At 44.1% G+C, this 144179-nt stretch overlaps 2 long non-coding RNA genes across 2 annotated transcripts; one reads left to right on the top strand and one right to left on the bottom strand.

Moving 5' to 3' along the window:
* Positions 1-47645: 47645 nt before the first annotated feature.
* LOC133375358 (uncharacterized) lies at positions 47646-70801 on the bottom strand. Its single transcript, XR_009760170.1, has 2 exons — positions 70696-70801; positions 47646-48511 (listed from the first exon to the last, which is right to left on the bottom strand). It is a non-coding gene; the product is annotated as an uncharacterized LOC133375358 (long non-coding RNA).
* An 18377-nt stretch (positions 70802-89178) lies between these two features.
* LOC133375359 (uncharacterized) lies at positions 89179-112301 on the top strand. Its single transcript, XR_009760171.1, has 2 exons — positions 89179-89284; positions 111436-112301. It is a non-coding gene; the product is annotated as an uncharacterized LOC133375359 (long non-coding RNA).
* Positions 112302-144179: the final 31878 nt, after the last annotated feature.

Genomic DNA, 144179 nt, shown 5'->3' with positions numbered 1-144179 from the left:
GGCTACGAAGGGCTGTGCAAGGCCTCTCTGGGCTACCAAGGGCTGTGCAAGGCCTCTCTGGGCTACCAAGGCTGTGCAAAGCCTCTCTGGCCTACCAAGGGCTGTGCAAGGCCTCTCTGGGCTACCAAGGGCTGTGCAAGGCCTCTCTGGGCTACCAAGGCTGTGCAAGGCCTCTCTGGCCTACCAAGGGCTGTGCAAGGCCTCTCTGGGCTACCAAGGGCTGTGCAAGGCCTCTCTGGGCTACCAAGGGCTGTGCAAGGCCTCTCTGGGCTACCAAGGGTTGTGCAAACCCTCTCTGGCCTATGAAGGGCTGTGCAAGGCTCCTGCGACCGAGAGGCCTTCTTACCCCACAGCAGATTCGACGAGGTGCTCTACTCACTGCTGCCTGGCAATGCCTCAAGATCCCCTCCTCTCTCTCCAGCCACAGTCCCCGCCTCAATGAGAAAGGGCGGGAAGGTGGCCAGCCACATATGTCAATCACGCATGCGTGGCTGGGGGAATGCTCAAAAGCCAGACAATGACATCTTAAAAGAACCTATGGCCGGAGGCTGGAGACGACCCCCTTTTGCCGGAGACTCCGGCAGAAAACCAGAGATCTGGCAACCCTAGATCCAACACATATAGCCACGTTCTAAAACAACACTCTCAAGGCAGGACTGCAGGGAGAGCACTGGGGAGAGAGTCTTGGTTTCGGTGCAAACCTTGAGAATAAGATATTCTTTCCTGTTTTTGGTTCAGAGCTCCTACACGTCACTCCAGCTGCATTCATCTGCCCATTCCGGGTCTAGGATAGGTCATCTCTCCTAGGGCCAGTTCTAAAGGGCGGCCAGGTTGGGCACTGGCCCGAGGGCCCCGGAGCTACAGGAGCCCCTGAGCGGCCCTTGAGGGGACCTCCGCTCCCCTTCTGCTATCTGTGCTCCCCCACGCCCCATCTTACCTGTCATCCTGCTTTTTAGCATTGCTCTTAATAAAGATGGTGGCCGCAGCTTCCCTAAGGTATTGAAGCCGCTGCCGCCATCTTAGTTAATGGCAGAGATATGCACGCATAGCACGCACGTGTACCATCAACAAAGATGGCGGCCAAGGCTTCATTCCCCTTAGGGAAACCATGGCAACCATCTTCATTAAGGGCAATGGGAAAGACTAGACAGGTAGGGGGCACGGGGGCGTGCGTGCGCACACCCACCCACCGGGGGCCAGGGCAAGCTGATGCCCAAGGGCCCCCGCATGCCTGGAGCCGGCCCTGGCTCCAGTTATGTCTAATACCATACAAAGCTGTTTGCATTTTGAGGAATTAGTACCAAATTCCAACAAATACTTGAACAGAACGCCAACACATATTAATCCATTGAAGGGCAGTTTACGCTTTACTAGAAGGAATCTCTTTCTAGAAACGGTTATGCCTCAATCCAGTTTTCAACAAAAAACCCTGAGGGGTACCATGAAATTGAAAGCCTGAGTAAATAATTATAAACATTGATTTGGAATTTTAATCTGGAACGTAGAATGTAAGGGCCACATAAGGAGGAAGGAGGCATGAATGGATAATTCTTCCATCTGGGTCATCTGAAAATTGCATCTGCCTTGAGCACACATACCCCCCCAGCTAACGTGAGCCTCACCCTGAGTGCCCATAATGACTAAAAGAAACTATAACTGAATTAAACCACCACAGATAATCGTCATGCAGATAGAGAACATTTATTGTAAGGAGGAAAGGAATGCATGAAAGCATTTCTAAGGTGAGCAGCTTCAAAAAAGGCAACAAGCCATTTTGTGCAGGAGAGTTTAATGACAGGTAAATTAAAATGACACTAGATAAAGACCTTCTCTGGAAACTGGAAGCATCATCACTTTTGCAGGTCCGAAGAATATTCAGAGATCCATCAAGGGATGACAAGGGGACATGCTCTGCATTCTCTTATCATATCAGTGTTGCAGCAATTCATTGTTTTTTTCTGATTGCAATTTGTTTGTTATCATGATGTGTGAGTCTTTCTTTGCTGTAGGTGTATGTCTGTCCTATTGAGGCACACTTCCTTCTTTAGTCTCTCTTTCAAATCCATTCTGCCTCATTCGAATCTGATTTCTTATTCAGGTCCTAATCTGATCAGTTAAATCTGAAGCTCTGGAATGGGAAACATAAAGAATGGCTGCAGCTTTTGTTTCTTTTCACATAAGCGGATAAAACTTGCAGGCATATGAGCAGAGTGGAGTGTGCATGACAACTTTAAAGATGTTCTGTTTTCATGTATTTTAAAGTCTGTTTTTATGATGTTTTAAAGTGTTTTTAGTGCTTTTGTTTGCCACCTTGGGCTCCTACTTGGAGGACGGGTGGGATATAAGTCTACTAATGAATAAATAAATAAATAAATAAATAAAATTTCAAGTATATTACCAGAGTGAATTAATGATGAGAAATTTCAACGAGGATCAAGGGTTTTCCTGGAAGGAATATTTATTCATGTATTTAATTTTTGAAAAAAAGAGGAAAAGTTTCTATCAATTCCTTCAGGAGTGGATGAAAAGTGCAGGCATGGCCATCCCTACTGAGGTCGTGAAGTCTGCCAAATTTCAGAAATATCGGGGCTTTTCTCATAAGGATAGACTTAAATATTTGGAAAGGGAAACCAGAAGAAGAAATTACTTTTCCTCCGTTACTTTGTTTTTAGACAGTCAGACTGAGAACTGGGGCCATGCGGGAGGTGCCCCTGGGTAAGAAATATATCAAAGTGCAGACAAATAGGTCCAGGGGTTAAGATGCGGTGTAATTTCACCTTTGTGATAAAGAAACTAGGAATGTCACAGATTGTTCTGTCACATGCTCTTTGCCAAAAGTATCCTCTTGGAAGTAAAACAAGAGCACACTGTGAAATTTACTTGTATGTAATGAAAATCAATAATTGGGAAAGAGTTATGCCATCCCAGTAGGCTAATGCCCCCTCTTAAAACCGGCTGTCATATCCAAAGCTAGGAAGCAAATGCCACCCCTGTCCCTTCAACCAGGGTGAATTTCCCTCCCATGATTAGAGGAGGAAGTCTGCAGAAGTTTCTTCCATCAGGAGGAGCAGGTGAGAACCTCTTTGGACCAGCAGGGAGAATCATACCTGGGCTATTGTTTGAGTTACTGTGCCACCCCACCCACTTCTCCTCTAAGAAGTTCAGAGCCCTGGCCACCCACCCTTGGGCAGCGAGGGTGTTGCAATTTCCTTTTTTAAAAGTAGAAATTGTTGGGGGTGTTCCCCTTGGCCATTGCTGCCTCTCTCTTTAGAAACATGTTTTCTACTGGGCCAGACCCATTGGTGCATCCATACTGAGCACCATCAGCTCTCCAGGAATTCATGCAGGGGTCTGTCCCAGCTCAACCTGGAGATGCCAGGGGTTGAACGTGACACCTTCTGCATGCAGAACAGCTGAGCTACGGCCCATTCCTCATATCTCTCTCCAGATCTCCTCATCAGTCCCAGCTTCATGTAGATGTGAAATAGCATTTGAGAGAGTGTAATGCCCTGGGGCATGTCATAAGCCTCCAGGGGCCAGGGGTTCAAGAAACTCTCAGCCTGTACTACCTTCTGGAATCTCTGGAATCTCTTGCTGGACACCAAGCACAGCCTTAAAAAATAAAGAAGCATATGTGAGGTAAGGACACCGTGTTTATTGGAAAGGTTTTTTTGAAATGAAATCAAAGAGCTCCCACCCATTTAACTTTGTGCATGTACATATGCAACAAAGACAACAACACTCACACAGACCCACCAAGGATAGTCTTCTGACAGTGAAATGACAAGCGGAGAGGAGGGGAAGGAGAAGGGCTGTAGCAGCAGATGCTGTGCTCATGAGAAAGTCCAAGTTCCATTTGTAACAAACCATCATCTCATCTTGCGCTTAAAGCCCACTCTCAAAAACTCCAATATGAGGGGAAACATCAGAACACATTAATTTGAAATCATGATGAAAATGATACATTTAAGATGTTTGAACTGTTTATTGGATAGATTTTTTAAAGAATAAAAAATTGAGCAGCTCTCTCACACACACCATAACACATTCTTTGCTCTGTTGAATCATATTTGATGCTTTGTGAGAGATTCCTAGTTGCAGGATGTTCCAGATGAAATTGGATTCTATACTAGAACAGAACGTCAAACCACATTGATCCGTTGAGGGCCACCTTACAGAATACTAGCGGGAATCTCTTTCTAGAAATGGTGATGCCTTGATCCAATTTCAACAACAGTCCTGAGAGATACGTTGACAATGAGGGGAAATAATTCGACAAAACTCAGCTCAGGTCTTAATATCTGAGGAGGGAGAGTTCAACCCAGATGTTTAATTCTTTTGAAGAGGATGCTGGAATTGGACTTTGGGACCTTACACTATGATCAGACACTATGACTTTACCCTTTTAGTGTTGAACTCTCAACACTCTCTTTCCTAAAATCACTTCTATCTCGAGGAATTCTCACCCAACCGGAATCGAAACCTGATTGCCCCAAAGGAGTAAAACATAGGAGGACCACAACAGATCATTTTGATGCAGATAGATGAGGTTTATTGTAGGGGGAAGAGGAGTTCACAAAAGCATTTCTATGATGAGCAGCTTCAACAGGTGAACAATACATTTTGTGCAGAAGAGTGAAATGACAGATGAATGAGGAGTAAAATGAGACAAGGCATAGGTACACAGTGAAAAAGCAGATCTTCTCAGCAAAGCGGAAGCACCATAAACCTTGCAGACCTGAGAAATATTCAGAGATCCATCAAAGAATGATAAGTGAATTTGGGATCCCTTGCATTTTGGTCAAAGTGTCTTCAGGTTGCCTTGAAAGAAAGGAAGAAAAAAGGTCCATATCTAAGAGAATTGGAGGGAAACCTAAAGGAAGCTTTGAGCAGGCAGGTGTAGGTTCGAGTGTCAGAGGTGATGAGCAATCATAGATCCAGTCTACTCTTGTTTATCTGGATGGGGAGGCTCAACATTTCTGGCACAAACACCCAGACAATCATCAGCTGTGAATCCATTTTGTGCAATTCGGGTACCATTCCATTCCATTCCTGTGATGATCATGTTCCCATTCAATGAAGGGGTGAGTTCATCCTGCACAGAGCACAGGACCTGTCACCCGAGGAGATGTGAGCTTGTGCTGGGATTGTAAAGAAATGAGTTTGGTAGCATCAGCGGTGGCAAATGACCAACGGTAGGGCCTTCGAACCAGTGCCAGAGTAGTCGGTAGGGAGTACCATCAGGCCCATGAAATTTGACAGGAAAGGGCAGTCGCCCTGGCAGTGGCTGGAGCACTTCCATCACTCTGATGTTGATAGATTATTTTCCAGTCGAGAAAGAACCTAGGGGAAAAGGGAGTGGAATCATTTAAGCTTGTGAATGTTGACGTGCACTTTAATGCTTGTTCGGTTTTTGATTGTTTCTTCAATTTATATCCTGACCTTCCTCCCAGAAGGAGACCAGGGCGGCAAACAAAAACACAAACAGCACCCAAAAACATCTTTACAACATATGAAAAAACATCTTTAAAAACACATTGAAACAGCTTTAAAAGCTAATCAAATCCAATCTTATTTTAAGAAGATACCCAGCTTTAAAAACATTTTGGAAAGCAATTTTGGAAAGCAATTTTGGAAAGCAATTCCAACACAGACTCAGACTAGAAAAGATAACAGAGACTGCGTCTGTCTAATATTTAAGGGAAGGGAATCCCAAAGGGTCGGTGCCACCACACTAAACGTCCGCTCCCTATGTTATGCTGAATGGACAGCAGCAAGGGGCAAGGCAAGATTGTACTGGAGGAGGGAGCTCTTTGGCATTCACTGGATGGGGGTGCGGTGTGGTGGGGAGGCGCAATGCCCAAACTTGGGTATTCGTCATGGCTCAGGAGAGAGAGCAAAGTCAAAGATGTCTCCTGTCTCCTCGGACAGTTGAAGAAGAAGACAAAGGAAGGAGGGGCAGGTCAGCTTCCCTGAGTATATCAGTTTACAACGGAAGGAAGTTCGGTAGAGAAGAGCACAGGTAAAGGTAGGCAAACCTAGTTAGCTGGAGGACCCTAACTCTTTCTTCCTTCTGGAATACAAACAAAAGAACCCAAACAGGAGTTGCTCTTGCCCCACATCCAGCAACTTTTTCGAACAGCAGAAACAGCCTCCTAATACACCACTCTTTTACCATCAAAGATTTTCCTTTGCTTGTTGTTTGGAAGAAGCAAACTGGAGCACTTTGTGTCTGCATAAAGGAAGCTTGCAGATATTCGTAGACTGACAGTGAAATCCTACCTATGCCTACTCTGAAGCAAGCCTCATTGAGTTGAATGGAGGTTGCTCTAGGTAGGGATGCCCATTGATAATAATGGACTTGATGCCACTGGATCAGGTCGCACACCCAGGTTGAATCAAGTGCATCACACTGTTCCTGTGATCATTATGTTCTTCCATTTTCACAGTGAGTCACACCAAATATGTGAGTTGAATCTCAAAATAGCCTAGTGTTCTCATTTGCTTCTTCCCAAATTCAGTTTCAAATCCCAAAATCCCAAGCAAATATGCTCCAGAGGCACAGAGTGCCTTCACACCCTCTTCTCACAAAGCATTTATGTAAAGAACAACTTACCAACAGCAGGAAAAGGTGAGCCCCAAAATTCGTAGGATGCCAAAACACACTGGTGGAAATAACTGAAATGGTGAGAGCATCTATACTGTTTCCTGACTTTCATATATTGCGTCAGCACTGTTCTTAGAAAACATCCGGATCATTAAAATGTTCAGAGCACATCGTAAATCCAACTCATGACAAGATTGGGACAGATACAGCATCAACCTGTCTGCTGTAATTAACAACCTAAATGATAGCTTTTAAATTGGAAAATGTGACATTCTTTTCCTTGAAGATATGCCATTGTTGGTGTACCATTTCAAGATGCTGAATGGCACTCCGAAGCAATTTAGCTATGTAGTTTCATGAAAAGTAAATGTGCATCTAGAAAGACCTTAAAATGCCAACTAGGGATGTCAATATCAGGACGTTGCAAGGAGGCTGTTGCTATTCTTAACCAAGAGGGAGAGTGGCACTGTGCCATCACTGAACTTCCACCATGTCTGAATCTCTCCGTTAGCAGCAGTGGCTCCATGTAGGAAGCCAAGTGATCAATGCTACATCACTCCGTCCCACCAAGTGCTACTGGATTTAAGTCTTCCCCATCCAATGGAGACCTCCCACAAATCTTGTGCAGAGATGGAGGTGTACTCCTGGAAATTTGGTAGTACTGTGTCGTACAGAGATGCAAGGATCTGTCAGTTATGTTTCCCTCCATTTCTCATTTTTCCAGTCTTAAATTCACTTCTCCAGGTTTCTACAGCAACAAAGATTCCCAAACATTTTCCTGTGAATTTCTCCAGTTGAGACAAATGTACACAATTTTGCAAGAGATTCCCTTCACACAATGCATATTTGCATGTTATTTTCTTGCATGTATTCATTTTGATCATAATTTCCCTGCACATAATCGGTATTCGTAAAACACTGGTTGGTTAGACTGCATAGAAAAGAACACAGAGAAGTGGGGATTTTGAAATATGGCCGTGTTTCAGTTCTCATATCATTTTGGAAAATGTGAATTTGATAAATTCAGCATTAAAGATGAATTGAATTGAGTTTCTCAGCGATTCCTAGTCCTGCTCACTTTAGTCTTGTCCTTTCTGTTTGTCTCTGCTCAAAACATTTTGGATCACAAGGACTCTAAAAACCAAGGAAGAGAAGGCTTCCAATTTCCCCAATTTCCCCCCTTTCCCCCCTTACGCTAATTGGCAACTTACAGAAACCCTGTGCCATCATGCATCTAGCATGACTTCTTCAATAATCTCCTGTATGTTCCCACCTTTCTTCCAATACCGGAGGGAACCGGTGAATACCAACAGGTGAGATTGATATATCCAAAATCCATCATTGTAAGAGAAATGGACAAATAAAACCATCATCATCATCAACAACAACAACAAAACAACCTAGATCAGATTGAAAATCAAGGTACCATTGAAGATCTTGTTCTAACAGCATCTGCTAAAAATCTTGCAGATATTTCCGGCACCCTCTGGTCCATCCGTGTTTTTAAAACCAAAATAGTTCCTGTGATTTTCTTTGGGGCACCAATTTGGTTTCCATACTTCAAGAGTTCACTTGAAGGAACTCAATCCTTTTTTCTTACGTGCATTTTTGGTGTCCCCACATGTGTCTCTGGAGCCACTCTTAACTTAGAGGCTGGCCTTAATTCCCTAAAATGCTCAGCTTGGATTTATGCTATCCACTTTTGGCTTCGCTGCTGTCTTGTGCTCACCCACAGCTCCCTCACATCTCAGGTAATGAGAGATTCCTCTGGGCCATCCTGGACAAAGGCGGGGGTGAAAAAGGTTATTTCAACAGGCCTTCTGATCTGCTCTCTATGGAACTTGAAAGTGCTGAAGTGATTGTCAAACAGAGGCTAGTGGATATCGATATCCAAGAGCTCTCTGCAGCTGCACAAGGTCCCTATTCCCCCCAGTCATTGGGTCCACCAGGTCTTCCTTGCAAAGATGGGATGCCCTACTGAAGTTGGTTATTTATTTCCGAGTATAGGAGCTCATTCTCTCTGGCCCGATTTAATGTTTTACCTTCCAAACTTCTGGATGGCAGATACAATAAAATTCCCAGCAACAACAGATGTTGCCCCTGTGATAATGACGAAGTGGAGTCTATCTCACATGTGTTGTTCAATTGAAGTTATTATGAAGGGGCCAGAAAAGATCTAATACACCCTTTTACGCAGCTTTTCCCAGGCCGTTCCTCTGAGTCCCTTCTGACTGTTTTACTTGAGGGTTCAGATTAGGAAATTACTGAGCACGTGGCAAAATTCCTGAGCTTGGCCATTTTGACCAGACCCCGTATGATTGTTAATAGCAATTAAACGAATTGGGTTGTTTTTACAATCTAGTATGCTGTTGGTTGTAGACTGTGTTATTATGTAGTCTTTTATTTCATAACATCTAATATTATGTTCTGTATTTGTGTTCTGTTGACTGTAAATAAAACATTTGATTGATATGTAACTATATCGCTAAAGTGCTTTGGAATATCAATCAGCATCTCAAAATGTTACTCTAACAATGGCATATCTTCAAAGAAAAGAATGTCACACTTTCCAATTACAATACTATTTACAGCAGATAGCTTGATGCTGTATCATGTTTCAATCTTGTGATGGACTGAATTTACGACGTGCTCTTAAAGTTTTAATGTGGTCTGGATGTTACCTAAGAACAGCTCTGACTCAATAGTTGAAAGCCAGGAAACAGTATAAATGCTCTCAGCATTTCAGTCGTTTCCACCAGTGTCTTTTGGCTTCCCTAAATTTCTGGGGCTCACCTTTTCCTGCTGTTGGTAAGTTGTCTTTAAATACATCCTTTGTGAGAAGAGAGTAGGAAGGCACTTGGTTCTTCTGGAGCATATTTGCTCGGGATTTTGGTTTGGGAAATTGAATTTGGAAAGAGGCAAATGAGAAAGCTAGGATATTTGGAGGTTTGACTCACAGACATGGTGTGAACTGCTATGAAAATGGAAGGATATGTTTTATGCTGGAATGGTGTGATGAATTTGTTTTTGCATGGATGTGTGACCTAATCCAGTGGCATCAAGTTCATGATTAGCAATGGACATCCCAATGTAGAGTAACTTCCATTGAACTCAATGAGGTTTGCTTCTGAGTAGGCATAGATAGGAATTCACTGTCAGTCTAGGAAAATTTGCAAGTGATATGCAAGCTTCTCTTATGCAGTCAAGGTGGTCCCATTTGCATCTTCCAAACAACAAGGAAAGGAAAATCTTTGATGATAAAAGAGTGGCGTATTAGAAATTTATTTCTGCTCTTTGAAAAAAAAGGGAGTTGTTGCAAGTGGGGCAAGAGCACCTTCTTTTGTGTGTATTCCAGAAGGAAGAGAGAGTTAGGGTCTTCCAGCTGGCTAGGCTTCCCTACCTTTACCTGCTCTCTTCTCTCCCTAACTTCCTTCTGTTGTAGCCTGATATGCTCAGGAAAGCTGTCCTGCCCCTCCTTCCTTTGTTTTCCGAGGAGAGAGGAGACATCTTTGACTTTGCTCTCTCTCCTGAGCCATGAGGGCAATACCAAAGTCTGGGCATTACACCCCCAACTTAGTTAGTTAGAACTAGGTATGCTTTTCCTATCTACTATGTAGTAGCTTTTCTTATTTTACTAAGTCTTACATCTCATTGATCTAAATGCAGGGTAAAAGCCTTCTACCTAGGTAAATACACACACACAGAGCTCAGAGCGCTGAGAATCTCTGCATATATATACATATTTCCATCACAGAGTCAACCAAAACTACAGGAGGCACTTTGAAAGGAACCCATCCTGAAGAGGCAGCTCTAATCTCTCTGCAAAGCAAGAGATGCTTTGGGAACCTTGCCTTCCTGCCCTTTAGGGATTGTGTAATGTGTGGTAGTGGTTAAGGTGCTGGACTATGACCTGGGAGACCAGGGTTCCAGTCCCCACACAGCCATGAAGCACACTGGGTGACCTTGGGCCAGTCACTGCCTCACAGCCTCTGAGGAAGGCAATAGTAAACCCCCTCTGAATACGGCTTACCATGAAAACCCTATTCATAGGGTAGCCATAAGTCGGAATCGACTTGAAGGCAGTACATTTACATTTATTTAATGTGTACTGCCTTCAAGTTGATTCTGACTTATGGCAATCCTAAGACTAGGGTTTTCATGAGGCTGAGAGGCAGTGACTGGCCCAAGGTCACCCAGTGAGCTTCATGGCTATGTGGGGATTCAAACCCTGGTCTCCCAGGTTGTAGTCCAACACCATAACCACTCCCTTTTATCTCTCCCTCCCCTTCCAAAAATAAGCAGGAGGCTTTCTCCACTACCTCAAAATGCAGTCCAAGTCCAACGTAACCCTGGAGTAAGCCCCATTGAATTTAATGTAGGGATAGTGAGCACAGCAACCTTAGTCAACATGTTCGTTGTGCTTCATTGAAGAACAGATGGGAACACGGGGATTAATAGCATCAGACCGAAATAACAAATGGCAGAGAATATTTGGCAACCAGAGTTTGGAAACTGTGTGAGTGTGATGCCATGCAACGTTTGCAAAAATGGTTCTGTTAGGGGAAAGTGTGCAAATAAATAAATATATCAGTCAAAACTACATATGAGTTCCTGCTGGGAGGAAGGGCGGGATATCAATCAAAAAATAAATAAATTAATAAATAAATAAATTAGAATTAGGAGAAATTTGCACTAATATACAGGGAAATTTCTATGAGGACTTTTCTTGTAAAGGAAAATTGCTGCAAAAATGTTGAGAACTAAATGTAAGGTTGGAAAAATGAGAAACTCAGAGGACCAAAACTGACAGCATTTTCAATCCCTCTATATGAAAAATCTCAGAATGTTTCCAGAAAACGGCTTCTCAGAATTATTGCCTCAGCTCAAGTTTGAACATCTTCATGCGCTGGCTGAGCATCCATACCCTAGAACATCACTCCTCTGAATTCCACCACCACCTACATGCAGATCATGGTCTAAGGTCCTGCCTTAGGTTTCTGAAAGAGCAACCACACCACCACCACTGCACATACAATGTGATACTCGCCCTAGGTTAACAGAAACTCTGTATTTTGCATGCGGACCATCAGTTTGCATTCGTCCATGATTTTTGTCAGCGAATGGGGAGAATTCCAGTTCATCTAAATGGTCTCAAGTCACCTGGTCCCAAGCTGTGTAGGGCTTTGCACACCAACACCAGCACCTTGTTTGTTATTCCTTCATGTATCCTGGCAACTACAACATCAAAACTATTGAATCCTTGACCTGTGAATCTTTCAAATATTTTCAATTTCATTTGCAGATGACCTTCCTGTCCTCTAAGAATCAGCAGAATAATAGGCATCTCTCTACATGCTACTCAGTATGGATGCACCAATGGGTCTGGCACAGTACAAGACATTTTTTCTATCTTCCTAAGTCTGGCCACTGTGAGACAATCACATAAGGCTAAAAAAAAGAGAGAGGCAGCAATGGCCAAGGGGAACACCCCCAACAATTTCTACTTTTAAAAAAGAAAATTGCAACGCCCTCGCTGCCCAAGGGTGGGTGGCCAGGGCTCTGAACTTCTTAGAGGAGAAGTGAGTGGGGTGGCACCTTAACCCAAACAATAGCCCAGGTATGATTCTCCCTGCTGGTCCAAAGAGGTTCTCACCTGCTCCTCCTGATGGAAGAAACTTCTGCAGACTTCCTTCTCTAATGATGGGAGGGACGTTCACCATGGTTGAAGGGACAGGAATGGTGTTCTCTTCCTAGTTTTGGACATGACAGCAGGGTTTCAGTGGCAGTGTTAGCCTACTGGGATGGCATAACTCTTTCCCAATTATTGTTTTTCATTACATACAATTAAATTTCACAGTGTGCTCTCGTTTTACTTCCAAGAGGATACTTCCAGGCAAAGTGCATGTGACAGAACAATTCAGTTCTCAGGCTGACTGCCCAAAAACAAACTAAGGGAGGAAAAGTGATTTCTTCTTCTGGTTTCCCTTTCCAAATATTTAAGTCTATCCTTGTGAGAAAAGCACCGATATTTCTGAAATTTGGCAAGCAGACTTCACCCCCTTAGTAGGGACGACCACACCTGCAATTTGCATCCACTCCTGGAAGAATTGCTGGAAACTTTTCCTCTTTTTAATAAATAAATAAATAAATACATGAATAAATATTCCTTCCAGGAAAACCCTTGATCTAGCTGAAATTTGTCATGCTTAATCCACTCTGGTCATATGACTGAAATTTATTTATTTATTTATTTATTAGGTTTATATCCCACCCGTCCTCCAAGCAGCAGCCCAAGGAGGCAAACAAAAGCACTAAAAACACTTTAAAACATCATAAAAACAGACTTTAAAATACATGAAAACAGAACATCTTTAAAGTTGTCATGCTCACTACACTCTGGTCATATGCCTGCAAATTTTATCCGCTTATGTGAAAAGAAACAAAAGCTGCAGCCATTCTTTGTGTTTCCCATTCCAGAGCTTCAGATTTAATTGATCAGATTAGGACCTGAATAAGAAATCAGATTCGAATGATGCAGAATGGATTTGAAAGAGAGACTAAAGAAGGAAGTGTATCTCAACAGGACAGACATACACATACAGCAAAGAAAGACTCACGATAACATCATGATAACAAACAAATTGGAATCAGAAGAAATAATGACCTGCTGCGACACTGATATGATAAGAGAATGCAGAGCATGTCCCCTTGTCATCCCTTGATGGATCTCTGAATATTCTTTGGACCTGCAAAAGTGATGATGCTTCCAGTTTCCAGAGAAGGTCTTTGTCTAGTGTCATTTTAATTTACCTGTCATTAAACTCTCCTGCACAAAATGGCTTGTTGACTTTTTTGAAGCAGCTCACCTTAGAAATGCTTTCATGCATTCCTTTCCTCCCTACAATAAATGTTCTCTATCTGCATGACAATTATCTGTGGTGGTTTAATTCAGTTTTAGTTTCTTTAAGTCATTTAGAGCAATCAGGTTGAGACTCACATTGGCCATGTGTGTGTGTGCTCAAGGCAGATGCAATTTTCGGATGACCCAGATGGAAGATTCTCCATTTATGCTTCCTTCCTTCTTATGTGGCCCTTACTTTGTACATTCAAAGTTAAAATTCCAAATCAATGTTTATAATTATTTAATCAGGCTTTAAATTTCAAGGTACCCCTCAGGGTCGTTGTTGAAACTGGATTGAGGCATAACCATTTCTAGAAAGTGATTCTCTCTAGTATAGTGTAAACTGCTCTTCAATGGATCAATATGTGTTGGCGTTCTGTTCAAGTATTTGTTGGAATTTGGTACTAATTCCTCAAAATGCAAACATATTTATATGGAATTAGACATAATTGGAGCAAAGAATTGGAAGCTCACCTAACACCTGGATAATAAGAAAAAGCTATATGCAGTATTAAACTAGCCACTCATGATGTTAGGGTGAGGCTAATCCAACAGAACATAACCCTCTGGGCCTACTGGACACCAGCATGCCTTAAGCACGGGGACATTCCACTGCTGGAGATGCAAACAGCCACAAGACAACCTAACTTACCTGCTATGCTACTGATCAGTAATCAAAGGCTTGTGGAAGGAAATACAGGCTAGAACTAGGAGCCAATCAGCATGAGAGAGTGTTAGCTACTGAAGAGAGTATTCTCAGTGGCCGACTCGCCTCCTTCCACTCTTATTGGCTCCAATCAGTTCTCACTCCCCCTTTCATGCTGACTGGCTCATAGGATGCTGGAGAAATAGGGGCCCTGCTGGGGTATAAGACACATCCCCGAGACTCTGTGCAACTATACCCCTGCACTCAAGAACAGCTCCCATTGTTTTCTTCTTTTTTCAAGTGGTTTGCAATCGTTTCCACCTCCCACCTTAGGGAACTATATTCCTTTGTCAAGCAAGTAAGCAAGATGGCGAATGAGTAAGACGCTAAGCTGGGAGCTCTGCGAAAACCTCCGTAAAACTAGCAAAAGCAGCGGATAAATGTCTGCCGAAGAAGCACACCTTGGCGTTTGTGGTGACTTTCGGTCACAGGTGGGGCGACTTGGGTGGCCCCTCCTGTGTCACCTGGGTCTGGCTGGGTCAGACGGTGCACGGGCCTTGTTGCCTGGTTTGTGACATGACTTTTCCGTCTGGGGGGTTTTTGCTCGGCGGCCCATTTCCCCCGCCCTGTTGGTGTGTGTAGCGGCTCTGAGGGTTTTGGGCACAGTTCTGGAGGCAGTGGAGAGGCATTTTTCTTTGCCCAGTTTGGACTGTGTGGGTGTTGTTCCTCCCCATGGCCCCAAGCGGCGCCAAGCAGGGGCGTTTCGTGCGCCGTGTTGTTTTGGGCGCCGCCTTTGGGGAGCTGCCAGACGGGGAGAAGGACTCCCGCTTCCTGTTTTTCTGCTTTCCACCTCGGGCAGTTGTTTGCCGCCCACATCGGTGAACCGATGAACGAAACGGGGTCTCTATTCTCTAGCGCTGGACTTTCCAACATTGTTTTTGCGTAGACTGGCAAGACTCGGCGCCTAGACGATCTGGTTGGTGCTTGTCGAGCTGCTTTAATGTTTGAGATCTGCGGGCAGGAGCTACAGCTGGACTTGCAACGCCTGCCGTATTCTGTTTGTGTCTTTCTCGACCTACTTGGTGGAAGAGGACAATGACTAGGCCATTGTCAACAGAGCAAGAAGCAGCTGGTGTTGACACTGCCTGTTTTTAAGGAAGTTGGTTCGACATATTTCACCAGCGACGAGGTCCTGCTAATGAAAGAGTGACCTTGTAGTGTTTTTGTATGCGGGCATGGGGGGTGTATGGTGTGTATGGTGTGAGCGTGTGCTGTGGGAGTGTGTATCATGTGCCTGGGAGAGAGGAACCAAAGCCGACTGGGAAGATTTGAGGGGGCCCCAATTAATGTAGTGACGGGTAGAGGGAGATATGACATTGTGTGGAGGACTTGCCAGGTGAGGGGAACTTGGTCCAGGCAGTTAACGGCTGTGCCGTGTTCCGGTCCTCCACACACCCGCAGGTCTGTTGGTTGCCCTATCAACCAGCTCTCCGATCTCCAGATGCTGCTCTTAAATGCCAGATCGGTATATAATAAGATCTCTCTCATCCACGATTTAATTGTGGATGAGGCAGCCGATCTGGCATGTATAACCGAGACCTGGGTGGGTGAGCAGGGAGGAATTCGTCTCTCCCAGCTGTGCCCACCGGGGTACTTGGTTCAGCATCAGGGTAGACCTGAGGGGTGGGGAGGGGGGGTTGCTGTGGTCTATAGGAGTTCCATCTCTCTCTCCAAGCACCATGTCCATACAACGACTGGTCTGGAGTGTTTGCACCTTGTGTTGGATCAAGGGGACACATTGGGGATTCTGTTGGTGTACCACCCACCCCGCTGCCCAACAGACTCCCTAACTGAGCTGACGGAGGTGGTCTTGGCTGTATTGTTGAGATCACCCAGACTGTTGGTGCTGGGGAATGTCAACATCCACGCCGAGGCCACCTTATCTGGGGCGGCTCAGGACTTCATGGCTTCCATGACAACCATGGGGCTGTCCCAATATGCTACTGGCCCAACACACGTGGCAGGGCATACTCTAGACCTGATTTTTGCAACTGGACATGGAGATGGTGATCTGAATGTAGGGAGTCTTACATCAGCCCCTTTGTCATGGACAGATCACCGCTTGTTGAAGTTTAGACTTACAGCGGCTTTTCCCCTCTGCAAGGGTGGGGGACCCATTAAGATGGTCCGCCCCTGGAGACTAATGAAGCCGGATGGTTTTCAAAAGGCTCTGGGGAGTTTTCCGGCTGATAGGGCTGGCGCTCCTGTCGAAACCCTGGTCGAACTATGGAATGCTGAAATGACCCGGGCAGTTGACATGATCGCTCCTGTGCGCCCTCTCCTATGTAGAGCTCATACAGCTCCATGGTATACTCCAGAGCTGAGAGCAATGAAACAAAATAGGAGACGGCTTGAGTACAGATGGAGACAAAATCCTGATGGATGCAATCATGCACTGGTAAGTGCCTATACCAAATTGTATTTGGGAGCAGTACGGGCAGCAAAAAAACAATATTTTGTCGCCACTATTACATCTTCTATCTGCCGTTCGGTGCAGCTTTTTCAAGTTGTCAGAGGGCTATTACATTCTGGCCCTAAGGACATGGTGGAACCATCTGAAGCACGCTGTAATGCATTTGCTAGGCAGTTCCAGGATAAGATCTCTTGCATCCGTCAGGACTTGGACTCCAGTGTTATAGCAGTTGATTCAAATGAGGTATCTGGAGCACAGCCTGTTCATGATTTCTTGGATGAGTTTCAATTGGTACAGCTTGAGGATGTTGGCAAGGTGTTTGGACAGGTGCGTGCAACCTCTTCTGTTCTGGATCCTTGCCCCTCTTGGCTAATAAAAGCGAGCAGGGATGGAACAGCCGGCTGGGCCAGGGAAGTGATTAATGCCTCATTGCGTGAGGGAGAGGTCCCTGATGGCCTGAAGGCGGTGGTAGTGAGACCACTTTTGAAGAAATCTTCCCTGGACCCAGGAAATCTTAATAATTATAGGCCGGTAGCAAATGTCCCATTCCTGGGCAAGGTCCTAGAAAGAGTGGTTGCGGACCAGCTCCAGGCACTCTTGGATGAGACCGATTATCTGGATCCATTTCAATCGGGTTTCAGGCCCGGTTTTGGCACGGAGACGGCCTTGGTCGCACTGTATGATGACCTTTGTCAGGAGAAAGACAGGGGCAGTGTAACTCTGTTGATTCTCCTTGATCTCTCAGTGGCTTTTGATACCATCGACCATGGTATTCTTCTGAAGAGACTTGCGGATTTGGGAGTTGGAGGTACTGCCTGGCAGTGGTTCCGCTCCTACCTGGCGGGTCGTCTCCAGAAGGTAGTGCTTGGGGAGCATTGCTCGGCACCCTGGGCTCTCCAATATGGAGTTCTGCAGGGGTCAGTTCTGTCCCCCATGCTCTTTAAAATCTATATGAAGCCGCTGGGTGCTGTCATCAGGAGTTTTGGAGTGCGTTGTCACCAGTATGCTGATGACACGCAGCTCTACTTCTCCTTTTCATCTTCTTCAGGTGAGGCTGTCAAGGTACTGAACCGATGCCTGGCTGCGATAATGGACTGGATGAGAGCGAATAAATTGAAGCTCAATCCAGACAAGACTGAGATGCTGTTAGTAGGTGGCTCCCCTGACCAGATGGTGGATGTTCAACCTATCCTGGATGGGGTTGCACTCCCTCTGAAGGAGCAGGTTCGTAGTCTGGGAGTTCTTTAAGAACCATCCCTGTCATTGAAGGCTCAGGTAGCCTCGGTGGCACGGAGTGCTTTCTACCAGCTTTGGCTGGTGGCCCAGCTACGCCACTATCTGGACAGGGAAACCTTGCTTCAGTTGTCCATGCTCTAGTAACCTCTAAATTAGACTACTGCAATGCACTCTACGTGGGGCTGCCCTTGAAGACGGTTCGGAAACTGCAGCTCGTGCAAACTGCGGTGGCCAGACTGATCACTGGGACCAGGCGGTCCGAACATATAACATCGATTCTGGCCCGCTTGCACTGGTTGCCTATATGTTTCCGGGCTCGATTCAAGGTGCTGATTTTAACCTATAAAGCCTTGCATGGCATAGGGCCACAATACTTGATGGAACGCCTCTCCCGATACGAACCTACCCGTACACTGCGCTCAACATCGAAGGCCCTCCTCCGGGTGCCTACTCAGAGAGAAGCCCGGAAGGTGACAACAAGAAAAAGGGCCTTCTCAGTGGTGGCCCCCGAACTATGGAATGGTCTTCCTGATGAGGTTCGCCTGGCACCAACATTGTTATTCTTTCGGCACCAGGTAAAAACCTTCCTCTTCTCCCAGGCATTTCTAGCATCTTAACATTTTAGTGTTTAATATGCATCTGTATGTGTTTAATTATGTTTTTAATCTTTGCTATCATTAATTTATGTTAAATTGTTTAATATGAGGTTTTAATTGTATATCAGATGTTTTTATCTGTTGTGAACCGCCCAGAGAGCTTCGGGTATGGGGTGGTATATAAATTTAATTAATAACAATAACAATAACAATAACAATAACAACAACAACAACAACAATAATAATAATAATAATAATAATAATAATGACTTTCCACCAGGGTGCTCGATGAGTAAAAAGAAGGTGTGTCCTCATGCTAATAAATTAAGCAATTAGTTGTGTAGATGCCAATGGATAAAAAAAACCCACTCATCATCTGTTGCTTGGCTCATCTCACCAGAATGAAAAAGAATGAACCAAGTGCAACATATATTTTGGAGGTATGGGAAAGGTTTCAGTCAGGGGGCTTTTCCACATTCAAATTTTGCTGGGAAAAGAACCTCAGGCTGGGAAAACTCTCCATGTGGTGTGTTGGTTAGCGTCAGTGGCAAGTTCCTTGTCCACATCCTTGAGTTGAACCAACTGAAGCTCATCCAACAAAACAGGACAAGACTGTGCTCCGGACATCTCACTAGGATTTACTGCTATAACTTGAGAGTCTAGGTCCAGGCGGATACATGAGATCTTATTCTGGAAGTGATCGGCAAACTGATTACAGCGGGCCTCCGATGATTCCACCGTGTCCGGAGGGTTTGAATGGAGAAGCCCCCGGACAACTCGAAAGAGCTCCGCTGGGCGGCAAAGAGATGATTTAATAGTGGCAGCAAAATGATGTTTTTTAGCTGCCTTCACTGCTCCTACATAGAGCTTAGTCGAAGCACTAACCAGCGCATAATTGTATCCGTCGGGAGTTCGTCTCCATTTCCGCTCAAGCCGCCTCCTATCTTGCTTCATCGCTCTCAGCTCCGGAGTATACCATGGAGCTGTATAAGCTCTACACAGGAGAGGGCGTGCAGGAGCGATCGTGTTTACAGCCCGGGTCATCTCCGTATTCCACAGAGCGACCAGGGCTTCAGCAGGAGCGCCAGTCCTATCAGCCGGAAAATCCCCCAGAGCCCTTTGAAAACCTTCAGGATCCATTAGTCTCCGGGGGCGGACCATTTTAATAGGTCCCCCACCCTTGCAGAGGGAAGAGGTTACTGAAAGTCTAAACTTCAGCAAGCAGTGGTCTGTCCATGACAAAGGGAGTGTTGTAAAACTCCCCACATCCAGATCACTTTCCCCATGCTCAGTAGCAAAAACAAGGTCTAGAGTGTGCCCCGATACATGTGTTGGACCACTAACATATTGAGACAGCCCCATGGCTGTCATGGAAGCCATGAAGTCCTGAGCCGCGCCAGACAAAGTGGTCTCGGCATGAATGTTGAAATCCCCCAGTACTATTAGTCTGGGGGACCTCAACAATATATCCGAGACCACTTCCGCCAGCTCAGTTAGGGAAGCCATTGGGCAGCAAGGTGGGCGGTACACCAAAAGGATTCCCAGCCTGTCCCTCTGGCCCAACACAAGGTGCAAACACTCCAGGCCAGTAACTGAATGAACATGGTGCTTGGTGAGTGAGATGGAACTCTTATAGACGACAGCAACCCCACCTACCCGACCCTCAGATCTACCATGATGCTGAACCAAGTACCCTGGTGGGCAGAGCTGAGAGAGACCAACTCCTCCCTGCTCACCCACCCAGGTCTCGGTTATACATGCCAGATCGGCTGCCTCATCCACAATCAAATCATGGACGAGGGAGGTTTTACTATATACTGATCTGGCATTTAATAACAGCAATTGGAGATCTGAGAGTTGGCTGATAGGACTACCAACGACCTTGCGGGTGTGGGAAGGACCGGAACAAGGCTGTTAGACCAACATAACCCTAAATACTGTGGTAAGCAGCAGTTTTAAAGCAATTTGAAGATGTGAAACTGATATTTAATGGGGGTACATCACAACTACATCATGTGCCACAGCAATAGTATAAAAGCATCCTCGATGGGAAGATATCTCCACAGCTTCATCCAGACTTCTGACAGCCCTCTCCTTGGAAAGCCAGGTAAGCCCATTTGGATTCAGCTGGGTCTTCAAACTGTCTTCTGTGAAACCCAGGTCCCTTGAGGGCTTTACCGTGAGGACTGTTACGGCCAACTTGGGTAGTTTTAAGAGAGGATTAGACAAATTTGTGGAGGAGAAGGTTATCTGTTACTGCTAGCCATGATGGCTATGTTCTCTCCCCACTAGCGAAGGCAGGATGCCTTTGAATCCCAGGTGTTGGGGAGCTATTGTGCTTGGGTCCTGCTTGGGGGCTACCTATAGGCTCTCTCTTGAATTTAACATGACAAGAGTTGTACATTTGTCCATTTTTAAAAAAAAAATGCAGCTAAAAGCAGACAATGTAAGCTGATATTGGGAGCTGGAGGGTCACAGGTTCCCTATTCTTGCCTGTTCATACTTACCTGGGAGTAAGTGCCATTGAAGTAAATGGAGCTTAAATCTGAGCACACATAAGATTGCAGCATACTCCAAAACACAGGAGCATAGCTCTGTGTGGAATCTGACTCTGGGTCCAGCTCGGTATTGTCCACACTGACTGGCAGCATCTCTCCAGGTGTTCACACCTAGTTTTATTTATTTATTTATTTATTACATTTACATACCGCCCCATACCCGAAGCTCTCTGGGCAGTTTACAGCAATTAAAAACATTAAAAGCAAATATACATGTTTTTAGACACCAAAAACAAAAACACAATTTTTTAAAAAAAGAAAAAGAATTTAAAACACATGCTAAAATGCCTGGGAGAAGAAGAAAGTCTTGATCTGGTGCCGGAAAGATAATGGTGTTGGTGCCAGGCACACCTTGTCAGACAGATCATTTTATAATTTGGGGGCCGCCACTAAGAAGGCCCTCTCCCTTGTTGCCAGCCTCCAAGCTTCCCTCAGAGTAGGCACCTGGAAGAGGGCCTTGGATGTTGAGTGTAGCGTACAGGTGGGTTAGTGTCGGGAGAGGCGTTCCATCAGGTATTGTGGTCCTAAGCCGTGTAAGGTTCTCTCCCATCCTTACCTGAAGATGCTATGGATTGAACCTGGAACCTTCTGCATGCAAATTAGATACTGCTGTGCCACAGGACTCCCCGCTCAAAACTTTATCTTATATTAAAATGAGGCACACACTAGTTTAGCCTCAATAGTGACTGATTGTTTGATGTTTCAATATCATTGGGTATTCCCATCATGTTGAATCAATGGTGTAGGGGTGATATGTTTGAACCAGTGTCAAACATGGGTCAGCCCGGGATAAGCATCTAGGCATCTACAGAAGCTTTGAAATGAACTGTTGCACAGCTTAGCACTGGGAAACATTTCAGAAATCACCTTTGATTGCTAATATATATCATATTTCATTTGTGCTTCAATTAAAAATTAAACTGGGCCCTTTGTGTGTTATTTCAGGTTCCTCTCCATTCGTCCAAGATGGCCCTTTGTGAAAACAGCATCTGCAACTCTGCCCTCTGCAGGATCAACCCATCCTGTGTCTCGCAACTCCTGCCTTCAGAAGTGGTGATCCAGCCTCCACCCTTTGTGGTGACCATACCAGGCCCTGTCCTCTCTGCCAGCTGCGAGCCGGTCACTGTGGGACAAAATGTTCCATGTGCTACTGGATGTGGAGGATATTCCACTTACAAGGGATCTAGATCTAGTTATGGATGTGGGTATGGATATGGGAAAAGACACCATTATGGGTCTTCTTACCCCTGTTCTTATCCTCGTTATTTCCGAAGGTGCAGCTGCAGTAGCTGTGGACCATGCTAAATGGCTGAGGATTCTGGGAAAACCACAAATGAAAGCACAGGCCCATCTCTTAGCTTCCAGGCAATAATGTCAGAAAGAGTGCGCAACTCTCTACACTCCTGAAGTCTATGATAGCTGGAGAGGGCTTCCCATCTTCTGAAATGTCATCCCACATAAGCCCACATTTCTTTAAGTCTGTGCTTATCATTTCCAAGTTTACACCATACGTTTGAGTTTTTCTGCAATCTTGTGAGATGAGTTGCACCGTCTTTCATATTTTCTGTTTCTTTTTTGGGGGGGTCAGTAACCCTGTGTCCCCGCCCCACAACTCATTCCCTTCATTTCTCAACATGCAATTCGCCCTGTTGGAAATTTTCAGTTCACCTAATTACATTGGGTCTTATTACCCATTAAAGCTTCGCCTTTGCCTTTGAATATTGGTCTTCTGGAGTTCTTGTTGCAGCAGTTATCTCCCCTGACCTCCAATATTTAATAGGGGGGGGACCTTTGTCAACCAGAGGGCCACATTACCTTCTGGGCAACCTTACTGGTGGGGGACATGCTAGTGGTGGGTGGAGCCAGAAGCCAAAATGTGTGAAGCAATACATATAAGTTTTACATCCCGCTTTCTATCCTCCACCCAGGCAAGCCAGAGGCAGGATCAGAGGGAAAGGACCACATCCCAGCCTATCCAAAGCATTCAAGGAGGGTACAAAGCACGGTCTGTGAGGTGTGTGGCCTGGGGAAAGGTTGTATGGCTGCATATGGGGTGTGGCCTGGGGGGGAGTCCCAGAGGTCCATATAGATAATGCCCAGGTGGACATATTTGGGCCCCAGACCTGAGGATCCCCTCCTTTGCTTCATCAGATGAAAATAGATTTGTGTTGTTGGAACATTGTTAATTCTCACTGCCAAGGATGCTTGGGGAGATCTACTCTCTTCCATTTTCATTGGCCTGTCCTCCATGGTGACCATGATCTACCTCCACTGTTGAAGTGGTGACCTATGATAAGGCAATTATTGTTTTGGCAGATCTTTCTCAGAGGACAACCAGAACATAAGGGTAGTCTGGCTGCTGGATCGGGCCAGTGGCCTATCTTGCCCAGCATCCTGTTCTCACAGTGGCCAACCAGATGCCTCTGAGAAGCCCACAAGGACAGCATGAACAGGATACCTCTATATACTAGTTGCTAGAGATCACAAGTGAGGAGTGTTGCTGTTGTGTTCATTGCCTCCTTATGGGCTTCTCAGAAACATCTGGTTGGCCACTGTGAGACCAGGATGCTGCTGGACAAGATGGACCCCTGGCCTGATCCAGGAGCCAGGCTATTTCCTATGTTCTGGTTGATCTTCTGAGAAAGATCTACCAAAACAATAGTTGCCTTGTAATAGGTTACAACTTCAAACTTTCCAACTTTTTTATTTTTTTTATAACTTTCCCCAGGCACCTGGTTGGCCACTGTGAGAACAGGATGCTGGACTAGATGGGCCACTGGCCTGATCCAGCAGGCTCTTCTTATGTTCTTATGTTCTTATGCCTCAGCTGAAGCGTGTGGAATGGCAAGCTCTGCACTTGAAGCTGTATCCAAAATTGCATTCCAATAGCTGGTGCAAGATTATTTTGCCCCATTTCAAGCAAGTCCTGCCTCCCATTGCAACCCTATATGGCATGCCCCATTATATCTGGTTGACCCAACCCTCTGGATATGTTACAGGGTGGTGTTTGAAGGGTGTGTGCGTCAGGGTGCTGCAGGAGAGAAGAAGGGCAAAGAACAGAGTCACTGTGGCTGGTAGCCATTGATATTAGCTCCCATCAACAGCCCACAGAAAGATGTTGTGATGACCACCAACTTGAATGGCTTTTAAAGAGAATAATGCAAGCTCATGTAGGACAAGGTTATGAATGGCCATTAGCCACAATGGCTATGTTCTATTTCCACTGTCAGAAGCCATATACCTCTGAATTAGGGATGTTGGAAAATTCCAACAAAAATGGAAAAGGAATCAGAAACTGCTGCCGCTTGTGTGTTCCTCTGCAGTCAGAAATGGAATGGATTGGTCAGGAATGGAAATCAGTCAAGTGAATATGATTATTTGTTCACGTCATTGCTGTTTTTTAAGTCCACAAATGACACATCAATTAATTACTTTTTAAAAACATCTTACTGGCATTTCCTTCTCACTTGGATGGATGTAACTTAAGTAAGTTACATAAATAGGTAAGTCACATAACTTTTGTGACTTATGTTAAGTAGAGGGATGATTAATGTAGCATTTGGTGGAAACCAAACCGCAGCGGAATGGAAATAATGTGGATTGTGATGAATGCAAGTCAGAATGGAAGCCACTGCTTTCTTACACACCTACTCAGAATGCAAGTTGCTGGGAATCACAACTGGGGAGAGTTACTCTTGTGCTCAGGTCCTGATTGCAGGCTTCCCATTGGGGCATCTGCCTGGCCACCGTGAGAACAGGATGCTGGACTAGATGGGTCTTTGGTCTGATCCAGCCATAGGGCTCTCCTTATACTCTTAAGGATCACGGGCTCATATCTGAGTGGAACATTATGGTCTCCCAAGACACAAATTGCAAACTTCACCTGCAATCCTAACCACCCATCAGATATGGAGAAGGTTCTCATGGAACATAAGAAATCTATGGATGTGAACTGGCACCAGAGGAACATGCTGTAGCCATAGTATTCAACAGTAGGTGGTTTTATACGGTGACTCGGGCTCCTTTGGGGCTATGGGATGAGCTCTTAATGAAATCCCAGCTGCTGTTTTGCCTCCATGAGGAAGTCTTCATGCCACTCTTTCCCACAGACTTTTACAAAAATCTCTTGCAATCCTTTTTTAATAGGCATATAGTTACACCCTGGAGTGGCCTCTCATTTGACGGATTTTTTCATTATTATCTTTAATGGCCCTCCCAGCATCCTTTTTCGTGGTTCTCTCAGAATCATGGGAGCAATGAAGAGCTTGGCCTTATTTTAGTTTAACGAGGATAGCTTGACAGACATATCCCAGTTCAAACATCGCCAAGAGCTGTACAGATAGAGGTGCAATACGCAGGTAATGAATTGGTTAGGTAAATAAATTAGAAAGCTCATAATTAATCAGATGACTTTTTTTTTAAAAAAAAGGTTTAATTATATATATATTAAAGCACCTGACCACCATCCACTGGACAGAGAAGGAACTGCCATAGGTTGAAGTCTGACCAGAGGAGTGAGGCGTAGGGTCCATAGGATTGTGTTGATTTCCCTCTCAGTGGGCAAAGAGAGTCATCCTCCTTCAGACAGGGGCGTCGAAGGCCTCCCTACAGAAGCGGATAAGTCAGTTTCTCTGTTTCTCTGCTGTTAGTGCTCCAAGGAAGGCGAAAGGGGAAGGGGGCACTCTGGAGGAATATGGGGGGACAGGTTGGGGAGGTTTGGGCTCCACTGGATCAAAAGCCCTACAATGCCTCCAACATGCCTCCCCCCCCCCCAGCAAGGGGGAATTATACTGAGCCTAAGGCTGGCATTGGTATTTTTTAAAGAGTCTGTTAAAAGAAGGGGGAAGAAAGACTGATATCCTCTCCACCCGTGTGCCTGAGCACACACACACACACACACGCACACACACACACACCTTTCTGCTGGCAGCATGAGCCCAACTGGTTGCTGGATATGGTAGTTCATCTGCCACTGTTCCTCCCTTCTTTGCCTGGTAGGAATGCTCGTCCGTAAACATAACTCTGATATAGCACAACAATTCAGGAAATCAGAAGAATAACAAGGATATCAGAGCTGGAACAGAAATGGCATCATTCCATCCAGGTTCATAATAGCATAATTCCATCCACACCCATCCCTACTCACAACAGAGTGGCAGAAACATCCTCCGGCAGCTAAAACCACACCTTGGCCACCATGAAAATCAAGAGTATAAAATACAAATATTAAAAAGGTTTAGATGGCATTAAAATGATGCTAGGAGGTGTGAAATAAGGAAGACCTCACCTGGTACCAAAAGGAGTAGATGCCAAGCAACCCTCTCTAGAACTGATGGGAGTTGCAGTTCACAACCTGTGGCCTATTGCTGAAAAGGTGTTTAGATGTTCATGAATTGTCTAAAAATCATATCTATCTATGTATGTACGTATATGCACACATATGAAAATGCACACAGATTTAATCCAGTAGCTGATTAATTCATGTGATTCATTTATCAATTCTGTAACGACCTTAGCTTAATTGAACAATTTATGTAGCGGTGTAATTGATGGTAAATTGTTGTTGTTGCTGTTGCTGTTGTTGTTGTTGTTAGTAGTAGTAGTATGCTTTTTTCACATAAATGTTCCCAAAGACACTCACAAAATAACAGCAAAGGAACACATATCAATTCATTGTTCTAGTAGCCTAGCACAAATGTATTTCAAAACATTTTCCTAATAAACACATTTTTGCAAGCCATTTCTCTTAACAGAATGAATTTTTGTATGTTATTTTCATGAATATCTTCATTTTGATGCACATCTCCTAATACCTTGTTCTTCAACCTTGGGTCCCCACATGTTGTTGGACTATAACTCCCATCATCATTGTGCATTGGCTAAATTGTCTGGGATTGATGGGAGTTGTAGTCCAACAATATCCAGCGACCCAAGGTGGAAGAACAATATTCATTGTTGTAAACACAGTTTTTGTATGCAGCTTTGACTAATGCACACATTTTTGCAAGCAATTTCTTCTAATAAAATGCATTTTTGTATGTTATTTACACTGATATAATCATTTCTATGCACACTTCCCCCTAATATATGGATTTTTGTGAACATTGCTTGGTTGGAGAACTGAATTGCAAAATTCGGATAAGTGAGGATTTCAAAGGATGGCTGTGTTTCGGTTCTCATAGTTTTTTTCAAAAAGTGTGAATTTAATAGATTTGGCTTTAAATGCAGACTGAATCAAATTTGTCCTCTATCCCTAGATACAACCCATTAGGATTATTAATAGATACCCAACATTAGGTATACTCAGAATGTTGTTGTTGTTGTTATGTGCCTTCAAGTCGATTACGACTTATGGCGACCCTGTGAATCAGCAACCTCCAAGAGCATCTGTCATGAACCACCCTGTTCAGATCTTGTAAGTGCAGGTCGGTGGCTTCCTTTATGGAATCAATCCATCTCTTGTTTGGCCTTCCTCCTTTTCTACTCCCTGCTGTTTTCCCCAGCATTATCATCTTTTCTAGTGAATCACGTCTTCTCATTATGGGTCCAAAGTATGATAACCTCCATTTCATCATTTTAGCTTCTAGTGACGGTTCTGGTTTAATTTGTTCTAACACCCAATTATTTGTCTTTTTCGCAGTCCATGGTATGCACAAAGCTCTCCTCCAGCACCACATTTCAAATGAATACTTAGAATAGATCCATTGAAATCAACAGACTTGTGTTACTTAATTTCATTTACTGCAACAACAACAGACATTATTTAGATGTGAGTCTTGCCTTTCCTTCTAGCTGATAGGTCTGTCTCTAACCCTGCATTTTGAAATGCAAAGATTTTTATTTTAGGCTAACAAAAAAGAAACAATGAGCTTCTTCAGAGGCCAGATGGGAGCAGGTGTCCTGAATGAGCCACAAATGTTTTAACCACCCATCACTTAGGCTTCCAACCTGGTTTGCGTAACAATTAAAGTAATCACAGCTCATTGCTTTATGCGTAATTGGCACTGATGAGTGTTTATGAACAACCAGGATTAAAAAATAATAATCCCCAAACAAAACAACGCAATTATCTTGGAAACTTTCCACTGCCTTCTTACCACAATGGCCAAAACATATACACACACAATCAAAACCCCAAATGCATTGTATTAATTTTATGGAATCCGGATGTTGCTGGGTGGAGAGTTATTTAGCAGAGGTAGCCTAGGGAGATAGTAGTCTATCAATGGCTATGAGGCATGCTCTACCTCCACTGCTGGAGGCAGTGTGTCTCTGAGTACTGGTTGCTGTGTATCACACGTTGGGAGAGCTGCTGTTGCAGTCAAATCCTGCTTGTGGGCTTTCCAGAGACATCTAGCTGACCACTGTAAGATCAGTATTCTTCTTATGGGTACCAGTGAGGGAGGAGTCTTGCCTTCAGGCCCTGCTTGTGGGTTTCCTGGAGGAATCTGGTTGGCCACTGTGAGAACAAGATGCTGGATTAGAAGGTTCCTTTGGCCTGATGCAGGAGACTTTTCTTATGTACTTATTGGGGAGATATGCAACAGGGCACTTGGTGCTGGGACCACCATAGTCCCAAACTCACATAAATCAGATCCCAGTGCTGAATTAGCTGCGATCTTAGGTTCAGTCCCTTCGATATCTACTTTCTGGTGATGCCTTTTAAGAACATAAGGAGAGACGCATCTCATCCATCCATCCATCCATCCATCCACCCACCCACCCACCCACTTCCACTTCCACTTCCACTTCCTATGTTGTGTGGGATGGACCTCCTGATTGGGATGGACCTCCTGATTGGAGGGTATCTGCAGGAGGCCCTCACCTGCAGAGCACAGTGATCGACTGGGTATATAAGGGATAAGATGGTCTTTATTTGCAAGACCGTCTTACCCTAAATGTGGCTGCCCAAGCACTTTGCTCTGCAGAACAGGAGCTGTTAACAGGTGCTGCATAATACTCATTCTGCACTTATAAGAAATTGCTCTTTTAGTGCGGCGTCACCTACTTTTTGGAACTCCCTGCCTACTGGCCTCAGGCGGACACCTTTGCTGCATTCCTTTTGGTGCCTACTTAAAACTTTTCTGTTTGCGCAAGCCTTTCCAGGCATATAGATGTTGCTCTGTTTTAAAGCATTTTAGTGAGCAGCTGTAAGTTGGTTGGCCCAGCAAATTTCTCCAGAATCCCCAGTAGTGACTCCAGATGACTGTTGGATATTGCAAAAAAACAAAATCCAAAGGGAATGTGGTGCATGCTCCGCAGGTGAAGTTCTGAGGGTGAGAGCAACAATATTAGCTGAAATGAAGCTCTCAATTGGTCTTTATTCATTTAAGCTAGCACTGCTTCTTGGGGGTGGGGTGGGGTGGGGTGGGGTGGGGTGGGGTGGGGGTATCTGTGCATCATCGCTCTTTGCTGACACCACATCTCTCTGCTTTTAATGCGCCTCCATTTGACTGCTCCTGCAAGGCAAAGCTACACCCAAGAGAGTGAGTGTCAGTCAGGGCTTTTTGCAATGAGTCTTATAAACATCTTTATTGCTGTTATACAGGCCAAAAAAATAAAAAAGGATGTCATTAATGCAGTTTCTTCCCCCTGAAGTCATACACCCTCATCTTGACAAATGGCAACACCTCTCAAACCCGCTCATATCCATTTGCATGATTGCTGTGAAATTTAAATCCCTTTATGATTAACGGCGTCGGCATCTGAGACTCTTTAATTGTTTGGCAGCCCTAATAAGTTGATCCTTGTTTTATTTTTGTAAATAAGTTGTTTTATTTGTCAACCTCTCTGCTGTGATATCTAGTTGTTGGCAAGTTTAATGCTTCTCGAACCAGAAGTTTGGGGGGCTGAGAGTAGGGATGGGTGAGAATTTTGATTCAGTTTGCATTTCAAGCAAAATTTATCAAATTCACACTTTCTGAAACAATATGAGAACCGAAACACAGCCATCCTTTGAAATTCACATTTATTCGAATTTTGGGATACAGTTCGCCAACTAAACAACATTTACAAAAATGCATATATTAGGGGAATGTGTGCATACAAATGAATATATGAGTGAAAATAACATGCAAAAAGGCATGATGTGACGAGAAATGGCTTGCAAAAGTGTGTACCTTTCTCAAAACTGCCTACAAAAATGTGTGTCTTTGGAGAAATCTGCACTAAAATGGTGAATTGTCAGGATTTTTTTTTTTTTAAGCAGATTGCTGCAGAAATGTGGAGAACTGAATTTAACATTAGAAAAGTGAGAAACTGAGAGAACTGGAATTGACAGATCTTTTCATCTCTAGTCGAGTGAGGGGTTAGGCTTTAAGTTGGATTCCTGCATTGAGCAGGGGTTGGACTCGATGGCCTTATAGGCCCCTTCCAACGCTATGATACTGTGATTCCCATCAGTCCCAGCCACTGTCACAGAGCTACAATTCCCTGAGTGGTTTAACATGCCATCCCTTTTCCCAGGGTAATCTGGGAATTGTAGTCCTGGGAGGGGTCTAGGGGACTTTTCTCAGCACCCTTCACAAACAACCCTCCCCAGGATTCTTTGGGAGAAGCCATGACTGTTTAAAGCAGTACAATACTGCTTTTAATGCATGGGATGGATGTAGCCCTAAATAGGATAAAATTAGCTGTGAAGACCATCCCTAATCTAAATTCTTTCCCCTTCTCTCTTTCCCTCCTCAGGTGTAACTATGCTTAGAAGGAAATGGACTGCCTTCAAGTCCATCCCGACTTATGGCGACCCTATGAACAGGGTTTTCATGGTAAGCGGCATTCAGAGGGGGTTTCCCATCGCCTTCCTCTGAGGTGGAGAGGCAGTGACTGGCCCAAGGTCACCCAGTGAGCTTTGTGGCTGTGTCGGGATTCGAACCCTGGTCTTCCAGGTCGTAGTCCAGTACCTTAACCACTACAACACACTGGCTCATTGATATCAATTTCCACATTCTCCCATTTCTTATCAGATGTGCCACTTAGAAACGGGAAATGATGCTAATGCCTTTAAAAAATACCTATTTTTAGCTTCCTTTGACATGCCTATAGACAGGTTTGCTTTGCATTTGCCCAAGCAGGCTTTCCAATATTCTCCTTGACATTTACTGTAGGCAGCATTCGACGGTAACCCTTCACTTGCTTGTTCAACATTGCCTGAGTGACATTGAAACACCAGCAATCTTCTCAGGCTGGAGGGGAAGGATTAGACACATTCCTTGGCATGGCAATCAAAGTTCTTAATGTGTTTTTTTTTCTCCTAATGCAAGAATGACCCATTACTGTGTATATATATATATATTGTTTGTTTTATCTTTTATGTACACCGCCCAGAGAGCCTTTTTGGCTTAGGGCGGTATATAAATTAAATTAAATAAATAAAATAAATAAAATCTTCAAACTGCAGGGTGGAACATTCCTGGGCAGGAGAGATAGTCTAATGGGTGCAAAAAAAAAAAAAATTGAAAGGAAGGCAAACAGAATTGAGAACCATTTGATACATGATGCATCAGCATGTTTTCCCTCACCCTTAAAGATGTAATTAAGGTAAGATGCATGGAACACCAGAGAAAACTGTATAAAAGGGTTGCAACCCGGTGCATTTTCAACAACAGCTCTTTCTCCTTCCTTCTGCTTCTGAAGCACTTCTCCACAGACAACCAGGTGAGCCAGATTTGATGCCATCTCCCTGCAAATGCTCTGAAATTGTATTCTCTGTGTTGGTGATGTTACTCTCTTTCTCTCCCCGCTTAAGACTTTACCATTCATTTCCCCTTTTAACTCTTTTTCCCCATGAGACGTGTTTTCCCCTCCCCTGAGCTAATGCAGCCTAGCTTAGAACACCAGATGACCACTGCTGGATCAGACCATGGGGCTATCTAATCTAGCATGCTGCTTCCCACAGGGGCCAACTGGAAGCCTCCATGAAGCCCTCAAGCAGGGCATGAAGGCAGTAGCCCTATCCCACTCCCCCCCCCCAAGAAACTGGTATTTTGTGGCACATCTAAGAACATAGGAAGCTGCCTAATGCTTGGATCAGACCATTAGTCCATCTAGTTTGGGATTGTCTAATTGGACTGGCAGAGGCTTTCCAGAAGTTCAGACATGGATCTCTCCCAGCCCTTCCTCCCTGGAAATGCCAGGGATTGGACCTGGGACCTTCTGCATCCAAACCAGATGTTCTGCCCCTGTCCTATGGCTCTCCCCCAGATCTGAACCTGGATGTTTTGTTGAGCTATCATGACTTTCATCACAAATGTGTCAAATCCTCTTCTATGTAAGGACTAGGGTTGCAAGGTTCAAGGCCTGAGACTGATCCTGTATCTTTAGGAGAAGAGAAAGTCAGCCAAGTGCAGGTGTCCTTGCAACGCTGTAATGGGAAAAAACCACAAGGTGGAATTCTCCCTTCCCCCTGCACAACTTTTAAAAATACAGAAGACCTCTTGGTTGCCAGGACCAGCCTCCAAGAGGTCTTTTGCATCTTGAAAAGTTGTGCAGGGAGGAGGGAGAATTCCACCTTGTGGTTTTTTCCCATTACAGCGTTGCAAGGACACCTGCACTTGGCTGACTTTCTCTTCTCCTAAAGATACAGGATCAGTCTCAGGCCTTGAACCTTGCAACCCTAGTAAGGACCACCTTTCTGGGTCAGAGAAAAGTCCAGCATCCTGTTTTTGGCTGGGCTAGCTTAGATGCCCACAGCCAGGGGCTGAAAGCGAAGACCTTTCTTGTTCTTGTTCTGCAGTGACTCGTATTTGAAGGTAGGCTGAACATGGAATCTCATAGAGGCCTCACAATGGAAAGTCACTGAGAACTGTGAAGAGGCAGAGCTATAACTCAGAACCACTGGTTCAAATATTATTTGTCTAAATCCTGTCTTTTCTGACCATTGGCAATGCTGGTTGGGGCTGATGGGAATTGTAGTCCAACAACTCCAGGGGGGCTACAACTTCTCCCACCTTGTAATATTTATTATTTTGTATTGTTTGTATGATGTTCTATGTTTTATGGTATATTTTATTGTATATTTGGTATGTTTCTTTGTTTTTTTCTATGAACTGCCATTTATCTTAGTGTCTATTCATAAAAACACACTTTAAGTTGTTTTTATGATGATGTAAGCAGTTTTTGATGATGATGCAAGCAGTTCCCAGGTCCCTTCTTTGTTGCAAGATTCTGGGGGGGTGAATGGTGTTTGGGTCCTGGCCAAGAGCCAGGATGGATGGATGGAGTCCTGCGTGAGAGCCAGGAGCCTGAAAGGGTGCGTATGTTAAAAGTAGAAAGAATTGATATGGGTTCTATTTATTAGTAATTTCTATTCATGAGACACTTGTATACATAATACTATGTATTTTTGTAACATTTGTTGTTTAAGTTTATTTTGTATTATTTTGTATCCTGTAGCATTATAGGATGATTACTTCTGTATATTTTTGTCATTTCTATGGTTGTAAACTACCGTGAGTGCAGTGATGCAGAAAGGTGGTATACAAATTAAAAAATGAAATGAAATGAAAATATCTGCCTTCATATATTAATCAGATTTAAGTTTTCCGAATGTCCCATTTTAGGGAGCCGCCTTCTACTGTGTAGGACCAGCTAGTTCAGTACTGCTGACTCTGGCAGGCAGAGGTCTTTCCCATTACCTTCCTGCATGCAGAAGGCCCCAGGTTTCATCGCCAATGGCATCTCCAGCGAGGATGGGAGAGACCTGTGCCTGAAACCCTGGAGTGCTGCTGCCAATTCAGTCCTCATTTCAAGCTGAAGCAATCAATTTTACTCTTTCTGAAACAATATGAGAAGCGAAACACAGCCATCCTTTGGAATCCGCATGCTTCCAAATTTTCAACCAACCAATGTTTACAAAAAAATGCATAGGGGAAAGTGTGCATAAAAAAATAAATATAGGAGCAAAAATAGCATGCAAAAATCAATGATAGGATGAGAAATGGCATGCATGCATGCATGCACAGCAGGCGTCTATCGATATTCGTGGCCTGTAGTTTTTCCCAAAGTCTCTCCCGAGGTATAAGATCGAATGCTGATTTAAGATCGATAAAAGCAGTGAAAAGTGCTCCCCCCATGTGGGAGGAATGTTTAATGGCATGCAAAGATGTGCACACGATTCAACGCTGCTGACGAAAACTTGCTTATTAGGAGAAATTTGCATGAAAACCCTGGAGAATTTTCATGCAAATTGCTGCAGAAACATGAAGAACTGAATTTAAGATGGGGAAAATGATAAAATAAGAGAACCAGAATTGACAGATCTTTCCATCCCTAGATGGAACTCTTGGTCCGTCTACCACAAAACTGACAGGAAGCATCTCTAGAGGGTCTTTCCTAGTCAGGTTGCCTGAGAGCCTTTTAGCTGGAGATGTTTAGAACTGAGACTGAAGCCTTCTGTTTGCAAAGCATACGCTCTACCCCTGAGCTATAGACCTCTCAAAGCCTTCCTCTCCCACCTGGCCAATTTTAAATTTGCAAGAACTCTGCCTTTTCTTCTTCGTGGTATGCACTGCTTATTTGCTTACCCTTCCTGGCACTTTCTTTCCCCCAGATCTCATCCCACCCTGTCAAGATGACTTACTGCAGAACTGCCAGCAGCGTGCCTTATGGCTCAGGCTCCGGTTTTGGCTCCTGCTATGGTGGAGGAGGATCTGTAGGATCGTGTGGATTGGCCCCAGCCTATGGGGTCGGCTCTCTCTCTGGCGCCGGCGGCAGGCTCGGCATCATTGATGCAGGCTTCAGTTATGGTCCTGCAGCTTGCTCCAGTCAGCTTCCAGGGTCAGAGGTGGTGATCCAGCCCCCACCCTGTACCGTGTCTATCCCAGCACCATGCCTGTCTCTGTCTGCAGAGCCTGTTTCTGTGAGCCAGGTCCCATCAGGTAGCTACCCGGCTCTGGACTCCTCTGGTGGGTCTTCTAGTGGATCTCCATACGGAGGGTACGGCGGAGTAGGATATGGTGGAGGGTATGGTGGAGGGTATTGCAACTACGGTGGCTACAGTGGCTGCAAAAGATACTTCAGAAGATACCTGCCTTCCTACTGTGGACCCTGTTAAATGCTGACACTTGCCTTGCACAGATAGGATTTACATGAAAATGACGACGAGATGCCAATCTAGGACGGTGAACACCTGTCCTGGGATGGAATGTCAGACATGCTGATCGCCACTCTTTTCCTGCTTTAAGACGGGTGAGAGTTGGGGTGCACAGTGCTCCTGAAGGATCAAGGCTGATTATTTTCTTACTCTGTTTCTCCTTGACCTGCTCCTCTTTCTTTCAGTATTTTTTTTTAATGCCACCATCATCTCAATAGCGTTGGCAAGGCCACTGTTGAATACCTCCTTCAGTGGGTGTGGAACCATGCACGCACACTGTCCACTTTTCTATGTAGACTGTCACCTGCCATCTTATGTGTATAATGTGCATCACCATCTCATACCATTTCCTTAGTGCTCCTCTGTTCACCTCTCTTTTTCATAATAAAGCTTAATGCTGTATCATCATTGTTGCGTTCTATATTTTGTGGGGGGGGAGAGGTTGGGGGCAGCCTTTTTATTCTTATGTGTATACAGTAAAATCTCAGTTAAAGAAGTGCGTGCATTCCTGGGCATTACTTCTTTAACAGAAACTTTGGTACCGGAGGTAAGAATAACATGGAAAGAAAAGGGATAGATCCCTACATCACAAAAAAGACGAGCAATTCAACACATTTCAGCAAACATTTTTATTCAAGACTATCAATACGAGTGTCACCAACCAGGTCTGGTACAGACACCTTGAAGGCTTCTTCCAAAATGCGCTCAGGGATGCCCGCCTTGCCTTTTTTGGGTTTAGCATGTAGCATCTTGCTACAGCAATCTAAAGCTTTGAGCACAGTTCTTCTCTCCGTACACTTGAGCAGGCGGGCAAGGAGCATGCCCCCTATTCATGGGGACAGTTCCAAAGGCTCTGGTTGGTGAAAAATCCTGCATTCCAGACAGTTGATGAGGACAGATTATTGCCAGCACATTCACTCCAGCACTCAAAAGCTTGCATGGGTTGCTCATGATCTACCAGGCCAGGTTCAAGATTCTTTCATTCATTTACAAAGCCCTTAATGATTTGGGTCCAGGATATCTCAGGGACTGTCTGCTTCATTATATACTTGCCTGATCACTGGGGTCTTTGGGGGAATCGCTATTAGTGGTCTCCCATGGCTTGGATGCACAGCTAAAGTCCACCAGGAGCTGAGTTCAGTACCGTAGGCTCAGTTTTATGGAACTCCCTTCCAGCTGAGGTCAGACAGGCTCCCTCTCCCTGTTGAGCTGCCAACATTTACTGAAGACCCTTAAAGAAAACCCAGAAGTGTTTAGAATTAATTGTGATTTTATAGTTTCAACTCATTTTTAGATTCATGGCATTGTGTCTCCTGTACACCCCTTAGAGAAGACCGTAATTAAGCAGTATGTAAATTGTTAAAATAAATAAGTAATGGGGGGCACACGGTCCTCTGACTCACTATTATAAACACACACATGTTGCTTGTGAGGTAATCCCAGGCTATCAGGGATCATGGCACAGATGCACAATGATGCCTTGGTGTCCTAAATAAAATCTGATCTGGTTCTGTGATGACATCTGTGGGGTCAAATGAGGTCAAACCCTTTCTCCCAGTCCTAGCTTAACATGGAAGGAGCTGGTGCTTCCTGTTTTGCCAGCCTGGATTATGACAGATTCACTGGTGCAGTACAGGAAAATCAAAAGCATGGTCCCAGTTGCCATCCTCTCTTCTTAATGGTAAGGCTGGCTCTGGAGCAGAGGGATGAATATGTATTTCCTGATACAGTAATGCTCAGTTAATGAATCCTCCAGGAAATAAGCTCCTTTTAACAAGTCTTTTTTTGGGTACGGGGGTTGATATAGTCAGAATGTGGCTCCTTATCTACTGGACTGCAGCTACTGCTCTCTTACACATGGCTAAAATGGTGCTCCTTGCCAGGTACTTCCCATAGTAAATGGTGCTTTGGGTGCCCTGGAAGCGCTATTTGCTGCAGACATGTCTGCTTGAGTGTAGGGGAGGGTGGAAGAGAGAGGGAGAAACAGAAACCAAGCACGCTGTTAAAAAGATGGTGACATATATATATATATATATATATATGTATAAAAAGGTTTTCACCTGGCGCCGAAAAGATAGCAGCGTCAGCGCCAGGCGCACCTCATCAGGGAGACCATTCCACCGTTCGGGAGCCACAACCGAAAAGGCCCTATTTCTAGTCACCATCCTCCGAGCTTCTTGATGGGATGGTACTCGGAGGAAGGCCTTAGATGTTGAGCGCAGTGTACAGGTAGTTTCATATTGGGAGAGGCGTTCCACCAGGTATTGCGGTCCCATGCCATGTAAGGCTTTATAGGTCAAAACCAGCACTTTGAATTTAGCCCGGAAACAAATAGGAAGCCAGTGCAGACGGGCCAAAACAGGTGTTATATGAGCGGACCTTCTGGTCCGCGTCAACAATCTGGCCGCTGCATTCTGGACTAACTGTAGTTTCCGAACTATCTTCAAGCACAGCCCAACGTAGAGCGCATTGCAGTAGTCCAATCTAGAAGTTACCAGAGCATGAACGACTGAGGCGAGGTCGTCACTGTCCAGATAGGGACATAGCTGGGCTACCAATCGGAGATGGCAGAAAGCATTCCGTGCCACTGAGGCTACCTGAGCCTCAAGAGACAGGGAATGGTCAAAAAGAACTCCCAAGCTACGAACCTGTTCTTTCAAGGGGAGTGTAACCCCATCCAGAACAGGGTGAACATCCACCATCTGGGCAGAGAAGGCACTCACTAACAGCGTCTCGGTCTTGTCTGGATTAAGCTTCAGTCTGTTAGCTCCCATCCAGTCCATTATCGCGGCATCAATGCATATGGACTGGACTCCTCCTCCCCCCCCCAGATTTCCTACTCTCCTCAAGTATGGTAGGGAGTTCTGTTCAGTGACCAGTGCTGAAATAAGTTTCAGTTGCCAATCATAGAATAGTAGAGTTGGAAGGGGCTTATAAGGTCATCAAGTCCAACCCCCTGCTCAATGCACGAATCCAACTGGGGGAATGGTTGCCTTGTCCTTCCTCTCTCTAAGGCAGCAAAATGTCTGCAGCCAGCCCTGTCCTGCTCAGTGCAGGATTTGGTGCCAGACTCTAGGTCCTCCAAGGATGAACAAGACGTCCCACATGTGAAGGACTTTGAGGAGCAGGCAGGGCCCCCTGAATCCAATGCAGAGGATTCCCTTGAGGGGCCCTCTGGGTTGATACCTCAAGGTGAACATCTGGCAAGGTCAGAGGAGGAAGTGGAGCCATCCCTGATGACTCAAGAGCCAGCGTTTTTAAGAAAAACGCACAGAAGTGAAACTCAATGTCACAAGGCCTAGAGAAGTGACATGCGCTGCTGAAGCTTATCAGCAAGAATACGTGCTGGGAAGCTGTTGTGTGAAGGCTAGCTTGGAATGCAGATATGGGTGGAGAAATTAATGTGCTGGGTGCATAAGAAATGATGGGCATGCATAAGTTAGAAGATGAACCAATGGAAAGGTGGCAGGATGGCATTAGGGGGCCAACTAGAATGTGTCATGAATTTTTGCTTGTATTGTATAAAAGTGTAGCAACCCCCCATAAGGGGTGTGCTTGTTTTGCAAATTAAAGCCTTGCACCTCTTCTGGCCAGAATGAAATAAAGCTTGTTGGACCCTTCAACCTGGGTGTGGTCTTTTGGCTGTACTGCGCACCGGGCAACGAACCCATTTGTGAGACAACAATAGGACAAGCAGAACATGTTACATCAAACAGAACGTCACCTGCAGGTCCTGCAATATCCCTGAGTCATCGAATGCAAAAGACCAAGACGTCTTTCCATGAGGATTTTTTCTTAAAAAAATGGAAAATTGCTGCAGAACTGTTGTGAACTAAATGTAAGATTAGAAAAATGAGAAACTCAGAGGACCATAATTGACAGAGTCTTCAATCCCTATATATGAAAAATCTCAGAATGTTTCCAGAAAATACTTTCTCAGGTTTTTCCCCCCCTCAGCTCAAGTTTGAACATCTTAGTCAGCTAGCTGAGCAGTCCATACCCTGGAACATCATTCCTCTGAATTCTAACATCACATCTATGCAGAGCTTGGAAAAGTTACTTTTTTGAACTACAGCTCCCATCAGCCCCAGCCAGTATGGCCACTGGATTGGGTTGATGGGAGTTGTAGTTCAAAAAAGTAACTTTTCCAAGCTGTGCATATATGCTGATCATAGTATAAGATCCTGCCTTGGTTTGTAAAAGAGCAAGCACAGCACCATCACTGCACATAAAATGTTATACTCTTGTGTTGGGTCAGCGGGACAGACTGGGGATTCTGTTGTTGTACCGCCCACCCCACTGCCCAACAGTCTCCCTAGCAGAGCTGACGGAGGTGGTCCCAGGTGTATTGTTGAGATCCCCCAGACTGTTGGTTCTGGGGGATGTCAACATCCATGCTGAGGCCACCTTATCTGGGGCGGCTCAGGATTTCATAGTCTCCATGACAACCATGGGACTGTCCCGATATGCCATTGGCCCAACACATGTAGCAGGACATACTCTAGACTTGGTTTTTGCAACTGGACATGGAGATGGTGATCTGAATGTGGGGGGCCTTGCATCAGTCCCTCTGAAATTGCTGATCTGCTAACTAAAATATGTAACTTGTCCCTCGGGTCCTCCTCCGTGCCTGTTGACTGGAAAGTGGCAAATGTAACGCCAATCTTCAAAAAGGGATCCAGAGGGGATCCCGGAAATTACAGGCCAGTTAGCTTAACTTCTGTCCCTGGAAAACTGGTAGAAAGTATGATTAAACCTAGATTAACTAAGCACATAGAAGAACAAGCCTTGCTGAAGCAGAGCCAGCATGGCTTCTGCAAGGGAAAGTCCTGTCTCAGTAACCTATTAGAATTCTTTGAGAGTGTCAACAAGCATATAGATAGAGGTGATCCAGTGGACATAGTGTACTTAGACTTTCAAAAAGCGTTTGACAAGGTACCTCACCAAAGGCTTCTGAGGAAGCTTAGCAGTCATGGAATAAGAGGAGAGGTCCTCTTGTGGATAAGGAATTGGTTAAGAAGCAGAAAGCAGAGAGTAGGAATAAACGGACAGTTCTCCCAATGGAGGGCTGTAGAAAGTGGAGTCCCTCAAGGATCGGTATTGGGACCTGTACTTTTCAACTTGTTCATTAATGACCTAGAATTAGGAGTGAGCAGTGAAGTGGCCAAGTTTGCTGACGACACTAAATTGTTCAGGGTTGTTAAAACAAAAAGGGATTGCGAAGAGCTCCAAAACGATTTCTCCAAACTGAGTGAATGGGCGGAAAAATGGCAAATGCAATTCAATATAAACAAGTGTAAAATTATGCATATTGGAGCAAACAATCTTAATTTCACATATACGCTCATGGGGGCTGAACAGGCGGTGACCGACCAGGAGAGAGACCTCGGGGTTGTAGTGGACAGCACGATGAAAATGTCGACCCAGTGTGCGGCAGCTGTGAAAAAGGCAAATTCCATGCTAGCAATAATTAGGAAAGGTATTGAAAATAAAACAGCCGATATCATAATGCCGTTGTATAAATCTATGGTGCGGCCGCATTTGGAATACAGTGTACAGTTCTGGTCGCCTCATCTCAAAAAGGATATGATAGAGTTGGAAAAGGTTCAGAAGAGGGCAACCAGAATGATCAAGGGGATGGAGCGACTCCCTTACGAGGAAAGGTTGCAGCATTTGGGGCTTTTTAGTTTAGAGAAAAGGCGGGTCAGAGGAGACATGATAGAAGTGTATAAAATTATGCATGGCATTGAGAAAGTGGATAGAGAAAAGTTCTTCTCCCTCTCTCATAATACTGGAACTCGTGGACATTCAAAGAAGCTGAATGTTGGAAGATTCAGGACAGACAAAAGGAAGTACTTCTTTACTCAGCGCATAGTTAAACTATGGAATTTGCTCCTACAAGATGCAGTAATGGCCACCAGCTTGGATGGCTTTAAAAGAAGATTAGACAAATTCATGGAGGACAGGGCTATCAATGGCTACTAGCCATGATGGCTGTGCTCTGCCACCCTAGTCAGAGGCAGCATGCTTCTGAAAACCAGTTGCCGGAAGCCTCAGGAGGGGAGAGTGTTCTTGCACTCGGGTCCTGCTTGCGGGCTTCCCCCAGGCACCTGGTAGGCCACTGTGAGAACAGGATGCTGGACTAGATGGGCCGCTGGCCTGATCCAGCAGGCTCTTCTTATGTTGTTATGTTCTTATGACAGATCACTGCTTGTTGGAGTTCAGACTTACAGCGGTTTGTCCCCTCTGCAAGGGTGGGGGACCTATTAAGTTTGTCCGCCCACAGAGACTAATGGATCCAGATGGTTTCCAAAGGGCTCTGGGGAGTTTTCCAGCTGATAGGGCTGGCACTCCTGTTGAAACCCTGTTTCAACTGTGGAGTACAGAAATGACCCGGGCGGTTGACATGATTACTCCTGAGCACCCTCTCCTGTGCAGAGCTCGTACAGCTCCATGGTATACCCTAGAGCTGAGATCGATGAAACAATATAGGAGACAGCTTGAGTGCAGATGGAGACAAACTCCTGGTGGATGCAATTACACACTGGTAAGTGCCTATGGTAAGCTGTATTTAAGGGCAGTGTGCGCAGAAAAAAATTTTTTGCTGCCACTTTAAAATCATCAATCTGCCACACAGTGCAGCTCTTCAGAATTGTCCAGGGGCTATTACACACTGGCCCCAAGGACATGGTAGAACCTTCTGCGGCCTGCTGTAATGAGTTTGCTGGGCACTTCCAGGATAAAATCTTTAGCATCCACCAGGACTTAGCCTCCAGTGTTCTAGCAGGTGAATCAAGTGGAATATCCAGAGCACAGCCTTGTCCTGATTTCTTCGATGAGTTTCAGTTGGTACAGCTTGAGGATGTTGACAAGGTGCTTGGACAGGTTTGTGCAACCACTTCTGTGCTGGATCCTTGCCCTTCTTGGCTAATAAAAGCTAGCAGGGATGGAACAGCTGGCTGGGCCAAGGAAGTGATTAATGCCTCTCTGCGAGAGGGGGTGGTCCCTGGCTGCCTGAAAGAGGCGGTAGTGAGACCACTCCTGAAGAAACCCTCCCTGGACCCAGACAACCTTAATAACTATAGGCCAGTAGCAAATGTTCCATTCCTGGGCAATGTCCTTGAATGAGTGGTGGCAGGCCAGCTCCAGACACTCTTGGATGAGACCAATTATCTGGATCCATTTCAGTCGGGTTTCAGGCCTGGTTTTGGCATGGAAACAGCCTTGGTCACCCCATGTGATGACCTCTGTCAGGAGAGAGACAGGGGAGTGTGACCCTGTTGAGAAGGAAGGACGTGTTTGCTTCCACTCAGTCAGCCTTTTCCCGGTGGTATCCCTTAGTTAAAACATCTTTTGGGTTTGAACAATATTTCGTCTATCTGACCTCCACTGCTTTAAGAAAGGCCTTTATGGCCTTACGCTTTCAGACTATGCCCTCCGCTTTTTTGGAGGGGTGATACGCAAAATGCCCTATTCATCAAAGACTCTGTATTTGTGAATTTCCTGAAGTGGAGGACATCGCACACTATTTACTACGATGTGCGCTGTATACCGAGCCTAGAAGAAAATTCCTTGCCGCCATTTTACACTCCTGGAGATACAGACCACCTTTGCAGCAAACATGTGCTCTTCTTGCTCCCTCCGATCCATGGGTAACACTTCAAGCGGCAAAATTTGCCTTGGAGGCAGGGAAGTTGAGAGCTGGTCATTTAGCAACTGTGGGTATGCGTCCGGAGCCCGCCCCTGACTAGTCTATTTTAACTATAAGCCCCTTGGCTTGTTTTTCTTTTAATGCATTTTAGGCATTGTGTGTGATCTCTTGTAAGAGGAGTCTTTTATCGTTTATATGGTTTTATTTGCCTTTTCCTATTTGATTGGTTGCACTATATTGTGATGGCCACTGGCTACAAACAATAAAATTTACCTACCCTCCCATCTCTTAGACCAGGATGGGGAACCATCCATATGTTCAGACAGATTCACACCACGCATTTGAAACACATTCAGTGCACAATGAACACACATTGTTTATTGAATGTGTATCCCACCCTTCCTTTTGAAAGGAATGGAGGACAGCAAAGATAAACAAAACCATTTAACAAAAAGAACACCAAAAAAATGACTAAAAGAAACTATAACTGAATTAAACCACAACAGATAATTGTCATGCAGATAGAGAACATTCTCTTTCTAGAAACGGTTATGCCTCAATCCAGTTTTCAACAAAAAACCCTGAGGGGGACCTTGAAATTGAAAGCCTGAGTAAATAATTATAAACATTGATTTGGAATTTTAATCTGGAATGTTGAATGTAAGGGTCACATAAGAAGGAAGGAAGCATAAATGGATAATTCTTCCATCTGGGTCATCTGAAAATTGCATCTGCCTTGAGCACACATACCCCCGGCTAACGTGAGCTTCACCCTGATTGCCCACAATGACTAAAAGAAACTATAACTGAATTAAACCACAACAGATAATTGTCATGCAGATAGAGAACATTTATTGTAGGGAGGAAAGGAATGCATGAAAGCATTTCTAAGGTGAGCAGCTTCAAAAAAGTCAACAAGCCATTTTGTGCAGGAGAGTGAAAGTCTGTTTTTATGATGTTTTAAAGTGTTTTTAGTGCTTTTGTTTGCCTCTTTGGGCTCCTGCTTGGAGGACAGGTGGGATATAAATCTAATAAAAAATAAACAATAAATAAATAAATAAATTTTCAGGTATATTACCAGAGTGAATTAATGATGAGAAATTTCAACTAGGATCAAGGGTTTTCCTGGAAGGAATATTTATTCGTGTATTTATTTTTTTGAAAGAAGAGGAAAAGTTTCTATCAATTCCTCCAGGAGTGGATGAAAAGTGCAGGCATGGCCATCCCTACTGAGGTTGTGAAGTCTGCCAAATTTCAGAAATATTCGTACTTTTCTCATAAGGATAGACTTAAATATTTGGAAAGGGAAACCAGAAGAAGAAATTACTTTTCCTCCCTTAGTTTGTTTCTGGGCAATCAGACTGAGAACTGGGGCCATGCGGGAGGTGCCCCAGGGTAAGAAATATATCAAAGTTCAGACAAATAGGTCCAGGGGTTAAGATGCGGTGCAATTTCACCTTTGTGATAAAGAAACTAGGAATGTCACAGATTGTTCTGTCACATGCTCTTTGCCAAAAGTATCCTCTTGGAAGTAAAATGAGATCACACTGTGAAATTTACTTGTATGCAATGAAAATCAATAATTGGGAAAGAGTTATGCCATCCCAGTAGGCTAATGCCCCCTCTTAAAACCGACTGTCATATCCAAAGCTAGGAAGCAAATGCCACCCCTGTCCCTTCAACCAGGGTGAATTTCCCTCCCATGATTAGAGGAGGAAGTCTGCAGAAGTTTCTTCCATCAGGAGGAGCAGGTGAGAACCTCTTTGGACCAGCAGGGAGAATCATACCTGGGCTATTGTTTGGGTTAAGGTGCCACCCCACTCACTTCTCCTCTAAGAAGTTCAGAGCCCTGGCCACCCACCCTTGGGCAGCGAGGGCGCTGCAATTTCCTTTTTTAAAAGTAGGAATTGTTGGGGGTGTTCCCCTTGGCCATTGCTGCCTCTCTCTTTTTTTAGCCTTATGTGATTGTCTCACAGTGGCCAGACTTAGGAGGATAGAAACATGTTTTCTACTGGGCCAGACCCATTGGTGCATCCATACTGAGCACCATCAGCTCTCCAGGAATTCATGCAGGGGTCTGTCCCAGCTCAACCTGGAGATGCCAGGGGTTGAACGTGACACCTTCTGCATGCAGAACAGCTGAGCTACGGACCATTCCTCATATCTCTCTCCAGATCTCCTCATCGCTCCCAGCTTCATGTAGATGTGAAATAGCATCTGAGACAAGATAGTGCCCTGGGGCACCCCAGAAGCTTTTGGGGGGCAAGGGGACCAAGAAAAACTCAGCCAATACTACCTTCTGGGATGCTCATCTCTTGTGCATCAAGCCCAACCTAACTACATATGGGGGGAACAGTAAGAACATGTTTATTGGAAAGAGTTGGTTTTTTAAAAAAAAATCCCAGCCACATAAGTTTGTGCATATACGTATGCAACAAAGACAACAACACTCCCAGACTCACCAAGGATAGGTCTTCTGACAGTCAAAAGGCAAGCGGAAAGGAGGGGAAGGAGAAGGGCTGTAGCAGCAGATGCACTGTAAGCTGTGCTCATGAGGAAGTCCCAGGTCAAATTCTAACAAACAGTCATCTCATCTTGCTCTTAAAGCCCATCCTCAACAAACTCCTATATGAGGGGAAAGGTCAGAATACCATTGTTCCCCCCACATTAATTAGGAATCATCATGAAAATAATACATTTAAGACGTTCAAACTGTTTACACAAAAAAGAAAGCAAACATTGTGCATTACACCTTGTTTATTGGATAGAGTTTTTTTTTAAAAAAATGGAACAGCTCTCTGTCACCACCATAGTATATACGCGTACATAACAAAAACAGCAAGATCCTCCGTGGCGCAGAGTAGTAAGCGGCGGTAATGCAGTCGAACCTCTGCTCATGGCCGGAGGTCGATTCCAACGGAAGGAGGAAGTCGAATCTCCAGTAAAAGGGGTCGAGGTCCACTCAGCCTTCCATCCATCATTGGTCAGTAAAATGAGTACCCGTCATATGCTGGGGGGTAAAGAAAGGCCGGGGATGGAACTGGCAATCCCACCACATGTATACAGTCTGCCTTGTAAACGTCGCAAGATGTCACCCTAAGAGTCGGAAACGACTCGCACTATAATTGTGGGGACACCTTGACCTTTAACAAAAACAGCAACACTCAAACAGCGTCACTGAACATGACAGATCTGACTTCCAGGTGGGAGGTGAGGAGGAAGGAGAGGGGCTGGAGCGAGAGGGGCATTGTGCCACCCCGGCTGGATGAAGGGTTTGTGTTGCCCTATATGAAACCTTCCTGTGGAGTCCATTTGCACATGAGTGCTGACCCTCAGCCATGCACATGTGAATGTGTATTCCGCCACACAGACACAACATTTCTACTTTCTGAAATTGACCCAAACAGCATTAGCTGAAGGACTCCTGGAAGTTCAAACCTCTACATATTTGTCTTCTTTGGTGATTATCATCAAATATTTTGTGAGTTCCATGAATCTTATTTGAGGTGGCCTAGGAAACACATCTTTCTTTATACAAAGTTCTGGCTGCCATTGTGTGCAGAGACCTGGTTGTGGGGTTAAGGGGCTGGCCCTGGCAAGGAAGGGGAAGAATCCATGGCTGGTGGTGCCTTGACCTGCAGAAGTGCTGGTGCAGCACCTTCCCAGATCTCCTCCTTGGATCCCCTTCTTTGTGAAATTCACCCAATCCACCCACCCTTGGGGTCCAGCTCCTGCTGAGACTTTATGGGGTCTCCGGTTAACAGGGTCAGAAAGGATTTTTTCCTCTCCCATGGGGAGGGTTGTTCTTCCTTTCCCTCAGTGAACAGCTAGAACTATCACACATTGCTTATAATTTTTCACAACTTTTGGAAGGGGCGGAAATGGCATTGGGCAGGAGAATTAACATCACCTTGGAGGGAAGTTCATAGTATGGGCTTCTCTTGGTGACCCGATCTGAAGCCAACTAACCTCAGTTGATAGCGTGGCTCCAGATGCCTGGAAAGCACCAGACTGGATCCATTTTACTCTTGCCAACTGCCCGGGTTTCCTCAATAGTCATTCTGAGGCAGTTGTCAATCAACAGGCAGGTGGTTTGAGGAGACTTCGACCCTATCTCCACGGCCATGCCAACACCAATTAGTTGTGGTATTTATTAAGGTTGCATCCTGTTTCCACCCACAACTGTCTTTGGTTCCGCTATTTCCCAAACCTGCCCCCCAGAGGGCAGCACAAGGCGGATACCCCACAAACACTTTGGCAACCACAATGCGCCTTGGGACACATGACGTTCCATTTGATGAATCTTATATTCTTTGTGTGGGATCCCTAGGTGCAGAATGTTCCAGATGAAACTGAAAGTGTTTTTAATGTTTTGTGTGTGTTTTAAAAGTTGTGTATTTGTTCTTATTGTTTTTAATTGCTGTAAACTGCCCAGAGAGCCTTAGCTATGGGACTGTATATGAATGCAAGCAAGCAAGCAAGCAATAATGGAACACAATGTCAAAGCACATTCATCCATTGAGGATCAGCTTAGAGAATGCTAGAGGGAATCTCTTGCTAGAAATGGTGATGCCTCAATCCAATTTCAGCAACAATCCTGAGAGGTACCTTGACATTGAGGGGAAATAGTTGGACTAAGCTCAGCTCTGGTCGTAATATCTGAGGAAGGAGAGTTCAACCCAGATGTTTAATCCTTTTGAAAAGGGTGCTATAATTGAACTTTGAGACCTTACTCAAAAACAGGGACCAATCACTGAGACTTTACCCTTTTAGTGTTGATAGCTCTATCTTTCCTAAAATCACTTCTATCTTGAGCAATCCTCACCCAACCGGAATCTAAACCTGATTGCCCCAAAGGAGTAAAACATAAGAGGACCACAACAGATCGTTTTGATGCAGATAGATGAGGTTTATTGTAGGGGAAAGAGGAGTGCAGGGAAGCCTTTCCATGTTGAGCAGCTTCAGAAAGGTGAACAATACATTTTGTGCAGAAGAGTGAAATGACAGATGAATGAGGAGTAAAATGAGACAAGGCATAAGTACACAGAGAATGACAGCTTCTCAGGAAAATGGAAGCATCATAAATCTTGCAGACCTGAGGAATATTCAGAGATACATCAAAGAATGAGCAGTGAATTTGGGATCCCTTGAATTTTGGTCAGAATGCCTTCAGGTTGGCTTGAAAGAAAGGAAGCAAAAAACTCCATATCTAAGAGAGTTGGAGGGAAACCTGAGAGGTGCTTTGAGCAGGCAGGTGTAGGTATGAGTGACAGATGTGATGATCCAGTCTGCTCTTGTTTATCTGGATGGAGAGGCTCAACATTTCTGGCACCAAAACCCATACAATCATCACCTGTGAATCTATTTTGTGCAATTCGGGTACCGTTCTGTTCCATTCCTGTGATGATCATGTTCCCATTCAATGAAGGGGTGATCTTGTTCCGGGATTGTAAAGAAATGAGCATGGTTGCATCAGTGGTGGCAAATGAATTTCAGACCAAAGTTGAGGAAAGCTAAAACCTGAGGACCCTCCATATCTCTGCTCCGGTTTGTTGCTCAGGAGAAATGGGGATGTGCCAACTTCCAAAATTGTTATGGGGACTCGACCAGACAGGAGAGGATTCAGGTATGGTCCAGTGGGATAGCGATAATCCTCATGAATTGTAAATTTTAAGGGCACATATATTCTCCCTGATGGGATCACTTCCATCACTCTGATGTTGATAGATGACTTTCCAGTCGAGAAAAAATCTGGGGGAAAAGGGAGTGGAATCATTTAAGCTTGTGAATGTTGACGTGCACTTTAATACTTGTTTGATTTTCATCATTATTATTCAATTTATAACCTGATCTTCCTCCGAGAAGGAGACCAGGGCAGTAACAAAAACACGAAAAGCACCCTAAAACATATGAAAACAAAACATCTTAAAAAACACATTGAAACAGCTTTAAAAACTAATCAAATCCAATCTTATTTTAAGAAGATACCCAGCTTTAAAAATATTTTGAAAAGCAATTCCAAGACAGACTCAGACTAGGAAGGCATCTATGTAAAAGGCTTGTTGAAAGTGGAAGGTCTTCAGTAGGTGCCGAAAATATAACAGAGACTGCGTCTGTCTAATATTTAAGGGAAGGGAATCCCAAAGGGTCGGTGCCACCACACTAAATGTCTGCTTCCTATGTTATGCTGAACAGACAGCAGCAAGGGCAAGGCAAGATTGCACTGGAGGAGGGAGCTCTTTGGCATTCACTGGATGGGGGTGCGGTGTGGTGGAGAGCAAGGAGGTATATTGGTAAAGCGTTGGAGCCTCTCTTTTCCTTCCTGTGCAAGGGTGTGGTGTGAAGTATCACAGGAGTGGAAACTGGTGACATTTCAGATTGAGACCCACAGGGGTTCTCCTGGATGGAAAATGTAATACTTTTCAAGTCTGTACAACAGTATTCAAAGGGAGTAAGTAGGGGTGGTGAAGGTTGCGGTTGGCAAAGGTCACCAAAAGACGTCACCTTTCACACACCTCCAATGTTGACGGGTGGAGTCTGCTCTCCAGCATGGACTTGTGAGAAGACATCCTCGTCATGCTGGCAGAGATCGCTCCCCCAACTGACCTGTGTAAGGGAAAGTGGGTGGGGGGGGTAGAAACACAGTACCTCCCATTTTAAATGTGGGGGCATCTGAGTCCAGCTGGAGATGCGCTGTTAAAGGTTCAGTCCAACTCGGACATGTGAAAGCCTCACTTGAATCACCCCATTCCTCTTGCAGAGCATGCAGTGCACAGAACTGATGCCCACCTGTCATCATGAATTTCTTGCCCCTGGATTAGGTCATAAACTAAGGATAAAACAAATCCATCACACTGTTCCTGCAACAATCATATGCTTACATTTTCATTTTCATGTCCTATGGCAAGGGGAGGGGGTGCAGCACATACCTGCCTCACAACACACATGCTCCAATGGTGATTTCTACTGCTCCTCTTTCCATTCATCTAGGGCATGCCTGCAAACTCACTTCTCTTCCTCTGATTTTCTTGCTTCCCTCCACCTACCCTTTGGCCAGTTCCCTCCCCTCCAGCGCCTGCTCTGGAAACCCCCATTCTCTGGAATCCGAGTCAGAAATGACTTTTTGCAGAACCATTGGCTGTGTGTTCATCACCTGTGGCTAATAATGTGAATCCCATCAGGTGTTCATTGTAGCTGCAAGAACACGGTGACTAAGTTTCCCTACATTAAATTCAATGGGGCTTACTGCATGGTTGAATGGGTTTCAGATTGCATCTTGAGGCAGTGTAAAAAGCCTCCTGCTTAATATTGGAAGGTGAGGGAGATATCAAATGGCTAAATTGTGTCAGCAAATGCTAATCCCTAAAGGGCAGGAAGGCAGGGGTCTCAAAGCATGTCTTGCTTTTACAGAGAGATTAGGGCTGCCTCTCCGTGATGGGTTCCTTTCAAAATGCCTCCTGTATTTTTGGTTGACTCCGTGATGGAAATATGTATATATATATAAATATATATATGCAGTGATCCTCAGTGGTCTGAGCTGCGTGTGTGCCAGTATGTGTTTTTATGTAAATAGCAGGCTTTTACCCTGCATTTCGACCACTGAGATATGACTTAGCACATTGAAAAAGCTACGTTATAGAAATGCATAGTAGATAGGAAAAGTATACCTAGTTCTAACTAACTAACTAAATTGGAGGTGCAATGCCCAGACTTGGGTATTGCCCTCATGGCTCAGGAGAGAGAGCAAAGTCAAAGTTGTCTCCTCTCTCCTCGAACAGAAGAAGAAGAAGAAGACAAAGGAAGGAGGGGCAGGTCAGCTTCCCTGAGTATATCAGTTTAGAATGGAAGGAAGTTCGGTAGAGAAGAGCACAGGTAAAGGTAGGCAAACCTAGTCAGCTGCAGGACCCTAACTCTCTCTCCCTTCTAGAATACAAACAAAAGAACCCAAACAGGAGTTGCTCTTGCCCCACATCCAGCAACTCCTTTATTTTGTAGAGCAGAAACAGCCTCCTAATACACCACTCTTTTACCATCAAAGATTTTCCTTTGCTTGTTGTTTGGAAGATGCAAACTGGAGCGCTCTGTGCCCACATAAAGGAAGCTTCCATATCGCTTGCAGATATTCCTAGATTGACAGTGAAATCCTACCTATGCCTACTCAGAAGCAAACCTCATTGAGCTGAATGGAGCTTGCTCTAGGTAGGGATGCCCATTGCTAACAACGGATTTGATGCCACTGGATCAGGTCACACACCCAGGTAGAATGAAACATATCACACTGTTCCAGTGATCATCATGTTCTTCCATTTTTACGGTGAGCCACACCAAGTCTGTCAGTCGAATCTCAAAATACCCTAGTTTTCTCATTTGCCTCTTCCCAAATTCAATTTCCCAATCTAATATTCCAAACAAATATGATGTAGAGGCACAGAGTGCCTTCACATCCTTTTCTCAGAAAGGATTTATGAAAGACAATTTACCAACAGCAGGAAAAGGTGAGCCCCAAAAATCATGGGACGCCAAAAGACACTGGTGGAAATAACTGAAATGGTGAGAGCATTTATACTATTTCCCGACTTCCATATATTACATCAGCACTGTTCTTAGAAAACATTTGGATCATTAAGGTATTAAAATCTTAAGAGCACACTGGAAATCCAGCCCAAGACAAGATTGGGACAGGATACAGCATCAACCTGTCTGCTGTAATTAACAACCTAATTGATAGTATTTTAATAGGAAAATGTGACATTCTTTTCTTTGATTATATCCCATTGCTGGTGTACCATTTCAAGATGCTGAATGACACTCCAAAACACTTTAGCTATATAGTTTCATTAAAAATAAATGTGCCTGTAGGAAGTCCTTAAAATGCCAACTCAGGATGTCGATATCAGGACGTTGCCAGGAGGCTGTTGCTATCCTTAACCGAGAGGGAGAGTGGCACTGTGCCATCACTGAACTTCCACCACATCTGAATCTCTCAGTTAGCAGCAGTGGCTCCATGTAGGAAGCCAAGTGAGCAATGGCACGTCACTCTGTCCCACCAAGTGCTACTGGAGTTAAGTCTTCCCCATCCAATGGAGACCTCCCACAAATCTTTGCAGAGATGGAGGTGTACTCCTGGAAATTTAGTAGTACTGTGTCGTACAGAGAGATGCAAAAATCTGTCAGTTATGTTTCCCTCCATTTCTCATTTTTCCAGTCTTAAATTCACTTCTCCAGGTTTCAACAGTAACAAAAATTCCCAAACATTTTCCTGTGAATTTCTCCAGTTGACACTAATGTACACAATTTTGCAAGAGATTCCCTTCGCACAATGCATATTTGCATGTTATTTTCTTGCATGTATTCATTTTGATGACAGTTTCCCTTCACATAATTGGTATTCGTAAAACACTGGTTGGTTAGACTGCATAGAAAAGAACACAGAGAAGTGGGGATTTTGAAATATGGCCGTGTTTCAGTTCTCATATCATTTTGGAAAATGTGAATTTGATAAATTCAGCATTAAAGGTGAATTGAGTTGAGTTTCTCAGCCATTCCTAGTCAGAGCTTGGAAAAGTTGCTGGCCGGGGCTGATGGGAGTTGTAGTTCAAAAAAGTAACTTTTCCAAGCTCTGTCCCTAGTCCTGTTCACTTTCCCTTCCCTTTGTCTCTGCTCGAAACATTTTGGATCACAAGGACTCTAAAAACTAAGGAAGAGAAGGCTTCCAATTTCCCCCCTTTTCCCCCTTACGCTAATTGGCAAGTTACAGGAACCCTGTGCCATCATGCATCTAGCATGACTTCTTCAATAATCTCCTGTATGTCCCCACCTTCCTTCCAATACCGGAGGGAACTGGTGAATACCAACAGGTGAGATTGATATATCCAAAATCCATCATTGTAAGAGAAATGGACAAATAAAACCATCATCATCAACAACAACAACAACAAAACAACCTAGATCAGATTGAAAATCAAGGTACCATTGAAGATCTTGTTCTAACGGCATCTGCTAAAAATCTTGCAGATATTTCCGGCACCTTCTGGTCTTGGTCTGCACAAGTAAAACCACATCAAAGTTAGTTGAAGGCCCTGGGAAGGATAATGTTACGGCACGTGCTCTTGGGAGCCTGAGTGTGTGAACGTGCCACCCACATGGCCCATGAAACACACCTCCTTGAGAGGAGGGGGATCTTTTGCTAGGGATAAAAACAAGCAGGTTGCCCTGAAAAGTGACTGAATGGTGCATATATAACCCCCAAATGCAGGTCCACACCAGAGTAAAGCAAAGCTTTCTTTTATTGAGAAAAAGAGAAGGATAGCATTACAAAGTTACTTTTGTGAGTGGCAGCATTAATCATTAATATCCTAACCCATTCATAACTTTAAACTAAACAGATCAAAGAACCCTATTACTATAAAGAGTGACAGGTAGGAGAGATCAGGGCCGGCTCCAGGCATGCGGGGGCCCTTGTGCATCAGCTTGTCGTGAGCACCGGTGGGTGGGTGGGTGTGCGCACGCACACACACCCTGTGCCCCCTACCTGTCTAGTCTTTACCATTGCCCTTAATGAAGATGGCGGCCCTGGTTTCCCTACGGGGAATGAAGCCTCCACCACCATCTTTGTTGATGGCACACATGCGTGCTATGCGCACAGATCTCTCCCATCGATTAAGAAGGCGGCAGCGGCTTCAGTACCTTAGGGAAGCTGTGGCCACCATCTTCATTAAGGGCAATGCTAAAAAGCCGGCTGACAGGTAAGGGGGGGCATGGGGGGGCATGGGGGAGCATGGATCACGGAAGGGGAGCAGAGAGCCCCTCAAGGACTGCTCAGGGGCTCCTGTAGATCCAGGGCCCTCGGGCCAGTGCCCAACCTGGCCGCTCTTTAGAACCCGCCCTGGGAGAGAAGACCTATCCTAGACCCGGAATGGGCAGATGAATGCAGCTGGAGAGAGGTATAAGACCTCTGAACCAAAACCATGAAAAAATCTCTTATTCTCAAGGTTTGCACCGAGACCCTGACTCTCTCCTCGGATCTCTCCCTGCAGTCCTGCCTTGAGAGTGTTGTTTTAGAGTGTGGCTATACGTGTCGGAGCGCAGACCACCATTGCCCCCCCTTCTCCTCTCCTTCTCAGCTTCTTTTCCTAGATTCAAGCCTCCGTCTTAAAAATACTTTTTCTCTCTTCCCCTCCTGCCATGGAGGGGTCTGAGCATCTGGTGAGTTTGTGGTGTGTGTGTGTGTGTGTGTGTGTATGTCTCTTGCTGACCCTGAAAAACTTAGGCTACTTTCTTTGGACAATAGGACTATTCTACTGTGCTGGAGGGAACTCTGCCAAGGAGAACATTTATCCAGTCGCTCTTAGTTAATTTTTGTTTCTTAACGCTCCCTTGTTGTTCTTTGCACAACACCTCTGGAACACATAACCACCCATACCATTCTGTGTGTGTGTGTGTGAGAGAGAGAGAGTGGGGGTGGGAGTTATAGTTCCCGACCTTGAACCTCCTGGGTTCCACTTGAACCAAAATGGAGTTAGGCTATCAAAAGTAACAATAACAACAGTGGAGTAATCAGCTCACTTCTCAAATCTCTAAGGAAAGGACAGAATACCATTACATGGGCTACTGTTCCAACACTACCAACTCTACATGGGCATACACCATTTTACAGTGGAATTCTTCTACAACGCCCTTTTAATATGACTGATGATAATCTGTTCAATCTTGCTCTAGGAAAAGCTCTTTTACATTTAATTCATTCATTAATTTTGTAAATACGGTCCCAGTGAATTCAGATGACTAAGCGGAAAACTGTTACACTATGGGCAGAAATTTCTTATAGCAGCCAAATTGCTTTGTTGTTCAATGTCATAGAGGTGCTCTTTTATGAGAACTCTTGCTTTGTTAGCCCCTAAGATTGCTGCGGTGTTAAACCATAAGAGCAAAGCCTTAAGGAGATGCCAAGTATGTCTGCACTCTGCAGAGACATGGACCCGGACAAGGCTGAGTTGGCAAACACCACACCCTCCACGTGAAACTTTGCAGTCATCCAGCAGTTGTTATGGCTCTGAAGCAGCAAGGACAACATGAATGATGCTCAAAAGTCATTGACGAGAACGCCGAGACTCCCAAAATGAAATAGAAGACAAAAGGTACTTATCTCTTAGATCAAAATGAAAGGGAATGTTCTTGGAACCCAATCTATGGGACTCCCAGCGACCTGGGCTGTGATTGCAGAGATGCTAATTAGTATGAACTAAGCTGGATGCATGCAAAGTTTGCTCTTTGGGAGGGTGGATCAAGCTGCCGAAGGTCTGAAAGAAAACATATCAAAATCTCTGCCCCAGAAGATCTTCTTAACACTGTTATTCACCAACTCTTGTCTCCAGAATCTCTGAGAGACGACCATGTCTGCACTTTTCACCCTCTCCTGGAGGAACTGCTAGAAACTTTTCCTCTTTTTTTAAAAAAATAAATAAATACATGAATAAATATTCCTTCCATGAAAACCATGGATCTAGTTGAAATTTGTCGTGCTTAATCCACTCTGGTCAGAAAGTGGCAAACAGAAGCTCTAAAAACAGTTTAGAATATCATACAAACAGAAGTAAAACACTGATATGTTACCAAAATGCAGAGAATGTCCCCTTGTCATCCCTTCATAGAGCTCTGAATATTCTTCAGGCCTGCAAAAGTGATGATGCTTCCAGTTTCCAGGCAAGGACTGACTTGCTTGCATATCTTTGCAAAAATTTATAATGGTGGAAGACCATTCACATGAGCTACCCTTGACCCTGGGATGCAACCCTAACCACAAGTGAGAATCATGTCATGGCTTGTTAATCCACTCATCCAGTAGTGTAGTGGCAAATTCGGAACGGCCGGGTCCCTGCATGATAGTCACAGCCACACCCCTCCCTCTGCCCCTTTTTTGCTGCTGGGTTGAGAATGAGATCCTTGTTCATGCCTTCTCCCACATCAACAAACGCTGTAGGAGCTAATCAGCATGAAAGGAGAGAGTGTTAGCTACTGAAGAAAGTCTTCAGAGAATTGGTGACATTCAAGTGGTGGACATCTTAGAAGGGCTGGTGTGAGACTGAATCAACTTACTTGGGTGTGAGTTCATTTGTAACAGCTAAAGAAATTGGTTAGGAAGGTTAATGCTGACATCTAATCAGACTCCCATGTGAAAATTTGTTTTTAATTGTGCATTGACACACCAGAATAGAAGGGAATTAGGGTGTGAAATCTGGAATAGGACACCGATGCACAATTCAACTTTCTATAAAAATAAATGGGAAAGTACAGAAATTATTTTTGGAGGGGAAGCATCTTAAAATTATTTATTTGAGGGTTTTTTTCAGAAAAACACCACAATATAACAATATTGGAAAGGTGTTGCTTGAAATAATTGAAAGGAGACACAAGAATGACCATGGGAACATAGGATTTATAGTCTCATATATGACCACGGGAATATATTATTAAGAACATGGATTCTGATGTACAGAAAAAATATGGACTACCTATGTAATGAGAAATTTCTATCAGAAATCAGGATTAAGCTAGGACTGGGGAGGGCAGCTATGAGAGAACTAGAAAAGGTCCTGATATGCAAAGATGTATCACTGAACAAGTCAGGATTATTTAGACCATGTCATTCCCAATTTTTATGTATGGATGTGAGAGTTGGACTGTGAAAAAAGCAGATAAGAAAAAATTCAACCCATTTGAAATGTGGTGTTGGAGGAGAGCTTTGTGCATATTATGGACTGCAAAAAAGATAAAGAATTGGGTGTTAGAACAAATTAAACCTGTGCTATCACTAGAAGCTAAAATGATGCAACTGAGGTTATCATACTTTGGACACATAATGAGAAGACGTGATTCACTAGGAAAGACAGTAATGGTGGGAAAAACAGAAGGGAGTAGAAAGAGGAAGGCCAAACAAGAGATGGATGGATTCCATGAAGGGATCATAGTATAACATCCTGCCTTGAGTTTCTGAAAGAGCAATCTCAGCACCATCACTGCACATAAATAGTTATACTCACCCAATATTAACACAAACTCAGTATTTTGCATACAAACATTCTGTATGCATTTGTCAATGGTTCTTGTCACCAAATGTGGAAAATTCCAGTTCATCTTCAATGGTCTCAAATGCAGAACAGCTGAAATTATCCTCTAGTTTCAATAACCTGCATATTTGAAAGTCACCACCATCCTATTCCAAAGGGTTCATCAAACCTGTTCATTATTTCTCAAGAAATTATTATTGTTAAATTTTCTACCTCTGCCTTCCAGAGAGAGCCGAGGAAAGCAAACAATAGACAGAACACACACAAAAAACACTGAAAACATCTCAAAAACAATATATAATAAAATCATATTAAAATATATTTTAAAAAAGAAGTAACTATCTATAAAAACAATTTTAAAAGCATTTCCAACACAGACACAGACTGGGATAAGGTCTCTACTTAAAAGGCTTGTTGAAAGAGGAAGATCTTCAGTAGGCACTGAAAAGACAACAGAGATGGAGTCTGTATAATATTTAAGGGGAGGGAATTCCAAAGCGTCGGTGCCACTACACTCAAGGTCCACTTCCTATATTGTGCAGAGTGGACCTTTGGATAACTTGGTGTCTGCAGGAGGCCCTCACCTGCAGAGCGCAGTGATCAACAGGATATGTAAGGGGTAAGATGACCTTTCAAGTAACCTTGTCCCAAGTTGTGTAGGGCTCCGTACACTGAAACCAGCACCTTGCTTTTAATTTCTTCATGTATCCTGGCAACTACAGCATCAAAACCATTGAACCCTTGACCCATGAATCTTTGAACTGGGTTTGAAATATTTTCAATTTCATTTGCACATGACCTTCCTGTCCTCTAAGAGTCAGCAGAATAATATGCATGTCTCTTCAAAAGTGATTCCCACAGAGTTCAGTGGGAACGACACACATCTATATATACGAAGCCACCTCTCAGCAATCCTGGGTTTCTTCCTTGTCACTGCAAACGCTGTATCACCTGTATGTCCCTCAGGGAGACAGCTACCTTCAAAAGCAATAGGACAAGCAGAACATGTTACATCAAGCCCAAGGTCACCCTGAGCTAGGAGCCAAATCCTAAAAGAACCTATATCTTAGGAGACAGATCCTAGGAGAAGGAAACCTATAGAAAGCTAGTTTTCAACACCACCCTAGCAGGAAAGCTTCAGGGGACACTGTAAACAAGGCTAAATTCCAGTCGGAGAGAAGGGGGAAAAGGAAACTCCACCGACACATACAGGGAGAGAGTCAGCTCAGTCCTTGCTAAAAAGGGCAGCTTCAGCCTTCCTGAAACACAACCACAAGCTCTGTTTCCCTAGGTTAAATAAAGGTCAGGCTGTTCTAGGTGGGAAAACAACAAACAAAAAAGACTTGCCTGGAAGGTGCAGCCCCTTGCTTAGATTAAAAGCAACCAAAAGCTTAAACAGCCCTGCCCCTTGCTCAGGAAGGAAGCCTGCCTTCCTGCCTTCAAAGGAAGGAAGTCTGAGATAATCCTAAAGAGGTAAGCCCCAGCTGATAGTTGAGCCATCAGCCTCAAGTAACACATCATTGGCTGGCAGCAGTAGCTGGGAGGAACCAGCCACACATATAAAGTCAGAGCACCCTAGCGAGGGAGCCTGCTCCACGAGCTAGAGGGAGCCCCAGCTGATGAAGCATCAAGGCCCCAGCTGACAAAGCATCAAGGCGAGTTAAGCAGCAGAGCGAAAAGAGGGTAAGTAGCTCCCATTTATTCCATTATTTAATTGAAGTAAAACAGCTCAGAGCAATAAGTAATAAGGGCAGCCCAAGGTCACCCTGAGCTAGGAGCCAAATCCTGAAAGAACCTATATCTTAGGAGACAGATCCTAGGAGAAGGAAGCCTATAGAAAGCTAGTTTTCAACACCACCCTAGCAGGAAAGCTTCAGGAGACACTGTAAACAAGGCTAAATTCCAGTCGGAGAGAAGGGGGAAAAGGAAACTCCACCGACACATACAGGGAGAGAGTCAGCTCAGTCCTTGCTAAAGCATCAAGGCCCCAGCTGACAAAGCGTCAAGGCGAGTTAAGCAGCAGAGCGAGTTCGGCAGCAGGGCGAGGAGACCAGGGCCCCCCACTGTGCCCGTCTGTTCCCTGACCTCAACTAAACCGCAGTCTCCAACCCATTGACGTAATAAACCTTAAACAAAACTATGCAGGTAAGAAGCCAACAGGGGTGTGGGGGCTTTCCAGTGTTTTGCACCGCCTGCAGCATGTACGACTATCTGCCTGTTGGACAGAAGTCGTGGGTGTGCTCTCGGTGCAATGAGCTCCTGGCTCTCCGGGAACGACTTCATTTCCTTGAGGCCAAGGTGGCGGACCTGGAAAAGCTGAGAGAGGCAGAGAGGTGTGTGGAGGAGGCCTTCAGGGACGTTATAGCTGTGTCCCACTCCAACGATGATAGCTCTCCTGCTATCATGGACAACGATGGTCTCGGGGAAGGAGAGCATCCAGCTGAGGAAGAGGGAAACGATCCCTTAGAAGGGACCCATTCCTTGGGGGATGAGCAGCTATCCTCTTGTGCCGAGGATATATCTCCAGGGGGTGGAGGGATCCTTGTAGTGGGTGATTTGACCATTAGGAACATAGACAGTGGGGTGTGTGATGGGCGTGTAGACCGCAAGGTGTTTTGCCTGCCTGGTGCGAAGGTTGCGGATATCGCCCGTCGTTTAGATAGTTTGGTACACAGTGCTGGGAAGGAGTCAGTGGTCGTGGTGCACGTTGGCACCAACGACATGGGGAAATGCAGCCGTGAGGTCCTGGAAGCAAAATTTAGGTTGCTAGGTAGGATGCTGAAAGCCAGGACCTCCAAGGTGGCTTTCTCTGAAATGCTACCAGTTCCACGCACAGGACCAGCCAGACAGGCCCAGCTTCGCAGTCTCAATGCGTGGATGAGACGATGGTGTCGGGTGGAAGGGTTCGGATTTGTTAGGCACTGGGGAACATTTTGGGACAAGCCGGGCCTGTACAAAAGGGACGGGCTCCACTTGAACCAGAATGGAACCAAACTGCTGGCACTTAAAATTAAAAGGTAGCAGAGCAGCTTTTAAACTAACTGAGGGGGGAAACCCGACAGGAGCTGAGAAAGGTCCGGTTTGGAATAAACCTCCCCCCTGGGATAAAGACCAAAGAAATGATGAAATTTTAAAAGGGGTAGGCCTAGAAGTAGGCATTGTGAGAGCAGGGGCACAGGATATAAATTCAGAAGAGCAAAATTACCACAGGCCTAACCACAAGTGCCAAAGACACTTGAAGAGAGACACTGCTTACAAGTGCCTGTACGCTAATGCTAGGAGCCTCCGAACCAAGATGGGAGAACTGGAGTGCTTGGTCTTAGAGAAGAGCATTGATATAGTGAGCATAACCGAGACCTGGTGGAATGGAGAAAACCAGTGGGATACGGTTATCCCTGGATATAAACTATATCGGAAGGACAGGGAAGGACGTATTGGTGGCGGAGTCGCTCTATACGTGAAAGAAGGCATTGAATCCAGCAAGCTCGAAACCCCAAAAGAGGCAGACTCCTCCACAGAATCGTTGTGGGTGGTGATACCGTGCCCCAGGAGGGACTTAATACTGGGAACGATCTATCGTCCCCCTGATCAAAATGCTCAGGGAGACCTTGAGATGAGATATGAAATTGAGGAAGCATCCAAACTAGGAAATGTGGTAGTAATGGGTGACTTCAACTACCCGGACATAGACTGGCTGCATATGTGTTCCAGTCATGACAAAGAAGCAAAGTTTCTAGATATTCTAAATGACTATTCCCTAGATCAGTTGGTCATGGAACCGACCAGAGGGACGGCAACCCTGGACTTAATCCTCAGTGGGACCGGGACCTGGTGCGAGATGTAAGTGTTGTTGAACCGATTGGGAGCAGTGACCACAGTGCTATTAAATTAAACATACATGTAACTGGCCAATTGCCAAGAAAATCCAACACGGTCACATTTGACTTCAAAAGAGGAAACTTCACAAAAATGAGGGGATTGGTCAAAAGAAAGCTGAAAAACAAAGTCCAGAGGGTCACATCACTCGAAAATGCTTGGAAGTTGTTTAAAAACACTATATTAGAAGCTCAACTGGAGTGCACACCACAGATCAGAAAAGGTACCGCCAGGGCCAAGGAGATGCCAGCATGGTTAACGAGCAAAGTCAAGGAAGCTCTTAGAGGCAAAAAGTCTTCCTTCAGAAAATGGAAGTCTTGTCCGAATGAAGAAAATAAAAAAGAACATAAACTCTGGCAAAAGAAATGCAAGAAGACAATAAGGGATGCTAAAAAAGATTTTGAGGAGCACATTGCTAAGAACATAAAAACCAACAACAAAAAATTCTATAAATACATTCAAAGCAGGAGACCATCTAGGGAGACAATTGGACCCTTGGATGATAAGGGAGTCAAAGGTGTACTAAAGAACGATAAGGAGATTGCAGAGAAGCTAAATGAATTCTTTGCATCTGTCTTCACAGTGGAAGATATAGGGCAGATCCCTGAACCTGAACTAACATTTGCAGGAAGGGATTCTGAGGAACTGAGACAAATAGTGGTAACGAGAGAGGAAGTTCTAGGCTTAATGGACAATATAAAAACTGACAAATCACCGGGCCCAGATGGCATCCACCCGAGAGTTCTCAAAGAACTCAAAGGTGAAATTGCTGATCTGCTAACTCAAATATGTAACTTGTCCCTTGGGTCCTCCTCCGTGCCTGAGGACTGGAAAGTGGCAAATGTAACGCCAATCTTCAAAAAGGGATCCAGAGGGGATCCCGGAAATTACAGGCCAGTTAGCTTAACTTCTGTCCCTGGAAAACTGGTAGAAAGTATAATTAAAGCTAGATTAACTAAGCACATAGAAGAACAAGCCTTGCTGAAGCAGAGCCAGCATGGCTTCTGCAAGGGAAAGTCCTGTCTCAGTAACCTATTAGAATTCTTTGAGAGTGTCAACAAGCATACAGATAGAGGTGATCCAGTGGACATAGTGTACTTAGACTTTCAAAAAGCATTTGACAAGGTACCTCACCAAAGGCTTCTGAGGAAGCTTAGCAGTCATGGAATAAGAGGAGAGGTCCTCTTGTGGATAAGGAATTGGTTAAGAAGCAGAAAGCAGAGAGTAGGAATCAACGGACAATTCTCCCAATGGAGGGCTGTAGAAAGTGGAGTCCCTCAAGGATCGGTATTGGGACCTGTACTTTTCAACTTGTTCATTAATGACCTAGAATTAGGAGTGAGCAGTGAAGTGGCCAAGTTTGCTGACGACACTAAATTGTTCAGGGTTGTTAAAACAAAAAGGGATTGCGAAGAGCTCCAAAAAGATCTCTCCAAACTGAGTGAATGGGCAGAAAAATGGCAAATGCAATTCAATATAAACAAGTGTAAAATTATGCATATTGGAGCAAAAAATCTGAATTTCACATATACGCTCATGGGATCTGAACTGGCGGTGACCGACCAGGAGAGAGACCTCGGGGTTGTAGTGGACAGCACGATGAAAATGTCGACCCAGTGTGCGGCAGCTGTGAAAAAGGCAAATTCCATGCTAGCGATAATTAGGAAAGGTATTGAAAATAAAACAGCCGATATCATAATGCCGTTGTATAAATCTATGGTGCGGCCGCATTTGGAATACTGTGTACAGTTCTGGTCGCCTCATCTCAAAAAGGATATTATAGAGTTGGAAAAGGTTCAGAAGAGGGCAACCAGAATGATCAAGGGGATGGAGCGACTCCCTTACGAGGAAAGGTTGCAGCATTTGGGGCTTTTTAGTTTAGAGAAAAGGCGGGTCAGAGGAGACATGATAGAAGTGTATAAAATTATGCATGGCATTGAGAAAGTGGATAGAGAAAAGTTCTTCTCCCTCTCTCATAATACTAGAACTCGTGGACATTCAAAGAAGCTGAATGTTGGAAGATTCAGGACAGACAAAAGGAAGTACTTCTTTACTCAGCGCATAGTTAAACTATGGAATTTGCTCCCACAAGATGCAGTAATGGCCACCAGCTTGGATGGCTTTAAAAGAAGATTAGACAAATTCATGGAGGACAGGGCTATCAATGGCTACTAGCCATGATGGCTGTGCTCTGCCACCCTAGTCAGAGGCAGCATGCTTCTGAAAACCAGTTGCCGGAAGCCTCAGGAGGGGAGAATGTTCTTGCACTCAGCTCCTGCTTGCGGGCTTTCCCCAGGCACCTGGTTGGCCACTGTGAGAACAGGGTGCTGGACTAGATGGGCCACTGGCCTGATCCAGCAGGCTCTTCTTATGTTCTTATGTTAAACAGAACGTCACCTGCAGGTCCTGGAATATCCCTGAGTCATCGAATGCAAAAGACCAAGACGTCTTTCCATGAGGATTTTTTCTTAAAAAAATGGAAAATTGCTGCAGAACTGTTGTGAACTAAATGTAAGATTAGAAAAATGAGAAACTCAGAGGACCATCATTGACAGAATCTTCAATCCCTATATATGACAAATCTCAGAATGTTTCCAGAAAATACTTTCTCAGGTTTTTCCCCCCCTCAGCTCAAGTTTGAACATCTTAGCTAGCTGAGCACTCCATACCCTGGAACACCATTCCTCTGAATTCTATCATCACATATATGCTGATCATAGTATAAGATCCTGCCTTGGTTTCTGAAAGAGCAATCACAGCACCATCACTGCACATCAAATGTTATACTCTTGTGTTGGGTTAGCGGGACAGACTAGGGATTCTGTTGGTGTACCGCCCACCCCGCTGCCCAACAGTCTCCCTAGCTGAGCTGACGGAGGTGGTCCCGGGTGTACTGTTGAGATCCCCCAGACTGTTGGTAGGCAAGTCTAGCCACCTGGAGGACCCTAACTCTCTCTTCCTTCTGGAATACAAACAAAAGAACCCAAACAGGATTTGCTCTTGCCCCACTTCCAGCAACTCCTTTTTTTTTGTAGAGCAGAAACAACCTCCTAATACAACACTCTTTTACCTTTGCTTGTTGTTTGGAAGATGCAATCTGGACCGCCTTGTGCCTGCATGAGGGAAGCTTGCATATCCCTTGCAGATATTCCTAGACTGGCAGTGAAATCCTACCTATGCCTACTCAGAAGCAAACCTCATTGAGTTGAATGGAGCTTGATCTAAGTAGGGATGCCCATTGCTAATAATGGACTTGATGCCACTGGATCAGGTCGCACACCCAGGTTGAATCAAGTGCATCACACTGTTCCAGTGATCAGCATGTTCTTCCGTTTTCTCGGTGGGTCACACCTAATATGTGAGTCGAATCTCAAAATACCCTAGTTTTCTCATTTGCCTCTTCCCAAATTCAGTTTCAAATACCAAAATCCCAAGCAAATATGCTCCAGAGGCACAGAGTACCTTCCCACCCTCTTCTCACAAAGCATTTATGTAAAGACAACTTACCAACAGCAGGAAAAGATGAGCCCCAAAAACTGCAGCAAGCCAAAAGACACTGGTGGAAATAGCTGAAATGGTGAGAGCATTTATACTGTTTCCCGACTTCCATATATTGCGTTAGCACTGCTCTGAGAAAACATCCGGATCATTATAATTTTAAGAGCACATTGTAAATCCAGCCCATGACAAGATTGGGACAGGATACAGCATCAACCTGTCTGCTGTAATTAACAACCTAAATTATAGTATTTTAATTGGAAAAAGTGACATTCTTTCCCTTGAAGTTATGCCATTGTTGGTGTACCATTTCAAGATGCTGAATGACACTCTGAAGCACTTTAGATATATAGTTTCATGAAAAGTAAATGTTCATCTAGAAAGACCTTAAAATGCCAACTGTGGATGTCGATATCAGGACGTTGCCAGGAGGCTGTTGCTATCCTTAACCGAGAGGGAGAGTGGCACTGTGCCATCACTGAACTTCCACCACGTCTGAATCTCTCAGTTAGCAGCAGTGGCTCCATGTAGGAAGCCAAGTGAGCAATGGCACGTCACTCTGTCCCACCAAGTGCTACTGGATTTAAGTCTTCCCCATCCAATGGAGACCTCCCACAAATCTTGTGCAGAGATGGAGGTGTACTCCTAGACATTTAGTAGTACTGAATGATATGAAGGAGGGAAATCCCTCTAAATGCTTTACAAAGAATATAAAATATAAACTGAAATCAGAGCTTGGAAGTAACTCGTTATATTTAACGAGTTACTTATAATTCGTTACAATTTTAAGTAACGAGTGGGTAATTCCATTACATTTGGCAAGTAACGGAACGACTAGTAATTTCCCTACTTTTCAGCTGCAACTCTAACGTTTCCACGTTAGGTTGCACGTTACTTGGGGGCGGGAACAAGGGGAAGTCAGCTCCTGGCTGTGATTGGTGAACACAAGACATGTGCCTCGCACTGATTGGACCTCTGCGCAGACTCTCTCTTCCCTCGTGATCTGTGTTAGGATGCACGAGGGAAGAGGTGAATAGGCTGAGAGGACAAAATGGACGCCGGAGGAAAAAGCCAGGGCAAGGACAATGGAGGAGAAGGCAGCAGCAGAATGACGAAGAGCTGTGGAGGTGAGTGACAATGATTTGTGTGTGTGTGTGTGTGTGTGCCCCCCCCCGCAGCACCTTCTGCCTACTCAGAGCAGAGTAGGAACTTCGGCCTAGAGCTTGGAAAAGTTACTTTTTTGAACTACAACTCCCATCAGCCCTGGGCAACGTGGCCACTGGATTAGGCTGATGGGAGCTGTAGTTCAAAAAAGTAACTTTTCCAAGCTCTACGCTTCCTTCCCCCCTTTTTGAACTCTCCCCCTTGTTCCCATGCATACATGTGTGCTGTATTTATCCAGACAGAGCACTCCTGCCTTTTAAAATGCCGGCTAGCTTTTTATTGTATATTTATTTGAACTCCATCTTTCATTTTATTTGTATTTTTGTCCTGTTTAATCACAAGACTGAATTGTATGTGGGACAAAAACTGTCTCAGTAATAATAATAATAATAATAATAATAATAATAATAATAATAAAACATCATTAGGCGTATAAGAAATGGCTTAAGGCTGATTTTTTTGTTCTTGGCAGAGATGAGGTGAGAAGTAGGGTCCTTGCAGCTCCTCCTCTCAGTCCCCCAGCTCTCAAACTCATGTTCTGTGAGAAAGAGAGAGATTCCCAGTCCCAGAGAGAGACAACTCCTGTAAACCCCATTGTCATTTGAATTTGGCTAATGAATGCTTTATTCTTTCATCAGAACTTTAGCAGTAGTACTAAAATATTAATAAAAAAGAAAAGGGAAAGAAAAAATACTTTACATACATCATTCAGCTGTATTTGCTAATTATAGATATAGATATAAAAGATAAACGGCATTTTGTCAAAAGTATTTTTGTCTACATTTTATACCTCATCCTTGGTTTTCCAAGCTTGGCATGGAATGCTTCTCATACAGAATTAATTTGAAATGCTGCATATTTATTATCATAATCATCATATTCAAAATAAAAAATATATGTACCACCTTCAAGTTGATTCCAACTTATGGTGACCCTATGAATAGGGTTTTCATGAGGCTGAGAGGCAGTGACTGGCCCAAGGTCACCCAGTGAGCTTCATGGCTATGTGGGGATTTGAACCCTAGTCTCATTTTGTTCTCACAACAACCCTGTGAGATAGTAGGTTAGACTGGTCCAGGCAGGGTTATTCAGTGAGCAAAACTGATGCAAATAGGATCTCTTTTAATTGTGCTATCAACCTGCTTACTTCCACTCTGACTGGGGGATCTTGCAGCATGAGGAAGAGATGGGGGCACATCACAGCTGAAGTTCACCCATATAGGAGCATTATCTCTTGTTTATTACAGAGACGCCTGTTGCAGGTTTTGCTGCTGAGAGCAGCAGTCAGTTAGTGCGGCTACTTGAGTCACAGCTTGTTGATCCTGAGGAGGCAAAACTAGAAAGTGAGGTTCAGAAAGGAGGCCCTGTGCATGAGGAGGAGGAGGGCATGAAGCAGTGCCAGTTGCCCACAGCCACATCTGCAGAACAGCAAGTACCATGGTTTGGCTTTGAGAAAGCTTGTACATTTGTGAGCCAGAGTGGGGAAAATGTTGTGGTACGATGCAATTACTGCCTTCCAAGGATCAAAAATCTGAGATCAGCTGTTTCCTCCTCATCCAATGTGAAGAAACATTTTGAGGTAAGCCTTTGTCATGCTGGTCCTCAAAGAGTGTCCATTGTCTATTTATGTTTAAATTGTGAAGTTCCTCTTCCATTTTTTCTTGGATTCATGCTTTGTTCTTCTTCCTCAGAGGGCACACCCTGAGAAGCTGAGAGCAATTGAAGAAGCAATAAAGGCAAGGAGACGTGGCCTTCCTGAACCAATGCATGACACCCCTCCTCCCCAAATGCTGAAGCAGCAGCAGACAACCCTTGAGAGGTGGGGATCTGGCAGGGAGCCTGTCACCCAGAGCAATCTCGACAGGAGAATCATTGATTTCATTGTAGAGGAGACATTACCACTTCAGACTGTGGACAAACCATCACTCATTAATCTGGTTTGCATTGGACTCCCCAAAGATCTCACCATCATATGTGCCAAGACTCTGAGAGACAGAATTGAGAAGAGAGCATGCCACATGAGAGAAACTCTTGCAAACCGAATGGGTGCTGTGGCATATATAGCAACCACTGCAGATTGTTGGACCAATGGCAAGAAGAGTTACTTTGGGGTAACAGCCCACTGGATCAACCCAACTACCCTGAAACGTGAGGTCGGGGCCTTGGCTTGTAAGCGTCTGAAGGGGCGCCATACATACGATGTCCTTTCAAAAGCACTGCATGATGTACATGTGCAGTACAGGATCCACAACAAAGTTATGTGCACTACTACAGACAATGGCTCCAACTTTGTGAAAGCGTTCAGAGTTTTCATGGCCAAAGAACCAGTGGAAGCTGCAGGCACCAGTGACGATGATGGTGATAACCAGGAGGAGGAGGAGGCTGAGGTGGAGTTTGTGCCTATCTGTGAGATCCTGGACACAGGACCTGAGGCAGAGGAAGAAGCTGCAGACTCAGGAGAGGATTTTGTTTTACCACCACACCAGAGATGTGCTAGCCACACCCTCAACCTTGTGGCAACACAAGACATAGAGGCCATGCTTTCTGACTCCTCCAAAAGTAGTCTTCTTGGTCCTTTCAAGAAACAGTTTCGTTCCTTGATGGGAAAGTGCAGCAAGTTGTGGTCCAAGCAGAACCAGTCAGCCCAGATTGCTGAGTATATCCATGCGCAATGTGGTGTGTATCTGAAGGTACCGAATAAGACCAGGTGGAATTCCACCTTTGATGTGTTGAAGCAACTACATGAGCTCCTGTCAACTGTGCCACTAAAAATGCATGCCATAATGGACCGCTGCTCCTTGTCCAGGATCACAGCTGCTGAGATTGAAGTGGTACAGGAATACACAGAGATTATGGAGCCACTAGCCCAGTCCCTAGATATCCTGCAACGGGAGAACGGCATGTTCATGGGGTATTTGCTACCAACGCTCTGCAATCTGGACCACAAGTTAGAAGGACTGGAAAACAAACCTGAGAGGTACACATACTGTTTTCAGCTGCTGAGAGGTGTGCGCGAAGCCCTAAGAAAGCGGTTTGCAGCTATCTGGGAGGACAAGAGGCTTCTTCTGGCAGCCTGCCTACACCCTCGCTTCAAACTAGATTGGCTGGAATCGTGTCAGGCCACCACCCATACCAACAAGTAAAAACATTAGGGAAGCCCTTTGGGTGGATTACTCCAAGGGAAATGTTGTCTCAAGGGAGGCATCAGAGGGCTTAAGGTGGCAGGCAGGGGCTGGTCCTTTTCTTCCTGGGGCTCCTCATCACAACCTTGGGTTGCTGCAGGTAATCCTTAAGGGTCTGCTGTGCTGCCCCATGAGTGTGGTGACTTGGTCACCTTCCTACCTTCCATGTCATCATCCACAGGCTCAGGCTGGACCCTGAACCAGGGGACATGACAAGCATCAGGAAATGAAGAGCAGATGATGGTTTCCTAACATATATGTGTTAACATATCCTCTCTCTTTCTTAGATACACAATGGAAGCCTTGCTGAAAGCTGAAATAAAGATGGGTGTACTTAATGAGGACAGTGATCAGTCTTCAGATAAAGACCAGGAAGGAGATGACTTAGAAGATGATTTCTTTAACTTTCTGCAAGAAGTCAGCAGTGCACACTGCTGAGGAGGAACTGGTGAGGTACCTGAGGTCTCCCAGCAGGGAAGTGTCATCACTCCATGGCTTTCCACGTGTGCTGCGGTGTTTTTTGCAGCACAACACAGGCATGCCTTCAAGCGCCGCAGTAGTACGCCTGTTCAGTACTGGTGGCAACGTAATGACTGTAAAAAGACATTCCTTGTCTGACATGCTCTTTGAGCATCTTGTTCTTTTGAGACATAACAGAAACATATTATAAAAGCATTTCAAGTGTAAAATTTGATTTCAAGAGTTGGGGTATCTCCATTGCTTGGGGGGATGTGAGATTCTGTTATGCCATTATGTTAATCTTATGGATAATTTTTTTAATTCTACTACCCCCTGTGTGTGTGTTTATTTTTAATATTGTTTTAGGCTTCTTAGATGTGCAGCAGCCAAGGCCAGCACCTTGTAGGAGTTTTTTTAAAAAAGTAACTGAAATGTAATTGTAGTGATTACTTTTGAGAAAAAGTAAAGTAATCAGTTACTTTCAGAGCAATTGTAATTGTAACGGCAATTACTACTTTTTGGGGCCAAGTAATTGTAACTGTAATTTATTACTTTTTAGAAGTAATCTTCCAAGCTCTGACTGAAATTCTCAATCAAAGTCAACATTTTTGAATGTATAGTGTGCTAGAGTTTCACATTATTAAAACAAGACAGTGCCTTAGCCCTCCCCCGCACTCTCCTACCACCTTTTGCCCTCATGCCCCACTTTTTTTGAGGGGAAGGGATGTTTACAACATTTTCATTTCTGACGCTCAGTCGTTTGGCATGTTTTCCAGTGTTAGTGTTCCTTTGCTCAGATAAGTGTTAAGTTTTGGTCCTCTGAAAATGGTTCTGTTAGGGGAAAGTGCGCAAATAAATAAATATATGAGTCAAAATTACATATGAGTTCCTGCTGGGAGGAAGGGCGGAATATCAACCAAATAATAAATAAATAAATAAATAAATAAATTAAAATGTGCTCATTAGGAGAAATTTGCACTAATATACAGGAGAATTTCCATGAGGACTTTTTTTTTTAAGAAATAGAAAATTGCTGCAAAAATGTTGAGAACTAAATGTAAGGTTGGAAAAATGAGAAACTCAGAGGACCAAAACTGACAGCATTTTCAATCCCTCTATATGAAAAATCTCAGAATGTTTCCAGAAAACGGCTTCTCAGAATTATTGCCTCAGCTCAAGTTTGAACATCTTCGTGAGCTGGCTGAGCATCCATACCCTAGAACATCACTCCTCTGAATTCCACCACCACCTTACATGCAGATCATGGTCTAAGGTCCTGCCTTAGGTTTCTGAAAGAGCAACCACACCACCACCACTGCACATACAATGTTATACTCGCCCTATGTTAACAGAAACTCTGTATTTTGCATGCGGACCATCAGTTTGCATTCGTCCATGATTTTTGTCAGCGAATGGGGAGAATTCCAGTTCATCTAAATGGTCTCAAGTCACCTGGTCCCAAGCTGTGTAGGGCTTTGCACACCAACACCAGCACCTTGTTTGTTATTCCTTCATGTATCCTGGCAACTACAACATCAAAACCATTGAATCCTTGACCTGTGAATCTTTCAAATATTTTCAATTTCATTTGCAGATGACCTTCCTGTCCTCTAAGAATCAGCAGAATAATAGGCATCTCTCTACAAAAGAGATTCCCACGGTGGGAATGTGTATATATACATACACTTACCTAGAGTAGGAAGAGCAGATATTCCGGAGACAAGAGTTGGTGAATGACACTGTTAAGAAGACCTTCTGTGGCAGTGACTTTTATATGTTTTCTTTCAGACCTTCGACAGCTTGATCCACCCTCCGAAAGTGCAAACTTTGCACGCATCCAGCTTAGATCATACTAATTAGCGTCTCTGGAACCACAGCCCAGGCCGCTGGGAGTCCCATAGATTGGGCTCCAAGAACATTCCCTTTGATTTTGATCTAAGAGATAAGTACCTTTTGTGTTCTATTTCATTTTGGGCGGCGTTCTCGTCAATTACTTTTGAGCATCATTCATGTTGTCCTTGCTGCTTCAGAGCCATAACAACTGCTGGATGACCGCAAAGTTTCACGTGGAGGGTGTGGCGTTTGCCAACTCAGCCCTTTCCTGGTCCATGTTTCTGCAGAGTGCAGATATACTTGGCGTCTCCTTAAGGCACTCCTCGTATGGTTTATCACCACAGCAATCTAAGGGGCTAACAAAGCAAGAGTTCTAATTAAACTGCGCCTCTATGACATTGAACAACAAAGCAATTTGGCTGCTATAAGAAAATTCTGCCCATAGTGTAACAGTTTTCTGCTCAGTCATCTGAATTCACTGGCACCCTATTTACAAAATCTAATAATTCTTAAATATAGAAGAGCTTTTCCTAGAGCAAGATTGAATATACTACCGTCAGCCATAGTAAAAGGGCATTTTAAAAGAATTCCAGTGCAAAATTGTGTATGCCTATGTGGAGATGGTAGTGTTGAAACAGGAGCCCATGCAATGCTATTCTGCTCTTCCTAGAAAGTTTTGAGAAGTGAGCTGATTACTCCATTGTTGTCATCTTTCCCAGGGCCTTCAACTAACTTGTATGTGTCTTTTTGTGTTGCAGACCAAGAGGAGAGGTGTCAGAAGTGCCTGCAAAATGTTTAGCAGATGCCATTAGAATGACATCTACAGTGGTACCTTGAGTTTTAATCTGATATAGGTTTTTTGGTTTTTTAGTTGATGGTTCATTCATTCATTCATTCATTCTTTATTCGACCAATAGGTCAGCTTAAAACATAGTAAAATAAAACATACATGTAGCAATATGCTATATGGCATTTTAGTTAATACACAGTTTTAAATTTGAACATTAATGAATAAAAAGGTATAAAACATTAAAAGACTTTGATTTGTTAATTGGTTTCTATAAAATCAAAGTTAAACCTTAAGTAACTGTATTAATAACCATTTATTAATTTGTTTATTAATCATTAAATAACATAACATAACATCCAAGGATTAACTATAACCTATTATGTGGAGCTCTATTATTTATTAAGGAATCACCATATTTAACACTAAATATCAACCAATATATCAGATTATGATTTTTTGTTTTCAGTGAGAAAGGTTTTTATGATATCAGATCGTAAGTTTTGTACGGCTACACTAAATTTTGCTACTTGGTTCGTTATTTTAGAGGACGTATCCCCAAGGAGATATTCCATCTGATCAGATTCAGATTTATAAGGAATGATCGCTAACAAAGGAGTAATAATTTCTTGTCTTAAAATCTTGTAGAGAGGGCAGTGGAGAAATATGTGTACATTGTTCTCCACTGCATCTTCGCCGCAAAGACATACACGTTCTTTATAAGGTATTTTAAGTAGTCGACCATCCATAACTTCTGAAGGCAATACATCTAATCGTATCTTAGAAAAGGCTTTTCAATATTTAGCACAATTGAGCTGTTTGATCTCTCCCTCCCCTTCCAATATTAAGCAGACGGCTTTGTACACTGCCTCAAGATGCAATCTGAAACCCATTCAACCCTGGAGTAAGCTCCATTGAATTTAATATAGGGACATTTAGACACCGTGTTCTTGCAGCTACAATGAACACCAGATGAGATTCACATTATTAGCCACAGCTGATGAACACACAGCCAACGGTTCTGCAAAAAGTCATTTCTGAATCGGCTTCCGGAGAATGCGGATTTCCAGAGCAGGCGCTGGAGGGGAGGGAACTGGCCAAAGGGTAGGTGGAGGGAAGCAAGAAAATCAGAGGAAGAGAAGTGAGTTCGTAGGCATGCCCAAGGTGAATGGAAAGAGGAGCAGTAGAAATCACCATTGGAGCATGTGTGTTGTGAGGCAGGTATGTACTGCACCCTCTCCCCTTGCCATAATATACAGGAGAATTTCCATGAGGACTTTTCTTTTTAAGAAATGGAAAATTGCTGCAAAAATGTTGAGAACTAAATGTAAGGTTGGAAAAATGAGAAACTCAGAGGACCAAAACTTAACACTTATCTGAGCAAAGGAACCCTAACACTGCACAACATGCCAAACGACTGAGCATCAGAAATGAAAATGTTGTAAACATCCCTTCCCCTCAAAAAAAAGTAGGGCATGAGGGCACAAGGTGGTAGGAGAGTGCGGGGGAGGGCTAAGGCACTGTCGGATCCTAGTGCACATCAGGATTCATCAGCCTGTATGATTCCACTATTTTCCCCTCTACAGATTTATACCTGTCTCACTACTATGTCCACCTGTGGAATGCCATCTATGTATACCCCACCAAACGTGGTGAGGATCAACCCAATTCCCTTTAATATTACCGTCCACGGACCAATATGGGCATCCAGAAGATATGAAGGCCCTCTGAGAAACAACCCTGCCCAGAGATATGGAGCAGTCTCTGCTTTTGGCCTTTTTCATCCTTTATCTAACGGTCAGTCGTCATCACTGATGCAACCAAACTCCTTTATTTACAGTTCCAGAACTAGCTCTCATCTCCTCTGGTGACAAGTGCTGTGCTGCGTGCAGGATGAGCCGGTCCCTCTTTGACAAGCATATGTCATTCACTCTTTGCTATCCCTCAAATTCTGTTGAAAGTGCATTCAGGTTGCCTTGACAGAATAAGCAAAAAGGTCAAGGGTGTAGCAACTGGGGGGGGGAATGAGGTCATTTCCCCCCAATGATAATTCTACCCCCCAGTGAAATTTTCCTTCAGTCCCCAAATTTCTAGCATTGCAGTAACTTAAAAGTTCAGCTGAGCTTTTGGAAATACAGTTTAGCCATCCAAAGAGAGGGTCAGGGCAACGTTACCAAGTGAATGTGACCGCATCAAATACAAGAGTTAAGGGTTTGAGTGAAGTGAACAGAAGTCTTGGTGGATGGGAGAGGGAGCTGGCAAACCTAAGAGTTTGCAATTGGAGGAAGGGAAGGCAGGAAGGACAGTATTGCTGTGCACTGTAGAGCGTGTCCCCCTCTTCTGTAGTGCTCAGCCTGTAGGTGGTGGTCTTATTCATTCATTTGACGGGTGTGCCTAGGCTTTGGGGCTTAAGACTGTACAGCAGCCTAGCCTAGTATTCTATACTAGAACAGAATGTCAAACCACATTGATCCGTTGAGTGCCACCTTACAGAATACTAGCAGGAATCTCTTTCTAGAAGAAAGGTTGGGTGAGAATTGCTCGAGATAGAAGTGATTTTAGGAAAGAGAGTGTTGAGAGTTCAACACTAAAAGGGTAAAGTCATCGTGTCTGATCATAGTGTAAGGTCCCAAAGTCCAATTCCAGCATCCTCTTCAAAAGAATTAAACATCTGGGTTGAACTCTCCCTCCTCAGATATTAAGACCTGAACTGAGTTTTGTCGAATTATTTCCCCTCATTGTCAAGGTATCTCTCAGGACTGTTGTTGAAATTGGATCAAGGCATCACCATTTCTAGAAAGAGATTCCTGCTAGTATTCTGTAAGGTGGCACTCAACGGATCAATGTGGTTTGACATTCTGTTCTAGTATAGAATCCAATTTCATCTGGAACATCCTGCAACTAGGAATCCCCCACAAAACATCAAAGATGGTTCAACAGAGCAAAGAATGTGTTATGGTGTGTGTGACAGAGCTGCTCAATTTTTTATTTTTTTAAAAATCTATCCAATAAACAGAGTGCAATGCATAATGTTTTTTTGTTCTTTTTTATAAAAACAGTTCAAACATCTTAAATGTATCATTTTCATCATGATTTCAAATTAATGGGGGGAAACCATGGTGTTCTGACGTTTCCCCTCATATTGGAGTTTTTGAGAATGGGCTTTAAGCGCAAGATGAGATGATGGTTTGTTACAAACGGAACTTGGACTTTCTCATGAGCACAGCATCTGCTGCTACAGCCCTTCTCCTTCCCCTCCTCACACTCTTCCTTTTATACATTCAGCCATTTTAAACATTCAGCAAATCATCTTGCATTCTACTGCCCATTCACTCCCCCTCCTCTTTCACTACTTACCATGTATTTTCTAAACAACCAATACTTACCATATATACAGTAATATAGGAACATCACATTTCCCCCCCCCTTAAACAACGGCAGAGTATTATTCCTGTTCCAGGATTTATACGTCGCGTTAACAAATACAAGTCACTATGGGGAAAATGTCTTTCTTTGTTCCTCCGTCTGGTCATGTCACTGCAGTCCCAGCCATTTGCCTGGAAAGTCCATCAGCCAGTACATTGTCCTTGCCTTTTATGAACTGGAAGTCCACTTGATAGTCCTGTAGGGCCCAGGACCACCTCTGCAGCATAGTGTTATGGTTTTTCATAGTCTGCAACCATAACAAGGCCCGATGATCCGTAGTCACTGTGAATCTTCGTCCCCACACGTATGGGCGCAACTTGTTCAGTCCCCACACGACCGCTAGGCACTCCTTCTGGACCGACGAATAGTTTTTCTCCCTCGGCGTCAGCTTGCGACTCAGGTACGCCACTGGATGTCTGGTGCCTTCTCTCTCCTGTAGCAAGACGACTCCCAGCGCCAGGTCCGACGCATCTGTAGCCACGATGAATGGTTTCTCATAGTCTGGTGCTATTAATATGGGTCCTTGGCACAAGGCTTGCTTCAGTAGATCAAAAGCCTTCTGACATTCATCCATCCATACCACACGCTCAGAACACTTCTTCTTTGTTAATTCATGCAAGGGGGTTGCTATTTCCCCAAAATTTCTCACAAACTTCCTATAAAATCCAGCCACACCCAGAAATGCCCTTCCTTGTTTTTTGGTTAAGGGGATCGGCCACGTTTGTATTGCCTCCACCTTGCTCCATAAGGGGGTGATTTTCCCACTCCCCACCTTATGTCCTAAATAGATTACTTCCTTTAGTCCAAACTGGCATTTCTTAGCTTTTATTCTGAGGCCTGCTTTTCTTAAGGCCTCCAATACTGTTGTCAGGTGTTGGACATGCTCAGGCACCGACTTGCTAAAAATGGCCACGTCATCAATATAGGCCACTGCAAAATCTGACATGCCTCGCAACACAGTATTGATTAGCCTCTGAAATGAACTTGGTGAGTTCCTTAGTCCCATGGGTAAGGTCACAAACTCATATAACCCATCTGGTGTACTGAAGGCAGTTTTGGCTCTGGATTGCTCATCTAGTTCCATTTGCCAAAATCCTTTACAGAGATCTAGTGTAGAGATAATGGTTGCTGCCCCCAATAACTCTAACATTGCGTCTACCCTAGGCATAGGATACGCATCTGGGACAGTAATTTTATTGATTAGCCGATAATCAATGCAAAACCTTGTCGTTCTATCTTTTTTCGGAACCAGGACAATACTTGAGGCCCAGGGACTGATGGATTCCCTGATCACTCCTAATCCCAGCATATCTTCCACCTCCTTTTTGATCTCATTCAAAACTTTCCCATTCACACGGTACGGAACAGATCTGATTGGGGCATGATCTCCAGTATCAATGGAATGTATAACTATACTGGTTCGGCCAGGTTTGTTGCTAAAAAGATTCCTATAGGTTTTCAAAACTCTCAGAATCTCTTCTTTTACTTCCTCCTTCACCTCCTCTGACCATTCCACTTGATCTACCCCTCCTTTGTCCTTCCTTTCCTGTACCAAATCTGGAAGTTCAGGCCCACTTCCCTCAGGGAATAAGGTAACTTGCAACACCTGTACATCACTGGTATGGTAAGGCTTCAACATATTTACATGAACCACTTTGCTTTTGTTTAATTGGTCTGTGGTGATTACATACATCACTGTGTCAGGCCTTTCTCTGATGGTATATGGTCCTTCCCAGTTAGCCTGTAATTTGTCATGTTTCCTGGGTATGAACGCCATAACCATATCTCCCACATCATACACATGTTCCCTGGCTGTTCTGTCATACCAGTAACTTTGCTTCTGCTGAGCTTGACTGAGATTCTCTTTCACCACTTCCATCATTTGTTTCACTGGTTCACATTCATCCTTTCTCTCAGCAGGCATCCACAGTCTATATAAAATCCCATTCTCACACACAACTTGATTCCTCAGTTTGTCAGTGAAAGGAATCTGTTGGGTCAGAGCTTGTTCCTTTATTTGATTCAAACTGATATCTTTATGCAGCTTTTCCCTGAATTGCTCTGCTTCTTTCTTATCAGAGACCACTTGATACAGTTTGTCTCCTTCAGCAGGCCTGCTAGTGGTTGCTATGGTGACCTGAGGCTGGTTAACAGATTCCACCCTGTTTGTTTCAGCCCCCCTTAATATGGCTTCTTTTTCTCTGCCAATTTGCTGTCTGGTCACTACATAGATCTTTCCTTGGGCGCCCATTACATCTCTTCACAGTATTACTGGTTTTTGTTGCTGGGCATTAATGCCTACTTTATATCGGCCCTCTCGGCCTCTCCAAGTCATTTCCACCAGGGCCACAGGCAAACTTTCTGGTTGACCCCTCACTCCTTGGATAGTCACTGTTTCCTGAGGTAATATTACCTCAGATTTTATTAAATCTGGCCTCAGTAATGTCTGAGCGGCACCAGTATCAAGCAATGCCCAATAATTTGCCCCTTGTACACTCACTTCCTCTCTCAGACTTGAATCAAGGTCTGTTACTCCTGTCCAGTTTATCTGGCAGAACTGAACCTTTTTCGCTGTTTCTAAAGCCTTGGGCTCTATTTTCACTGCCCTTCTCTGAGCAGGATTACTAATGGGGTTGGCAACCTCACATTGAAAACGTAGGTGCCCCGGTCTACCACATTTGTAGCATAATTTCTCCTCACTTTTAGGGTACACAGATCCACTCTGGGGTGTCCTGTGCCCTTCAGATTTTACTGGAGGACTCACTCGCTGTGGTACCACATCCCTTCTGCCACCATTATATGGTCTGGGTTTAAACTCTCTTGATGTTTTCCCAACCCAGCCAGTTCTGTTGGAGGCGAAGTGATCCGCCATCTCTGCGGCCTCCTGCACCGATGTAGGGGAACGGTCTTTGACCAGGAGCCTTATTTCGGGTGGCAATTGATGGTACAACTGATCCAATATCATGAGGTTTTTCACCTCCTCCACAGACTGAGCTTTTGCACTTGTCAGCCATTTCCCAAATATGTCCATCAGTTTTGCCCCCAGCTCCACGAAAGACCTCCCTGTCTGTATCTGGCAGTTTCTGAAAAGCTTTCTAAAATAATCAGGCCCCAGTCTGAATCTTTTAAACACTGCTTCTTTGAATTCAGCATATGTTACTGGCCTGTCTGAGGGGAAGTACTGATATACCTCTGCCAATTCCCCTTTAATCAAATTTGATAAATACTGCATGTATTTATCTTCAGGTAGCCCCCACAACTGAGCTGCCTTTTCAAAGGTTGTGAGATAAATTTGAGGATCTTGACCAGGCTCATACACAGCAAAGTCCTTTGGAGTAATTTTTATTTTTGCTCCATTTCTGTCTTTCCTTGTCTCCTCAGAGTGAAATTTCTCTCTATCCAATTTTAATTTTTCTGCCTGTAATTCCGCATTCACTCTCATTCTCTCAGTTTCCATCCTCAATCTCTCAATTTCCAACTCCCTCTGCTTGTCTTTTTCCTCAGCTTCCATCCTCAATCTCTCAGCTTCCAACTCCCTCTGCTTGTCTTTTTCCTCAGCCTCCATCCTCAATCTCTCAGCTTCCAACTCCCTCTGCTTGTCTTTTTCCTCAGCCTCCCTCCTCAATCTCTCAGTTTCCAACTCATGTTCCCATCTCAACTTTTCTCTCAAATACTCTATATAAGCGGGATTGCTTGAGTATCCTTGTGAGGTCGCTTCCCTGACAGGTTGTTTTTGCTGGGCAGTTGCAAATCCTATAAGTCCTACCCTCAATTCATCTACCCCTTTACCCTTGTGAGGTAAATTGAATGTTATGCACTTCTCCACCAGCTCCTCTCTTTTCATTTTTATGTATTCAGCCATGGTCACTCACTCTTTGCCACACACTCTTTGCCAGTCACTCTCACAAGTAATCTTGTTTTTTTATTTCTGTTTGCCACACCACTGTTAGGGATTCTCCAGTATTCGTATCTCACTGCTACAGCCAACACCTGTGACGTATTCTCCTGTGTTCGTATCCCACCTCTGCCACCACGTGTGGCGTCCTTCCCTGGCTCTCCCTGTCAGGTTCCTACCTGCGCGTGGCTACTGCCTGTCACTAGGCACCACCAGGGACTCCACCAGTCCGGACTGTCCTTTTTTATTTTTTCTCTCCCCGCTCTAGCACAGATCTCAACAGATCCCCCTGCTAGGCAACCACCAGTCATGTCCTAATACTAGTATTCCCAGAGACTCTGAATACTGGTATTGTTATTCTCTTCATCGCTGCCACCATTTGTTACAGTTCCCCTTCAGCCTTGGTCATTACCTTACCCTCCCTTCTGGTCTGTGAAACCCCAGCCAAGGATCAGGCTTTTGGTAAACCAAATTAAGTATTTATTAAAGATAACAAAGCTAACAAGATTAACAAGATTTCTTCTTAAGGCACATAAGCATATGGTTTTACTCAATACTAATCCGAACTCCACCTCCCTCCTTCTTCACTCTCTCCTGGCAAAACAACTCTCTCAAACCCCACCAAGCAACCCACTCAGTTCTCTTCTCCCCCCCCAATTCCACTCACACTCTTCCTTTTATACATTCAGCCATTTTAAACATTCAGCCAATCATCTCGCATTCTACTGCCCATTCACTCCCCCTCCTCTTTCACTACTTACCATGTATTTTCTAAACAACCAACACTTACCATATATACAGTAATATAGGAACATCACAGGGAACACCCCCAACAATTCCTACTTTTAAAAAAGAAAATTGCAACACCCTCGCTGCCCAAGAGTGGGTGGCCAGGACTCTGAACTTCTTAAAGAAAAAGTGAGTGGGGTGGCACAGTAACTCAAACAATAGCCCAGGTATGATTCTCCCTGCTGGTCCAAAGAGGTTCTCACCTGCTCCTCCTGATGGAAGAAATGTCTGCAGACTTCTGTGAGGCGTCCTTTCCTGGCACTCCCTGTCAGGTTCCTACCTGCTCGTGGTTACTGCCTGTCACTAGGCACCACCAGGGACTCCACCAGTCCAGACCGTCCTTTTTTATGGTTTCTCTCTCCGCTCTAGCAGAGACCTCACCAAATCCCCCTGCTAGGCAGCACCACCAGTCACGTTCTATAACCCATATCCCCAGAGACTCTGCCTGAGTCTCTCTCAATCAGGTTACCTCTGTGACTGCGTGCTCAAGCTGTCCCACTCCCTTTGTATCAATGCAGATACATCTATTTCTGGTTTGCTCTGAATACTTGTGGTGTTATTCTTCCCTTCCCCGCTGCCACCATTTGTTACCCTTCAGCCTTGGTATTTACCTTACCCTCCCTTCTGGTCTGTGAAACCCCAGCCAAGGATCAGGCCTTTGGTAAACCAAAAGTATTTATTAAATAACAAAGATAACAAAGATTACTTTAAAAGGCACTTAAGCATATGGTTACATCTATTCCTGAGGTACTGGTCTTAGTATTAATCCGAACTCCACACTCTCCTCTCATAAACCCACCAACGTCCACTCTCTCCAGCAATCCACTAACTTCCACCTCACATCCACTGTCCACAAACGTCCACCCAACTTCCACCCAGATTTACCTGACATCCTTCCATTTATACTCTCAGCCATTTTAAAACATTCAGCCAATCATCCAGCATTCTACTGCCCATTCACTCCCCCCTCCTCTTTCATTCTACTACCATGTATCTCCTATTCAAACAGCACTTACCATATATACACTAATATAGAGGAACATCACATTTCCCCCCCCTTAAAACAACGGCAGAGTATTATTCCTGTTCCAGGATTTATACGTTGCGTTACCAATATAACAAGTCTATGGGGAAAATGTCTTTTTTGTTCCTTCGTCTGGGTCACGTCACTGCAGTCCCGGCCACTTGCCTGGAAAGTCCATCGGCCAGTACATTGTCCTTGCCTTTTATGAACTGGAAGTCCACTTGGTAGTCTTGTAGGGCCCAAGACCACCTCTGCAGCATAGTGTTATGGTTTTTCATAGTCTGTAACCATAACAAGGCCCGATGATCCATTGTTACTGTGAATCTTCGTCCCCACACGTATGGGCGCAACTTGTTCAGTCCCCACACGACCGCTAGGCACTCCTTTTGGACCGACGAATAATTCTTCTCCCTCGGCGTCAGCTTGCGACTCAGATACGCCACTGGATGTCTGGTGCCTTCTCTCTCCTGCAGCAAGACGACTCCCAGCGCGAGGTCTGACGCATCTGTAGCCATGATGAATGGTTGCTCATAGTCTGGTGCTATTAATATGGGTCCTTGGCACAAGGCTTGCTTCAGCAGATCAAAAGCCTTCTGACATTCATCCGTCCATACCACACGCTCAGAACACTTTTTCTTTGTCAATTCATGCAAGGGGGTTGCGATTTCCCCAAAATCTTTCACAAACTTTCTATAAAACCCAGCCACACCTAGAAATGCCCTAACTTGTTTTTTGGTTAAGGGGATAGGCCACACTTGTATTGCCTCCACCTTGCTCCATATTGACCTGCAGAAGTGCTGGTACAGCACCTCCCCAGATCCCCTCCTTGTATCCCCTCCTTTATGAAATTCGCCCAATCCACCCACCCTTGGGGTCCAGCTCCTGCTGAGGCTTTCTAGGGTCTCCAGTTAGCAGGGTCAGAAAGGATTTTTTCCTCTCGCATGGGGAGGGTTGTTCCTCCTTTCCCTCAGTGAACAGCTAGAACTATTACACATTACTTATAATTTTTCACAACTTTTGGAAGGAGTGGAAATGGCATTGGACAGGAGAATTAACATCACCTTGGAGGGCAGTTCATAGTATGGGCTTCTCTTGGTGACCCGATCTGAAGCCAACTAACCTCAGTTGATAGCGTGGCTCCAGATGACTGGAAAGCACCAGACTGGATCCATTTTACTCTTGCCAACTGCCCAGGTTCCCTCAATAGTCATTCTGAGGCAGTTGTCAATCAACAGACAGGTGGTTGAAGGAGACTTCGACCCTATGTCCAGTGCCATGCCGGCACAAATTAGTTGTGGTATTTCATAAGGTTGCATCCTGTTTCAACCCACACCTGTCTTTGGGTCTGCTGTTTTCCAAACCTGCCCCCCAGAGGGCAGCACAAGGCATATACCCCACAAATATGTTGGCAACCACAAGTCAGCCTTGGGACACATGATGTTCCATTTGATGAATCTTATATTCTTTGTGTGGGATCCCTAGGTGCAGAATGTTCCAGACGAAATTGGATTGTATTCTAGAACAGAATGTCAAAGCACATTCATCCATTGAGGACTAGCTTACAGAATATTAGAGGGAATCTCTTTCTAGAAATTGTGATGGCTCAATTCAATTTCAGCAACAATCCTGACAGGTACCTTGACACTGAAGGGAAATAATTGGGCTAAGCGCAGCTCAGGTCATAATAACTGAGGAAGGAGAGTTCAACCCAGATTTTTAATCCTTTTGAAAAGGATGCTGGAATTGAACTTTGAGACCTTATTCAAACAGTGACCAATCACTAAGACTTTACCTTTTTAGTGCTGAACTCCAAAAACTGTATCTTTCCTAAAATCACTTCTATCTTGAGCAATCCTCACCCAACCGGAATCTAAACCTGATTGCCCCAAAGGAGTAAAACATAAGAGGACCACAACAGATCATTTGGATGCAGATAGATGAGGTTTATTGTAGGGGAAAGAGGAGTGCAGGGAAGCCTTTCCATGTTGAGCAGCTTCAGAAAGGTGAACAATACATTTTGTGCAGAAGAGTGAAATGACAGATGAATGAGGAGTAAAATGAGACAAGGCATAAGTACACAGAGAATGACAGCTTCTCAGGAAAATGGAAGCATCATAAATCTTGCAGTCCTGAGGAATATTCAGAGATGCATCAAAGAATGAGCAGTGAATTTGGGATCCCTTGAATGTTGATCAAAGTGCCTTCAGGTTGCCTTGAAAGAAAGGAAGAAAAAACTCCATATCTAAGAGAATTGGAGGGAAACCTAACTGAAGCTTTGAGCAGGCAGGTGTAGGTATGAGTGTCAGAGGTGATGAGCAATCATGGATCCAGTGTGCTCTTGTTTCTCTGGATGGAGAGGCTCAACATGTCTGACACCAAAACCCATACAATCATCTGCTGTTAAACCATTTTGTGCAATCTGAGTGCCATTTTGTTCCATTCCTGTGATGATCATGCCCCCATTCAATGAAGGGGCCAGCTTATCCTGCACGCAGCGCAGGACCTGTCACCAGAGGAGATGTGAGCTTATTCCAGGATTACAAAAAAAGGAGTTTGGTTGCACCATGGGTGGCAAATGAATTTCAGATGAAGGATGAGGAACACTATGGCCTGAGAACCCTCCATATCTCTGGGCAGGATTGTTACTCAGGAGGAATAGGGATCTCCCAACATCCAAAATTGATACAGGGACTGCAACAGACAGGGGAGGATGTGGGGGTGGTGGGTAGAGATGAGGAATATAAAAATGAAAGGGTGTTCACAATGGCCACGACTAGAGCATTTCCCTCACTCCAATGTTGATAGATGACCTTCCAGTCCAGAAGGAATCTGTGGGGAAAACAGAGTGGAATCATTTAGGCTGATTAATGTTTCTGTGCACTTGAATACTAGTTTACTTGTTAATTGTTTATTTGTTAAATTTACATCCTGCCCTTCCTCCCAGATAGAGCCCAGGGCTGCAAGCAAAACACTAAAAGCACCCTAAGACATCTTCATAACAAGCAAAAAAACTTTAAAACATATTAAAACAACATCTCTTTAAAAATACATTAAAATGAAACAGCTTTAAAAAGTACTAAAAAAGCAGATACGAAAAATAATCTCTTAGCAAGGCTGGGAACTTGGTAGATTGCAGGAGTTTATCCGTAGCTGCAGCCGCTCATGTAACAGGCATCCCAGCATGCAGTGCATCCCTGCCCTTTAGTTGAGTGGGTTTTGTTTTTTTTGCCTGCTGAATGTTGTACCGGTATTCCGGCATCGGTGCTGATACCAGCAACATTTCCCACACATACCCCTGTCTTGATACAACTAAAACAATGTAAAAAGTCAGTTCCTAAAGGGAGAGGGCTTTCATGGTGACAGGACGAGATCTTAGACCTCCTACACAGTGAGGAACAGTGTGCATAGATGAGGGACAAAAATAAGATGTGTGAAAGACAGTTGCGCAAAATGCCGGTATATCAGCTGAAAAAGCTGCTGTTCCTTAACGCAACGGGTAGTGCAGTGTGAAAGGGATTTTAGAAATTGGGACAGAAGCGCTACCTTTTAAATCCGTTAAACTAACGCAATCAGCCCCATGTGTGAAAGCAGCCTAGGATACCGTGTCTACGTAAGAGGCTTGTTGAAAGAGGAAGGTCTTCAGTAGGCACCAAAAAGATAACAGACATGGCATCTGTCTAACATTTAAGGGGAGGGTCGGTGCCACCACACTAAAAGTCAGCTCCCTATGTTGTGCGGAACAGACAGCAGCAAGGGGCAAGGCAAGATTATAAAGGATGAAGGAGCTCTTTGGCATTCACTGGATGGGGGTGTGGTGTGGTGGGGAGCAAGGAGGTAGACTGGTAAAGCACTGGAGCCTCTCTTTTCCTTCCTGTGCAAGGGTGCGAAGTATCACAGGAGTGGAATCTGGTGAAATTTCAGTGTGAGACCTGCACCGATACTCCTGGAGGGAAAAATGTAACACTTTGCGAGTCTGTACAACAGTATTCCTATGTGATGATGAAGCATTTGATGTGAAATGTGTGTTTTTTTCTATTAAGATCATGCCTCAGACATGTTTGCTATGTATATTTTTCCCCAGTAAAGCCAAGTTGCACATTGGTTGGGAACACTCTTCCATAAGTTGTTTGTACCTGTTTCCAATGTTGCGTGGCAACCATGCGGACAACCGCAGAAAAAGTCACAACATGGATTCAAATTAGAACTAGAAGTGGACTAGATCAGGCATGGTTCAGCACCCGTCTCCTTTGTCGACTGCTCCTGTAATAAGAGCAGGGTGATCTGGTCTCTCTTTTGAATGGCAGCACAATCCTCACAGGAAAGGGGGGGATTGTACTTAAAATGCATAAAATGGATTAATGGCTGATTAATGTATGGACCCAAAGATCAGAAATGCCTCTCTATCCAGACAAGCCAGAACTGACCGGATCAATGATTTCTCAGCACCTCTGACAGTCATGCCAAGACCTACCTGCTCAAGGCTCCTTATAGTTTCCCTTCCATCTTTCTTAGACCTGCACCTTTTCCAGGAGTGTAGCAAGACCATTTTCATTGGGTGAGCAGAGACAAAAAACGGGGGCGGGCAGAAGGGTTGGCCCATCGGTCACTATAAAAGAGGAAAAAGCTTTTTTGGGGAAAAGCTGTTCATAGACAATGAGAAAAATACACCCCTGATTTAAGCACTACGACTTGTGAAGTTTACAAAAAAGCAAATCAACTTACCAATTTTATCCTCACCTGCCCAAAGAAGTTTCTATTTGGTGAATTGGTTGAATTGGTTGAAGTTTAAACAGTTGTTATATTTTAATAAATATAACATTGTTCCATCTTTGTCACGAGTCTTCTTTTGGTGTGGTGGCAATTTCTGTTTGGCAGAAAAGCCCTGAGCCAGCCTGCTAACGCTGCCTCTGATGGCAATGCCACACACCCTAAACCTCACACACCCTATTTCGGTAGTACATAAGTTCGCATGAGATGTTAGATAAGATTAATTGTTTATGATGATTATTTGCATAGTTGGTAGCAGGTCAAAAACTGTAGGAACTAAGGCTCTAGCCATATTATACTTTTCAAAACCACTTTTAAATAGAACCAGCCTGAAAGGATGGAAAGGGGATATTTTTAACTGCTTTAACAAACTAAGGAAGAAATGCCTCCCAGACATTTGTGCTTGCACACACACACAATATGCCAGCTCCCCATTGCCTGGGCTAAGTTAGTAAGATCTCATTAGGCTTCCTGGGACAAACAGCTCACTCACCTGAGCACTACAGAAGAGGGGGACACGCTCTACAGTGCACAGCAATACTGTCCTTCCTGCCTTCCCTTCCTCCAATTGCAAACTCTTAGGTTTGCCAGCTCCCTCTCCCATCCACCAAAACTTCTGTTCACTTCACTCAAACCCTTAACTCTTGTATTTGATGCGGTCACATTCACTTGGTAACGTTGCCCTGACCCTCTCTTTGGATGGCTAAACTGTATTTCCAAAAGCTCAGCTGAACTTTTAAGTTACTGCAATGCTAGAAATTTGGGGACTGAAGGAAAATTTCACTGGGGGGTAGAATTATCATTGGGGGATATGACCTCATTCCCCCCCCCCCAGTTGCTACACCCTTGACCTTTTTGCTTTTTCTGTCAAGGCAACCTGAATGCACTTTCAACAGAATTTGAGGGATAGCAAAAGTGAATGACATATGCTTGTCAAAGAGGGACTGGCTCATCCTGCACGCAGCACAGCACTTGTCACCAGAGGAGATGGTAAATAAAGGAGTTTGGTTGCATCAGTGATGACGACTGACCGTTAGATAAAGGATGAAAAAGGCCAAAAGCAGAGACTGCTCCATATCTCTGGGCAGGGTTGTTTCTCAGAGGGCCTTCATATCTTCTGGATGCCCATATTGGTCCGTGGACGGTAATATTAAAGGGAATTGGGTTGATCCTCACCACGTTTGGTGGGGTATACATAGATGGCATTCCACAGGTGGACATAGTAGTGAGACAGGTATAAATCTGTAGAGGGGAAAATAGTGGAATCATACAGGCTGATGAATCCTGATGTGCACTAGGATCCGACAGTGCCTTAGCCCTCCCCCGCACTCTCCTACCACCTTGTGCCCTCATGCCCTACTTTTTTTTGAGGGGAAGGGATGTTTACAACATTTTCATTTCTGATGCTCAGTCGTTTGGCATGTTGTGCAGTGTTAGGGTTCCTTTGCTCAGATAAGTGTTAAGTTTTGGTCCTCTGAGTTTCTCATTTTTCCAACCTTACATTTAGTTCTCAACATTTTTGCAGCAATTTTTCATTTCTTAAAAAGAAAAGTCCTCATGGAAATTCTCCTGTATATTATGGCAAGGGGAGAGGGTACAGTACATACCTGCCTCACAACACACATGCTCCAATGGTGATTTCTACTGCTCCTCTTTCCATTCACCTTGGGCATGCCTACGAACTCACTTCTCTTCCTCTGATTTTCTTGCTTCCCTCCACCTACCCTTTGGCCAGTTCCCTCCCCTCCAGCGCCTGCTCTGGAAATCCACATTCTCCGGAAGCCGATTCAGAAATGACTTTTTGCAGAACCATTGGCTGTGTGTTCATCAGCTGTGGCTAATAATGTGAATCTCATCTGGTGTTCATTGTAGCTGCAAGAACACGGTGTCTAAATGTCCCTATATTAAATTCAATGGAGCTTACTCCAGGGTTGAATGGGTTTCAGATTGCATCTTGAGGCAGTGTACAAAGCCGTCTGCTTAATATTGGAAGGGGAGGGAGAGATCAAACAGCTCAATTGTGCTAAATATTGAAACGCCTTTTCTAAGATACGATTAGATGTATTGCCTTCAGAAGTTATGGATGGTCGACTACTTACAATACCTTATAAAGAACGTGTATGTCTTTGCGGCGAAGATGCAGTGGAGAACAATGTACACATATTTCTCCACTGCCCTCTCTACAAGATTTTAAGACAAGAAATTATTACTCCTTTGTTAGCGATCATTCCTTATAAATCTGAATCTGATCAGATGGAATATCTCCTTGGGGATACGTCCTCTAAAATAACGAACCAAGTAGCAAAATTTAGTGTAGCCGTACAAAACTTACGATCTGATATCATAAAAACCTTTCTCACTGAAAACGAAAAATCATAATCTGATATATTGGTTGATATTTAGTGTTAAATATGGTGATTCCTTAATAAATAATAGAGCTCCACATAATAGGTTATAGTTAATCCTTGGATGTTATGTTATGTTATTTAATGATTAATAAACAAATTAATAAATGGTTATTAATACAGTTACTTAAGGTTTAACTTTGATTTTATAGAAACCAATTAACAAATCAAAGTCTTTTAATGTTTTATACCTTTTTAATCATTAATGTTCAAATTTAAAACTGTGTATTAACTAAAATGCCATATAGCATATTGCTACATGTATGTTTTATTTTACTATGTTTTAAGCTGACCTATTGGTCGAATAAAGAATGAATGAATGAATGAATGAACCATCAACTAAAAAACCAAAAAACCTATATCAGATTAAAACTCAAGGTACCACTGTAGATGTCATTCTAATGGCATCTGCTAAACATTTTGCAGGCACTTCTGACACCTCTCCTCTTGGTCTGCAACACAAAAAGACACATACAAGTTAGTTGAAGGCCCTGGGAAAGATGACAACAATGGAGTAATCAGCTCACTTCTCAAAACTTTCTAGGAAGAGCAGAATAGCATTGCATGGGCTCCTGTTTCAACACTACCATCTCCACATAGGCATACACAATTTTGCACTGGAATTCTTTTAAAATGCCCTTTTACTATGGCTGACGGTAGTATATTCAATCTTGCTCTAGGAAAAGCTCTTCTATATTTAAGAATTATTAGATTTTGTAAATAGGGTGCCAGTGAATTCAGATGACTGAGCAGAAAACTGTTACACTATGGGCAGAATTTTCTTATAGCAGCCAAATTGCTTTGTTGTTCAATGTCATAGAGGCGCAGTTTAATTAGAACTCTTGCTTTGTTAGCCCCTTAGATTGCTGTGGTGATAAACCATACGAGGAGTGCCTTAAGGAGATGCCAAGTATATCTGCACTCTGCAGAAACATGGACCAGGAAAGGGCTGAGTTGGCAAACGCCACACCCTCCACGTGAAACTTTGCGGTCATCCAGCAGTTGTTATGGCTCTGAAGCAGCAAGGACAACATGAATGATGCTCAAAAGTAATTGACGAGAACGCCGCCCAAAATGAAATAGAACACAAAAGGTACTTATCTCTTAGATCAAAATCAAAGGGAATGTTCTTGGAGCCCAATCTATGGGACTCCCAGCGGCCTGGGCTGTGGTTCCAGAGACGCTAATTAGTATGATCTAAGCTGGATGCGTGCAAAGTTTGCACTTTCGGAGGGTGGATCAAGCTGTCGAAGGTCTGAAAGAAAACATATAAAAGTCACTGCCACAGAAGGTCTTCTTAACAGTGTCATTCACCAACTCTTGTCTCCGGAATATCTGCTCTTCCTACTCTAGGTAAGTGTATGTATATATACACATTCCCACCGTGGGAATCTCTTTTGTAGAGAGATGCCTATTATTCTGCTGATTCTTAGAGGACAGGAAAGTCATCTGCAAATGAAATTGAAAATATTTGAAAGATTCACAGGTCAAGGATTCAATGGTTTTGATGTTGTAGTTGCCAGGATACATGAAGGAATAACAAACAAGGTGCTGGTGTTGGTGTGCAAAGCCCTACACAGCTTGGGACCAGGTGACTTGAGACCATTTAGATGAACTGGAATTCTCCCCATTCGCTGACAAAAGTCATGGACGAATGCAAACTGATTGTCCGCATGCAAAATACAGAGTTTCTGTTAACATAGGGCGAGTATAACATTGTATGTGCAGTGGTGGTGGTGTGGTTGCTCTTTCAGAAACCTAAGGCAGGCCCTTATACCATGATCTGCATGTAGGTGGTGGTGGAATTCAGAGGAGTGATGTTCTAGGGTATGGATGCTCAGCCAGTGCACAAAGATGTTCAAACTTGAGCTGAGGCAATCATTCTGAGAAGCCGTTTTCTGGAAACATTCTGAGATTTTTCATATAGAGGGATTGAAAATGCTGTCAGTTTTGGTCCTCTGAGTTTCTCATTTTTCCAACCTTACATTTAGTTCTCAACATTTTTGCAGCAATTTTCTATTTTTTTAAAAAAATAGTCCTCATGGAAATTCTCCTGTATATTAGTGCAAATTTCTCCTAATGAGCACATTTTAATTTATTTATTTATTTATTTATTTATTATTTGGTTGATATTCCGCCCTTCCTCCCAGCAGGAACTCATATGTAATTTTGACTCATATATTTATTTATTTGCGCACTTTCCCCTAACAGAACCATTTTCAGAGGACCAAAACTGAACACTTATCTGAGCAAAGGAACACTAACACTGGAAAACATGCCAAACGACTGAGCGTCAGAAATGAAAATGTTGTAAACATCCCTTCCCCTCAAAAAAAGTGGGGCATGAGGGCAAAAGGTGGTAGGAGAGTGCGGGGGAGGGCTAAGGCACTGTCTTGTTTTAATAATGTGAAACTCTAGCACACTATACATTCAAAAATGTTGACTTTGATTGAGAATTTCAGTCAGAGCTTGGAAGATTACTTCTAAAAAGTAATAAATTACAGTTACAATTACTTGGCCCCAAAAAGTAGTAATTGCCGTTACAATTACAATTGCTCTGAAAGTAACTGATTACTTTACTTTTTCTCAAAAGTAATCACTACAATTACATTTCAGTTACTTTTTTAAAAAAACTCCTACAAGGTGCTGGCCTTGGCTGCTGCACATCTAAGAAGCCTAAAACAATATTAAAAATAAACACACACACAGGGGGTAGTAGAATTAAAAAAATTATCCATAAGATTAACATAATGGCATAACAGAATCTCACATCCCCCCAAGCAATGGAGATACCCCAACTCTTGAAATCAAATTTTACACTTGAAATGCTTTTATAATATGTTTCTGTTATGTCTCAAAAGAACAAGATGCTCAAAGAGCATGTCAGACAAGGAATGTCTTTTTACAGTCATTACGTTGCCACCAGTACTGAACAGGCGTTCTACTGCGGCGCTTGAAGGCATGCCTGTATTGTGCTGCAAAAAACACCGCAGCACACGTGGAAAGCCATGGAGTGATGACACTTCCCTGCTGGGAGACCTCAGGTACCTCACCAGTTCCTCCTCAGCAGTGTGCACTGCTGACTTCTTGCAGAAAGTTAAAGAAATCATCTTCTAAGTCATCTCCTTCCTGGTCTTTATCTGAAGACTGATCACTGTCCTCATTAAGTACACCCATCTTTATTTCAGCTTTCAGCAAGGCTTCCATTGTGTATCTAAGAAAGAGAGAGGATATGTTAACACATATATGTTAGGAAACCATCATCTGCTCTTCATTTCCTGATGCTTGTCATGTCCCCTGGTTCAGGGTCCAGCCTGAGCCTGTGGATGATGACATGGAAGGTAGGAAGGTGACCAAGTCACCACACTCATGGGGCAGCACAGCAGACCCTTAAGGATTACCTGCAGCAACCCAAGGTTGTGATGAGGAGCCCCAGGAAGAAAAGGACCAGCCCCTGCCTGCCACCTTAAGCCCTCTGATGCCTCCCTTGAGACAACATTTCCCTTGGAGTAATCCACCCAAAGGGCTTCCCTAATGTTTTTACTTGTTGGTATGGGTGGTGGCCTGACACGATTCCAGCCAATCTAGTTTGAAGCGAGGGTGTAGGCAGGCTGCCAGAAGAAGCCTCTTGTCCTCCCAGATAGCTGCAAACCGCTTTCTTAGGGCTTCGCGCACACCTCTCAGCAGCTGAAAACAGTATGTGTACCTCTCAGGTTTGTTTTCCAGTCCTTCTAACTTGTGGTCCAGATTGCAGAGCGTTGGTAGCAAATACCCCATGAACATGCCGTTCTCCCGTTGCAGGATATCTAGGGACTGGGCTAGTGGCTCCATAATCTCTGTGTATTCCTGTACCACTTCAATCTCAGCAGCTGTGATCCTGGACAAGGAGCAGCGGTCCATTATGGCATGCATTTTTAGTGGCACAGTTGACAGGAGCTCATGTAGTTGCTTCAACACATCAAAGGTGGAATTCCACCTGGTCTTATTCGGTACCTTCAGATACACACCACATTGCGCATGGATATACTCAGCAATCTGGGCTGACTGGTTCTGCTTGGACCACAACTTGCTGCACTTTCCCATCAAGGAACGAAACTGTTTCTTGAAAGGACCAAGAAGACTACTTTTGGAGGAGTCAGAAAGCATGGCCTCTATGTCTTGTGTTGCCACAAGGTTGAGGGTGTGGCTAGCACATCTCTGGTGTGGTGGTAAAACAAAATCCTCTCCTGAGTCTGCAGCTTCTTCCTCTGCCTCAGGTCCTGTGTCCAGGATCTCACAGATAGGCACAAACTCCACCTCAGCCTCCTCCTCCTCCTGGTTATCACCATCATCGTCACTGGTGCCTGCAGCTTCCACTGGTTCTTTGGCCATGAAAACTCTGAACGCTTTCACAAAGTTGGAGCCATTGTCTGTAGTAGTGCACATAACTTTGTTGTGGATCCTGTACTGCACATGTACATCATGCAGTGCTTTTGAAAGGACATCGTATGTATGGCGCCCCTTCAGACGCTTACAAGCCAAGGCCCCGACCTCACGTTTCAGGGTAGTTGGGTTGATCCAGTGGGCTGTTACCCCAAAGTAACTCTTCTTGCCATTGGTCCAACAATCTGCAGTGGTTGCTATATATGCCACAGCACCCATTCGGTTTGCAAGAGTTTCTCTCATGTGGCATGCTCTCTTCTCAATTCTGTCTCTCAGAGTCTTGGCACATATGATGGTGAGATCTTTGGGGAGTCCAATGCAAACCAGATTAATGAGTGATGGTTTGTCCACAGTCTGAAGTGGTAATGTCTCCTCTACAATGAAATCAATGATTCTCCTGTCGAGATTGCTCTGGGTGACAGGCTCCCTGCCAGATCCCCACCTCTCAAGGGTTGTCTGCTGCTGCTTCAGCATTTTGGGAGGAGGGGTGTCATGCATTGGTTCAGGAAGGCCACGTCTCCTTGCCTTTATTGCTTCTTCAATTGCTCTCAGCTTCTCAGGGTGTGCCCTCTGAGGAAGAAGAACAAAGCATGAATCCAAGAAAAAATGGAAGAGGAACTTCACAATTTAAACATAAATAGACAATGGACACTCTTTGAGGACCAGCATGACAAAGGCTTACCTCAAAATGTTTCTTCACATTGGATGAGGAGGAAACAGCTGATCTCAGATTTTTGATCCTTGGAAGGCAGTAATTGCATCGTACCACAACATTTTCCCCACTCTGGCTCACAAATGTACAAGCTTTCTCAAAGCCAAACCATGGTACTTGCTGTTCTGCAGATGTGGCTGTGGGCAACTGGCACTGCTTCATGCCCTCCTCCTCCTCATGCACAGGGCCTCCTTTCTGAACCTCACTTTCTAGTTTTGCCTCCTCAGGATCAACAAGCTGTGACTCAAGTAGCCGCACTAACTGACTGCTGCTCTCAGCAGCAAAACCTGCAACAGGCGTCTCTGTAATAAACAAGAGATAATGCTCCTATATGGGTGAACTTCAGCTGTGATGTGCCCCCATCTCTTCCTCATGCTGCAAGATCCCCCAGTCAGAGTGGAAGTAAGCAGGTTGATAGCACAATTAAAAGAGATCCTATTTGCATCAGTTTTGCTCACTGAATAACCCTGCCTGGACCAGTCTAACCTACTATCTCACAGGGTTGTTGTGAGAACAAAATGAGACTAGGGTTCAAATCCCCACATAGCCATGAAGCTCACTGGGTGACCTTGGGCCAGTCACTGCCTCTCAGCCTCATGAAAACCCTATTCATAGGGTCACCATAAGTTGGAATCAACTTGAAGGTGGTACATATATTTTTTATTTTGAATATGATGATTATGATAATAAATATGCAGCATTTCAAATTAATTCTGTATGAGAAGCATTCCATGCCAAGCTTGGAAAACCAAGGATGAGGTATAAAATGTAGACAAAAATACTTTTGACAAAATGCCGTTTATCTTTTATATCTATATCTATAATTAGCAAATACAGCTGAATGATGTATGTAAAGTATTTTTTCTTTCCCTTTTCTTTTTTATTAATATTTTAGTACTACTGCTAAAGTTCTGATGAAAGAATAAAGCATTCATTAGCCAAATTCAAATGACAATGGGGTTTACAGGAGTTGTCTCTCTCTGGGACTGGGAATCTCTCTCTTTCTCACAGAACATGAGTTTGAGAGCTGGGGGACTGAGAGGAGGAGCTGCAAGGACCCTACTTCTCACCTCATCTCTGCCAAGAACAAAAAAATCAGCCTTAAGCCATTTCTTATACGCCTAATGATGTTTTATTATTATTATTATTATTATTATTATTACTGAGACAGTTTTTGTCCCACATACAATTCAGTCTTGTGATTAAACAGGACAAAAATACAAATAAAATGAAAGATGGAGTTCAAATAAATATACAATAAAAAGCTAGCCGGCATTTTAAAAGGCAGGAGTGCTCTGTCTGGATAAATACAGCACACATGTATGCATGGGAACAAGGGGGAGAGTTCAAAAAGGGGGGAAGGAAGCGTAGAGCTTGGAAAAGTTACTTTTTTGAACTACAGCTCCCATCAGCCTAATCCAGTGGCCACGTTGCCCAGGGCTGATGGGAGTTGTAGTTCAAAAAAGTAACTTTTCCAAGCTCTAGGCCGAAGTTCCTACTCTGCTCTGAGTAGGCAGAAGGTGCTGCGGGGGGGCACACACACACACACACACACAAATCATTGTCACTCACCTCCACAGCTCTTCGTCATTCTGCTGCTGCCTTCTCCTCCATTGTCCTTGCCCTGGCTTTTTCCTCCGGCGTCCATTTTGTCCTCTCAGCCTATTCACCTCTTCCCTCGTGCATCCTAACACAGATCACGAGGGAAGAGAGAGTCTGCGCAGAGGTCCAATCAGTGCGAGGCACATGTCTTGTGTTCACCAATCACAGCCAGGAGCTGACTTCCCCTTGTTCCCGCCCCCAAGTAACGTGCAACCTAACGTGGAAACGTTAGAGTTGCAGCTGAAAAGTAGGGAAATTACTAGTCGTTCCGTTACTTGCCAAATGTAATGGAATTACCCACTCGTTACTTAAAATTGTAACGAATTATAAGTAACTCGTTAAATATAACGAGTTACTTCCAAGCTCTGATTTCAGTTTATATTTTATATTCTTTGTAAAGCATTTAGAGGGATTTCCCTCCTTCATATCATTCAGTACTACTAAATGTCTAGGAGTACACCTCCATCTCTGCACAAGATTTGTGGGAGGTCTCCATTGGATGGGGAAGACTTAAATCCAGTAGCACTTGGTGGGACAGAGTGACGTGCCATTGCTCACTTGGCTTCCTACATGGAGCCACTGCTGCTAACTGAGAGATTCAGACGTGGTGGAAGTTCAGTGATGGCACAGTGCCACTCTCCCTCTCGGTTAAGGATAGCAACAGCCTCCTGGCAACGTCCTGATATCGACATCCACAGTTGGCATTTTAAGGTCTTTCTAGATGAACATTTACTTTTCATGAAACTATATATCTAAAGTGCTTCAGAGTGTCATTCAGCATCTTGAAATGGTACACCAACAATGGCATAACTTCAAGGGAAAGAATGTCACTTTTTCCAATTAAAATACTATAATTTAGGTTGTTAATTACAGCAGACAGGTTGATGCTGTATCCTGTCCCAATCTTGTCATGGGCTGGATTTACAATGTGCTCTTAAAATTATAATGATCCGGATGTTTTCTCAGAGCAGTGCTAACGCAATATATGGAAGTCGGGAAACAGTATAAATGCTCTCACCATTTCAGCTATTTCCACCAGTGTCTTTTGGCTTGCTGCAGTTTTTGGGGTTCATCTTTTCCTGCTGTTGGTAAGTTGTCTTTACATAAATGCTTTGTGAGAAGAGGGTGGGAAGGTACTCTGTGCCTCTGGAGCATATTTGCTTGGGATTTTGGTATTTGAAACTGAATTTGGGAAGAGGCAAATGAGAAAACTAGGGTATTTTGAGATTCGACTCACATATTAGGTGTGACCCACCGAGAAAACGGAAGAACATGCTGATCACTGGAACAGTGTGATTCATTTGATTCAACCTGTGCATGTGACCTGATCCAGTGGCATCAAGTCCATTATTAGCAATGGGCATCCCTACTTAGATCAAGCTCCATTCAACTCAATGAGGTTTGCTTCTGAGTAGGCATAGGTAGGATTTCACTGCCAGTCTAGGAATATCTGCAAGGGATATGCAAGCTTCCCTCATGCAGGCACAAGGCGGTCCAGATTGCATCTTCCAAACAACAAGCAAAGGTAAAAGAGTGTTGTATTAGGAGGTTGTTTCTGCTCTACAAACAAAAAAGGAGTTGCTGGAAGTGGGGCAAGAGCAAATCCTGTTTGGGTTCTTTTGTTTGTATTCCAGAAGGAAGAGAGAGTTAGGGTCCTCCAGGTGGCTAGACTTGCCTACCAACAGTCTGGGGGATCTCAACAGTACACCCGGGACCACCTCCGTCAGCTCAGCTAGGGAGACTGTTGGGCAGCGGGGTGGGCGGTACACCAACAGAATCCCCAGTCTGTTCCGCTAACCCAACACAAGAGTATAACATTTGATGTGCAGTGATGGTGCTGTGATTGCTCTTTCAGAAACCAAGGCAGGATCTTATACTATGATCAGCATATATGTGATGATAGAATTCAGAGGAATGGTGTTCCAGGGTATGGAATGCTCAGCTAGCTAAGATGTTCAAACTTGAGCTGAGGGGAGGAAAAACCTGAGAAAGTATTTTCTGGAAACATTCTGAGATTTTTCATATATAGGGATTGAAGATTCTGTCAATGATGGTCCTCTGAGTTTCTCATTTTTCTAATCTTACATTTAGTTCACAACAGTTCTGCAGCAATTTTCCATTTTTTTAAGAAAAAATCCTCATGGAAAGACGTCTTGGTCTTTTGCATTCGATGACTCAGGGATATTCCAGGACCTGCAGGTGACGTTCTGTTTAACATAAGAACATAAGAAGAGCCTGCTGGATCAGGCCAGTGGCCCATCTAGTCCAGCACCCTGTTCTCACAGTGGCCAACCAGGTGCCTGGGGAAAGCCCGCAAGCAGGAGCTGAGTGCAAGAACATTCTCCCCTCCTGAGGCTTCCGGCAACTGGTTTTCAGAAGCATGTTGCCTCTGACTAGGGTGGCAGAGCACAGCCATCATGGCTAGTAGCCATTGATAGCCCTGTCCTCCATGAATTTGTCTAATCTTCTTTTAAAGCCATCCAAGCTGGTGGCCATTACTGCATCTTGTGGGAGCAAATTCCATAGTTTAACTATGCGCTGAGTAAAGAAGTACTTCCTTTTGTCTGTCCTGAATCTTCCAACATTCAGCTTCTTTGAATGTCCACGAGTTCTAGTATTATGAGAGAGGGAGAAGAACTTTTCTCTATCCACTTTCTCAATGCCATGCATAATTTTATACACTTCTATCATGTCTCCTCTGACCCGCCTTTTCTCTAAACTAAAAAGCCCCAAATGCTGCAACCTTTCCTCGTAAGGGAGTCGCTCCATCCCCTTGATCATTCTGGTTGCCCTCTTCTGAACCTTTTCCAACTCTATAATATCCTTTTTGAGATGAGGCGACCAGAACTGTACACAGTATTCCAAATGCGGCCGCACCATAGATTTATACAACGGCATTATAATATCGGCTGTTTTATTTTCAATACCTTTCCTAATTATCGCTAGCATGGAATTTGCCTTTTTCACAGCTGCCGCACACTGGGTCGACATTTTCATCGTGCTGTCCACTACAACCCCGAGGTCTCTCTCCTGGTCGGTCACCGCCAGTTCAGACCCCATGAGCGTATATGTGAAATTCAGATTTTTTGCTCCAATATGCATAATTTTACACTTGTTTATATTGAATTGCATTTGCCATTTTTCCGCCCATTCACTCAGTTTGGAGAGGTCTTTTTGGAGCTCTTCGCAATCCCTTTTTGTTTTAACAACCCTGAACAATTTAGTGTCGTCAGCAAACTTGGCCACTTCACTGCTCACTCCTAATTCTAGGTCATTAATGAACAAGTTGAAAAGTACAGGTCCCAATACCGATCCTTGAGGGACTCCACTTTCTACAGCCCTCCATTGGGAGAATTGTCCGTTGATTCCTACTCTCTGCTTTCTGCTTCTTAACCAATTCCTTATCCACAAGAGGACCTCTCCTCTTATTCCATGACTGCTAAGCTTCCTCAGAAGCCTTTGGTGAGGTACCTTGTCAAATGCTTTTTGAAAGTCTAAGTACACTATGTCCACTGGATCACCTCTATCTGTATGCTTGTTGACACTCTCAAAGAATTCTAATAGGTTACTGAGACAGGACTTTCCCTTGCAGAAGCCATGCTGGCTCTGCTTCAGCAAGGCTTGTTCTTCTATGTGCTTAGTTAATCTAGCTTGAATTATACTTTCTACCAGTTTTCCAGGGACAGAAGTTAAGCTAACTGGCCTGTAATTTCCGGGATCCCCTCTGGATCCCTTTTTGAAGATTGGCGTTACATTTGCCACTTTCCAGTCCTCAGGCACGGAGGAGGACCCAAGGGACAAGTTACATATTTTAGTTAGCAGATCAGCAATTTCACCTTTGAGTTCTTTGAGAACTCTCGGGTGGATGCCATCTGGGCCCGGTGATTTGTCAGTTTTTATATTGTCCATTAAGCCTAGAACTTCCTCTCTCGTTACCACTATTTGTCTCAGTTCCTCAGAATCCCTTCCTGCAAATGTTAGTTCAGGTTCAGGGATCTGCCCTATATCTTCCACTGTGAAGACAGATGCAAAGAATTCATTTAGCTTCTCTGCAATCTCCTTATCGTTCTTTAGTACACCTTTGACTCCCTTATCATCCAAGGGTCCAATTGTCTCCCTAGATGGTCTCCTGCTTTGAATGTATTTATAGAATTTTTTGTTGTTGGTTTTTATGTTCTTAGCAATGTGCTCCTCAAAATCTTTTTTAGCATCCCTTATTGTCTTCTTGCATTTCTTTTGCCAGAGTTTATGTTCTTTTTTATTTTCTTCATTCGGACAAGACTTCCATTTTCTGAAGGAAGACTTTTTGCCTCTAAGAGCTTCCTTGACTTTGCTCGTTAACCATGCTGGCATCTCCTTGGCCCTGGCGGTACCTTTTCTGATCTGTAGTGTGCACTCCAGTTGAGCTTCTAATATAGTGTTTTTAAACAACTTCCAAGCATTTTCGAGTGATGTGACCCTCTGGACTTTGTTTTTCAGCTTTCTTTTTACCAATCCCCTCATTTTTGTGAAGTTTCCTCTTTTGAAGTCAAATGTGACCGTGTTGGATTTTCTTGGCAATTGGCCAGTTACATGTATGTTTAATTTAATAGCACTGTGGTCACTGCTCCCAATCGGTTCAACAACACTTACATCTCGCACCAGGTCCCGGTCCCACTGAGGATTAAGTCCAGGGTTGCCGTCCCTCTGGTCGGTTCCATGACCAACTGATCTAGGGAATAGTCATTTAGAATATCTAGAAACTTTGCTTCTTTGTCATGACTGGAACACATATGCAGCCAGTCTATGTCCGGGTAGTTGAAGTCACCCATTACTACCACATTTCCTAGTTTGGATGCTTCCTCAATTTCATATCTCATCTCAAGGTCTCCCTGAGCATTTTGATCAGGGGGACGATAGATCGTTCCCAGTATTAAGTCCCTCCTGGGGCACGGTATCACCACCCACAACGATTCTGTGGAGGAGTCTGCCTCTTTTGGGGTTTCGAGCTTGCTGGATTCAATGCCTTCTTTCACGTATAGAGCGACTCCGCCACCAATACGTCCTTCCCTGTCCTTCCGATATAGTTTATATCCAGGGATAACCGTATCCCACTGGTTTTCTCCATTCCACCAGGTCTCGGTTATGCTCACTATATCAATGCTCTTCTCTAAGACCAAGCACTCCAGTTCTCCCATCTTGGTTCGGAGGCTCCTAGCATTAGCGTACAGGCACTTGTAAGCAGTGTCTCTCTTCAAGTGTCTTTGGCACTTGTGGTTAGGCCTGTGGTAATTTTGCTCTTCTGAATTTATATCTTGTGCCCCTGCTCTCACAATGCCTACTTCTAGGCCTACCCCTTTTAAAATTTCATCATTTCTTTGGTCTTTATCCCAGGGGGGAGGTTTATTCCAAACCGGACCTTTCTCAGCTCCTGTCGGGTTTCCCCCCTCAGTTAGTTTAAAAGCTGCTCTGCTACCTTTTAATTTTAAGTGCCAGCAGTTTGGTTCCATTCTGGTTCAAGTGGAGCCCGTCCCTTTTGTACAGGCCCGGCTTGTCCCAAAATGTTCCCCAGTGCCTAACAAATCCGAACCCTTCCACCCGACACCATCGTCTCATCCACGCATTGAGACTGCGAAGCTGGGCCTGTCTGGCTGGTCCTGTGCGTGGAACTGGTAGCATTTCAGAGAAAGCCACCTTGGAGGTCCTGGCTTTCAGCATCCTACCTAGCAACCTAAATTTTGCTTCCAGGACCTCACGGCTGCATTTCCCCATGTCGTTGGTGCCAACGTGCACCACGACCACTGACTCCTTCCCAGCACTGTGTACCAAACTATCTAAACGACGGGCGATATCCGCAACCTTCGCACCAGGCAGGCAAAACACCTTGCGGTCTACACGCCCATCACACACCCCACTGTCTATGTTCCTAATGGTCGAATCACCCACTACAAGGATCCCTCCACCCCCTGGAGATATATCCTCGGCACAAGAGGATAGCTGCTCATCCCCCAAGGAATGGGTCCCTTCTAAGGGATCGTTTCCCTCTTCCTCAGCTGGATGCTCTCCTTCCCCGAGACCATCGTTGTCCATGATAGCAGGAGAGCTATCATCGTTGGAGTGGGACACAGCTATAACGTCCCTGAAGGCCTCCTCCACACACCTCTCTGCCTCTCTCAGCTTTTCCAGGTCCGCCACCTTGGCCTCAAGGAAATGAAGTCGTTCCCGGAGAGCCAGGAGCTCATTGCACCGAGAGCACACCCACGACTTCTGTCCAACAGGCAGATAGTCGTACATGCTGCAGGCGGTGCAAAACACTGGAAAGCCCCCACACCCCTGTTGGCTTCTTACCTGCATAGTTTTGTTTAAGGTTTATTACGTCAATGGGTTGGAGACTGCGGTTTAGTTGAGGTCAGGGAACAGACGGGCACAGTGGGGGGCCCTGGCCTCCTCGCCCTGCTGCCGAACTCGCTCTGCTGCTTAACTCGCCTTGACGCTTTGTCAGCTGGGGCCTTGATGCTTTAGCAAGGACTGAGCTGACTCTCTCCCTGTATGTGTCGGTGGAGTTTCCTTTTCCCCCTTCTCTCCGACTGGAATTTAGCCTTGTTTACAGTGTCTCCTGAAGCTTTCCTGCTAGGGTGGTGTTGAAAACTAGCTTTCTATAGGCTTCCTTCTCCTAGGATCTGTCTCCTAAGATATAGGTTCTTTCAGGATTTGGCTCCTAGCTCAGGGTGACCTTGGGCTGCCCTTATTACTTATTGCTCTGAGCTGTTTTACTTCAATTAAATAATGGAATAAATGGGAGCTACTTACCCTCTTTTCGCTCTGCTGCTTAACTCGCCTTGACGCTTTGTCAGCTGGGGCCTTGATGCTTCATCAGCTGGGGCTCCCTCTAGCTCGTGGAGCAGGCTCCCTCGCTAGGGTGCTCTGACTTTATATGTGTGGCTGGTTCCTCCCAGCTACTGCTGCCAGCCAATGATGTGTTACTTGAGGCTGATGGCTCAACTATCAGCTGGGGCTTACCTCTTTAGGATTATCTCAGACTTCCTTCCTTTGAAGGCAGGAAGGCAGGCTTCCTTCCTGAGCAAGGGGCAGGGCTGTTTAAGCTTTTGGTTGCTTTTAATCTAAGCAAGGGGCTGCACCTTCCAGGCAAGTCTTTTTTGTTTGTTGTTTTCCCACCTAGAACAGCCTGACCTTTATTTAACCTAGGGAAACAGAGCTTGTGGTTGTGTTTCAGGAAGGCTGAAGCTGCCCTTTTTAGCAAGGACTGAGCTGACTCTCTCCCTGTATGTGTCGGTGGAGTTTCCTTTTCCCCCTTCTCTCCGACTGGAATTTAGCCTTGTTTACAGTGTCCCCTGAAGCTTTCCTGCTAGGGTGGTGTTGAAAACTAGCTTTCTATAGGCTTCCTTCTCCTAGGATCTGTCTCCTAAGATATAGGTTCTTTTAGGATTTGGCTCCTAGCTCAGGGTGACCTTGGGCTTGATGTAACATGTTCTGCTTGTCCTATTGCTTTTGAAGGTAGCTGTCTCCCTGAGGGACATACAGGTGATACAGCGTTTGCAGTGACAAGGAAGAAACCCAGGATTGCTGAGAGGTGGCTTCGTATATATAGATGTGTGTCGTTCCCACTGAACTCTGTGGGAATCACTTTTGAAGAGACATGCATATTATTCTGCTGACTCTTAGAGGACAGGAAGGTCATGTGCAAATGAAATTGAAAATATTTCAAACCCAGTTCAAAGATTCATGGGTCAAGGGTTCAATGGTTTTGATGCTGTAGTTGCCAGGATACATGAAGAAATTAAAAGCAAGGTGCTGGTTTCGGTGTACGGAGCCCTACACAACTTGGGACAAGGTTACTTGAAAGGTCATCTTACCCCTTACATATCCTGTTGATCACTGCGCTCTGCAGGTGAGGGCCTCCTGCAGACACCAAGTTATCCAAAGGTCCACTCTGCACAATATAGGAAGTGGACCTTGAGTGTAGTGGCACCGACGCTTTGGAATTCCCTCCCCTTAAATATTATACAGACTCCATCTCTGTTGTCTTTTCAGTGCCTACTGAAGATCTTCCTCTTTCAACAAGCCTTTTAAGTAGAGACCTTATCCCAGTCTGTGTCTGTGTTGGAAATGCTTTTAAAATTGTTTTTATAGATAGTTACTTCTTTTTTAAAATATATTTTAATATGATTTTATTATATATTGTTTTTGAGATGTTTTCAGTGTTTTTTGTGTGTGTTCTGTCTATTGTTTGCTTTCCTCGGCTCTCTCTGGAAGGCAGAGGTAGAAAATTTAACAATAATAATTTCTTGAGAAATAATGAACAGGTTTGATGAACCCTTTGGAATAGGATGGTGGTGACTTTCAAATATGCAGGTTATTGAAACTAGAGGATAATTTCAGCTGTTCTGCATTTGAGACCATTGAAGATGAACTGGAATTTTCCACATTTGGTGACAAGAACCATTGACAAATGCATACAGAATGTTTGTATGCAAAATACTGAGTTTGTGTTAATATTGGGTGAGTATAACTATTTATGTGCAGTGATGGTGCTGAGATTGCTCTTTCAGAAACTCAAGGCAGGATGTTATACTATGATCCCTTCATGGAATCCATCCATCTCTTGTTTGGCCTTCCTCTTTCTACTCCCTTCTGTTTTTCCCACCATTACTGTCTTTCCTAGTGAATCACGTCTTCTCATTATGTGTCCAAAGTATGATAACCTCAGTTGCATCATTTTAGCTTCTAGTGATAGCACAGGTTTAATTAGTTCTAACACCCAATTCTTTATCTTTTTTGCAGTCCATAATATGCACAAAGCTCTCCTCCAACACCACATTTCAAATGGGTTGAATTTTTTCTTATCTGCTTTTTTCACAGTCCAACTCTCACATCCATACATAAAAATTGGGAATGACATGGTCTAAATAATCCTGACTTGTTCAGTGATACATCTTTGCATATCAGGACCTTTTCTAGTTCTCTCATAGCAGCCCTCCCCAGTCCTAGCTTAATCCTGATTTCTGATAGAAATTTCTCATTACATAGGTAGTCCATATTTTTTCTGTACATCAGAATCCATGTTCTTAATAATATATTCCCGTGGTCATATATGAGACTATAAATCCTATGTTCCCATGGTCATTCTTGTGTCTCCTTTCAATTATTTCAAGCAACACCTTTCCAATATTGTTATATTGTGGTGTTTTTCTGAAAAAAACCCTCAAATAAATAATTTTAAGATGCTTCCCCTCCAAAAATAATTTCTGTACTTTCCCATTTATTTTTATAGAAAGTTGAATTGTGCATCGGTGTCCTATTCCAGATTTCACACCCTAATTCCCTTCTATTCTGGTGTGTCAATGCACAATTAAAAACAAATTTTCACATGGGAGTCTGATTAGATGTCAGCATTAACCTTCCTAACCAATTTCTTTAGCTGTTACAAATGAACTCACACCCAAGTAAGTTGATTCAGTCTCACACCAGCCCTTCTAAGATGTCCACCACTTGAATGTCACCAATTCTCTGAAGACTTTCTTCAGTAGCTAACACTCTCTCCTTTCATGCTGATTGGCTCCTACAGCGTTTGTTGATGTGGGAGAAGGCATGAACAAGGATCTCATTCTCAACCCAGCAGCAAAAAAGGGGCAGAGGGAGGGGTGTGGCTGTGACTATCATGCAGGGACCCGGCCGTTCCGAATTTGCCACTACACTACTGGATGAGTGGATTAACAAGCCATGACATGATTCTCACTTGTGGTTAGGGTTGCATCCCAGGGTCAAGGGTAGCTCATGTGAATGGTCTTCCACCATTATAAATTTTTGCAAAGATATGCAAGCAAGTCAGTCCTTGCCTGGAAACTGGAAGCATCATCACTTTTGCAGGCCTGAAGAATATTCAGAGCTCTATGAAGGGATGACAAGGGGACATTCTCTGCATTTTGGTAACATATCAGTGTTTTACTTCTGTTTGTATGATATTCTAAACTGTTTTTAGAGCTTCTGTTTGCCACTTTCTGACCAGAGTGGATTAAGCACGACAAATTTCAACTAGATCCATGGTTTTCATGGAAGGAATATTTATTCATGTATTTATTTTTTTTTTTAAAAAAAGAGGAAAAGTTTCTAGCAGTTCCTCCAGGAGAGGGTGAAAAGTGCAGACATGGTCGTCTCTCAGAGATTCTGGAGACAAGAGTTGGTGAATAACAGTGTTAAGAAGATCTTCTGGGGCAGAGATTTTGATATGTTTTCTTTCAGACCTTCGGCAGCTTGATCCACCCTCCCAAAGAGCAAACTTTGCATGCATCCAGCTTAGTTCATACTAATTAGCATCTCTGCAATCACAGCCCAGGTCGCTGGGAGTCCCATAGATTGGGTTCCAAGAACATTCCCTTTCATTTTGATCTAAGAGATAAGTACCTTTTGTCTTCTATTTCATTTTGGGAGTCTCGGCGTTCTCATCAATGACTTTTGAGCATCATTCATGTTGTCCTTGCTGCTTCAGAGCCATAACAACTGCTGGATGACTGCAAAGTTTCACGTGGAGGGTGTGGTGTTTGCCAACTCAGCCTTGTCCGGGTCCATGTCTCTGCAGAGTGCAGACATACTTGGCATCTCCTTAAGGCTTTGCTCTTATGGTTTAACACCGCAGCAATCTTAGGGGCTAACAAAGCAAGAGTTCTCATAAAAGAGCACCTCTATGACATTGAACAACAAAGCAATTTGGCTGCTATAAGAAATTTCTGCCCATAGTGTAACAGTTTTCCGCTTAGTCATCTGAATTCACTGGGACCGTATTTACAAAATTAATGAATCAATTAAATGTAAAAGAGCTTTTCCTAGAGCAAGATTGAACAGATTATCATCAGTCATATTAAAAGGGCGTTGTAGAAGAATTCCACTGTAAAATGGTGTATGCCCATGTAGAGTTGGTAGTGTTGGAACAGTAGCCCATGTAATGGTATTCTGTCCTTTCCTTAGAGATTTGAGAAGTGAGCTGATTACTCCACTGTTATTGTTACTTTTGATAGCCTAACTCCATTTTGGTTCAAGTGGAACCCAGGAGGTTCAAGGTCGGGAACTATAACTCCCACCCCCACTCTCTCTCTCTCTCTCTCTCTCTCACACACACAGAATGGTATGGGTGGTTATGTGTTCCAGAGGTGTTGTGCAAAGAACAACAAGGGAGCGTTAAGAAACAAAAATTAACTAAGAGCGACTGGATAAATGTTCTCCTTGGCAGAGTTCCCTCCAGCACAGTAGAATAGTCCTATTGTCCAAAGAAAGTAGCCTAAGTTTTTCAGGGTCAGCAAGAGACATACACACACACACACACACCACAAACTCACCAGATGCTCAGACCCCTCCATGGCAGGAGGGGAAGAGAGAAAAAGTATTTTTAAGACGGAGGCTTGAATCTAGGAAAAGAAGCTGAGAAGGAGAGGAGAAGGGGGGGCAATGGTGGTCTGCGCTCCGACACGTATAGCCACACTCTAAAACAACACTCTCAAGGCAGGACTGCAGGGAGAGATCCGAGGAGAGAGTCAGGGTCTCGGTGCAAACCTTGAGAATAAGAGATTTTTTCATGGTTTTGGTTCAGAGGTCTTATACCTCTCTCCAGCTGCATTCATCTGCCCATTCCGGGTCTAGGATAGGTCTTCTCTCCCAGGGCGGGTTCTAAAGAGCGGCCAGGTTGGGCACTGGCCCGAGGGCCCTGGATCTACAGGAGCCCCTGAGCAGTCCTTGAGGGGCTCTCTGCTCCCCTTCCGCGATCCACGCCCCCCTATGCCCCCCCTTACCTGTCAGCCGGCTTTTTAGCATTGCCCTTAATGAAGATGGTGGCCACAGCTTCCCTAAGGTACTGAAGCCGCTGCCGCCTTCTTAATCGATGGGAGAGATCTGTGCGCATAGCACGCATGTGTGCCGTCAACAAAGATGGTGGTGGAGGCTTCATTCCCCGTAGGGAAACCAGGGCCGCCATCTTCATTAAGGGCAATGGTAAAGACTAGACAGGTAGGGGGCACAGGGTGTGTGTGCGTGCGCACACCCACCCACCCACCGGTGCTCACGACAAGCTGATGCACAAGGGCCCCCGCATGCCTGGAGCCGGCCCTGATCTCTCCTACCTGTCACTCTTTATAGTAATAGGGTTCTTTGATCTGTTTAGTTTAAAGTTATGAATGGGTTAGGATATTAATGATTAATGCTGCCACTCACAAAAGTAACTTTGTAATGCTATCCTTCTCTTTTTCTCAATAAAAGAAAGCTTTGCTTTACTCTGGTGTGGACCTGCATTTGGGGGTTATATATGCACCATTCAGTCACTTTTCAGGGCAACCTGCTTGTTTTTATCCCTAGCAAAAGATCCCCCTCCTCTCAAGGAGGTGTGTTTCATGGGCCATGTGGGTGGCACGTTCACACACTCAGGCTCCCAAGAGCACGTGCCGTAACATTATCCTTCCCAGGGCCTTCAACTAACTTTGATGTGGTTTTACTTGTGCAGACCAAGACCAGAAGGTGCCGGAAATATCTGCAAGATTTTTAGCAGATGCCGTTAGAACAAGATCTTCAATGGTACCTTGATTTTCAATCTGATCTAGGTTGTTTTGTTGTTGTTGTTGTTGATGATGATGGTTTTATTTGTCCATTTCTCTTACAATGATGGATTTTGGATATATCAATCTCACCTGTTGGTATTCACCAGTTCCCTCCGGTATTGGAAGGAAGGTGGGGACATACAGGAGATTATTGAAGAAGTCATGCTAGATGCATGATGGCACAGGGTTCCTGTAACTTGCCAATTAGCGTAAGGGGGAAAAGGGGGGAAATTGGAAGCCTTCTCTTCCTTAGTTTTTAGAGTCCTTGTGATCCAAAATGTTTCGAGCAGAGACAAAGGGAAGGGAAAGTGAACAGGACTAGGGACAGAGCTTGGAAAAGTTACTTTTTTGAACTACAACTCCCATCAGCCCCGGCCAGCAACTTTTCCAAGCTCTGACTAGGAATGGCTGAGAAACTCAACTCAATTCACCTTTAATGCTGAATTTATCAAATTCACATTTTCCAAAATGATATGAGAACTGAAACACGGCCATATTTCAAAATCCCCACTTCTCTGTGTTCTTTTCTATGCAGTCTAACCAACCAGTGTTTTACGAATACCAATTATGTGAAGGGAAACTGTCATCAAAATGAATACATGCAAGAAAATAACATGCAAATATGCATTGTGCGAAGGGAATCTCTTGCAAAATTGTGTACATTAGTGTCAACTGGAGAAATTCACAGGAAAATGTTTGGGAATTTTTGTTACTGTTGAAACCTGGAGAAGTGAATTTAAGACTGGAAAAATGAGAAATGGAGGGAAACATAACTGACAGATTTTTGCATCTCTCTGTACGACACAGTACTACTAAATTTCCAGGAGTACACCTCCATCTCTGCAAAGATTTGTGGGAGGTCTCCATTGGATGGGGAAGACTTAACTCCACTTGGTGGGACAGAGTGACGTGCCATTGCTCACTTGGCTTCCTACATGGAGCCACTGCTGCTAACTGAGAGATTCAGATGTGGTGGAAGTTCAGTGATGGCACAGTGCCACTCTCCCTCTCGGTTAAGGATAGCAACAGCCTCCTGGCAACGTCCTGATATCGACATCCTGAGTTGGCATTTTAAGGACTTCCTACAGGCACATTTATTTTTAATGAAACTATATAGCTAAAGTGTTTTGGAGTGTCATTCAGCATCTTGAAATGGTACACCAGCAATGGGATATAATCAAAGAAAAGAATGTCACATTTTCCTATTAAAATACTATCAATTAGGTTGTTAATTACAGCAGACAGGTTGATGCTGTATCCTGTCCCAATCTTGTCTTGGGCTGGATTTCCAGTGTGCTCTTAAGATTTTAATACCTTAATGATCCAAATGTTTTCTAAGAACAGTGCTGATGCAATATATGGAAGTCGGGAAATAGTATAAATGCTCTCACCATTTCAGTTATTTCCACCAGTGTCTTTTGGCGTCCCATGATTTTTGGGGCTCACCTTTTCCTGCTGTTGGTAAATTGTCTTTCATAAATCCTTTCTGAGAAAAGGATGTGAAGGCACTCTGTGCCTCTACATCATATTTGTTTGGAATATTAGATTGGGAAATTGAATTTGGGAAGAGGCAAATGAGAAAACTAGGGTATTTTGAGATTCGACTGACAGACTTGGTGTGGCTCACCGTAAAAATGGAAGAACATGATGATCACTGGAACAGTGTGATATGTTTCATTCTACCTGGGTGTGTGACCTGATCCAGTGGCATCAAATCCGTTGTTAGCAATGGGCATCCCTACCTAGAGCAAGCTCCATTCAGCTCAATGAGGTTTGCTTCTGAGTAGGCATAGGTAGGATTTCACTGTCAATCTAGGAATATCTGCAAGCGATATGGAAGCTTCCTTTATGTGGGCACAGAGCGCTCCAGTTTGCATCTTCCAAACAACAAGCAAAGGAAAATCTTTGATGGTAAAAGAGTGGTGTATTAGGAGGCTGTTTCTGCTCTACAAAATAAAGGAGTTGCTGGATGTGGGGCAAGAGCAACTCCTGTTTGGGTTCTTTTGTTTGTATTCTAGAAGGGAGAGAGAGTTAGGGTCCTGCAGCTGACTAGGTTTGCCTACCTTTACCTGTGCTCTTCTCTACCGAACTTCCTTCCATTCTAAACTGATATACTCAGGGAAGCTGACCTGCCCCTCCTTCCTTTGTCTTCTTCTTCTTCTTCTGTTCGAGGAGAGAGGAGACAACTTTGACTTTGCTCTCTCTCCTGAGCCATGAGGGCAATACCCAAGTCTGGGCATTGCACCTCCAATTTAGTTAGTTAGTTAGAACTAGGTATACTTTTCCTATCTACTATGCATTTCTATAACGTAGCTTTTTCAATGTGCTAAGTCATATCTCAGTGGTCGAAATGCAGGGTAAAAGCCTGCTATTTACATAAAAACACATACTGGCACACACGCAGCTCAGACCACTGAGGATCACTGCATATATATATTTATATATATATACATATTTCCATCACGGAGTCAACCAAAAATACAGGAGGCATTTTGAAAGGAACCCATCACGGAGAGGCAGCCCTAATCTCTCTGTAAAAGCAAGACATGCTTTGAGACCCCTGCCTTCCTGCCCTTTAGGGATTAGCATTTGCTGACACAATTTAGCCATTTGATATCTCCCTCACCTTCCAATATTAAGCAGGAGGCTTTTTACACTGCCTCAAGATGCAATCTGAAACCCATTCAACCATGCAGTAAGCCCCATTGAATTTAATGTAGGGAAACTTAGTCACCGTGTTCTTGCAGCTACAATGAACACCTGATGGGATTCACATTATTAGCCACAGGTGATGAACACACAGCCAATGGTTCTGCAAAAAGTCATTTCTGACTCGGATTCCAGAGAATGGGGGTTTCCAGAGCAGGCGCTGGAGGGGAGGGAACTGGCCAAAGGGTAGGTGGAGGGAAGCAAGAAAATCAGAGGAAGAGAAGTGAGTTAGCAGGCATGCCCTAGATGAATGGAAAGAGGAGCAGTAGAAATCACCATTGGAGCATGTGTGTTGTGAGGCAGGTATGTGCTGCACCCCCTCCCCTTGCCATAGGACATGAAAACGAAAATGTAAGAATATGATTGTTGCAGGAACAGTGTGATGGATTTGTTTTATCCTTAGTTTATGACCTAATCCAGGGGCAAGAAATTCATGATGACAGGTGGGCATCAGTTCTGTGCACTGCATGCTCTGCAAGAGGAATGGGGTGATTCAAGTGAGGCTTTCACATGTCCGAGTTGGACTGAACCTTTAACAGCGCATCTCCAGCTGGACTCAGATGCCCCCACATTTAAAATGGGAGGTACTGTGTTTCTACCCCCCCCACCCACTTTCCCTTACACAGGTCAGTTGGGGGAGCGATCTCTGCCAGCATGACGAGGATGTCTTCTCACAAGTCCATGCTGGAGAGCAGACTCCACCCGTCAACATTGGAGGTGTGTGAAAGGTGACGTCTTTTGGTGACCTTTGCCAACCGCAACCTTCACCACCCCTACTTACTCCCTTTGAATACTGTTGTACAGACTTGAAAAGTATTACATTTTCCATCCAGGAGAACCCCTGTGGGTCTCAATCTGAAATGTCACCAGTTTCCACTCCTGTGATACTTCACACCACACCCTTGCACAGGAAGGAAAAGAGAGGCTCCAACGCTTTACCAATATACCTCCTTGCTCTCCACCACACCGCACCCCCATCCAGTGAATGCCAAAGAGCTCCCTCCTCCAGTGCAATCTTGCCTTGCCCTTGCTGCTGTCTGTTCAGCATAACATAGGAAGCAGACATTTAGTGTGGTGGCACCGACCCTTTGGGATTCCCTTCCCTTAAATATTAGACAGACGCAGTCTCTGTTATATTTTCGGCACCTACTGAAGACCTTCCACTTTCAACAAGCCTTTTACATAGATGCCTTCCTAGTCTGAGTCTGTCTTGGAATTGCTTTTCAAAATATTTTTAAAGCTGGGTATCTTCTTAAAATAAGATTGGATTTGATTAGTTTTTAAAGCTGTTTCAATGTGTTTTTTAAGATGTTTTGTTTTCATATGTTTTAGGGTGCTTTTCGTGTTTTTGTTACTGCCCTGGGCTCCTTCTCGGAGGAAGATCAGGTTATAAATTGAATAATAATGATGAAAATCAAACAAGTATTAAAGTGCACGTCAACATTCACAAGCTTAAATGATTCCACTCCCTTTTCCCCCAGATTTTTTCTCGACTGGAAAGTCATCTATCAACATCAGAGTGATGGAAGTGATCCCATCAGGGAGAATATATGTGCCCTTAAAATTTACAATTCATGAGGATTATCGCTATCCCACTGGACCATACCTGAATCCTCTCCTGTCTGGTCGAGTCCCCATAACAATTTTGGAAGTTGGCACATCCCCATTTCTCCTGAGCAACAAACCGGAGCAGAGATATGGAGGGTCCTCAGGTTTTAGCTTTCCTCAACTTTGGTCTGAAATTCATTTGCCACCACTGATGCAACCATGCTCATTTCTTTACAATCCCGGAACAAGATCACCCCTTCATTGAATGGGAACATGATCATCACAGGAATGGAACAGAACGGTACCCGAATTGCACAAAATAGATTCACAGGTGATGATTGTATGGGTTTTGGTGCCAGAAATGTTGAGCCTCTCCATCCAGATAAACAAGAGCAGACTGGATCATCACATCTGTCACTCATACCTACACCTGCCTGCTCAAAGCACCTCTCAGGTTTCCCTCCAACTCTCTTCGATATGGAGTTTTTTGCTTCCTTTCTTTCAAGCCAACCTGAAGGCATTCTGACCAAAATTCAAGGGATCCCAAATTCACTGCTCATTCTTTGATGTATCTCTGAATATTCCTCAGGTCTGCAAGATTTATGATGCTTCCATTTTCCTGAGAAGCTGTCATTCTCTGTGTACTTATGCCTTGTCTCATTTTACTCCTCATTCATCTGTCATTTCACTCTTCTGCACAAAATGTATTGTTCACCTTTCTGAAGCTGCTCAACATGGAAAGGCTTCCCTGCACTCCTCTTTCCCCTACAATAAACCTCATCTATCTGCATCAAAACGATCTGTTGTGGTCCTCTTATGTTTTACTCCTTCGGGGCAATCAGGTTTAGATTCCGGTTGGGTGAGGATTGCTCAAGATAGAAGTGATTTTAGGAAAGATAGAGCTATCAACACTAAAAGGGTAAAGTCTCAGTGATTGGTCCCTGTTTGAGTAAGGTCTCAAAGTTCAATTCCAGCACCCTTTTCAAAAGGATTAAACATCTGGGTTGAACTCTCCTTCCTCAGATATTACGACCAGAGCTGAGCTTAGTCCAACTATTTCCCCTCAATGTCAAGGTACCTCTCAGGATTGTTGCTGAAATTGGATTGAGGCATCACCATTTCTAGCAAGAGATTCCCTCTAGCATTCTCTAAGCTGATCCTCAATGGATGAATGTGCTTTGACATTGTGTTCCATTATTGCTTGCTTGCTTGCTTGCATTCATATACAGTCCCATAGCTAAGGCTCTCTGGGCAGTTTACAGCAATTAAAAACAATAAGAACAAATACACAACTTTTAAAACACACACAAAACATTAAAAACACTTTCAGTTTCATCTGGAACATTCTGCACCTAGGGATCCCACACAAAGAATATAAGATTCATCAAATGGAACGTCATGTGTCCCAAGGCGCATTGTGGTTGCCAAAGTGTTTGTGGGGTATCCGCCTTGTGCTGCCCTCTGGGGGGCAGGTTTGGGAAATAGCGGAACCAAAGACAGTTGTGGGTGGAAACAGGATGCAACCTTAATAAATACCACAACTAATTGGTGTTGGCATGGCCGTGGAGATAGGGTCGAAGTCTCCTCAAACCACCTGCCTGTTGATTGACAACTGCCTCAGAATGACTATTGAGGAAACCCGGGCAGTTGGCAAGAGTAAAATGGATCCAGTCTGGTGCTTTCCAGGCATCTGGAGCCACGCTATCAACTGAGGTTAGTTGGCTTCAGATCGGGTCACCAAGAGAAGCCCATACTATGAACTTCCCTCCAAGGTGATGTTAATTCTCCTGTCCAATGCCATTTCCGCCCCTTCCAAAAGTTGTGAAAAATTATAAGCAATGTGTGATAGTTCTAGCTGTTCACTGAGGGAAAGGAAGAACAACCCTCCCCATGGGAGAGGAAAAAATCCTTTCTGTCCCTGTTAACCGGAGACCCCATAAAGTCTCAGCAGGAGCTGGACCCCAAGGGTGGGTGGATTGGGTGAATTTCACAAAGAAGGGGATCCAAGGAGGAGATCTGGGAAGGTGCTGCACCAGCACTTCTGCAGGTCAAGGCACCACCAGCCATGGATTCTTCCCCTTCCTTGCCAGGGCCAGCCCCTTAACCCCACAACCAGGTCTCTGCACACAATGGCAGCCAGAACTTTGTATAAAGAAAGATGTGTTTCCTAGGCCACCTCAAATAAGATTCATGGAACTCACAAAATATTTGATGATAATCACCAAAGAAGACAAATATGTAGAGGTTTGAACTTCCAGGACTCCTTCAGCTAATGCTGTTTGGGTCAATTTCAGAAAGTAGAAATGTTGTGTCTGTGTGGCGGAATACACATTCACATGTGCATGGCTGAGGGTCAGCACTCATGTGCAAATGGACTCCACAGGAAGGTTTCATATAGGGCAACACAAACCCTTCATCCAGCCGGGGTGGCACAATGCCCCTCTCGCTCCAGCCCCTCTCCTTCCTCCTCACCTCCCACCTGGAAGTCAGATCTGTCATGTTCAGTGACGCTGTTTGAGTGTTGCTGTTTTTGTTAAAGGTCAAGTTGTCCCCACAATTATAGTGCGAGTCGTTTCCGACTCTTAGGGTGACATCTTGCGACGTTTACAAGGCAGACTGTATACATGTGGTGGGATTGCCAGTTCCATCCCCGGCCTTTCTTTACCCCCCAGCATATGACGGGTACTCATTTTACTGACCAATGATGGATGGAAGGCTGAGTGGACCTCGACCCCTTTTACTGGAGATTCGACTTCCTCCTTCCGTTGGAATCGACCTCCGGCCATGAGCAGAGGTTCGACTGCATTACCGCCTCTTACTACTCTGCGCCACGGAGGATCTTGCTGTTTTTGTTATGTACGCGTATATACTATGGTGGTGACAGAGAGCTGTTCCATTTTTTTTAAAAAAAACTCTATCCAGTAAACAAGGTGTAATGCACAATGTTTGCTTTCTTTTTTGTGTAAACAGTTTGAACGTCTTAAATGTATTATTTTCATGATGATTTCTAATTAATGTGGGGGGAACAATGGTATTCTGACCTTTCCCCTCATATAGGAGTTTGTTGAGGATGGGCTTTAAGAGCAAGATGAGATGACTGTTTGTTAGAATTTGACCTGGGACTTCCTCATGAGCACAGCTTACAGTGCATCTGCTGCTACAGCCCTTCTCCTTCCCCTCCTTTCCGCTTGCCTTTTGACTGTCAGAAGACCTATCCTTGGTGAGTCTGGGAGTGTTGTTGTCTTTGTTGCATACGTATATGCACAAACTTATGTGGCTGGGATTTTTTTTTTAAAAAAGCAACTCTTTCCAATAAACATGTTCTTACTGTTCCCCCCATATGTAGTTAGGTTGGGCTTGATGCACAAGAGATGAGCATCCCAGAAGGTAGTATTGGCTGAGTTTTTCTTGGTCCCCTTGCCCCCCAAAAGCTTCTGGGGTGCCCCAGGGCACTATCTTGTCTCAGATGCTATTTCACATCTACATGAAGCTGGGAGCGATGAGGAGATCTGGAGAGAGATATGAGGAATGGTCCGTAGCTCAGCTGTTCTGCATGCAGAAGGTGTCACGTTCAACCCCTGGCATCTCCAGGTTGAGCTGGGAGAGACCCCTGCATGAATTCCTGGAGAGCTGATGGTGCTCAGTATGGCTGCACCAATGGGTCTGGCCCAGTAGAAAACATGTTTCTATCCTCCTAAGTCTGGCCACTATGAGACAATCACATAAGGCTAAAAAAAGAGAGAGGCAGCAATGGCCAAGGGGAACAACCCCAACAATTCCTACTTTTAAAAAAGAAAATTGCAACACCCTCGCTGCCCAAGGGTGGGTGGCCAGGACTCTGAACTTCTTAGAGGAGAAGTGAGTGGGGTGGCACAGTAACCCAAACAATAGCCCAGGTATGATTCTCCCTGCTGGTCCAAAAAGTTTCTCACCGGCTCCTCCTGATGGAAGAAACTTCTGCAGACTTCCTCCTCTAATCATGGGAGGGAAATTCACCCTGGTTGAAGGGACAGGGGTGGCATTTGCTTCCTAGCTTTGGATATGACAGCCGGTTTTAAGAGGGGGCATTAGCCTACTGGGATGGCATAACTCTTTCCCAATTATTGTTTTTCATTTCATACAAGTAAATTTCACAGTGTGCTCTCGTTTTACTTCCAAGAGGATACTTTTGGCAAAGAGCATGTGACAGAACAATCTGTGACATTCCTAGTTTCTTTATCACAAAGGTGAAATTGCACCGCATCTTAACCCCTGGACCTATTTGTCTGCACTTTGATATATTTCTTACCCTGGGGCACCTCCCGCATGGCCCCAGTTCTCAGTCTGACTGCCCAGAAACAAACTAAGGGAGGAAAAGTAATTTCTTCTTCTGGTTTCCCTTTCCAAATATTTAAGTCTATCCTTATGAGAAAAGCCCCGATATTTCTGAAATTTGGCAGACTTCACGACCTCAGTAGGGATGGCCATGCCTGCACTTTTCACCCACTCCTGAAGGAATTGATAGAAACTTTTCCTCTTTTTTTCAAAAAAATAAGTACACGAATAAATATTCCTTCCAAGAAAACCCTTGATCCTAGTTGAAATTTGTCATCATTAATTCACTCTGGTAATATACTTGAAATTTTATTTATTTATTTATTTTTTATTCATTATTAGATTTATGTCCCACCCGTCCTCCAAGTAGGAGCCCAAGGTGGCAAACAAAAGCACTAAAAACACTTTAAAACATCATAAAAACAGACTTTAAAATACATGAAAGCAGAACATCTTTAAAGTTGTCATGCTCACTCCACTCTGGTCATATGCCTGCAAGTTTTATCCGCTTATGTGAAAAGAAACAAAAGCTGCACCCATTCTTTAAGAACATAAGAACATAAGAAGAGCCTGCTGGATCAGGCCAGTGGCCCATCTAGTCCAGCATCCTGTTCTCACAGTGGCCAGCCAGGTGCCTGGGGAAAGCCCGCAAGCAGGACCCGAGTGCAAGAACACTCTCCCCTCCTGAGGCTTCCGGCAACTGGTTTTCAGAAGCATGCTGCCTCTGACTAGGGTGGCAGAGCACAGCCATCATGGCTAGTAGCCATTGATAGCCCTGTCCTCCATGAATTTGTCTAATCTTCTTTTAAAGCCATCCAAGCTGGTGGCCATTACTGCATCTTGTGGGAGCAAATTCCATAGTTTAACTATGCACTGAGTAAAGAAGTACTTCCTTTTGTCTGTCCTGAATCTTCCAACATTCAGCTTCTTTGAATGTCCACGAGTTCTAGTATTATGAGAGAGGGAGAAGAACTTTTCTCTATCCACTTTCTCAATGCCATGCATCATTTTATACACTTCTATCATGTCTCCTCTGACCCGCCTTTTCTCCAAACTCCAAAAGCCCCAAATGCTGCAACCTTTCCTTGTAAGGGAGTCGCTCCATCCCCTTGATCATTTAAAAAAGTGTCAGGCTGGATTTTCGTATCCTAAAGAGACTGATTCCTTGCAGTGGTTCTAACAGCAGGATGTGGCCCTGCCTTCAAGACAAGGCCCCTTCCCTGCTCTCAACATCATCTCCTCCTCTGAGGGGCCTCCAGAGAGGCACCCTCCAAGTTTGCCCTGCAACTATGGCTCTTCAATCCCTGAGGAAGCCACAGAGTCAGAGGAGCCCAGGCCGGCCCTGTCCTTGGGGAGAGTGTGGCAGTCGCCTCAGGTAGGGTTGCCATATTGCCTGGTTATCTGGGTTTTACCTGGATTCCAGCCACGCTACCCTGTGTCCACTTAACCCATTAGATGGCCCAGATTCCCAGCTTTCTTTTTTTTTTCAGAAAGCAAGTCTCTAGCCCTCATGGATCTAGAGACAGAAGGCAAAATATGGAGGCAGTTTTCTGCCCATTTTGTGAGAAATCAGACTATTCTGTCTTCCATTGTTCTTAGCCAATGAGTGGCACTAAAGCTGTCCTGCGAAAATCAAGAATTTTAGTCTGCCTGACTGCTGCATATGCAGAATCTAACAGTTTGGAAAATTGCACATGCTCATTTGATCAACACATGCAGCTCCACCCCTTCTCCAGGGACTTTCTGGCTGAATCAGCAAGGAGAAGCAGCCTTCGTCTCAATTGCCTCTGTGTCTCAGGGTATGTGTCCTAAGTGGGGAATGCAGTGGGAGTGCCTGCCTGCCATCATGGAGGATGGTGGAATAAAGGGGTTTGAATCCACCAAACGCTCACTCCTTTGAACAAATGCAAGATATAAAAGCAAACACCTCTGTGGAAAAGGCTCAGAGTTCAGTATTTGCATTTTTCAGCCCTGCCCCACACCCTGTTATTTGGGGCTTAAGTTGCGTTCGAGTCCAGCCTCATTCACCCTGCTGCCCAGCAGAGCGTTCAGCAATTCAGAAAAGGTTAACAAGTATTTATATATATCTATATCCTTCTTCAAAATGACTGGCAGATCAAAAAGGTCACCCTACTTAATTTCCTCCCCAGGGATGGATGGGTGTGTCTGTGCGTTCGAGTACATACACACGCACAGAATATATATATAAATATCTACATATTCAACACAGTGGGAGGTGTAAACTTTTCACCTCTTAAAATCTGTTGCGCTGTGTGTAGTTGTGTTGCTTAATTTCATTTAAAAGCAGCACCACAGCAGCAGAGAGGAACAGCAGATGTTGAAATGCGAGTGTGCCAGCGTGTGCGTGCGTTTGCCTAAGAAAACAGCCTTTTACCCTGCATCAGCATCACTGAGACTGGAGACTTAGTAAAATAAGAAAAGCTACTTTATTTATAGAAATACATAGTAGATAGAAAAGGAATCCCTAGTTCTAACTAACTATCTAAGTTGGAGGCGCAATGCCCAGGTGCGGGGGTTAGCTTCATGCTTGGAGAGAGCAGAGACAAAGGGATGTCTCCTCTCTCACGGACAGCCAGAGAAGAGTGGAATGGAAAGGGCGGAAGGTGGAGGGGCAGGTAAGCTTCCCTAAAGGCGTCACAGTCTAGCGACAGAAGGAAGTCAGTCAGAGCATCACAGGTAAAGGTAAACAAGCCTATCTTCCTTCTGGAGGACCCTAACTCTATCTTCCTTCTGGAGCACAAACAAAAGAACAAAACAGGAGTTGCTCTTGCCCCACTTCCAACACCCCTTCTCAACGAGTGTTTGGTTCAGCCCATGAGATTCATCTTGTCTCGCAGCTTGCAATGTCTGACTTTGCCCAACGCCTTCGTGAGAGCGTCTGCAGTCATGTCTTCTGTTGGACAATACTCCATCTTGAGTAGTCCTTTGCGGTAGGTGAGTGCTTCATGTCTATGTACTTGGTGCGTGAACTCACCCCTTCTGACTCCAAGAGTCTGTTGCATCCTTGCTTGCTTCCCAGTCCCTTTTGGTTGGCGAGCTGGTTCTTCAGCACAGGTATCCCACAGCTACCACCACATCTGGCTTGGTAACAGTACTCATATGCAGGCTTTTCTTTAGCATTTGGCTTCTTCTTGAATTTCCTCTTGTAGCCTGCAGCTTTCCTTCCTTGAGGAAGCTTGGTTGGTGTCAAAGTTTTACTTTGGTGTAGAGATTCCAGCTCTTCCTTGGCTGGCTGCCTCCACCTCTCAGCTTCACCTTTGGGTAAGGCATCAATCTCTTTCCAAGTCTCTGGTTCTGGAAGTTCATCTCTCACAAGGTAAGCGAGTCTCTCAGGTGGTGCACCTCTGTTGGTGCGCTCAGAGTGTCTGGGTGCTGGTGCTGTGGCTGCCCCTTCTGGCTCTGTTGCCTGTTGTGGCTCAGTTGCCCCTTCTGGCTCAGACTCCTCACCTTCCTCTGCAGGTATATTGTTATACCTTCTGTGGTGGAAGAATAACTCAGCTTCTTCTTCCTTTTCGCTGTCATCCGTTTGGTGTGACGCCCCTTCTGGTCGGTGTGCGCACTTTCCTTCATCAAAGTGGACAGCTCTGCATACTTCAACTTTGCCAGTTTGGGGATCTATTACTCTGTATCCCTTTTTCACTGGAGAATATCCAATAAAAATCACTTCCCTGGCAGTGTTGTCAAGTTTGGATCTCTTTTCCTTTGGGATGTGCACAAAGGCCTTGCACCCAAATACACAAGGTGTGACATACTTGGTATCCTGTCATGCCACAGCTCAAATGGTTTTTTGTTGGTTGCAGATGCAGGAAGTCGGTTCTGCAGGTAAATGGCAGTAACTGCAGCTTCTCCCCAGTACTCCTTTGGTAACTGTGCATCATCCAACAGGGAACGAATCATTTGTTCAAGGGTCCTGTTCATTCTCTCCGAGACCCCGTTCTGCTCTGGGTTGTACGCGACTGTAGTCTGGTGCTCTATGCCTTCCTCGCAGAGAAAGTCTTGCATAGCTCTAGACACATACTCCCCTCCATTGTCAGATCTTATGATCTGTGGCTTTCTGCCAAATTTGTGGGACACAATCCTAATATAGTCCTTCAGTTTTTGAAGTACTTGACTTTTCTCCCTTATCAGATACATGGTAGTGTACCTGGAGTAGTCATCTATAAAGGTCAGCATGTATAAATTTCCACCTTGGGAGGGCACTTTCATTGGCCCACAAAGATCTGTGTGAATTAACTCTAGAGGCCTTTTGGTTTTCCTCTCACTTTTCTTTGGAAATTTTGGCTTCACACTTTTAGTTTTAATACAGGACTCGCAAGTCTGTGTACAATTGCACTGTCTCATTTTAATGCCTCTTGCCAAATTCTCTTTTTCAAGAGCAGCAACTCTTGTGAAGCTGGCATGACCCATCCTTCTATGCCAAGGATGAACCCATTGAGAATCACTGGTTTCCTTGACCACATTTGCATGCATAGGTTCCAAGCAATCAAGAACTGAAAGTCCATTTTCCACCTTTGCAGTGCAACCTATTACTTCTTTACTTAGAACATGACAAAATTCTCCACTAATATGAAATTGTCCTCCAAATTGTAATATCCTGGTAACACTGATTAGATTGTCTCTAAAGTTTGGAAGATATAAACAGCTTTTAAATTCCACCAATTTCTGTCCATCTGGCACTTTACACAATAACTGGACATTTCCTCTTCCTTCAGAGAAAATTTCCTCTCCAGACGCTGTCAATATCTTTTGCTTGTGACTATCGAAACTTATAAACAGACTTCTATCATTTATTACATGTGAGGTCGATCCTGAGTCAATTAAAAATCTGCCTTTAGGATCATCCCTTCCTTCAGGAGGCACATAGAAGCTACATTCTTCTGCCTTTCTCTGCCTTTGTTTAAAAGTTTGCCTGGAGGCATCTCTCACTTCGGCTGGCCTGTGTTTAAAGTCAGCCTTTGCTCTCGTCTGCCCTCTATTGCAATCCCTTTGGAAATGATTTGGAGAGCCACACTTGAAGCACAGATCCTGTCTGTCTTGACTCTTTTGTGGATTGGGGCAGAGATGAATTCTTTTGTCCCTTTCATGTCTGCTTCTAGCAAGGTTTGCTTGCTCAGAGACAGCCTGCATTTCCTTCTTTTCCCTCAAGTCCTGATCCTTTAAATACGACATGATCTGATTCAGGCTTTGTTCAGAACTCTCTAGTACACAGCAAATTAATTTATGATCCTGATTAAGAGGGCTTAAAAGCAATCCTTTCTTTAATTCTTCATCAAGTACTCTGCCACATCTTTCCAATCTTGCTAAAAGTTCTGAAAACTTTTCTATGTATTTACTCAGGCTTCCTCTTTCATTAGTTTCTTTCAGAGAAAACAACTCTTTGTACACATATAAAATATGGCTCTTTGTTTTCTTGGTACAGACTCCCTGCAGCTTCTCATAAAATTCTTTAACACTTCTGCAGCCTGTACAGGCATTCAAAGCTTGGTCTGATAGAGCAGAAATAAGAAGAGCTTTTACTTTTGCGTGCTTACGTGTCCATGCAGCCCTTGCGTTTGCATCCTCAGCCGAGGGTTTTCTCTCAGTCAGGATTCCTTCCAGCCCTTCTCCTTCCAGGAGCGCTTTGAACCTTAAATCCCATAGTTCGAAGTTATCCTTTTCAAGCCTTGGAACACGTTACTTCAGCCATCTTTTCTATCTCTGTTCCGCTTTTCTTTCTAACTCAAAGTCTCCCTTCTAAATTACACACAAGCACTTTTCGCTTCAGCTGCTACTTGCATTCAACTTAGTTTGCTGGGCCCATAACCCTTGTTGCGCTGTGTGTAGTTGTGTGGCTTAATTTCGTTTAAAAGCAGCACCACAGCAGCAGAGAGGAACAGCAGATGTTGAAATGCGAGTGTGCCAGCGTGTGTGTGCGTTTGCCTAAGAAAGCAGCCTTTTACCCTGCATCAGCAACACTGAGACTGGAGACTTAGTAAAATAAGAAAAGCTACTTTATTTATAGAAATACATAGTAGATAGAAAAGGCATCCCTAGTTCTAACTAACTAGCTAAGTTGGAGGCGCAATGCCCAGGTGCGGGGGTTAGCCTCATGCTTGGAGAGAGAGAGACAAAGGGATGTCTCATCTCTCCCAGACAGCCAGAGAAGAGTGGAATGGAAAGGGCGGAAGGAGGAGGGGCAGGTAAGCTTCCCTAAAGGCGTCACAGTCTAGCGACAGAAGGAAGTCAGTCAGAGCATCACAGGTAAAGGTAAACAAGCCTATTTTCCTTCTGGAGGACCCTAGCTCTATCTTCCTTCTGGAGCACAAACAAAAGAACAAAACAGGAGTTGCTCTTGCCCCACTTCCAACAAAATCAACAGGTATGGCTCCCCCTCCCCCTTAAGACCAATAGGAATAGAACAGCTGCCCTGTCTAATGCTAGGATAACTTGCCAGGTCTCTAAAATTCACTGCATTTTTTATTTTATTTTTTAAAAAAGGGGTTCCAGCAGTCAAGTCTGCAACAGGTTCCAGCTTTTATCATAGAAGGCTGCATTTCCCCTCTTCCTGATCTGATATGTGAGAAACAATGTACTAAAGACACTTCTTACATGCTCACACTACTCTCTTTAGGTAAGATGATTGATTGAACTGATAATATTCAAATCTTTATTTCCATCTGTGTTACAAGTTGTAGCAGTGTATTCATTTCACATTTCCTGGTTATCGGTACGGACAATCTCTCGGTCACACTATTGTTTTTAATTGATGCTTTGCTGGCTTCTTGTTTTACGCTGGATTTTTATACTGCTGCATTGACTTGTTTTATGTTTGTTTCTGTTTTGTGCTTTATTATGTTTTTATATTGATTGTGTGTTTTTATTGTTCTTATTATGTTTGTAACCTGCCATGAGGTCTGTTTTTAACTGTGGAAGGGCAGGATAGAAATCCTCTTAATAAATATATATTCCATACTGTTGGAAACTAGAGTCTAGGCATTTAAGACTGAAAATGTAAGGTGTTTTTTTTTTAAAAAAAGATTCCTCACCTCTCAGTTTTTGGTGGTAGTTATTAGGCACAAAAACAAAAAAAACTGACCAATGCAACCATTAATATGCTTAATTTGCATAATTAGCAAATAATTTGCATAATATGCACATTAGCCTGCCAGGATTTGTGGAACTGGAATATGGCAACCGTAGCCTCAGGTGCTGAGGGGCTTGGCGGGAATCCATCTCTGGAAAGAGTCAGCGTCTCTCCTGTGGAAAGGCCCCTCCTTGCCTGTGCCTGGGGGAGGGCAGGCATTGGCATGGAAAGAAGAACTCAGCACTGGGCTGGGGTGGTGGTCGCCCAAGGAGCTGGAGCAGGCAGAGGTAATCCAGGTGGTCCCACATCATAAACTCCCTCCTTTGCCCATGAGGTTCCCAAAGGGCATATAGCGGCCCCTGGGCAAAAAGGCCTCCCCATAGCTGTGGAGGGAGTGGCCCTTTTGGCTTCTCTTTCTCCAAGTCTCAGGGGGAAAGTGGCCGCTTCTGCCTGTCTCATGCTTGGCTTGGGTTTCAAACTCAGCCGTGGGCCCTGGGCCAAAATCTCTGCAGGCAAAAAGCATCTGGACTTTGTTTTGGGGAAGTCTTCTTCAAGCAAACAGAGAGAGAGAGACGTGGAGCTGCAGGTTGGCAGCCTGTGGGCCTTGCCGACATTACAAACTGCTTCTCCTCTCCCCACAAAAAAGGAACAGGGGATTTAGGGGACCCTTCTCGCAGGGGGGTGTCCTTTAGTCAGTATAAACCATGCCTCACTAGTAAGAAGCAAACTCTAGACTTCCACTCTGCACATGCTCAGGCCAATGTCAGAGCCTAGAAGGGTGGAGAGTTGGAGAGGGAAACAGGAAGCCATTTGCAGTGCAGTAGCGTGTACATGTGTGTGGGGGTCAGTCTTGAAGCTCAGCTGCTCTTCATGACAAGCCCCATGGCAACACCCCCTCTGAGACTATGCAACAAAAAGGAACGTTTGACCACCATTGCCTTAATACCAAGCCAGCTTTTCTCTCAACCCCCTCTTTGCTTAATATCCAGCCTGATGAAGAGCTCTGGTGGACTCAAAAGCTTGCACACTATTTTGGACAGTTTACCAGGTCATCATAAAGATTTTTTTTCCAAAATAGAAGTAGTTTAACCCTAGGCCTATGCATCCTAAGGGAACCTTCCTCTATGGTGAGTTTCTCTGGGCTCCTGCTGGGAGGAAAGGCGGGATATAAATCAAATAATAAAAATAAATAAATAAAAATCTTCTTGATTTGCCCTGCAGAGGGCTGGCAAATAGTGCCCCAGGAGACGTGACCACATCCTCCCTGCCGTGAAGCAAGTGGCGCACTTTGTTCATGCTCCAAGGCACCGTTGCTGTTGCTCCTCTCATTGCGGGGTAGATTTGGCCTTGCTGAAAACACAGTACAAAGAAATGGTGTCGATTATTCTGCAACTTTTTCCTTCTGCTGACTAGATGAGACATGGCAGATCTACCCAGAAGCAGAGTCTGGAAGTAACTCGATAGAAATAATGAGTTACTTGTAATTCATTACTATTTTAAGTAACGAGTGGGTAATTCTATTATATTTGGCAAGTAATAGAACAACTAGTAATTTCCCTACTTTTTAGCTGCGACTTTAACGTTTCCACGTTAGGTTGGACATTACTTGGGGGTGGGAACAAGAGGAAGTCTTCAGCTCCTGGCTGTGACTGGTGGACACAAGACATGTGCTTCACACAGGAATTCTGTGCAGACTCTCTCTTCCCTCGTGATCTGTGTTAGGAGGCACGAGGGAAGAGATGAATAGGCAGGGGATCGTGGAGCGTGAGCATCTGAGAGAGAAAAAATGGACGCTGAAGGAAAAAGCCAGGGCAAGGACAACGGAGAAAGCACAGCAGAATGGCGAAGAGCTGTGGAGGTGAGTGACGATGATTGGTGTGCGTGTGTGCTCTCTCGCGCATCCTGCTGTCCTCCTCGTGTGCCCTGCTGCTCCCCCACTGCTTGTGCCCCCTGCCATTCCCACAGTGTGTTCTGCTGGCCCCCGCTGCCCCAACCCCTCCTCTCATTCCACTGCCTCTTGTTCCACCACCACTGCACCTCCTGCTGCCCCACCACCAACCTGCCTCACCTTGCCTCTCGTTCCGCCTCCACCGCCACATACCTCCTGCCGCCTCACCCCACCTTGCCTCGCCTCACCTCTTGTTTCCTGGCCACCACTGCCACTGCCACACCTTCTGCCACCCCCCACCCTGCCTCACCTCACCTCTCATTCTGCTGCCACACACCTCCTGCCACCTCACCCCGCCTCACCTCACCTCTTGTTTCCCTGCCAACCCTGCCACTGCTGCACCTCCTGCTGCCCCCCCTTCCTCACCTCACCTCACCTCTCGTTCTGCCACCACATTTCCTTAGCTTAACCTACTGTATCCTCCCCCCCTGCCACCCCCGAACCTGCCTCACCTTGCCTCACCTTGCCTCTCATTCTGCCACCGCACACCTCCTGCCACCTCACCCCGCCTCACCTTGCCTTGCCTCACCTCTTGTTTTCCCGCCACCACCACCGCACCTCCTGCCACCCCCTCACCTCGCCTCACCTCGCCTCTCGTTCCGCCGCCACATTTCCTTAGCTTAACCTACTGTATCCTCCCCCCCCTCCCAGATTTGGACTCTGAAGAACCTAGAAATCCCTCCCCTCTCTCACACACTGTCTCTCTCACACACAGTCTTTCTGCTCGCTCTCTCTCTCTTTTCTCTTTCTCAGCCACACACACACACACACACACTGTCTCTCTCTTACACATACTCTCACTCAGTCTCTCACACAGTCTGTCTGTGCTCTCTCTAACACACTCACACACACACACACATACACACACATTGTGTCCGTCTTACAGTCTCTCTCTCACACACACAGACTCACACACTGTCTCTTTCACACACACCGTGTCTCTCACTCACTCAGTCTCACTCACACACACCTCATCCATCTTTAGCTACAGCACAGGCAACAAGTTCTCAGCAGCATTATTAACAGCCGTTTGTTTTGCACTAGCCACTGCCCCCCAAGCCTCTTCTCAGATCGGGAAGCAATTAACAATATTAAAGGCTTTATTAATGCTACTAGAAGCCCACAAGGCAGTGGCATCACTAGGGGGGTGCGGGGGTGCAGACCGCACCAGGTGACACCACCAGAGGGGGGTGATTCTCAGCTTTAATTTTTTTAAAAAATTAAGTTTCTAGGTGGTCCGGTTCTCGAGATATACATAAAAACGTCAGCCCCCCATTAAATCTTTTTTTAAACTACTGTATAGCACTTCGTAGCTTTAACCCCGCCCATTCAGGATTGCAGCCAATCAGTGAAGTGCTTGGTTGACCTGTGGCAGTGTCTAGAAAACCTTATTGCAAGGCCAGAAAATGGTGGTCCCCTCCCCCGTTTATCTGAAAATCTCATACATTGGGTAACTATATACAGGACGGTGTAAAAGCCGGAACGCAACAGGCCAGAAGGGGCCCTTTATAAAAGAAATTGATGCCAAAAACAATGGAATGTGTTAGAGACACTTGAGAACAACATTTAGGAACAAAAACCATTGCGATAGACTTTTTATTAACCCTTTAACAACCAAAATGCCCTCCGGAATGGAATGAAACAGCCTGGAACGGTGATTTCCCAGTGAGCCAGACCTCCGAAATTCAGCAGTCCCACATGACTACATGGGATTCATGCAATAAGACACAAAACTCCCACAAAAACCACGTTCCGATACCCATTCCGGGTTATAATACGCTTTTAGATAAAACAGCCCCGAACGGCAACTTCCCAGCGAGCCAGACCTCCCAAATTCACCAGTCCCACATGACTACATGGGATGCATGCAATAAGACACAAAACTCCCACAAAAACCACATTCCGATACCCGTTCCGGGTTAGAATACGCTTTTACGTAAAACATCCCGGAACGGCGACTTCCCAATCAGCCAGACCTCCCAAATTCACCAGTCCCACATGACTCCATGGGATTCATGCAATAAGACACAAAACATCCACGAAAACTGGAACGGGTATCGGAATGTGGTTTTTGTGGAAGCGTTGTGTCTTATTGCATGAATGGTTCTCCATTGTTTTCATCCTGAGGGGAGGATAGGCTGAGAGATGGTGAGTAGCACATTTAAGGTCTCTTCACCTCCCCCCTTTTTTATTTGTATTTATTTTATATTTCTCCAATATCTTCCCCTGGCTGTTTTTATGGATTTTAAATATTTTTAGATTAAATCAATAGGAAATCATAATTGTGAACCTTCCTAAAAGCAATTTACCTATCCTTAAGTTTTGGCAAAGTGATGGTGTGAAGGCATGCTGGTAGAACAAGAGACCATGTTTGATGCATGTTATAAGGTGTTTGAGGACTTTGTCACACATTACTTTTTGAGACCTGTAGATTCATGTTGGAAAGAACACGTGCATGTATTGAATGGTGGCTTGGGTGCTGTTTTTTCAGTCTACGCTGCATGCGTAGGGAAGGTGATACATCATCTGGCAGCTAGCTTCATAACATGAGAATGAAAAACATTTGGATCACCGTTCACTTGTTTACTTTTCTCACTATTGAGACCACTTCATATATTACTTTTTCATACACAGAAATTTAATCTTTGTATAGGGAAAAGTATTTTGTAAAATATGAAGGACAGTGGCTGCCCAGTCAGTATAACCACTGTACAAGATCTACTCAGCCACTGTAATTATCTTTTTGTTTTGAGTGCCCTTTTGTCTGGGTCTTGGTTCAGGTGTGTATCCACCTTTGATGTGCTTATGGAAGGGGTGTGCAAGTAGTGCCCCCCCAAGTGTGGAGGCTTGGACAAACATTGTGTTATGGAAAACCAAAGTCTGTGTGAAAGTACATATTTGGGAATGCCATCAGTGTAATCCTAAACACATTTAATAAATAATATGGAACTTGCACGTTACAAAATATATTACGGTCATGTCCATAAGCACCAGGAGGGTAGTCGCCCAGGGGATCTTAGTCCCTCTGCTTTTTTGGGAGCAGGGTCCCTATGTCTCCAAGCATCCTACAGTCAGCATGAAAAGTGTGTTAGTCACTGAGAAGAGTCTTCTAATAGGCTTCCTTGCCTTTCCTGCTGATTGGAGCCAATCAGAGTGAAAGGAGGTGAGTCAGCCACTGAGAAGACTCTTCTCAGTTGCTAACGCTCTCCACTTACATGCTGATTGGCTGCTAGAGATGTTTGTTGTTGTGAGAGAATACATTAACAAAGATCTCATTCTTAATCCAGAAGCAAAAAAGGGTGTATGTGGCTGCAACTATCATGAAGGGACTCTGCACTTCTGAATTTTCTACTAAACAACTGATAAATACTGATGTAACTTTGTGTCTGGAGACTTATTAAGAATCACTTTCCATAATTGTAAGGAGGTATGTCCACATGCATGCATCCCAGGCACCTAAATGAGGGGTGAGAGCAGCATAGGGACATAAGCAGATGTCTTAGACCAGGGGTTCCCAAACTTTCCTTCTACATAGACCACTTGAAACTTGCTGAGGGTCTGAAAGAATCTGAAAATTTACTATGGGCATATGCAAGATAATTAACTCCCATTAGTGATAAGAGCAAGAATTTGGGCTGTGCGTATGTTATTGTAATTTAAAGGTGTAATTTTAATTTTGCTAGTTGTTTATGTCACTACTATTGCCATTACATTCAGTGATATATGGGAATTACGATTTACGAGTAACGTTAGTACAAAAAACATTACTAAGGATTCTGCATGGTCTGGTACAGGAGGAGGTCCATGGGGGTGACACCATGAGTTACCACACCGGGTGACACCAACCCTAGTGATACCGCTGAACGCATGTATAGGCATCCAAAGTTTTTTTTTAAATCCCTACTAATACCAGTGCCCATTCCCTTAGACTGATTAGATGTATGTGTGGCCGAGGGAAATAGTGGCTTACAATAGCCCTGCAATGTAGTTCACTCTGTTGACATTGCAGGTTAGAGGCTGGGCTGAGGCTGCTTTGGATTTGCAGCCCCAAATTCCCCATTTCGGGTTGCACCAAAGGTCGTTAAATTGCCCCTCAAGCCTTCCAGCCCACATCCACTTCTCGGCTGCATACAGCAGCGATGCTCCAGTGGCTTGCATGCCGAAGTGCTGAGGCTTTAAACTGATTTCAATTCTCGCCCCCAAAATGGCCTGAGTTAAAACAGAAGGTGCACACACGTCGGGAGGGCATGAAACTTGAAACGTTTTCCTTGCCAATTGCGCCCCCCCATGGTCTCCAGGATTAGTGTGCAATCAGAGAAAAGAAACAGCAATACTAACCTTTCAAGAGGAATGAAGTAAAAAAAATATATTGGAAGCTGGGGAGTGTGCATCTAGCTAATCTATCGCGATGGCAAAAAGTATGTGTTTACTTTGAAGTTAAGCTCCCATGTGAACAGGCCCTTGGTTTGCAAAAAACAACCCAGAGAAGACAGAGCAGTAAGAAAGTCTCTTTTAAAACTAGTGTAGTAGTAGTAATTTTATTAACGACCCAAAGATCCATAACATACTTTAAACAAATTAATTTACAATTCCATGTATAGCACTTATAATAAAATTTCACAACTTTAAAATTTCATACATTAAAATATCTTAACTATTTCTATTTAAATGAAATTACAACGATTATAATCTCTGAATATATATACTTCTTATTGATATTGCTGCTGCAATAAATTTTGCTACCTCAAGTGTAGTTTCTTTCTTATAATCCGATAGGAGATAATTTATTCGTGAATATTCTGAGTTTAATATTTGGTGATCTAAAAGAGGTGTAATTAAAAGCGATCTTAAATGATCATACAGAGAGCAGTGTAGTATAACATGAACATTCGTTTCAATTTCTCTTTTTCCACAGGGGCATAGACGTTCTGCATACGGGGTCTTATTGTATCGTCCCTCCAACACTGCCGATGGCAGAACGTTCATTCTAACCCAGGTAAATGCTTTCCTATATTTAGATATATTAAGATTGCTCAAATATGACATTGGTATAAAAAACCTGTCATTGTGCCTATATTTCCTTGCTTGTTCTAAATGGATTTGGTAGTCAACATCTCTGATACGTTGTTTAATGTTTACTCTAGCGGTCTCACTTCCCATCTGTACTATAGATTGCATAGAAAATCCAAGATACTGAAGTTTATTGAGGATAGTGTTGTTCCAAATAGATTTAAAATTATCTATTAATATATGGGAGGCTAATCCTTGAGGTTCTAAGGTTAATTTTAACCAGTAGTTAATCCTCAGTGTCCAGATGATTGATTCTATAGACCGTGTCCCTATTTCTAACCTTATTACACTATTCGGAACACATGGTGGTATAGCCATAATAGATCGTATAAAGGAGGTCTATACTGCCTCTAACTCTGGGAATTTGTCTCTTGTCATCACCTGTGTGCCATAAGTAAACTGAGAGATTATTTTAGCTCTAAAAACCTTAATAGCAGGTATAATCAATTGGCCTCCATTAGTGTGGTAAAACGTTGTCAGTGTTTTAGCTGTTTTCCTTGCATTTAATATAACTGATTTAATATGGTAATTATGGCAACCTGAAGTTTGGAAGGTGAATCCCAAATATTTGAATGAGTTCACTTGATCAATTAGCTTTCCATTTAATATCCATTGATGCTTTACCCTTTTTTTTGCTGAAAACCATTATCTTGGTTTTTTGGTAATTTATATCTAACCCTTCCATCTCGCAATATTGAGCTGTACCTTTTAACAATTTCTTTAGCCCAATCGGAGTCCTTGACAAAAGAGCTAGATCATCTGCATATAACAGGGCATTTCTTGGGGCATTGGCTAACATTGGGGAATGGATAGCGTCCTTATCTAGCATTTTGATAACATTGTTGATGTATAAATTAAAAAGAATGGGCGATAGAATGCATCCTTGTCTTACACCTTTTAAAGTTGTAATTGAGTTAGTTAAATGGCCTTGTACATTACATCTTACTTTTAGTTTAGTGTTTTTATATAGGCCTTGTATCAATGTTAGCAAACGTCTGTCCATTCCCAGCTGGTATAATTTCGCCCACAATCTTGATCTTGATATTGAATCAAATGCTGCCTTTAGGTCTATAAACGCTACACAGAAAAAACCTCCTTTTCTTTGCGCATATTTATCTATAATATGCTGCAAGACTAATATGTGATCCATTACTGATCTCTTTGGTCTAAAACCTGCTTGTTCCGGGATCAATATATCCATTTGTTCTACCCAGGCGGTCAGTTTGTTAAATAGCTGTGCCGCATATAGCTTGCTTATTACATTTAAGAGACTGATTGGGCGATAATTTTCTGGATCCATTCGTAACCCTTTCTGAAAGATGGGCACAACTGTCGCCATCCCCCAATCTTCTGGTATAATCATTGTAGAATCAATATATGAAAACAGTGATGCTAATACTGGAGCCCACCATTTAGCATTATTCTTAAATACCTCAGGGGGGATATTGTCTGGGCCAGGAGCTTTATTTGATTTTAGATTCTCAATCAATTCTAGTATTTCATCCTCGGATACTAAGATCCATTTTGGGAGCTCATTCATTATTGCATATTCATATATCCCCTCCTCTTTTGAACTGCTGTATAATTTTGTGAAATATTCTTCCCATGTCCTTGCCGGGATGTTACAATCAGAATGGGAGTGTGATCTCGGCCAATAAGCTGTAATAAGTTTCCAGAAGATATTTGGGTTTTTTAATTTGGCAGCATTATATAAACGTTGCCATATTTCTGACTTTTCTATTCGTTTTTTTCTTCTTAATTAGCTGTTTATATTTTCTGTTAACTATTACATATGTATGTAAATCTTCAGAGTGACCTGACATAGTGTATGCTTTATAGATTTCACAAAGTTGTTTTTTAAATTGTATACAGTCTTGATCGAACCAGGATTTTACTTTAGCAAATTTACATTTCGGACTACTTCTTGGGTGTTTAGTCAAATTCCTCGTTAACGTCAACATTATTTTACCGAATTGATTCAAAGGATCATTCGTCTCTGACCTAGTTATTAACTCTTGTTTAAGCATTAATATCTCCGACGAGTTAAGCATCTTGGTAATCTGATCTGCTATTCTAGGGATCCATTTCACTCTTTTCGGGTAGATATCGATGTTATCATCTGAAAAGGCACTTTTAGTTAAATGGATAGATTTCGTTCTGGAGTTTATTTCTAATACAATTGGGAAGTGATCACTTTCCAAACGTCTAACAACCATAAATTTTAGTATTGAAAAAAATAATTCACTTGAAATAAAGCTTAGATCTATGAGAGAGGTGCCTGAGTATGAAACATACGTAAGCTCTCCCTCCATGTCTCTGGGAGAACGACCGTTCATCAGAATCAAATTCAGCTTAGTTGTTAATTTCATTAGAAGCAACCCCGCATAATTTATTCCAGAATCTTTTGAAGTTCTCACAGGGAGATTCAATGTATCGTCAGGAACTAAATATTGGTGCAAATATTTAGAGTATAGTGCCTCATCTGAGGAGCCCAATCTCGCATTGAAGTCTCCCATTAATAAGATCGGGACTGATAGATAATGTAACGTCAAATCAGCAATATATTTATCTAGTAGATTGAAATAATTAACAATAATTTCCCTAGGACGACCCGGAGGTAAATAAACATTAATTAAAATTAATGAAAAATCAGAAAACTCCATTATAATAGCAATTGCTAGATCTTTAAGGGGGGTTAATGGTTTTACTTTAACTTCTAACGATGTTGAGACTAATACGGCTATCCCTCCCTTAGGTCAACCTCCCATGGAGCTGGGGGTGGCTTCTAACTCAAATGTAGTATATCCGGCCATATATAATTTATCCAGTAACCAAGTTTCTTGCAATAGAATAATATCATGGGATATCAAAAACTGCCTCAGGTCTATATCATTTACCTTATTTAGCCATCCAGCGATATTCCATGATATTATTTTAAGCTTATCTAAGGGAACGTTCTTCCTCTGTCATGGGGATAAACATTGGGTCTCATCATTTTTATCATATTGGTCCACTTCAGTACCGGTATCTAAGGGCAATATTCCAATAGGATTCATCTTTAACTGATCAATAGGTTTCACTTCGCAACTATTTTCTAAAACGTCAGCCACGATTCTCTGATTTAGCACCACTGTTCCTAATTCTTCATCGCTAGTATTAATTGGTGTCACTACCATTTCTCTTTCAATGGATGTTAATAACATTTTCAGCCTAGTAATAATGTTCAGACGTTCCGATGTGCTTTGTCTATTACATATAGTTATAAGCATTCGTTCTTCTGGTAGAATGGACGAAGAACTGTAGTTATCTAAAGTTGCGGTTTCATCAGGAGCATCCTGCAGACCATCTATAGTCTTCTCCGAAGACTCCTTTCTTGCTGTTTCTGTAGGAACCTGTGGTTCATTCTTGATTATTTGGTAACTATCTGTTTGTCTAAAAAATTGAGAATTATAAAGATTCCTCGGGGGAGCAGTATTTTCAAATAGTCTCGATACTTGAATATTTTGATAGCTGAAAATTGATCTTTTATGATATATCAACTTTACGTCCTCTCGATCCTTGAAGGTAACTATCGCTCTTGCCTTTTTATAGTTGTAATATAAGTATTGGACTGATAAGATTCTATCTATGTTCATTAGTCCCGGTTTAGTAGCTTCTATTATATTCCAACAATGGAGTCTTCGTTTATGGGGAGTCAGCATACCTCCTGGTTTCGGATAGTTTATGAATACCAATTTATGGTCATTCAAAGTTAATTTCCATTCCTGCTCCACCAGGTACAGGTCCTCTTCAAGTAGAACACCAAGCTCCAGACGGACCTCGTCCTCGATGGGTTCCACCACTGCATCCTCATCACTCTGCTCTTCTCCCCTCTCGCCGGTATCCTCCTCCAAACTCTCCCCATTCAAGAGGGCAGAGGAATCACTCTTTGTAAGTGAATTTTGTTCTTGGTCAATTTTGTTTTTATCTTTTTTATGTTTCCTTTTTCTTCTCTTTTTTTTCTTAATCTGTTGTTGTTGTGGAGTATCTAAGAGGGTAAATAATCTTTTGAAATTTAATGAAGAGTGTTGGGTGTCTTTGAAGTTTTTGTTGTTTCTATTTCTTTTATTATTTGATATCTTCCGAGACCTCTTTGTTTTACCTTTTTTCATTAGAAGTGGATCAGTCAATATTGTTTAAGCGGCATTTGTTTGTTTTTTTGGCTTTGTTTCCGTTTTAGTTATAGTGTTCATTAACTTTGTTATAATTTCTGTTAGTATTGTGAGTAATGGAACAGATTCTTCCACATATTTGGAAATATGTGCTAAGGAGGCTGTAACTGCTGATGTCCATGTTCCCTCAGTTGTCTGTCTATCCGGAGTGGATAATATCTCTATGGGATTCGTATCATTCCATGGTGATGTTAGCATTCGCTCTATATTCTGGTAGAGATTCTTATGTTCCATATTCTCGTACTCCTTGATGGTTGAGGCGATCAGAGGCGAGTTCTTGCAGTGCTCAGGCCCTTGATTTATATTCCAAGATTGCCGAGTCATGTCTTTTAAAGGTGTTACATCTTTCTCATAGGATGTTTCTAATGATGGCATAGAGCTACTTGTACTAATGTTTGGATTCAAATCCAAACTTAAATCATTATCATCTGGACAAGATAGAAAGTTTTTTAGTTCACCCTCCTTTAGGAGCTCAAAGGCTATGCTGTCTCTTGGTAGTATATCATCTCTCATTAGAGGTGAGAGAGCTTTTCCTATTTTATTCTCCAGTGTTCTAGTCTCCTTTAAATCATTACCTTTTGATTCCTCCGTGGGCAGATAGGTTACTTTTCCATTTTCTGTCTGTTTGTAATACTGCGTTATTTTTGGTTGTTTTTTATTCTTTCCTGGATTTTTTACATCTCTCGGTAAGTCTGTGATTATTATAGGAGTAATACCTCGGTCCTTGTAAGATTGTCTTGTTAAAACCATTTTGTTTTAGTTGATTACAGCGTCTTATTTTGACTCTTCACTCTTTCTCTCTCTCTTTCACTTTACAATCTGTCTCAACGTCCAAATTGCATATATCAGCAAACTTAAAGCTTTTGTTGGGAGGAAGTTCTTTAATTTATGGTCAGTGTTTTTTAATTTCCGTCTGCAGCCTGGACCTCGTAAATCACAGTTTAATTCATAAATCAGAGTTTATATACTAAAACTTCTATCGCTAAAACTAAGAGGAGTTTAAAATAACAAAATTCTAAGTGCTATAAATCTTCTAAAACAAATTTACAACTATAATTACAGAGCTTCGTTTCTGCACGTCTTATCTCATGGCCATCTTGGAAGCACCATCAAACTAGCGTGTGATACAGAGCAAAGGGGGAAACAGACATGCTAAAAATACAAAAAAAATACCCAAAATCTCGTTTATTATTTATTTATTTATTTATTTATTACATTTGTATACCGCCCCATAGCTGAAGCACTCCGGGCAGTTTACAATTAAAAACATTAAAAACAAATATGCAAATTTAAAAACACATTTTTAAAAACAATTTAAAAACACATGCTAAAATGCCAGGCAGAAGAAGAAAGGTTTAATTCTCAGTTTACTTTGGGCCACAGAACCTGTTTGGTTTAAATGAAAGAGGAACAATATGTAGTCCTATTTCTTAGCAAAGTATGTATGCAACAGTGGAATGAAAATAAACCAGTCCCACACCTTCGGCCCATGCATGCTAGTTAATCAAAGTCACAGAGACAATCTTCTTTGGTAAAAAGAATAAAGAGTATTTACTCACAACCTTCATATGTTTAAGACAACATAGGCTCTAGCTTACATAGAAAATAATCTGTAGTCTCAGTCCATTTTCAGTCATTGGTGAGGATGCTCCTGGAAGGAATGTCTGCTCTGCTAAAGGTTAATGGAGAATATGCAAAAAGGATCAATATCCCCTAACAAAGGAGGAGGAAGAAGTAAATAACCTCATCCTTTGAGGAAGTTACATCATGGTAAGCAAACATATAGATATCCCCAATACTGGTTAGAGGGAACATCTCCCTATCAAAGGGGGAGCCATACAAGCTTGCTTAAACCCAACAGGAATTGCTTCCATCTATAATATGAGTAACTCTTGGATACACTCCCTGCTCCCTGTCCATGGGGAGGGAGGCGTTCCCCTTGTACCAATACCTTTGACTGAAGAGAACATCACTGACACGACCCCCATTTTTATCTATTTATTGGATTTATATCCCGACCTTCCTCAAAGCTGAGACCGATGAGGAGATCTGGAGAGAGATATGAGGAATGGGCCGTAGCTCAGCTGTTCTGCATGCAGAAGGTGTCACGTTCAACCCCTGGCATCTCCGGGTTGAGCTGGGACAGACCCCTGCATGAATTCCTGGAGAGCTGATGGTGCTCAGTATGGATGCACCAATGGGTCTGGCCCAGTAGAAAACATGTTTCTATCCTCCTAAGTCTGGCCACTGTGAGACAATCACATAAGGCTAAAAAAAAGAGAGAGGCAGCAATGGCCAAGGGGAACACCCCCAACAATTCCTACTTTTAAAAAAGGAAATTGCAACACCCTCGCTGCCCAAGGGTGGGTGGCCAGGGCTCTGAACTTCTTAGAGGAGAAGTGAGTGGGGTGGCACAGTAACTCAAACAATAGCCCAGGTATGATTCTCCCTGCTGGTCCAAAGAGGTTCTCACCTGCTCCTCCTGATGGAAGAAACTTCTGCAGACTTCCTCCTCTAATCATGGGAGGGAAATTCACCCTGGTTGAAGGGACAGGGGTGGCATTTGCTTCCTAGCTTTGGATATGACAGCTGGTTTTAAGAGGGGGCATTAGCCTACTGGGATGGCATAACTCTTTCCCAATTATTGATTTTCATTACATACAAGTAAATTTCACAGTGTGCTCTCGTTTTACTTCCAAGAGGATACTTTTGGCAAAGAGCATGTGACAGAACAATCTGTGACATTCCTAGTTTCTTTATCACAAAGGTGAAATTGCACCGCACCTTAACCCCTGGACCTATTTGTCTGCACTTTGATATATTTCTTACCCTGGGGCACCTCCCGCATGGCCCCAGTTCTTAGTCTGACTGCCTAAAAACAAACTAAGGGAGGAAAAGTAATTTCTTCTTCTGCTTACCCTTTCCAAATATTTAAGTCTATCCTTATGAGAAAAGCCCCAATATTTCTGAAATTTGGCAGACTTCACGACCTCAGTAGGGATGGCCATGCCTGCACTTTTCATCCACTCCTGAAGGAATTGATAGAAACTTTTCCTCTTTTTTTCAAAAAAATAAATACATGAATAAATATTCCTTCCAGGAAAACCCTTGATCCTAGTTGAAATTTCACATCATTAATTCACTCTGGTAATATACTTGAAATTTTATTTATTTATTTATTTTTTATTCATTAGTAGACTTATATCCCACCCGTCCTCCAAGTAGGAGCCCAAGGTGGCAAACAAAAGCACTAAAAACACTTTAAAACATCATAAAAACAGACTTTAAAATACATGAAAACAGAACATCTTTAAAGTTGTCATGCTCACTCCACTCTGCTCATATGCCTGCAAGTTTTATCCGCTTATGTGAAAAGAAACAAAAGCTGCAGCCATTCTTTATGTTTCCCATTCCAGAGCTTCAGATTTAACTGATCAGATTAGGACCTGAATAAGAAATCAGATTAGAATGAGGCAGAATGGATTTGAAAGAGAGACTAAAGAAGGAAGTGTATCTCAACAGGACAGACATACACCTACAGCAAAGAAAGACTCACGATAACATCATGATAACAAACAAATTGCAATCAGAAGAAATAATGACCTGCTGCAACACTGATATGATAAGAGAATGCAGAGCATGTCCCCTTGTCATCCCTTGATGGATCTCTGAATATTCTTCGGACCTGCAAAAGTGATGATGCTTCCAGTTTCCAGAGAAGGTCTTTATCTAGTGTCATTTTAATTTACCTGTCATTAAACTCTCCTGCACAAAATGGCTTGTTGCCTTTTTTGAAGCTGCTCACCTTAGAAATGCTTTCATGCACTCCTTTCCTCCCTACAATAAATGTTCTCTATCTGCATGACAATTATCTGTGGTGGTTTAATTCAGTTTTAGTTTCTTTTAGTCATTTAGAGCAATCAGGTTGAGACTCACATTGGCCATGTGTGTGTGTGCTCAAGGCAGATGCAATTTTCGGATGACCCAGATGGAAGATTCTCCATTTATGCTTCCTTCCTTCTTATGTGGCCCTTACTTTGTACATTCAAAGTTAAAATTCCAAATCAATGTTTATAATTATTTAATCAGGCTTTAAATTTCAAGGTACCCCTCAGGGTCATTGTTGAAACTGGATTGAGGCATAACCATTTCTAGAAAGAGATTCTCTCTAGCATAGTGTAAACTGCTCTTCAATGGATCAATATGTGTTGGCGTTCTGTTTAAGTATTTGTTGGAATTTGGTACTAATTCCTCAAAATGCAAACATATTTATATGGAATTAGACATAATTGGAGCAAAGAATTGGAAGCTCACCTAACACCTGGATAATAAGAAAAAGCTATATGCAGTATTAAACTAGCCACACATGATGTTAGGGTGAGGCTAATCCAACAGAACATAACCCTCTGGGCCTACTGGACACCAGCATGCCTTAAGCACGGGGACATTCCACTGCTGGAGATGCAAACAGCCACAAGACAACCTAACTTACCTGCTATGCCACTGATCAGTAATCAAAGGCTTGTGGAAGGAAATACAGGCTAGAACTAGGAGCCAATCAGCATGAGAGAGTGTTAGCTACTGAAGAGAGTATTCTCAGTGGCCGACTCGCCTCCTTCCACTCTTCTTGGCTCCAATCAGTTCTCACTCCCCCTTTCATGCTGACTGGCTCATAGGATGCTGGAGAAATAGGGGCCCTGCTGGGGTATAAGACACATCCCCGAGACTCTGTGCAACTATACCCCTGCACTCAAGAACAGCTCCCATTGTTTTCTTCTTTTTTCAAGTGGTTTGCAATCGTTACCACCTCCCACCTTAGGAAACTATATTCCTTTGTCAAGCAAGTAAGCAAGATGGCGAATGAGTAAGACGCTAAGCTGGGAGCTCTGCGAAAACCTCCGTAAAACTAGCAAAAGCAGCGGATAAATGTCTGCCGAAGAAGCACACCTCGGCGTTTGTGGTGACTTTCGGTCGCAGGTGGGGCGACTTGGGTGGCCCCTCCTGTGTCACCTGGGTCTGACTGGGTCAGACGGTGCACGGGCCTTGTTGCCTGGTTTGCGACGTGACTTTTCCGTCTGGGGGATTTTTGCTCGGCGGCCCGTTTCCCCCGCCCTGTTGGTGGGTGTCGCGGCTCTGAGGGTTTTGGGCACAGTTCTGGAGGCAGTGGAGAGGCATTTTTCTTTGCCCAGTTTGGACTGTGTGGGTGTTGTTCCTCCCCATGGCCCCAAGCGGCGCCAAGCAGGGGCGTTTCGTGCGCCTTGTTGTTTTGGGCGCCGCCTTTGGGGAGCTGACAGACGGGGAGAAGGACTCCCGCTTCCTGTTTTTCTGCTTTCCACCTCGGGCAGTTGTTTGCCGCCCACATCGGTGAACCGATGAACGAAACGGGGTCTCTATTCTCTAGCGCTGGACTTTCCAACATTGTTTTTGCGTAGACTGGCAAGACTCGGCGCCTAGACGATCTGGTTGGTGCTTGTCGAGCTGCTTTAATGTTTGAGATCTGCGGGCAGGAGCTACAGCTGGACTTGCAACGCCTGCCGTATTCTGTTTGTGTCTTTCTCGACCTACTTGGTGGAAGAGGACAACGACTAGGCCATTGTCAACAGAGCAAGAAGCAGCTGGTGTTGACACTGCCTGTTTTTAAGGAAGTTGGCTCGACATATTTCACCAGCGACGAGGTCCTGCTAATGAAAGAGTGACCTTGTAGTGTTTTTGTATGCGGGCGTGGGGGGTGTATGGTGTGTATGGTGTGAGCGTGTGCTGTGGGAGTGTGTATCATGTGCCTGGGAGAGAGGAACCAAAGCCGACTGGGAAGATTTGAGGGGGCCCCAATTAATGTAGTGACGGGTAGAGGGAGATATGACGTTGTGTGGAGGACTTGCCAGGTGAGGGGAACTTGGTCCAGGCAGTTAACGGCTGTGCCGTGTTCCGGTCCTCCACACACCCGCAGGTCTGTTGGTTGCCCTATCAACCAGCTCTCCGATCTCCAGATGCTGCTCTTATATGCCAGATCGGTATATAATAAGATCTCTCTCATCCACGATTTAATTGTGGATGAGGCAGCCGATCTGGCATGTATAACTGAGACCTGGGTGGGTGAGCAGGGAGGAATTCGTCTCTCCCAGCTGTGCCCACCGGGGTACTTGGTTCAGCATCAGGGTAGACCTGAGGGGCGGGGAGGGGGGGTTGCTGTGGTCTATAGGAGTTCCATCTCTCTCTCCAAGCACCATGTCCATACAACTACTGGTCTGGAGTGTTTGCACCTTGTGTTGGATCAAGGGGACAGATTGGGGATTCTGTTGGTGTACCGCCCACCCCGCTGCCCAACAGACTCCCTAACTGAGCTGACGGAGGTGGTCTCGGCTGTATTGTTGAGATCACCCAGACTGTTGGTGCTGGGGGATGTCAACATCCACACCGAGGCCGCCTTATCTGGGGTGGCTCAGGACTTCATGGCTTCCATGACAACCATGGGGCTGTCCCAATATGCTACTGGCCCAACACACGTGGCAGGGCATACTCTAGACCTGATTTTTGCAACTGGACATGGAGATGGTGATCTGAATGTAGGGAGTCTTACATCCTTTGTCCTGTCCTTTGTCATGGACAGATCACCGCTTGTTGAAGTTTAGACTTACAGCGGCTTTTCCCCTCTGCAAGGGTGGGGGACCCATTAAGATGGTCCGCCCCTGGAGACTAATGAAGCCGGATGGTTTTCAAAAGGCTCTGGGGAGTTTTCCGGCTGATAGGGCTGGCACTCCTGTCGAAACCCTGGTCGAACTATGGAATGCTGAAATGACCCGGGCAGTTGACATGATCACTCCTGCGCGCCCTCTCCTATGTAGAGCTCATACAGCTCCATGGTATACTTCAGAGCTGAGAGCAATGAAACAGAATAGGAGACGGCTTGAGTGCAGATGGAGACGAACTCCTGATGGATGCAATCATGCACTGGTAAGTGCCTATACCAAATTGTATTTGGGAGCAGTACGGGCAGCAAAAAAACAATATTTTGTCGCCACTATTACATCTTCTATCTGCCGTCCGGCGGAGCTTTTTCAAGTTGTCAGAGGGCTATTACATTCTGGCCCTAAGGACACGGTGGAACCATCTGAAGCACGCTGTAATGCATTTGCTAGGCACTTCCAGGATAAGATCTCTTGCATCCGTCAGGACTTGGACTCCAGTGTTATAGCAGTTGATTCAAATGAGGTATCTGGAGCACAGCCTGTTCATGATTTCTTGGATGAGTTTCAATTGGTACAGCTTGAGGATGTTGACAAGGTGTTTGGACAGGTGCGTTCTGTTCTGTTCTTCTGTTCTGGATCCTTGCCCCTCTTGGCTAATAAAAGCGAGCAGGGATGGAACAGCCGGCTGGGCCAGGGAAGTGATTAATGCCTCATTGCGTGAGGGAGAGGTCCCTGATGGCCTGAAGGCGGTGGTAGTGAGACCACTTTTGAAGAAATCTTCCCTGGACCCAGGAAATCTTAATAATTATAGGCCGGTAGCAAATGTCCCATTCCTGGGCAAGGTCCTAGAAAGAGTGGTTGCGGACCAGCTCCAGGCACTCTTGGATGAGACCGTTTATCTGGATCCATTTCAATCGGGTTTCAGGCCCGGTTTTGGCACGGAGACGGCCTTGGTCGCACTGTATGATGACCTTTGTCGGGAGAAAGACAGGGGCAGTGTAACTCTGTTGATTCTCCTTGATCTCTCAGTGGCTTTTGATACCATCGACCATGGTATTCTTCTGAAGAGACTTGCGGATTTGGGAGTTGGAGGTACTGCCTGGCAGTGGTTCCGCTCCTACCTGGCGGGTCGTCTCCAGAAGGTAGTGCTTGGGGAGCATTGCTCGGCACCCTGGGCTCTCCAATATGGAGTTCTGCAGGGGTCAGTTCTGTCCCCCATGCTCTTTAATATCTATATGAAGCCGTTGGGTGCTGTCATCAGGAGTTTTGGAGTGCGTTGTCACCAGTATGCTGATGACACGCAGCTCTACTTCTCCTTTTCATCTTCATCAGGTGAGGCTGTCAAGGTGCTGAACCGATGCCTGGCTGCGATAATGGACTGGATGAGAGCGAATAAATTGAAGCTCAATCCAGACAAGACTGAGATGCTGTTAGTAGGTGGCTCCCCTGACCAGATGGTGGATGTTCAACCTATCCTGGATGGGGTTGCACTCCCTCTGAAGGAGCAGGTTCGTAGTCTGGGAGTTCTTTAAGAACCATCCCTATCACCGGAGGCTCAGGTAGCCTCGGTGGCACGGAGTGCTTTCTACCAGCTTTGGCTGGTGGCCCAGCTACGCCACTATCTGGACAGGGAAAACCTTGCTTCAGTTGTCCATGCTCTAGTAACCTCTAAATTAGACTACTGCAATGCACTCTACGTGGGGCTGCCCTTGAAGACGGTTCGGAAACTGCAGTTCGTGCAAACTGCGGTGGCCAGACTGATCACTGGGACCAGGCGGTCCGAACATATAACATCGATTCTGGCCTGCTTGCACTGGTTGCTCGAATCAAGGTGCTGGTTTTAACCTATAAAGCCTTGCATGGCATAGGGCTACAATACTTGATGGAACGCCTCTCCCGATACAAGCCTACCCGTACACTGCGCTCAACATCGAAGGCCCTCCTCCGGGTGCCTACTCAGAGAGAAGCCCGGAAGGTGACAACAAGAAAAAGGGCCTTCTCAGTGGTGGCCCCCGAACTATGGAATGGTCTTCCTGATGAGGTTCGCCTGGCACCAACATTGTTATTCTTTCGGCACCAGGTAAAAACCTTCCTCTTCTCCCAGGCATTTCTAGCATCTTAACATTTTAGTGTTTAATATGCATCTGTATGTGTTTAATTATGTTTTTAATCTTTGCTATCATTAATTTATGTTAAATTGTTTAATATGTGGTTTTAATTGTATATCAGATGTTTTTATCTGTTGTGAACCACCCAGAGAGCTTCGGCTATGGGGCGGTATATAAATTTAATTAATAATAATAATAATAATAATGACTTTCCACCAGGGTGCTCGATGAGTAAAAAGAAGGTGTGTCCTCATGCTAATAACTTAATTAAGCAATTAGTTGTGTAGATGCCAATGGATAAAAAAAACCCACTCATCATCTGTTGCTTGGCTCATCTCACCAGAATGAAAAAGAATGAACCAAGTGCAACATATATTCTGGAGGTATGGGAAAGGTTTCAGTCAGGGGGCTTTTCCACATTCAAATTTTGCTGGGAAAAGAACCTCAGGCTGGGAAAACTCTCCATGTGGTGTGTTGGTTAGCGTCAGTGGCAAGTTTATGGTCTGTGAGGGCCCTGTGTGCAGCCTTTTTTTTAGTGGGGGGGAGCATTGTTCAGCTAAGTAAACATGATGATGTCCTAAAAAACGATGTAGCTAAATGTGAAAGAATGAATTCGTTAATAACACGGATCTCTTTTTTTAACTATTATATTATTAAACAGTCGTTCCTTTGTTTTTCATTCATTATATCCAGTGTGTATAGAGAGAGGTTAAAAAAACCCCACTTGTCTTTTTCCGAAAAAGAACTTTATTCACTGAGACAAAATAGATGAAAATCCAAAGGTTTTCATAAACTGTTCATAGAGCTTTGTCATGACAACAGCAGAAAGGGGAAACAGCACAACCAGGGCTAAATTATTTTTACCAAATTCTTCCAAGCTACACAGGAAGAGCATTGGACTGTGAAAGACCAACACAAATTGTGTTTGCATTTTTACAAATTTGTAGGGCAGTACAATTTCTCAGAGAGGTCAGCTCCCCTGCTCCCCTGGTGCATTCACTGAAAATGGAAACGGACTGTCTTCAAGTCAATCCCGACTTATGGCTACCCTATGAATAGGGTTTTCATGGCAAGCGGTATTCAGAGGGGGTTTCCCATTGCCTCCCTCTGAGGCTAGTCCTTCCCAGCTGGCTAGGGCCTGCTCAGCTTGCCACAGCTGCACAAGCCAGCCCCTTCCTTGTTCGCAACTGCCAGCTGGGGGCCAACTGGGCTCCTTGGGACTATGCAGCTTGCTCACAGCTGCACAGGTGGTAGGA

This window comes from Rhineura floridana, unplaced genomic scaffold (assembly GCF_030035675.1).
Source record: "Rhineura floridana isolate rRhiFlo1 unplaced genomic scaffold, rRhiFlo1.hap2 scaffold_26, whole genome shotgun sequence".
NCBI classification, from domain to species: Eukaryota; Metazoa; Chordata; class Lepidosauria; order Squamata; family Rhineuridae; genus Rhineura; species Rhineura floridana.
The sequence above is the reverse complement of the archived record's forward strand: the minus strand, read 5'-3'. Positions and strand labels throughout refer to the sequence as shown.